Source organism: Kogia breviceps, chromosome 7, assembly GCF_026419965.1.
Source record: "Kogia breviceps isolate mKogBre1 chromosome 7, mKogBre1 haplotype 1, whole genome shotgun sequence".
Classification (NCBI taxonomy): Eukaryota; Metazoa; Chordata; class Mammalia; order Artiodactyla; family Physeteridae; genus Kogia; species Kogia breviceps.
The window spans coordinates 79497104-79641282 of NC_081316.1; the positions used below are offsets into that span (position 1 = coordinate 79497104).

Below are 144179 nucleotides of genomic sequence, written 5' to 3' on the forward strand. Positions count from 1 at the left end.
TTCAATTCTTTCTTTAAAAAAAAAAAAAAAACAAGGAAAAATGTTGACAGCTACCCCTCACCCATCTCAAGATCTGTAATTAATCTGTCAAGGATGTTCACTGTCACCACTGGGTTACTCAACTCTAGCACTGAGTAAATGTTCAACAGGAAAGGAGTGAGAACACAGGAAAATTGGAGGTAAGAAAGGAGAAACTGAGATGCAGAAGAGCCTTGGAGTAGAGGGTACGGCTCAGATGGTGGGAACAGCAGAAAGTTCAAGAGCTTGGGCGACGCAAAGTCATCGGGACTACACAGTTGCAAGGATTAAAATACGGACAAAGGGTGGTAGGAAAGTAATACTTAGAGAAGGTGTAGATGGGGAAGCCGTGGTTGGTGACATTGTAAAAGGAGACCGTGCCGGCCTCATAGTCTAAGAACACCCCAATTCGGCGAGGGGGCACCATCATGGAGAGGAGCAAGGAGGTGGACGATTCCTCGTAGGCTCTGTATTCGTGCTTATGATGTAAGCCAATCACCCAGTATCCACTTTGAGGCTGGTATCGGGAGTAAACATTCCGATTGTTCGCAAACTGGTTGAAAGAGAACGTAGGTCCCATTGAATCACTGCACACCCCCAGGATCCAGTCAGTCTTCTTGGCCACGTCTACCTCCCAGTAATGCTTTCCTGAGGAGAAGTGCTGAGAGCCCAGGACACCACAGCCATAATGCTCTTCCAGATGAGACCCAGACAGCTGAGCGCCCACAAATCTCACCTGCCTCCGGTTCTTAGACAGGACGAGATTTGAATTAGCTGTGTGTGGATTCATAGTCACGTCCACTGTGGGAGAAAGGTACAGCATCAGCAGATGAGAATGGGTATGTGGGTCGTGGGACTCTGAGAAGAGGAAACGCAGGATATGGGTGGGAGGAATTGGAGATAGGTGGTGGGGGGCTGGGGGGAAACAGCAACACCTCATACCTGAGAGTGTGTGTGGGTATGTTTGGCAAGGACATGTCAGCTCAAAGAGGCCACAGTTTCTACTTACCCCAGTAGCTCTGGACATCTGTCAGCTCTGTAATGATAAAGAGTCAATCACATTATATAGAACCATCAGTCTCAGGTCTGCTGTCTCTCCCTTACCTGGCTGAGAGGTATGGCAGGGAATTCTATAAGGATGTGAACTGGCCATTTCATTCCCCCTTCAGTATGACCTGCATCTTCTTCAGCACATTGTGTCCCTCCCTCTCTGATCTCCTTCTCTGACACTATTCCCAAATACCAACCATACCCTTCATTCTTTTTATTTCCTATACTACCATGATCCCTCATCCAAATGCTGTTCCCTGAAACTCCTCACCTCTAAACACTCGCAGCATCTTTTTCAGATCTGGGGCTCGAAACATACTCTTCAGCTTGGTGGGGAGAGCTTCTGGCTTCTTCAGGGTCCAGAACTCACTCCTAGAGAGAACAGACATTATGAATCTTCAACATTGCTAACCTTGGGTGTCTCTAACACCTGTCTCCTTCATCTCCCAGGCCCATTGGTGAACTTAACACTCTTTCTTGAAGAAAATTAGCATCATTCTGCAAAGACCTCTGGCATAGGAGCCAGAAGAACTGGACTGAAAACTAGCTTCTCACCATCTGTGTACACACTGATAAGATTTTCATTCTTTTTTTATTGGCTGTGTAGTATCTCTCTCTTTCTCTCTCTCTCTCTTTCTCTCTCTGTGTATATATATATATATATATATATATATATATATATATATATATATACACCACATCTTCTTTGTCTATTCATCTGTTGAGGGACACTTAGGTCGCTTCCACATCTTGGCTATCATAAATAGCTGCGATGAATACTGGGGTGCATATATCTTTTGTACAGAACAGGGACTATAGCCAATATTTTATAATAACTTTAAATGGAATATAATCTATAAAAGTATTGAATCACCATGTTGTACATCTGAAACTAATATACTCTTGCAAATCAACTATTTATACATCAATTTAAAAAAAAGTTGATAGGATTTATCCCTCAAAGCCTCATTTTTGTTTCTTTGTTTGGTTTGTTGTTGTTTTGTAAAATACAATAATTTTCCCTTCTTTCTCTGCATCCTAGAGACTGTATAATAGTAAATAAAATAATGGCTGGGAAATCCTTTGCTACCTCTAAAAAAGATACAAAATACTTAAAATGTCAGCACCCTCTTAGAGGGTCTACAGGTATCTATGTTGACAGGCAGGACATCAGGACCTGCTGCTAGGGCTTTCAGAGTATCAGGTGAAGGGCTCGCTTAGAAGAGTCTGTGATTTAGGTCTCAAGGTCTTGCAGAGGCCTAGGGAGAAAGACCTTCAGAACAGCCTCTTGGGATTATTGGTCTCTGGGAACGTTATGCCAGTTGGAGAAAGGAAACGTCCTCACTTCCAAACTGAGAATAAAGACTTCCGAAGGGACAACGGGCTCCATAGGTTATGTGTTCGTGAGGCGCTTCAAGGTACCAGGTATGTGGGCTACTTTAGAGGTCACCTTGATGAATGAAATTCTAGAGTAGGTGATAGAGAACATGTTTTTGTTCCAGGGCCAAGACCTGGAACAAAAAAAGCTGGTCTTTTCAAGACCTCAGGTCTATGTTTTTACTGGAATTGAGAAAAAATGGAAGTCTGAGGAGAACTAGGTAGCAAGGCATGGCCTGTTCCAAAGCCAAGGGGGAAAGGGAATTTAAGCAGCTGTCCCGAGAGCTGATTTCTGGACCTTGGAAAAGAAAGCAAATGGGAAATTTCCCTCTGATAAAGTGTGGGCAAAGAAAATCCCTGTGTATTTTGAGGTAGCTATGAACTACTAGAATCAGGACTGGAAGCAGGTACAGAGGTTTGTGGAAAAGAAGGTACGTGGGGAGTCAGTGATACGGTAATCCTTGATTCTTAAGAACACGACTGTCCCAATTTGTGACCTTCTGCCACTCAAATTCTCCTACCATAGAAACCAAGTCATTCCCTTTACTTTGGGGGACCCCAAATTCTCATGAAAAGTAACTCAAGACACCACAGTCCTAAATCTTCCCTGCTGTGTGATTTGTTTTTCCTTTCCCACTGACCACAAGATAACTCTATGGGTACAGGAGTCTTTTGTCAACCCAGTCTTTTTTGTCAACCATGTCATGTTCTACACATACCTTTTCGCAACATCACTCACATCCTAGGAAAGAAAGAGACAGGTTAAGTCAAGGGTAATAGGCCTTGTCCTCTACTACAGCCTCATCTGTGTCCCTCATCCCATATTCCCACCACCCCATGATGATAGAGATAGAGATGATCCAATATGGAGGCCACAAAGTAGAGATAAGAACTCAAAGCAGACTCTCCCTGAGACCCTATGTAGGGATGTCAGGAAATGATTCAATTCATTCATTAGTACCTTTATTTTTACAACAGAGTGTGGATGTGTGTGTGGTGTTTTATATGTACCTCATCTTTTATTTGCCAGGCACTATGCCTGCTTCTAGATGCTCTCACATGACTAAGTCCTGATTTCTGTCCTCGAGATGCTCACATTCTGGTTGCTGAGGACACAAGGGCCATAAAAGTGGTTGTTTCTCAAATTCCACCTCTCCTAACCCTCTGTGCTACCTTTGCTGACTTTGTGTATTTTTCTTGATTTCAACACACACATGTGTTGATGATTCCTAAATCTGTACTTCTGCTTACATCTCTTTTATATACCCCAGCAACATAAGCCATGGGCACCACAAATTCAAGATATCTGAAAGAAAACTTACCTTTCCTGCAACCATGAGATCTCTTCTCTTCTCTTCCATCTTCCTCAATGATCCCAGCATCCAGTCACCAAATGTAGACAAAGTACTGTCCTAAAAACTACCTGACATCCCATCTTAGACCAAGCCAGTGCATTTCACACCCTTACTGCTCTTTACCATCATCACTGCCACTGCCTGCCTCATTTGAGTAGACTTGTCTCATGGCCTCCGATTGGTCTTCCTAACTTCTGCTCTATACACCTCAATGCAGCAGAAGAAAAGGCTAATGTTTTGATCTACGTAACATAGGAATAACTATTTTCATGGTATTGGAGCTATTTTTGGTTGCATTTGACAAAAACACAACTCAAACTGGCTTGCTTGCATATGTAAAGTGGTAGAGGTGGATCCAGGATTGTATCAATCTTAAGGCATACTTGTAATAAGGAACTCAAATGATCAAATCAGGGTGACACTTCATGCCTCTTCCTCTTAGCTCCTTTGCGATTCCTACCTGCAGCAGCTGCGTTGTTGACCCCTGACACCGGTGCTCCAGGTCCGAGATGAGCTCTCTCAGGGACTGGCTCTGCCGGATCAGCTCACCCTCAGCTTCTGCTATGATGTTCAGCCCCTTCCTCTCCTCCTCCTCCAGCTTCTTCAGCTGCCTCTGCTCCTCTCTGTCCAGGATGCTCCTCAGCTGATCAAACTGCTTCTGGATCCTGTGTCTCTCAGGTTCCATCTGATTCTTCAGGAACATGGAAGAGAAAGAGGCTGCTAGTCTGTTGAGCTGAGGGTCTCCTGTATAAGGGGTTGGGGAGGCAGGCTCTGCACTGCTTTCCTGGCAGGTCTCACTGGGCGGGGAATGAACAAATGGGGGAGTAAGTCCTGCAGAACCTGCTCTTTTCTCCTATTCTCCCTTCAGCTCTTCTCAGACCAATGGCCCCAGGCTGTCTTACCTAGGCTTCTGAGATAGAGACTTTGATTCCTAGGTGAGATTTAGATTCCAAGTAGCGTCTCTGGCCTCTCAGGACTCACCATCAGCCTCCCCTTCCAGTTTTCAATATTGAGAGCGGCCTGTGCATGACCTATTTTTCCAACTTTCAGAGCTCGAAACTATAGAACAAGGTCCAGAATCAGGAATTAAGGGCTGCCAATGGCCATGGTTCCTCTCCCATGATTGTCTTCAAAAACCTAGACTCCCTTTTTTTTAATTTTTATTTTATTTTATTTTTGCGGTACGCGGGCCTCTCACTGCTGTGGCCTCTCCCGTTGCGGAGCACAGGCTCCGGACACGCAGGCTCAGCGGCCATGGCTCACGGGCCCAGCCGCTCCGCGGCATGTGGGATCTTCCCGGACCGGGGCACGAACCCGTGTCCCCTGCATCGGCAGGCGGGCTCTCAACCACTGTGCCACCAGGGAAGCCCCCTAGACTCCCTTTGATATGTTCATTTTCTAACTCCCCCTTCTCTCTCCCTGCCTCTGCACCAAGAACAATACCCTTGTTTGGAAGGGTTGCAGTGAAGGACGAGGCAAAGGGAAGCTCTTCTAGATAAATCAGCGAACAGACCGGCCCCCATGCCCTGCCCTGATTCCTGTCCCAGGACACCTTCAGAAGAATACCTCTTACCTTCCAGGATGCCCTCTTCTCTCTGATAACAGCTGTTAGTTTCTCAGCTTCCTGCTGCTCCTGCCTCAGCTTCTTCAGAGACTCCTGGAACTTCTCCTGGAAGAAACACATCAAGTCAAGCAGGATCAAGTGTCAAATTGTTTCAGTGCGGAGACATGGAATGAATGGGGGAGAGATTATTATGCTGACCCCAGGAGATGCCTGTCCTGGAACGAAAAACTGAGAAGGTCAAAGTTATCTTTTATAAACAGGGGATAGAAACCACTGGGAATAGGCTGATTCTCTTTTTTCCCAGGGGAAAGAACCTGACCGTGAAGCACTTTAAGTCCTTTACTCTCACTGCCAACATATCCCCTGAACTCAACCTGCCCCGTCCCCTACTGGCCCCGTGAAGCATCCTCTACTCATGCAGAGCCAATCGTGAGCAGCGAGAAAGAGCTAAAGTCTCTGCTCTTGGCCAGAGGGGCTTTTTCTAGGTTCATCCTCTACATAAACAGGTGGACTACAAAGAAATTAGATTAGAGCATAAAGAAAAGTTAAGAATCTACCAAGAAGTCTGTTCCCACCTGCCTTCCCTCCATCTGGGCTCCCACCTGGTACTCCTGGGCAACCTCCTCCATGAGGAACGTGTGGTGACCACGGTGCTCCTGGGACCTCTCGCACAGCCAGCAAATGAGCTTCCCATCCTCCTTACAGAAGAGCTGGAGTTTCTCTCCATGGTGCGCACAAAGAATCACCTTCAGCTGCTTCCCCAAGCCCAACACCACCTCCCTGAGCCTGTCCGCTATGTTGGCCAGGTGCCGATTGGGCCGCAGGTTCCCAGGCTGGTAGCTGGTCTGGCACACAGGACAGCTGCTCTCTTCTTCTTGGCCAATACCCAACTCCTTGCTATTCCCCGTGATGCAGGCTTGGCAGAAGCTGTGTCCACAGTCTATGCTCAGGGGTTCTGTCAGCAGCTCCAGGCAGATGGGGCAGGTCACTTCATCCTGGATGTCCACCAGGACTGCTGAAGTCATTGTAGCTACTCTCCTGGCTCCTGCCTGCCCAGCCCTGACTTCTAAGGTGTTTCTTGTGTATAGACGGCCAAAAAAAAAGAGTTCAGGGTAAGAAATGAGGCAGACAAAGGCAGGCTGACTGTTCTGGATAAACAGGTCAAGCACCTGGGGTAACAAGAGCTTCTCATTCTAACTTCAAACATGTTCTTTGCCCCTGTTCACATTAGACAGCAATTTGCACTCTCATTAGAGCAATGATCATGGTTTCCTTTTACTCCTACTGGATGAAGGGACAATGATGTGCTGGAGAGAAGTGGCCTTGGGTAGGCCACTGTTTGTTTAACCTTTTCTTAGTCCACCAAAACACATCCTCAATGTTCAAAGCACCAGAACATGCTGCTGCCTCAGGATTTTTGCACTTGCTGTTCCTGCTGCAAGGAAGCCCCTTCACCCTGGTATCTGCATGACTCTGACTTCATTCAACTCTCTCCTTACATGTTTTATCAGAAGAGTTTGCTCTGTCAAGCCTAGCTAAGGCATGGCCACCCACACCGTCACTCTCAATATTTTTACCTGCTTGATTTTCTTTCTTATCACCACCTAATATGGATCTTTAATTGTCTGAATCCTCCCACTGGAATATAAGCTCCATGAGATCAGAGACTGCTTTTGTTCATTATTGAACTAGCTCAGTGTCCAACACACAGGTCCTCAACTTCTGATGAAGAAAACTCTAGAACCTCCTCATCCCTCCATAGATGATTAGACCTTTCTCATGAGCTCCTTCACCTCTCTTTCACGTGGTGCTGGCATTGCTCTCCAGGATCTAATCTCCAAGATCAAAAGTATCATTTATTGTGACGACACGTCTACCTTCTAACAGCTCTTTACAGAGCCCTTTCATCTCTCATGGTCACCTTCCCCCAAAAACCCAAAGAAACAAAAATGACCATAATAAGGTGATGTTATATCTTTACAATTAACACTTGTATAACCAGTTGTGATTTAAAAATCATATCCCCCTGTTTTCTTTATCTCTCATAGGAAAACTCTGAATAAATAAGAGTATTTTTAGCCTCTTGATAGAGAAATAGACAGTAAGTGATTTTATAAAATCACACATCTTATAAAATCGTAGATGCGTTCTAATAAGAACCTGCTGTATAACAAAATAAATAAAATAAAATTCAAATATTCAAAAAAAATTATGCTTCGACGTAGGGTCAGTATACCTATTTTACAGGTAAAGAAACCTGGACATGGAGGTTGAATCAGCTCTACTGTGAACTGAGAGTGAAAGGGGTGGCCCAAAGAAAACCAAGAGACTTGTGAGAAGAGAAGGGACAGTGGGCAGGTGAAACAATGGATGTTTACTATGTCTACTAGTTGTCCCTCAGCTACCACCCCTGATTCATTCTGTCTGGTATTATGGTTAGATGTTTTCATGTGTATCTACCCTCGGATTGAGAGCCCCTGAGAACTATGTATCTGGACTATGTATTTGTTATCACTGTCTCCTGGAGGACCCAGGACAATCCTCCGAATATAGTATATGCTCAATAAATGTTTCTTGCCATTATTGTTTCATTAAAGTAGTTTAAACCAGAAAAAATAAATAAATAAACATAGAGTTGGCAAAACCTATCATGTCCAGAGTCCTAGTTCAAAGCTCTGTCCTCAAACCTCATAACTTTAACCAAAAACAGTGGTGAAGGTGGTCAAAGTCAGGCACAGACTTGGTGCTTTGGGAGAAGAGATTTCACCAGGCCTGTCCAAAACTCTGACAGGAGTCTTAAGGTGCCCGTGTGTGGGGGACAGAGGGGACAGGTGGGAGAGTGGAGGCCACATATGTTCTAGCGAGAGTTCACAGAAAAAAGACCTGAGGCAGAGGTATGCAGGTGGAATGGTCAGGAGAAGGAGGTCTTATAGCATTTGGGGAAAGTATTTCAGAATCGCTAATAGGAGAAAAGTATAAAAATGGAGGAGAAAGAGGAATGAAGTATCAATACATGTTATAACAAGATTGAGCCTTGAAAACATTATGCTAAGTGAGTGAAGTCAGATACAAAAGATTACACACTGTATACCTCCATTTACAGGAAATATCTAGAGTAGGCAAACCTATAGACATGGAAAGTAGATTAGTGGTTGTCAAGAGTTGGTGGGAGAGAGAATGGGAAATAACTGCTAATGAGTCTGGGGTCTCTTCTGGGGGTGATGAAAATATTCTGGAATAAGATAGTGGTGCTAGTTGAAAAACTTCGTGATTTTTCCAAAAAAAATGAACTGTATACCTTTAAAGGATGAATTTTATGGTCTGTGAACTATATCTCAATTTAAAAAATACTGTATGAGAGGAAATTAAGAAGGAGAGGCTATCTTGTGACTTCTGGTTCCGAGTTGTCCCAACCCCACAGCTTTTACACAAGGCATGCTGTGGGAGAGGATCTAAGAGTCAAGCACAGTGCTATAGTTGGTATGGGGAAATAACGGTGAATGAAATATATACTCTACGAGGACGTGTACCATTCAGACTTCGAGCAAGAAACACATCCGTTTTTGAACACATAGCAAAGACAATCATCATTAATGCAAACAAGTATATATGCATGCAGGTATTTGTTTCAAGGAACAGTGGAAGGTAGAAAATAATCAGAGACCATCTGATAGCTTTTTATGTGAGGTAATGGCTGAACTCTTTACAGGTAGTATATTGATATAATCCAATCCCACAATAACTCTATCAGATATGTTTAATAACACCTATTTTACAATTGTGAAAAGTGAACTTCTTAAAAAGGTATTCAATTACCAAAGGTCTCAGAATGAATAAGTGACAAAGTAAAGGTTATAATCTAGTTTTATGCAAATCCAAACCTCAGGTTGTTGTCTGGTCCTTAAAGGAAGAGAATGTTTCCTTTATGCCCCCCAGACCACCTGCAAGGGTGCTCAGGTCACAAAGTGGCTCAGCTTCTTTCTACCCACCTCCTGACTGGTGCTTGTCTCATTTTTGGGGCTGCACTGATTCAGCATAATAGTCCCCTTCTTCCTGGCATTTGAAGGCATCCTACAGCTCTTCCTAAGCTATGTGTAGCCTCCTTCTCCAGCCCTGCTCTGCTTCATTCCTGGTGACACATCCCTAGGACTCAGGCTGCTTCCCTTGCCCTGGCAGGGTGAGGTGAGACGAGAAGGCACTGACACTGGAGTAACACAGACACAGGTCTGAATCCTGAATTTATCTGTCTCTAGTTCTGGAACATTGGGATAATTCCTGATCTGAGATGTGGTTTAATGTTTTGTGTATTGCTGATAACAAGTCCTCCCTTATAGCACGCTTGGGATAAATTATCTGAGCCAATGTGTAGAAAAGTCTCAATAAAAACTAGTTGTCACTACATTTATACTGTCATTGCTCTTCAATCCTTCAGTGCTCTGCCCTCTTACCATGAGGAAAAGAGCCTCTTCAGTATTTTTACCAGAAATAGGGATAGAGCAGAGTCTGGTGGATGAAAAGCTCTATATAAATACCTGTATAAGAATGAATGCATCACTTTGCTACCCCCTTTCATATCTTCTTCCTTGTTTTGGACCTAGGAGAAAAATCCACTACCTCAATTCATAACAAGATTTAATAAGATGGCATTTAAGGACAATGTGAGAACGCTGGACCTCACCCAGTAGTTTCTGTGGGCCTGGCATAAATAAAGGTCAGTTTAGAAAGCTAGTAGCTTCTCTGACAAGACAACTAAAGATGCTGGAACTAACCCTAACTTTATTTTTTGTCTGGGCTGAATTAATATGTATGTCCCCACTGAAAAACATCTTATTCTCATTCTTGAAAGTTTTCAGTCATTAAATTATATTACTGTTGTCTTAAATCACATAATTTTTTTCTGAATTTTATTTATTTACGTTTTATATAGCAGGTTCTTGTTAGTTATTTTATATATATTAGTGTATATACATCAATCTTAAATCACATAATTTTAAAAAGACATTTAAGATTATTTATTTATTTTTACTATTCCAGTATTGAATTACTCATCGAAAGCCATATGCTCCGTTTGCCTAGCTGGAATCTAGTTTGGGCCACCAAAGAAGAGCCAGCTGACAAATGCACTGCCTAGCTGGAGGCACACTACCCCTGATCCCAGTTGTGACCCTTGTGTACAGGATAGGCCACAGGGTGACTGAGAGCAGATATAACTCCGTAGTGTTTCTTTGTCTGGCCCCCCTGCAAAGGCAGATGTACACTGATGTATGGCTTGGTCAGTGTGGACATAATTAAAGAACACAAGGTCTGTCAGCTAGGCAGCAGGAGGGAAGGGATGGGGTTAAAGGAAGGTGTGCTTTGTTTTGCAGAAACTAACCACTAAGTTGCATAAAGTTCCAAACACCAGATGTTTCAAAAAGGGTACAGTGCATTCCAATCAACAAGCTATCACAGTATAAGCAAACAACCAAGCACCTGCTTGCAGTTTTTGGCAACCTAGACAAACCCGTACTACACGGAAGATCATGTCTGCCCCTGCATGAACATGCATGTACCCCAGACATAAAACTTCCCTGATCCAGCTGTTCGGAAAGACAGTACTTTGAGAGCTATCTCCCTGTCTCCTTACTGGTCACAAGTAAGAAATGCTTCTACTTTAATCAAAAGTACTTGGTGTGTCCATTGGCTATGCACCCCAAGTGATGGACCATTGAGTCTAGTAACAGGTTCTGTAACTGTCACCAATTTTCCCCTACTGTGTGCGTGGTAGGATAAAGAATATCAAATTGCCTCCCAGTAACAAGAAGCCCTTACATGAGAAAGGGCCTGAGAAAGTGTCCCAGACTAAGAAAACAGTCTGTGAGGTACAGCATAGATGAGCAGGGTGAGTATATAGGGCATGGCTGGGGATCGAGTGAGCTGAAAACATGACCTCAATGAATATCACCAACCAAGAAAATGGATGTACTGATATATACAACAAAATAAATCTCAAAAGCACTATGCAAAGTGAAAGAAGCTAGACAGCAAGGATAAGCTGCTGTATGATTCCATTTCTATGAAATACTAAAATACAAAATACAAAACACTACTATTTGAGATCAGATCAGTGGACACCAGGGCCCAGGGCTGTGAGAACGGGATGAATTGCAAAGGGACACAAAAAAATTTGGGGGGGTGACAGAAATCCCCTATATATATCATGATTGTGTTGTTTGGACAACTATATGCAAGTCAAAACTCACGGAATTGTATGCTTAAAATTGCTAACTTATTAAATGTAAATGATAACTCATTAGAGCTAACAAAAAACAAAATAGAAGAAATGCAATAAGCAAAACTGAGGCTTGGTTTTTTGATCTTCTAAGCACAAGTAATAACTGTGTTGTCAAATATGGTAGCCACAGGTGGCTACTGAGCACTTGAAATGTGGCTAGTTGGAAATGAGATGTTTTAAGTATAAAATACACACTGGATTTCAAAGATTTGGGAAGAAAAAATAATCTAAAACATTTCATTAATGGATTTTTTACATTGATTACATGTTCTAACTATATTTTGGAAGCATGGAGTTAAATATATTAAAATCAATTTCATCTGTTTCTTCTAACATTTTAATAAGGCCAATAGAAAAATTTAAATTATATATGTGGCTCTATTATATTTCTCTATTACGATCTACTTGAGATATTCAAGGCAGAGAAAGAATCTTGAACAGAAAAGATTATCTAAGAGTTGATGTCTCTTGTTAAAGAGTATAAAGTTAAGGCTGGGAAAAGGAACTAGGGGAACAGAGTCAGCTAACATTCAGTTAGAAAGGGTTTGCATAGCCCCGCCCACATGCCAGCAGGGGCTTGACCACTAGTTACTCCTGATCGCAGTCCAGAGGACACAGGAAAAACCAACAGAGTCCCTGACTAAGGACACATCTCAAGAGCAGTGTGGGTGGCAGAAAGATAAGTCTGGCTGTGTGAGGTGTGCAGATACCAGACCTTAAGGGGAAGAACCTTGAAGATCAAATTAGCAAATGAAAGAGGCCAAATTCACGACTAGGGCCAGTCAAATCAGAAGCAGATGACAGAAAAAGGCCGTGTGGTCTGCTAACTAGCCTCACTGGCATCCAGTGGAGCTCTTTATGCAGAATCTCTAGGCCTCACCGAGACCAATTCAGTATAGGCGCTTTAATAAGATCTCAGGTAATTCGTATGCACATTAAGGCCTCAGAAGCATTGCCTTAAACACAGGAGCCTTCTTCCCAGGTAAATGCAATTTAGGGTGCAAAATAGAAAAGGGGAAGGGTGGGTGGGGAAGGCCAAAGAATGGAGTGATATGTAGATCTGAAGCATCTTTTAGAATGAAAGCTCACAATTCGATATTAAAAGGGCTTTCAGAATAACACTAGTCCAGGCTGGAGCTCAGAATGAAAGTTAGAAATAAGATGGGTGGGACTGCCCCCGGAGCTGGGACTTCTAGTGAAAACAGGGTAAAAATCTAAACACGTGGCAACTGCATGCATAAATGAGTTGAGATTGTGCTGAGGAAATAATTTTCTTTTACCCTTTTGCAGGAAGCACTCGATAAATATTTGAATTGGAACATACTTTAAATTTTTTAAAAACTTCAAAAAATCACTACCTCATGCATTCAAAACTTATAATGATTCAATAACTTTACAAATTCTTAAAATATTGTCCTGCACAGGTTTTCTTCTCCCTGAGTGTTAGATAATCCATTAACTGAGTGTCTTTTTTTAGGTTAGATAATAAAATTCTAATCATTTTTTTCTGCATTTGTGATATTCCACTTGTAATTTCTAATCGTTTAAACCCTGCTGTATTTTAACTTGTTGAGATGTCAGGAGTCATAGTCTCCTTTATCATAGTGCATTTGTACATATTTTATTCCCTACTCTATTCTTTCAAAAATTGTTTTGATTTTGCATTTTTTAAGGTAGGCATTGAGTTTGTCCATAATAATGACATAATAATTTGAGTATTTACTATTTTTTCAGGCACTCTCCTGTGTGTTTAAACCTCTGCCTCACTTAAGCCTCACCAAAACTCTATAATATAAATATTACTCTATTTTATAGATGGAAGAAACTGAAGCTCAAAGAGCTCAAACAACAGGTGGGGGGTACACAGCCAGCGTCTAAGTGTCAGAGGCAGAATTTGAACCCAGGCACTCTGTTTGCAGCACCCACGCTCCTAACCACACATTTCTGTCTTCATTGATTGATAGGTGAAATCTTGTTCCTAATCTCGCTGAGCTCATTCGCAGTGAGGATGAAAAGATAAATTATCTGTATCATGAGCTCCTAAAGGGAAGGGACCCCATTTCTTTTACTGCCCTGTCACTTCAAGTGACAGTAAGTGGCCCAACCACAGATGGCATACATCTCCAGGTGACCGGAACACGGAGGCTCCAGATGTGAGGCTCCAAGTGGTCAAAGCTCCTCTGAGTAAACCAAGGAGTTTTACATAGATTGAGCAACTGAGAGCGCTCACTTGTTTGGTCTTTTTTCTTGAACTCAACAGCGCACGGCCCTGCTACCTAAGGGGAAATGCAGGGCTCTCGGGCCAGCCTGGCCTTTGCACAGACTGAATGCGGAAGGCTCATCTCCCAGCTCCCTCTGGGAGGAGTCAGGGCCTCCTGGGGCGGGGTGGGGCGGGGTGGGGTGGGGTGGGGGGCGGTAGGATAATCGGTGCTCACTTCCTGGAGCAGAAAGGCTGGAGATGGGGGGAAGGGCTGCTGACCTCTGGATCCACACCAGCCACAGGGTCTGCCATCATTCCCTATCAAAACTTTCAGAGCCGCCTCCCCTACATCCTTCAGCTTCCAGAATAAGGGTTTCATTATCACTATCTTTACACAGGCTACTCCCAGCTCCAAAGGTGCCTCTGCCGTACTCTCTTCCTGAACTTGAGTCATCTCGAAACTGCAGAGGTCTCCCTCACCCTGCCTCCACCCGCGAACCTCCCAACCAACCTGTAGGGCGCGTCAACCTCTGAGTACTAGTGGGGACAGCGGTGGCTGGCCAGAAAACGGATTTGCTCACCAACCTGGAATCTGTATCTTGGATCAGAGCCGAGGATTTACAGCTGCCGCAGCCTCCACCAAAGCAGAAAGGCGTAGGGGGAAAGGGGCGGGGCGAGGGGGGAGGAGATGCTGCTGATTTGTCCAGCGCGGTGTTTGGTCCTGCACTCCAGCGCCCCGTCCAGGGGCAAGAGAGCCGTTCCGCTTACCTGATGAGCTGAAAATTCTGAGGCCTTGGAGAACACCTGAACGCCAGGGGTGGCACTTGAAAATTGTCTTCGCTTTAGCTTTCCGACCTCATGTCAGTGTTAATAACACTAATACACTTGTACCCCATATTAAAATATCAATTAAAATGTCTGAATAAAAAATATCTAAAGTTATATGAGTAAGGAAAAATAACCACTTGGCATTATAATGGCATGTTTTGCAAAAAGATCATTAAAAGTTATCAATTTAAAATTACGAATATAATTTAAAATTACATTACAGATAAAGTTTATATCTGTGATTTTAATCTATGTAACTGAGAGAATGTGAATGTTTGTCCTTAGGTCCTTATGAATACATGCAAAGCTTATAAAGCCCTGGGAACTATAACTATAGGGTTTCAATAGCACAGCAAAGGAAGGCTAAACTTCCTGCCCCAAGGAAATTGACCTGGTCTGGGAAGATGAGCTGTGGGAGGAGGGCCTGGACCTCCAAGGGTGTCCAGATAAAAGTCAGGACAGAGTGCTGGGTGACCTAAAGTAATATTTTCTGGGTTCATCTATGTTGTATCTTGTATGAGTACTTTGTTCCTTTGATGGCTGATAATACTCCATTGCATGGATTTTCCACATTTTGTTTATCCATTCATCAGTTTTTTAGACATTTGGATTGTTTTTACTTTTTGGCTATTGTGAATAATGTGGCTATGAATTTTCTTGTACAAGTTTTTTTCTAAACATAGGCTTTTTATTTCTCTTGGGTGTATACCTAAGCATAGAATTGCTGGATGATGTATTTACTTTTCTGAGTATCTTCCAGATATTTTCCAAAGTGATTGTACTGTTTTGCATTCCCACCAGCAGTATAAGAAGCATTCCAGTGTCTCCACATCTTTGCCAATACTTGTTATTATATGTTTTTTTCTATTATAGTCACCTTACTGGGTGTGAAGTGATAGCTCATTATTTTAATTTGCATTTGCCTAAGGTCTAATGGTGTTTATCATCTTTTCATACACTTTACTATCCATTTGCATATCTTTCTTGAGGAAGATCTATTTGGATCCTTTATCCATTTTTTAATTGCATTATTTGTCTTTTTCTGAGATCTTTCTATATTCTAATACAAGTCCTTTATGAATCCTGTGATTTGTAAATATCTTCTCCCATTCTAAGGGTTGTCTTTTCATTTTCTTGATTGCATCCTTTGAGGAACAAGTTTTTAATTGTGATGGAATCCAATCTTTTTGTCACTTGTACTTTTGATGTTATATCTATGAAGGCCTTGCCTGATCCAAAGTCATAAGGGTTTACTCCTATATTTTTTTCTAAAAGTTTTATAATTTAGCTCTTACACTTAGATCTAGCATCTATTTTAAGTTCGTTTTTACTGTGTGAGATAGAGGGTCAATTTTATTCTTTCAATTTTATTCTTTTGCATGTGGATATCCTGTTGTCTCAGGACCATATTCTTTCCCCATTGAATTGTCTTGACATTGTCAGGAAACCATCATTAAGGAGTTTTGTTTGTTTGTTTGTTTGTTTGTGTGTGTGAGACACAGAGAGAGAGAGATGGTAGGGGGCAGATGAGGAATGACATGTTTTGAATGTCTAAATGTTAAGTGAGAAAAGGTCACCTGGCAGCCCTGAGCAAGTTGAAGAGGTCTGGAGCTGACAAAAAATGCCTAAATCCAGGACGAGTAAATGGCTAGTTATTGCTTTTAGTATGGAGGAAAAGAAAAGATGCTTAACTAGATGCTACTGAATATAGATAGAAGAGAATTAATTTGTTAATAATTGGTTTACTCTTCATGAAATTGGTGACAATGTGTAGGTAGAGATTAAGGATAAGTAACTCTAGATGTACACCTAGGTCTCTTACTCTCACATCTCAATGAAGGACATTAAGAAGAAAAAGTATGTAAGTTAAGAGATGAAGAATACAAATAAGAAGAAAAGTGAGCTGAGCAAACCAACTATACTCCAATAAAAATTAATAAAATAATCTTTAAAAAAATAAATAGAAAAAAAAAAGAAATGTGAGCTGATAGTCAAGAGAACACACTGAAGAAACTTATTTCTAGGGAATGTTCCTTGAAGGAACAGAGCAAAAAGCCAAGGCAAAAGTTCAAGGGAGACTTGATATTAAAGAAGACCAGTATCTAGGTCTGGGAAGGAAAAGATTCAAAAGAAGGTTGGTATCTAGCACAAGAATTAGCTCAAAATTCATTTCATCAGAAGGTTTTTTAAACATGAGGATGAATAAATCAAAGAGTTGGTAATCAATTCCATTCAATACAACTTGCATTTCTTTTCTGATTTGTATTTCTCTTAAGAGACCAGCTACTCCAAAATTCCAAATCAAAAGTTACACTGCTGTTTTTAGAATATCTTTTTATCTTTCAAGTTCTCCTAACAAGTTTTCCTTGATCCTTCTTATTTCCTTCAGCCCACCGCACACTTTTGAACCCCTACTTTATTCAAGCCCAATCCACCCTCCCTCACCCCTTAAAGGTATCTTCATTTGCTTTTACAGATTCAATTTTTGCACTTAAAATTCAGCTTATCACAGAGAAGTTTGTGAAAGATGGAACATGGTCTTTACAAAGAAACTCTGAGAAACTCAATTTACATTTGTTTGCCTAAAATTAACTGGCAGATCAGGTACTGAATAGCTGTTGTTCTGTAATGTATCTGCTCATCTACTTTCCATCAATCAATAGCTATTCCATGACCTTCGATTTTATTGTTTTACAGGCAATGGAAAATGCAGTAATTTGTATTTTGGGTAGATCTGTTGGGTGACTGGGTAGTTGGAGGCTTGGAAGTGCACAATGCTGAAATCAGGGAGATCCATTCAATGACTATTGAAACAGTCCGGATGAAACTAAATAAACTAAGGCAGTAGAGTGAGAATATGAAGGAACTGATGAAACAAGTTGCTAAGATGAAATGATTAGGCTGTGCAGCAGCATGTTGGAGGAAGGAAGAAGGAGGAATCTAAGATTGATTTTTTTTCTTTTTTAAAATTTTTTATTGAAATATCGTTGATTTACAATGTGTTAGTTTCAGGTGTACAGTAAACTGATTCAACCATATATATGTATTATATATAATATATATTATATATAATACATATATATATTCTTTTTTAATATTCTCTTCCATTATACATTACTACAAGATATTGAGTATAGTTCCCTGTGCTATACAGTAAATTCTTGTTGGTTATCTACTTTATATAGAGTAGTGTGTATATTTTAATCCCAAACTTCTAAGATTGATTTTTGCACTAAGCTATTGGAAAGATGGTGAGGCTCTTCACCAAGGTGGGGAATTATGGAGATAAAGCAATTTGCTGGGGGAAAAAAAATGCACATTTGTTGTTGTTGTTTTTTAAACCAAGTTAGCATTTTCTGGATATCTTTCGTATGAGATTAATAAATTCTGGATTCCAAGTAAGCTGTAGCCACTATATTTTACTCTAGATTTGTGAGTCAACACACTATGCGAGGGTTAAAGCCATGGGATACAATTATAACCCTAAGGAGTATATATGGAATGATAGGAAACAAGAAGCTGGAGAATAACACTCTGAACTCTTTAAGGCCAGGGATCATTTCTGTATTCATATGTGTATATCTAGAGTGTAGAACAATACACAGAATGTAAAAATTATTTAGAATTGGCTTGTGGAAGGAAGAAAGGAAGAAAGTACATGACTTCCTTTTCAGGGATCAGATCACCAAAAGAAAGTAATATAGACTCCTCTTTATCTCCAGCAAGTCTCTCTGGCTGTAGACCCTGGAGTTCTTATTTTTGTATCTTCTCATGACCCCCAGTTGGTTCACTAGAATAATCTGCCTGGACCCTGATCTTGTTTTTATGATGGCAATACTAAGCCTTTCTGAAAGGGGGTAGTGTTTTATGACTTCTGGACTGAACCTGTTTTTCTTTTCTCCCACAGGAGGGGAAAAGTGTCCCAGAAAAGAATATATGGATGGGAGTGGGGTGGGGAGTGTCAGTCACTTTGTCTTGTGAACTGTGGTATGAGCTCTTGTGGAAATCATAGTGTAGGGAAGATGAGATATTGAGCAGTTAGCAGATATGGGTCACTGATCTGGGTATTAAGGATTCTTGATCAGCAGGAATGGGCAAGTGTCTACGGTAAGAGAGTTTGGCAAGTTCTCAAAGTCAGTGGGGGATGTGGAGTAAAAAGAGTCTCAGGATTGGTGATTCTCTTCCTGTGTCCTCATATTACTTTTATTACTGAAAACTTGGTTATTGTGCTATAGAAATTGCAGTCTGAGCCATATTCTGCCTGTCGATCTCATCACTGGGAGTGTTTTGACTCACTTGCCTCTTCAAATTCTGAATCAACTCTGGGAGTTGTAGCATTATGACCCATGCTTTCAATCACTGTAGAAGGAAGAACTCAAGTCTTGCCCTCAGGCCATATAATACCCATACCCTAGATCATGGAATTTCTAGAGTTTTTCCATACTTAGTCACTCAAAAGCCTCTCCTGTGGGGTTAATGTCAGGTTAGATTGTCCTTCTCTGACTTCTTTTAGCTCTTTCTATACTCACCTTCATGTCCTCTATGAAGCCTTGGCTTTAGTTGAGGAGGCAAAGAGTCTGTTCCTTTGAACGGTAGGAAAGACTCAAGACAAATTGAACTCTAGGTACTGAGAATTGTATTGCACTTCAGCAAGATGGTCTGCACTTATTATATCCAAAGACAAGAAGTAAAACTAGGACAGACTGACATCTGATATAATAGTGTGTTATTATAATATATCAATTATCTCCTGAGTCAGACCTACAAGATAGTGGAGAAAGGGGTATCTCTTTTTAGGTAGGAAAGAGGCTGGGATCAGGAGGTACCTTTACTCTTGGGCAGTCAACCACATTCTCTCTTGTAGTTCCCCAATATCTCCAGTAAAAACCAGGAAACGTACTTGGAACAAGCACAGGGAAATGGCAATTTCAGGTCTGCATTTCATTGAACAAGCCCAGAGACACTGCTTTTTGCAGTGCAAATGTCCAGTTTGGTAGGTAGCTGGAAAGCCCATGTCTGTGAACAAACTCTCTACCATTTTTCTTTCTTCATGTTTGTATAGTACATTTAATTTCACCAAAGACTTTCAAGCCATTATTCAATTTTCATGACAACCCAGGAAAATAAAATGGGCAGAGATTATCATCTTCTTTAAGAGATGATAGCTGAAGCATGAGCTCCAAGAAAAATAAAACAGAAGTCTAAATATGAGGCATCTACCATTCTAAATGAATTGGATTTACTTTAACATGTTTTATTCATTAATTAATCTTTCTAACATTGGATTTCTAGTCCCATTCCCAGGGGTATAAATGAGGGCTAATTGGCACATGGCAGGAAACTGTACTTGCTATCATTAGCCATAGGGAAATATAAATCAAAACCACAATAAGATAACATTTCACACCCACTAAGAGGGCTAGAATTTAAAAAAATATTAATAACAACAAATGTTATAGAGTATATGAAGAAATTGGGAGTTTCATACATGCAAGTAGAAATGTAATTTGGTATGGTCACTTTGGAAAACAGCCTGGCATGTTCCTCAGACAGGTAAACGTAGTTACCATGTGACTTAGCATTTCTATTCCTAGGTATAAACCCAAGAGAAATTAAAACATAATTCTACAAATACTTGCACATGAATGTTCATAGCAGCATTATTTATAACAGCTGCAAAGTAGAAATAATTCAAATGTCCTTCTACTTATGAATGGATAAACAAGATGTGGTATATCCTTACCATGGCATATTATTCAGCTATCAAAAGGAATGAAGTACTGATACATGCAACAACATGCATGAACCTTGAAAACATGCAAAATGAAAGAAATCAGTTACAAAAGATCACACATTGTATGATTCCTTTTATTTCAAATGTCCAGAACTGGTAAATCTATACAGAGAGAAAGTAGATTAGTGGTTGCCTAGGGCTGGGGGTCGGATGAGAGAAAAATGTGAATGATTGCTAAGGGGATACATTTTGTTGGGGGCAGGGGAGTAATGGTAATGTTCTAAAATGAATTGTGGTGATAGTGGCACAGATCTATGAATATAATACCAAAAATATTGAATCATACACTTGAAATAGGTGAATTGTATGATATATAAATTGTATTTCAATAAAGTGCTAATTTAAATTTTAAAAAAGGAAGAAAAGAAACTGGACTTACCTCCTGTAGCAGAAAGAAATGTGGGCTGCTGGCCTCTCAATCTCCTCCTATCTCATGGCTGAATTCCTTTATCCAAGGGATTAATCCCATTATCCAAGGCTTCAGGGCTCCCCCTCCCATCTCATTCAGCTCTCTGGCTCAGGGTCTGCTGGACAATGGCCTTTGCACAGCCACTTCATGGCCTGAGATCAGCTTTTCTATTTTTCTCCCCAAGCTTGGATTACACTTTAAACCTGCAAAATTCCCTACATTTCTCTACTCAACCCCAGCCAACTGCTGAAGTCTAGTGGGTGAAGTGAAACCCTCTGAAGGGAAGATGAAGGCTGCCTGGCTTCACTCACCTATACTTGCACATGCAGAAAAGGACAGAAAGTAAGGAAAGCTTCTGGGGGTAGGGAAGTGTCTTGAAGCAACAGGAGGAGCCAGAAAAGCCTCCTACAGAGCCAATTCAAATACATTCAGTCATTCCAAGTCTAGAACTCTTCAGCACCAATCAGAAAGTGGGAAGAGGAAGACATGTGTGTCCTAAGCAAGAAAGAACTGTGTCAGGATTTTAAAGAACAGCAGGTACAACAGGTTTAAAGTACCAGAGGCCAATAGATAGTGATATTGAGGTCTCAGACTCAGTGATCTTTGCTTTTCCATCACAATTTAAAATAAAGAAAACATGCCTACATCCCACCTATTAAAAGTAATTAGGAGAGTTGAATTGAAGCATTATTGAAGTGTGGTTAATAGTGAGTTAAGCATTGATTAATTTTGGTTTTGTTTAACAAAACATTTAACATTTTTAGAAAATGCAGGATTTTTTCTGGCAAGCATTCCTGGAGTGTAACAAGAAGACTGAAGAGGTAGTAAGACCAGATTCTCTGCCAAGGGCCCAGGTTCAATCACTGGTCAGGGAACTAAGATCCCACAAGCCACTTGGCGCGGCCACAAAAATAAAAAGTCATAGTGGGAGATTGAGTTGTACAAGATCATGTTGTTGGACCATTGGACAGTGTCAAGGATTAACTTTAAGGCTGATGATTGTGAAATTTGGGGAATACAAACATGCTTAGCTAAGAAGTGCTCTTCCATCATGACTTAGAGTACTTACCAGGTTTATTGATCTAGGAATTGAGTTTTGCCATATATATGTGATGGAAGGTCAGTGGAGCAAGGGAAGCATATTTGTAAGAGAAGAGTTGAAATGATGATTCATAGACGTTAACCTACATAAAGAGGGATGCAAAGACACCTGGATACTGAATGAATAATAGTGAAAAATTCAGTGCCCTAGAGGGCTCAAGGTTGTTGAGGAGTGGATTGGTAATAACTGAATCACATAATTGAACAGATAAAACAAATAAATTTGTGACTTATGAAGTTAGTCAATTTTGGGTTACAGTACTTTGCGTGCGCTGACCGTCAGTAACAAAATAAAGCCATCCAGGATGATGCTGTGCTACTTGGAGGGAAAAGTTTTGAGTAGGTAAATGGCAAGCCTGCTAAACTTGTTGCAGACGATAGCTAAACATATGTCTTCAAAGGATCAAGAGAATTAGAAGGAAGTCTGTGAAAGATAATAATAAGAAAAGAGAAAAGTTGGGTAAATGAATAGATTGTTGCTAAGAAACATTATTTATTTATTTTAAATGAGTCCTGAGAATTGATACCTGCAGGCAGTATGACTTACACCTTCATTTAGGAGTGTTCCTCTTAAAAGTGCAAAGTATCTTTTGCTTCATTTAATGCTTTTAAAATAAAATTTTACTTTTTCTGATTTTGCCAAATTTGCTTTCTTTGCCTTTAAATTTGTCTGATGGTCCCTGGTCTATCCTTTTGTTTTATCCTTTCCAGGTCATTTCGTTTTAGGTCTTTCTCATGTGAGCAACATATAATTGGATTTTATTTTAAAAGACTTCATTGATAAATATGCTTTTTTTTTTTTTTTTTTTTTTTTTTTGGCGGTACGCGGGCCTCTCACTGCTGTGGCCTCTCCCGTTGCGGAGCACAGGCTCCGGACGCGCAGGCTCAGCGGCCATGGCTCAAGGGCCCAGCCGCTCTGCGGCATGTGGGATCTTCCCAGACCGGGGCACGAACCCGTGTCCCCTGCAACGGCAGGCGGACTCTCAACCACTGCACCACCAAGGAAGCCCCCTGGAGGAAGCCTGGGAAGCCCCGTTTTTTTAATATTCTCATCCACATATATATGGGTCCTCCAGGGGGAATATAAAAGGCACAAAATCCATTGTAGAGTTTATGAATGCGGATCCTGGGGCTTCACTCTGAAAGGCAGTATTAGAGTACTGGGCCATCTCATTATTCCAACAGGTCCACTGTGAGTCCACCAATGTGTTAAGAATTTTCACAGTCACTGCCCCACTTTTTTTGTCCTAATTTGTCAATCCTTACATAATTTTGAGAAGTAGGAACTATATTATCACCTTTTTATAGATATTAAGTTCCTTGTTCAAAGTCCTTTATCTGTGAGGGCATGACCCCGAAACCTAGGCAGTCTGAGAGGTAGACACACACAGCCACACACGAGCAAGCACAGAGCTTACGTGGAAATGTAAAACAAAAATATACCATGAGGCAGTGTTCGTTTACAGGCCTAGGCAGGGTTAATATAATCTTCTTTATACTCTTCCCTTGAGAGTGAGAAGAAAGCGTGTTAGGGTCCCTCAGGCCCTAACTATTTACCTCTTCTCCATGGAAAAAGGTTCAGAAAAAAATAAATAAATGAGCAGGGAATCAACCTGTCTATCAGTCCTTTCCTTCCCCTCCCACTTATTTCTTTGGTTGGTGTACCTGCTCATCTTGCAGATTTTCTGTGTGCCTTTCACCATAATTTTTCTGCTTTCCATGTGGCCCAATAACCAACTAGGTGAGTGCTGGCTATTTGAGGAGTTTGGTTGGGAACTACGATTTGGAGAAAAAGAAGGAGGCAATGAAAAGCTCAGGGTTCCATTTCCCAGAAGCCAGGGATTGAGAACTACAACATTCTTTCCTGAGAAACTCCCAGTTTTAAGCTGAGGTCACGGTCTCCTGTACTTGTGTATATGCTCCAAGTGATTAAAACAGGTGAACAGCTAAACAGTTGGGTAAGAAGGGCCGTGGTAAGTTTTGTTCAGGCAATTTCTGTCAGACATGGGACAAGGACCCATAGCCCTAACTTGAGGAGTGGCTTTAAGTGTGTGGATACTCTTGTAAGTTTTTAATACACCTGTCTATTTCTCTTCTCTTCTTCACTGTGTGGTCGGACTGCTGGTGATAATACAGAAGATATAAAATATTATGTAATAAAAGCAAGTAAATCTTATTCTATGCTTACTAAATGTCAGACACTGAACTAAGGAGTGTTTTGGGGGGCATGTCTTGTTTTGTCCTAAAAATAACTAAGAATCAGAGATATCAGGCCCTTTTCAAAAATGAGGAATCCAAGGATCATATAGTTCAAGTAAGCTCGCCCAAGTTCACACAGTGAGTAAATTATGGAATTGGAATTAAAATGCCACCTTTTTGGCTCCACTGAGTATACTCTGTGCCAATATTTTATTGAAATACTCTGGGCACCTGTGTGTGTGTGTGTGTGTGTGTGTGTGTGTGTGTGTGTGTGATAATCACATTTAATAAAATCAACACTAATTACTTTATATCATATAATACCTAGTTCGTAGTTAAGTTTCCCCAATTATACGTTATCTTCTAGTCCTGGTTTATTTAAACAGAATCCAATCAAGCATTGCATTTGCTTGTTCATTCTCTTTTTTTATTTTTTATTTTTATTGCTTTGCCAGGCAAAGGGGGCCACAGAGGGCTCCTGCCTCGAAAAACTATGTGTCCCAACCCGGGGGGGATTTTATTTTATTTATTTTTTATACAGCAGGTTCTTATTAGTCATCAATTTTATACACATCAGTGTAGACATGTCCATCCCAATCACCCAATTCATCACACCACCATCCTCAGCTCCCCGCGGCTGTCCCCCCTTGGTGTATCTAAATGTATTTTACTTTAGAAAAGTATTTTCCTCCTTCAAGTACCCTGCCCTTTTTTAATAGCAATGACTTGTTGAAAAGACCAGACTGTTTTGTAGGTTATCCCACATTGCACATTTGTCTGACTGTAAAATGACAAGCCTCAGAATTAACTATGTGTGCCCATGTGTGTGTTCGTAAATGCTTTTGGATGACTGTAGAAACATCTGTTGTGTTTGAGTGCATGAAGATATAAAAAATAGAGGAGACCTTTCCTCACATATGTATGAAGAAAAGATGACTCCACACAAGCTGGAAGAGCTGTGATTCAAGGTGTATGATTTCAGGATGCTGACGCCGCATATTGTTTGAATATGTGAGCACAGAAGAGAGATTTTTGATACAGAGGCTGCACAACCTAATTAGATCTCTACTGTTGGCAATAGGTGAGTTCCATGTCCCCAGTGGATAAGTGAATCGAGGGAAAGTGATGACAGAGAACACAGATACTCAGCATATAAGGGGCTGGTCTGTGGGCCACTGTCTGAACTCTGCACTGTGTTCCCAGAACCCAGACCATATGAATTATGGAGACACTGTAGGGGAGGGTTTGAGTTGCTATAAAAAACGGATTTTGCTTTTAGATAAGGGAAGGTCAGAAAGAACAGAGGACCTGGTTTCTCTTTGGAAAAAGCATTAAGAGGAGACACTAAGTGTTGGCCTGGGAGATGGAAGGTATGGTGAGCTGGGCCTAAGAATGTGGTAAAAGTGAGTGTAGGGATAGAGTGGGACATGAGTTTTGGCCTTGTCACATTAGGAATCTGAGGCATGTGGCCGTCACAAGCTTTCTCTTAGCGCTGATCCTGGGAGCCCCTGGCCTTGCTGGATGGTTGTTTATCTCTAGATTAGAAATCACTTTCTACATAGATTCATTATTGGAGAAGGAAGAAGGTTTAAGAACATAGTCTTTTGTGTGTGTGTGTATAACATTCTTTAACCATAACTTGAACAGCTGAGTCACAAATATCCTTATCCAGCAAACAACACGCCTATGCCCTCCTCTCCTGGCCTTAAGGGAACAGCTCACCTTTGTTCCCACCTGGGAAGCGAATCATTTTTTATATAATTTTTAAAGGTTACACTCCATTTACAGTTATTACAAAATATCGGCTGTATTCCCCATGCTGTATAATATATCCTTGCAGCCTCTTATACCCAATAGCTTGTACCTCCCACTCCCTCACCACTATATTGCCTTTTCCCTCCTCCCCTCACTGCTAACCACTAGTTTGTTCTCTATATCTGTGAGCCTGCTTCTTTTTTGTTATATTCGCTAGTTTGTTGTATTTTTTTAGATTCCACATATAAGTAATATGTATTTGTCTTTCTCTGACTTATTTCACTTAGCATAATGCCTTCCAAGTCCATCCATGTTGCTGCAAATGGCAAAATTTCAAGGACCTAGTCTTTAAAAGATTAATTCCCAGGGTAAAGATTTAGGGAATTTACAAAGAAAATGGCAATGACTCAATTCAGTCATGCGATATTTTGTTTATATTTTCCTTGCTGTGTGTGCATGCATGTGTATGGTGTGTGCATGTGAGTATATGTACACACGCATGCATCCACGTGTTTATGTGTGTGTAAGAGAGACAGTACAGAAGAGGGAGTTGAGGTTTGTGTAAGATTATGTGTGGGTAAATATACGATGGTAGGGCTTCCCTGGTGGCGCAGTGGTTGAGAGTCTGCCTGCCGATGCAGGGGACACGGGTTCGTGCCCCGGGTCCAGGAAGATCCCACATGCCGCGGAGCGGCTGGGCCCGTGCGCCATGGCCGCTGAGCCTGCGCGTCCGGAGCCTGTGCTCCGCAACGGGAGAGGCCACAGCAGTGAGAGCCTCGCGTAACGGAAAAAAAAAAAAAAAAGAAAAGAAAAAAAAAATATATATATATATACGACCGTAAAATGTATGAGAGAATGTAAGTATAGATCAAGGTATGCTTGAGATTTTAAGTACTACTGTGTGTGTGTGTGTATCAGAGAGTATATGTCCTGGAGTCTACATGTCTTAAAAAAAGTGCATAATTGCCTTGGGGCAGAGATTGATATTCAACAATGGGAGAAGAAGCCAATATTAACTAATGACGTCCATAAAGTCATGTAAACTATAATGCAACAACCCGTGGAAAAATATACCCTATAAATTGTTCATCTGTAACAGGGTATACTGTGTAATGAAAAGAGTGATTGGTGCCAATATGAAGAGCTGCCTGGAAAAGTTATGTAAATCATCAGAGATTGCCAGAGTAAATAAGATAGTCTCTTTCAGTAGAATGACTGTACATTCCAATATAGGAGACAATCTGGTTTATGCATGTTACCTGCCCTCTACATAACAATTCTTTTCACTACAAAGGTGTCCTACTTTGAATGATAATTAGACAGTCACCTTATTTTTAGGAGTTCATAATGACGAGTGTTTGGAAGTCAGAATCACTCAAGTGACCCTAACCTTTATCACCCTCTGTCCTCAGGACCTGGGACTTGTGCCATCCTGGTCTGCCATAGTCATTTTCAACCTGAGCAGATACAATCCAGGACCCTTCATTCTGGTGGGGATCCCAGGCCTGGAGCAAGCCCATGTGTGAATTGGGATTCCTTTCTGTATCATCTATATTGTGGCCGTTGTGGGAAACTGCATCCTTCTCTACCTAATCTTGGTGGAGTGTAGCCTTCTTTCTCTCCATGCTGGCCATGACTGACCTCACCTTGTCCACAGTCAGTGTTCCTAAAACACTCAGTATATGTTGGCTTGAGGCTCAAGAGACCACATTCTCAGGGTGCTTGACACAAATATTCTTGCTCCACTATAGCAAGATAGTGGATTGTCCTGGATTCAGCCATCCTGATAGCCATGGAGTTTGATCGCTATGTGGCCATCTCTTCTCCCTTGAGATGCACCACTATCTGGACCCCCAACATCATCACCAAGATTCATGTGGGCATCTCCTTTCGTAGCTTCTGCATCATTCTGCCATTTGTGTTCTTACTCACACACCTGCCTTTCTGCAGGACACGCATCATACCCCACGCATACTGTGAGCACATAGGTGTTGCCCGGCTCGCCTGTGCTGACATTTCCATCAACATCTGGTATGGCTTTTGTGTTCCCATCATGACGGTCGTCTCAGATGTGATCCTCATTACCATTTCTTTTTTTAAAAAATAAATTTATTTATTTTACTTTTGGCTGCTTTGGGTCTTCGTTGCTGCACATGGGCTTTCTCTAGCTGCAGCGAGTGGGGTCTACTCTTTGTTGTGGTTCGCAGGCTTCTCACTGTGTTGGCTTCTCTTGTTGCAGAGCACAGGGTCTAAGAGCCCAGGCTTCAGTAGTTGTGGCACGTGGGCTCAGTAGTTGTGGCTCGCAGGCTCAGTAGTTGTGGTGCATAGACTTAGTCGCTCCATGGCATGTGGGATCTTCCTGGGCCAGGGCTTGAACCCGTGTCCCCTGCATTGGCAGGCAGAGTCTTAACCACTGCGCCACCAGGGAAGCCCCTCATTGCCGTTTCTTACTCATCCTCCGTGCTGTCTTCCACCTCCCCTCCCAAGAAGCCCTCCAGAAGGCCCTTGGCACCTGTAGTTCCCATGTCTGTATCATCCTTATGTTTTATACACCTGCCTTTTTCTCCATCCTTGAGCACTGCTTTGGACACAATGTCTCCTGCACTTTCCACATCATGTTTGCCAGTCTCTACATTGTTATCCTACCTGCACTCAACGCCATTGTTTATGGAGTGAATACCAAGCAGATCAGAGAGAAGGTCATACTTTTGTTTTCTACCAAGGGTACAGAATAATGTTCCACTGTGCAATGGAAAAGCTAGGATAAGTTTATAATGTATATTAATGCAGTAAGAATTTTTAAAAAAGCAAATGCTATTTAAAGCAAGACCTGTCTATAAGTGATTTTATGTTTTATGAATATGATATGATTTATATGAGAGGGTTCTATCTATAAAACACTCCTTGATGACCTGATTGCTTGTGGAATATGAAATTGCACAAGATATAATCAGGAAGAAGAAGGAGAAAACAGAGAGCTGAGTTACTCTAAATAGGAAAAGCAATAAAAATTTGGAAATTGAAATTTACAGTTATGGAGAGAGAAAAATGTGTTAAATGGGAGAGAGGTACTGAAGAAGAGAGACTAAAACTGAAAATATCAAAGAGAAATTTTTCATTTAGGGGATTAGTAGATGGATTTAGGACAATTCTAATTATTGTCTATGTTACACGTCTGTAGTTCCCTTTAAATATCCCATCCCCAGACACAAAAAAACCTTTCAGTACAAGTATCTGAGACTGTCCTCAATTCTTTTCATTCTATTTTCTTTATTCTGCTCTGAGGTAGTTTTTTCCACTATTTTATCTTCCAGGTCACTTATCCGTTCTTCTGCCTCAGTTATTCTGCTATTGATTCCCTCTAGAGAATTTTAAATTTCATTTATTGTGTTGTTCATCATTGTTTGCTTGCTCTTTAGTTCTTCCAGGTCCATTGTTAAATGTTTCTTGTATTTTTTCCCTTCTATTTCCAAGATTTTGGATCATCTTAACTAGCATTATTCTGAATTCTTTTTCAGGTAGACTGCCTATTTCCTCTTCATTTGTTTGGTCCGGTGGGTTTTTATTTTGCTCCTTCATCTGCTGCATATTCCTCTGTCTTCTCATTTTGCTTAATTTACTGTGCTGGGGTCTCCTTTTCACAGGCTGGAGGTTCATAATTCCTGTTGTTTTTGGTGTCTGCCCCCAGTGGGTAAGGTTGGTTCAGTGGATTGTGTAAGTTTCCTGGTGGAGGGGACTGGTGCCTGTGTTCTGGTGGATGAGGCTGGATCTTGTCTTTCTGGTGGGCAGGACCACGTTCGGTGGTGTGTTTTGAGGTGTCTGTGAACTTATAATTTTAGGCAGCCTCTCTGCTAATGGGTAGTGTTGTGTTCCTGTCTTACTAGTTGTTTGGCATAGGGTGTCCAGCACTGTAGATTACTGGTCGTTGAGTGGAGCTGGGTCTTAGCATTGAGATGGAGTTTTTTGGAAAGCTTTTGTGGACCAATGTCCTGAATTTGGCTCTCCCACCACAGAGGCACAGGCCTGACACCTGGCTGGAACACCAAGAACCTCTCAGCCACACAGCTCAAAAGAAAATGGAGGAAAAAAATACATAAAATAAAATAAAAGTTATTAAAATAAAAAATTAAACAAATTATTAAAAATACAAAGTAAAAAAGAAAGAAATAAAAAATAGTTATTAAATTTAAAAAATTATTAAAAATTAAAAAGTAATAAAATTAATTAAAGTAATAAAAAATTAAAAAGTAATTAAAAAGAAAGAAAGAAGAAGAGAGCACCAGTTACCCACCAGTGATAACAAGAGCTAAAAACTATACTAAAAAAAAAAAAAAAGACAGACAGGACCCTAGGACAAATGGTAAAAACAAAGCTATACAGACAAAATCACACAAAGGAGCATACACATACACACTCACAAAAGGAGAAAAAGGAAGAATATATATTTAAAAAAAAAAAAAGGAAGAGAGCAACCAAATCAATAAACAAATCTAACAGTGATAATAAGCTCTAAATACTAAATTAAGATACACATAAAACCAGAAACAAATTTGTTGCAGAAAGCAAACTCCAAGTCTACAGTTGCTCCCAAAGTCCACCACCTCAATTTTGGGATGATTCATTGTCTATTCAGGTATTCCAGAGATGCAGGGTACATCAAGTTGATTGTGGAGATTTAATCCGCTGCTCCTGAGGCTGCATGGAGAGATTTCCCTTTCTCTTTGTTTGCACAGCTCCTGGGGTTCATCTTTGGATTCGGACCTGCCTCTGCTTGTAGGTCACTTGAGGCCACCTGTTCCCTACCCAGACAGGACGGGGTTAAAGTAGCAGCTGATTTGGGGGCTCTGGTTCACTCACGCCAGGGGGAGGGAGGTGTACGGAATATGGGGCAAGCCTGTGGCAGCAGAGGTCAGCATGACATTGCAACAGTCTGAGGCGTGCCGTGTGTTCTCCCGGGGAAGTTGTCCCTGGATCACGGGACCCTGGCTGTGGTGGGCTGCACAGGCTCCCGGGATGGGAGGTGTGGACAGTGACCTGTGTTTGCTCACAGGCTTCTTGGTGGCGGCAGCAGCAGTCTTAGCATCTCATGCCTGTCTCTGGGGTCCGCGCTGATAGCCGCAGCTCGCGCCCATCTCTGGAGCTGGTTTAGGTGGTGCTCTTAATCCCCTCCCCTTACGCACCCCGAAACAATGGTCTCTTGCCTCTTAGGCAGGTCCAGACTTTTTCCCGACTCCCTCCGGCTAGCCATGGCGCACTAGCCCCCTTCAGGCTGCGTTCACACAGTCAACCCCAGTCCTCTCCCTGGGATCTGGCCTCAGCTCCCAGCCCCCACCCATCCCGGCGGGTGAGCAGACAAGCCTCTCAGGCTGGTGAGTGCCGGTTGGCACCGATCCTCTGTGTGGGAATCTCTCCGCTTTGCCCTCTGCACCCCTGTTGCTGTGCTCTCCTCCGTGGCTCCGAAGCTTCCCTTCTGCCACCTGCAGTCTCTGCCAGTGAAGGGGCTTCCTAGTGTGTGGAAACTCTTCCTCCTTCACAGCTCCCTCCCAGAGATGCACGTCTCATCCTTATTCTTTTGTCTCTGTTTTTGCTTTTTTCTTTTGCCCTACCCAGGTACGTGGGGAGTTTCTTGCCTTTTGGGAAGTCTGAGGTCTTCTGCCAGCGTTCAGTAGGTGTTCTGTAGTAGTTGTTCCACATGTAGATGTATTTGTGATGTATCTGTGGGGAGGAAGGTGATCTCCACGTCTTACTCCTCCTCCATCTTGAAGCTCTCGGGGAGAATACCTCTAGATATGCATCTCTCACCCCTAGAACCTTTCTCCTCTCTCCCTATTGGCTGAGGCCAGAGAGCTGCCTCCCACACTCACCATGTCCGTGGCATCTCATGCCTACCTCAGCATAGCTCAGGGCTCTGTTCCTCCCTTAGGAGTAAAAGCACAGGACCTAGACTTGGGGGCAGCTTGCAGCCTTGTCACCTACGAATCATGTGATTTAGTAAATTATTTTTTAGATTCTTGGAACCTCTGTTTCTTCAACTATAAAACATGAATTACCAGTCATACCTTGTCACGTTCTTGTGAATGCTAAGTATCAGTGCAGACGGATATCATGGTGCTGTTTTCCTTCTTTGACAACATGGGACTCTTGCTGTCTTCAAGACAAAGTGAAGTTGTAGGAATCTACTAAATCTACATAGTGGAGATATTGCAGCTCCTAAACTGATCCCCTAACACTTTTCTTCTGACCAGCTTTCCACTCACCCACAGAGCATCAAGCAAAAGTCTGCTTCTGTTTGGTGAACTGCAGCCAGATCTAGCCAGTGCATGAGGTAGGGTGAGGGTGGCCCTACCATTAGGAGCTGGAAGGGGACTGCACTTTAGTTCCAAGAAATCGAGGCAAGGATCACTCAAACTCATGACAGAAGGATGCCTAGACAGTCAAGAGCAACCTCCTGAGTAGGGAGAGGTGATCTCAGGCAGTCCAGAGCAGGGTCAGCCTCCTTTCCTGCCCCATGTTACCAGGCAGCATATTGTGCCTCAATGTACTTCGTTAGGCTTAATGTGCTTGTGGCCATGTTTTACAACCGGTGAGAAGTCTGCCAGCCTCCCTGGTTGGATGAGGATGGCATGTGCCATGGTGTGCTTACCTGCCCAGCCACCTCATCCCCCTGCAGCAGCTGGAGCAGCTACAAAGTACAGCTCAGGAGCTTATGGGCAAGTCCAGGGTGAGTGCTGGAGCTTCAGGTTGGGGCTGCCGGGGTGGAAGTTATAGAAGCACAGCCTGTCCTGGACCCAGCATGGCCATGGGCCTGGGCAATAGAGGAGGAGCTGAGGGAAGGTACTACCCACATGTTTAGATGAATCCTGAGAATGGAGGGAAAATTAGGTACTGTTTTGAGATCCTCACTGGTAGTATTGTATAGGAAGGCTTATGGAAGAAGTGCTTTCTATGTTAATGAATAAATTATGGGTGGAATCCACTGGGAGATGGGAAGAGGGTATAGAGCAAGAAGAGGCTTGGAAGTTAGATGACCAGTACAAAGGAGACAGGAAAGAGTTTGAGTTGTAGAGTTAAAATAGGGGCAATATGTCGAGAGATTTGTGGGCTGAGCCAGTGAGCTTGGAATTGATGCTGTAAGTACGGATGAGTGAGTAGAAATGTTGCATCAGCAGTGTGATGTGAGCAGTTGCTTTCTGTGATGGTTACTTGTAAAGTTTTTGGGGAAGGCTGCTGGAATGGGGCCAGACTGCAAGCTAGGAGTCTGTTCATCGATTGACTCACCAAACCACTCCTGAGAGTGGGGCTCTAACCAGGTAAAAGAAGAGAGAATCTAGGTGGTACAGACACATTAAGCATAACAAAAATAGCACGAGCTTTTTTTTTTTTTTTCTTTTTGCAGTGAAAAGAATATGAGTGTCCTCAGCTATGAAATGGAGATAGCACCTTGTGCTCACCTGGAGGGATCTTAATGGAAGCAAATAAGGTGGCAGATATGAGAGTATTTTGTAGGCTCTGTGGCACTGGAAGGATGAGCCACAGGTGTTGTCTGGTGGAACTACCTGTCCATCCCGCCATGTCCACGTCAGTGAGCATGCCTGCACCACTGAAGATCAGTATAACCAGGTCCTGGAAATGAACCACATCCTAGAGCCCAGCAATCCTGCTGCCCTTGCTGCCTCCTATGAGACTCTACATTTCACCCTGCTGTGCCTGCAGCTGAAGGGAGCCCAGGAGTTGGTGACCCAGCTTAAAGCCAAGGGAGGAGTGATCGGGGCTAGGAACCTCCTCTATCAACTTGAGAGCCAGGTATGTGGATGGATTAACAAATCTTTGTCCCCTCTGTAGCCTTCTGTTTTATCTAATCTCATGAATCTGACAATTTCCAAATCTCTTCTTTCTGGGGAAGAAGACCTTGAGCTGAGAAATATGGGAGCCTGAGTTCAGTTCTGAGTAACACTCTGTGACCCACATCCCTGGCATCACATTTCCATAGGTGGCTAATGCCAGCCTCACAGTCAAGCTTCTGGCTGACTCTGGCCAGCGCAGCTTTCATGCTCTCCTCCAGGAGGCGGATGTCCTTGAGGGCTGGCTAAGTGAGTATGAGAAGGAGAAGGAAGTATGGAGGCCTCTCCATACATCCTGGTCCACCTGTGCTCCCTGGTGAGGCCTAAGACTGAATTTCCCAAGATCTCATCTCCCCAAGGGCAGGGCTGGGAATGCAGTGTTCGCTTCGGTGTACTGAGGGGAATGACAGGTGGGCAGTAAAGATCCTGATGTAGAATAAAGCTTTCATTTCCTTGTTTGGTGTATCACTGAGGGATGCAGGCTGAGACAGACATGCTCTCACACGTGGGCATACCCATATATAGACATATAAACAACACCCATAATCAGACATACGTGCTAACCTCTGTTCATGCAAATCATTTCTCTTATGCACATATAAATGCATTCAAGTATATGGACACTCACTCAAATGCACACAAGGTTATTATACTTTCATAGTCTGCTTCCTATGTGCTGTATGCTTCACACCTAGCTCATACCTTGCCTTGACTCTTCTCTAGGTTCCTGTGCCCATGGAGGCCTCCAGAAAGTCAGCAGACCCCTTGGGGTGCATCTCAATTGCAGAGGCTTCTCGTACAAGGCAGGTACCTGGGACTGAGACTCAGCACCCAATCCAGACTATTCCCTCTACCAGGTGACCCCTCTGCGTGCAGACGGCAAGTAAGTCCAGGATGATTTCTCTTCTGCAACCTGGTTTATTCCAAATGTGTCCTACTCTACCCTAACAGGTTTCTTTATGGGCCCAACTCAGCTTCCTCTTTCTGTTTTAGGCATACGCCTGGAGAAACTTAGCCGAAGCCTGACAGGTCACCTCCTAATGTTCCTCTCATGGGTTAAGGATGGTCCAGACTGCCCTGAGCTTCCTTCATAAACCCTGTCTGGAATTTCTAATCCCATTATAATCCAAAGCAGTTGTATCCCTAGCCTGGTCTTATCTCAAGAACAAAGTCTTCTACATCTGGGCCTCAGAATCCTAATTTCTCAGAAGTTGTTTAGAGGATGAACTTGACCAAGCTTGAGACTTGGAGTCCAGCAGATCTGAGTTTGAATCTCAGCACTGCCACTAATTAAGCTAAATGTCCTCGGAGAAGTGAATTAACATCTCAGACCCATTCTTAGCTGTCTTTAAAGTGAGGATAATTCAATATACAAAAATATCACATGAGATTACATAGACAAGTGTGGATAACATAGCAGGTACTGATACATATTCATTACATGAAAGAATTGCTAAGTGAATCAATGGGTACATGAATGAGCCCGTCAATAAGCTGGTAGCCTGGTTAAAGAGGTAGATGCAACTCACAGACAGGATGTTTAAAGTCAGCACATAAGGAAGTGTGATAAAGACCCAACTGAGAAGGAGATCATGGGAGGGAAGGGTGAATGTGGGTCAAACCAGTCATAAAAGCCACAGTGGAAGTTCATCTCAGAATGATTAGTGTTAGTGGTAATAATGCTCTCTAATTTCTGTAGACATTTTGTAGCATATGAAACACACTTACATGTCATTGTTTTTTAAATCCTCTCAAAATCTCTGTGGATAAGGCAGACTTACTGGCCAATATTAAGCAATGACAGTCCTCATAAGTCAGAGATAATTTAAAGGACTTTCCAAAGTGACCTCATGAAATCTCCCTGAACCCAGCTCCAGAACTATGTCCTGCTACAGGACACCTGTGTTTCAAGTGTGGGTGGAAGGCAGTGGAGTCTAGATATAGAAGAGTCCATAAAGAAAAAAAAAAAAAAAAAACTATCACTTTTTGATTGCTTACTTTGAGATGAATACTAACTGTTTTATTTTCATTATCTAAGTCAGTCCTGACAATCAATGAGATAGAGCTTTTTGTTATTCTTTCCACAGATTTTAGTTATAACCTTGAGCAAATTACCTAACCTTTCTGAGACCTGGTCTCTTAATCTGTGGGGATAAACCTTCCTTACACTGTTTTTACTATAATTAAAGGAGATAATGCATGCACAGTGCCCATTAGGCATCATTGCAGTTGATATTGTTATTACTGTTACAGTTTTTTTTTTACAGTTTTTTGTTGTCATAGTCTATTGTAAGTAAAAGAAGAGAGATTTATTTCAAATCAATTCTGTTTGACTCCCCAAACCCCCGCTATTAGTTAGAAAACTAGCCTGCTCATTTTTTATAGCCTTCTTTTTTTTTTACCCTGATGATTCTGGTGTGGGGCTTGGCCTAGGGACTTTGATTACTATCAGCTATACAAGTCCTGTGATGCTCTGGTACCACTGAAGAACTACGAGGAGAGGAAAGTGGGCTATGGTGATGCCAGTGGCAATACTGTGTACAAGAACTTCATGTACTTTAACTACTATGGCACAGTTGACATGGCCAAGGTGGACCTATCCTCCAACACCCTGGTGCTATGATGCCCACTGCCTGGTGCCACCTACCACAACTGCTTCTCCTATGCAGGCGTGCCCTGGAAGGACTTAGATTTTGCTGGTGATGAGGACTGTGGGTGCTCTGTGCCACTGAGGAGAGCAAGGGCAACCGGGCTGTGAGTCTTCTCAACACCAGCCCTCTAGAGGTGGAGAAAAGCTGGTGCACCAGCCAGTATAAGCCAGCCCTGTCAGGGGCCTTCATGGCCTGTGGAGTGCTGTATGCCTCATGCCCACTGAGTATCTGCCAAGAGGAGATCTTCTATGCTTTCAATACCACCACTGGGCAGGAGTGCTGTCTCAGCATCCTGCTGGATAAGATGCTGGAAACGCTGCAAGGCATCAATTACTGCCCTTCTGATCACAAGCTCTATGTCTACAGTGATGGCTGCCTAATTATTTATGACCTCAGCTTCCTGGCACTGAAGCACAGGCTACCAAGACCACCAGCCAAAATGCCCTCTGGGGCTTGGGTGCCATGCAGACTCGTCAAACCGAACAACTCCTCCAGGGCCTGAGACCTCAGGGAAGTGCATTGGTAGAAGTGTGTCCTTCTCCTCACCCTCCAGGTGGACCACTCCCCAAAATGGCCATCCTCTCTAATGATTGGGAGACATTGATTATATCTGGTTAGTTCTTTACAATATCTCAATCAGCATATTAAAGCTCTCTTTAACAGTGGTCTGGGTGGATTTGACTGGAGTTTGATTGGGAAATAAAACACTAGCTGGGCAATGTTACCCCCTCTTTACCAGGAACCTAGAATTGTAGGAGCTGGATTTACAGTTTTTAAAACAAATCTCATTCTGTGTTTTGAAAACTGTGACTCCAGCTCTTACAGTTGTAGAAGTCTGTGAGCTAGGTTTAGAATTGCACGTCTCAGGTTGAGATCCTCTGGTTCCAGTGCTGAAGATCCAGGGGAGTTGATCACTAAAGTGGGATGTGGAAGTTTCCTTTCGTATTTCCAACACCTTATGCTGTACCTGGGGAGAAAACGGGCAGTGTCTTCATGTGAAAATCAATGTTTCACAGTCCTGATCAATCTCACTTTGAGCACAATTGAGAAAGGGGCTTAGACTTGAGTCCTGCTCTAGGAACTAAGCAATGGAAAGCTGAGTATGAGGAAGCTCTGACATGGATTGGGCTAAAGGTCCAGACCTTTTAGATAAAGAATCCTTTGATATGAAAGCAGGAAGTATCCTGGCCAACTGTCTGTAGTTTCTTTGCTCATTTTCAACATACTGAGGACAGATGGCACAGACTCTCTGCTTGTGACCTATTTATCTGTATGATGTACCTCCTGTCCACGCAGGTAGATGGAATGTTCAAGGTTTCAGACTCTAAAATCTTCACAGTCACACAGAGGATACCAGATTACTTCACACACACTGTCTCATGCTTACACTTTCACATCTACATATATTTACATATATATATCCAATCAGACATGCATTCTCACCCTTACATGTACCATATTTCCATCTATACCCAAATATCAATAGACATGAAAATATTTTAAAATACCCACTAACAGAAAATTCATCTACTAACCAAATAAAAGTTAAGTAAGAAACATTGGTTTTTTAGATGCCTAAACCTGTCCCTGTTAGGAATTTCCTGCTAACTACCTCTATGCTCACCTCTTGATTTACAGACGGCTCTCCCCCTTAATGCTTTGACACAAAGGTAGGCACTGAAGACTGGGCTAGGACATTGAAAGAAATCACTCTAAAAGTTCTGCTATAACACCAGGTAGAAAAGACCAAGTGATAAGTGAATAAAAAATACTTTGCAAGGAATGATTCATTCACCTTTAGTTTGTTACGCCTCTAGAAGGAGCCTCCCTGGCTAGCCCTGCTCCTACTTCTAGGATAGAGGAAATCTTTTCCCACCACATGAGAACACTCTCAATTAAGTCTAGATCCCAAAATCTTGACCCAGAGAAAAACATGGCCTCCTCTTCTGCTCAAGAAACTTTGTTCTTACTCCATTTTCCTTTCTAAGACTTCACTTTTTCCAGATCACTAAAAAAAACTAATAAGCTCCTTTCTATGGGAGAAATTGCTTTCTTACCTGCAGGTATGCGGTTTTATCTATGGCTTCAATAGCCCCAGCTTTTCCTACCGGAAGCCTGACATCCTTACAAGGGACTCACATACAGCACCACAGAGAAATACACCCCCTACTTAATCAATCTGTTTTTATTTTAATAGTTGTGTTCTGAGAACTTTGTCCCCTATTTCCTGGAAAATTGTCTTATTTTCTTTTATTATGGATACCTGGACTCCCCAAATAAGTCTCCTTCCCCAACTAGTTCAGGCAGAGACTGAGAGACTTGGGTTGACATCACAATATCCCTTTTCTGAAGAGGTTATGCTTTCGGTGGGTGGGGCAGGGGGAGGTGCAGCCTGGGGACAAGTCATCTCTTCTTAGTCTACCTTATATCAAGTATGAATCAGTAGCCACGACAGGCCTCAGCTGGGCCATATCTGGAGAATTGGGGTTGGGGTATAACATCGCAAAATACCTGGCCCAAGTCTGGTCACTCATCCCTTTTGGGGCAACAAGGAAACCAGCCTGTGGCCTGAGAACGTGACACCTGAGACGGAGGCCAGTGGAAGTATTTTTCTGCCCTCGCGCCTCTGCCCCTGCTTCCACCTGGCCCCCATCTGCCCACCGACTAAAGTCCATGCCACATGTCATCGCTCGAACCCCCGAGATGGCCCAGTGTGGGCATCCCTCAGGGCTGCTTGCAGACAAGAACATCTCTTCAAGTGTCACTCGGGTGATAGTGAAGACACCAGGCAAGCAGGAAGACTTTATTATAGCCAATGACACCTCGGTGAGGCAGTTCAGGGAGAAGCTATCGGCTCACTTTAAATGCCAAATGGACCAACTAGTGCTCGTCTTCATGGGCTGCCTTCTCTTTTAAAAAAATTTTTATTTATTTATTTTGGGCTGTGTTGGGTCTTCGTTGTTGCACTCGGGCTTTCTCTAGTTGTGGCGAGCGGGGGCTAATCTTTGTTGTGGTGTGTGGGCTTCTCATTGCAGTGGTTTGTCTCATTGTGGAGTACGGGCTCTAGGCGCACAGGCTTCAGTAGTTGTGCCACATGGGCTCAGTAGTTGTGGCTCGTGGGCTCTAGAGCACAGGCTCAGTAGTTGTGGCACACGAGCTTAGTTGCTCCGCGCCATGTGGGATCTTCCCGGACCAGGGATCAAACCCGTGTCCCCTGCATTGGCTGGCGGATTCTTAACCACTGCGCCACTGGGGAAGCCCCAAGAGCCGCCTTCCTTTATTTTTAAATTTTATTTATTTATTTATTTAATTTTGGCTGCGTTGGGTCCTCGTCTCTGTGCGAGGGCTTTCTCCAGTTGCGGCGAGCGGGGGCCACTCCCCATCGCAGTGCGCGGGCCCCTCACTGTCACGGCCTCCCCTGTTGCGGAGCACAGGCTCCAGACGCGCAGGCTCTGTAGTTGTGGCTCACGGGCCCAGTTGCTCCGCGGCATGCGGGATCCTCCCAGACCAGGGCTCGAACCTGCGTCCCCTGCATTGGCAGGCGGACTCCCAACCACTGCGCCACCAGGGAAGCCCAAGAGCCGCCTTCTTAAAGACCATGACACACTGAGGCAGAGGGGCATCCTGGATGGCCACACCATCCACATTTTCATCAAGTCCAAAAACAGCTCCAGTTCCCTAGCCCATTCCTCCTGGAAACTGTCAACCAATGAGCCCTGCCACCAGGGCAAAAACACCAAAGGAAACAGCAGTGGGGTATACCAACCTGCTGGTATGAGTCACACCCCAGTGGAATCATCGCTCTCAGTGGATGTGCCCAATGGGCATACCCAGTACCCGGAAGTGGGTAGTTCAGATCACATAGCACAGATACTGGAGAATCCTAGCATCCAGCAGCTTCTGTCCAACATGGACTTCATGAGACAGTTCATCTCAGAACACCCAGACATGCAATAATTGATGCAGCAGAACCCGAAGGTCTCACACATCCTTGACAATTCTGAGATCCTGTGGCAGACTCTGGAGCTGGCCAGGAACTGTGATTCAAGACATAATGCAGATCCAGCAACCTGCAGAGAATCTTGAGCATCCACTGAACCCACAGTCACATGTGGGCTTAGAGACAATCCCTGGATGGGACAATACCCTGGGTCAGAGCTCTGCTGATTTCTATGACCAGATGCTCAACTGCTCACAAGATCCATTTGGGGGCAACCTTTTCACAGCTCTCCTGGGAAGACAAGTGCCAGAACAAGTCCAGTCCTCACCCCCATCTCCGCCACCACCCCAGGAAAGGCGCGGACATCTTCCACAGCCCGGGTCATCTATGCTAGTTCTCGTGGTCTATCCTCAACCAACTCAGACAATGCTACCCCCAACAAGGTGAACCATACTTCCAGGGCCAATACTCCAGCTAACTCCACTAATGGCCAGAGTCATACATGTGCCGTTGAGCAGCCAGCTGGGGTACCAGCCTTACCTAGCATAGAGTTCAACCAGCAGCCCTGAGCAGAAGGCAAAGATGCCACTATCTCTCTAGATAGCTCTGACCAGAAATTAGAGGATGAGCTCCATTTAGAACTCAATTTGGTGACAGTAAAACTCTTATGTCTACAACCTTCTCTCTAAATGTTCCCTCACCTTTTTGCTGTGATTGAAATCTGGCTGTCCACTGAGGATACTGCTTCTCCAGCAGTGATGGCTGTTTCTTTCATTCCCTGTGAACTTAGAAGTGGGGTAGGTGTCCTTCTTGAAACTTCTTTTGCTTCCTAACCATAGTTTTCTAGCTTCAACACTACTCAATCTATCATAATTATTCTGATATAATATCCACTTAGCAAACTCACCATGGTAATATCGGTTATATCTGACTCTGCCTAATCTCTGTGTAGGCACAGATATACACCCATGCTGACTAGTCTTATTTAAATTTATTACCAAAGCCTTAATTGGTCTGTTTGTATTCCTACTACATTTTCTTATTCTAATGTTTTGGTGGTGATTTTTGACAGAATCTGCATCAGAATCACCTGGAGAGTGTGTTAAAACACAGATTGCTGAGCTTCATTCCAAGGGTTTCTGATTCTGTAGGTCTAGAGTAGGGACCCAAATTCTGCATATCTAACAATTTCCAGGCTATGCTGATGATATCAATTTAGGGACCACACTTGGAGATCCAGTGCCCTAACCAATTCACTATCTTACATTTTTTAGATGATCATTTCATACCTTTTATCTTTTTCTCAAGCCTTCAACACCCCTTTTATCTATTCTCAGTCTCAGCTGATATTTTGCTTATTCCAACAAGATAAAAGTGATCAGAAGTGACTTTCACCTATGTCCGCCACTAAATCAACCAACTAACTTGCATCTGTACCCATATACTCAGCCCTGCATCTTGTTATAATGAATAAATGGTCCATGCTCCTAAATCAAGATCTTCACTTGGGCACTTGATTCCAGCCTTCTGTCTTCTCAACAATTTACTCTTGCAGTCGTTTTCTCTTTCTCCTACACCTCTGTGTTCTTCCTCATTGGATTGTTCCCATCAGAATAAAAGCATATTGTGGGGCTTCCCTGGTGGTGTAGTGATTGAGAATCTGCCTGCCAATGCAGGGGACACGGGTTCGAGCCCTGGTCTGGGAAGATCCCCCATGCCATGGAGCAAATAAACTTATGCACCACAACTACTGAGCCTGCGCTCTAGAGCTTGGGAGCCACAACTACTGAAGCCCGCACACCACAACTACTGAAGCCCACTCTCCTAGAGCCCGTGCTCCACAAGAAAAAAAGCCACCACGATGAGAAGCCTGCACACCACAATGAAGAGTAGCCCCTGCTCGCCGCACCTGAAGAAAGCCCGTGTGCAGTAACAAAAGACCCAATGCAGCCACAAATTAATTATTTATTTATTTTTAAACAAAGCATGTTGTAATCATCTCATCTTAAGAAAAAACAACAACAACAAAGCCTTTATTTCCCCATTTCCATGCAGCCGTCCGTCTTTTCTCATTTACAGTACTCTTATTGGATTCACTTTTTTTCCTATGCATTTACTTTTAAACCCACACCAATCAGGTTTTCTGTACTCACCACTCTTCCAAATCGGCCTCATCATGGCCCCCAATCTAACCTGTCTCTCTTGTTCAAATCCAGTGATCAATTCTCCGTCCTCATCTTACTGACCTACCAGGGTCATTTGACACAGTTGGTTACTCTCTCCTTTTTTTGAAACTCTTCTCCTTCTTCATTTGGCTTCTTTCTCTCTCTAACTTCTTTTCCTGACTCAATGTTTTATTTCTTCTCAATTTCCTTTGCTGAATTCATCTAATCTTCCAGACGTCTAAATATTGTACTATCCATGACTCAGTATTTTCTTACCTCTATCCTTTTACTATGCTCACTAACTGCACAATTCTAAATACTCTGTTGATGCTGATGAACTCTAGACTCACAATGTTGAACTACCTTCCTACACTTTCATTTGGATGTGAAATAGACATCTTAAATATATGTAAACCTGAACTCAATTTTCCATTTAACGACCTTATTTCCTGGTCTTTTTTTTTTTTTTTTTTTTTTTTTTTTTTTGCGGTATGCGGGCCTCTCACTGTTGTGGCCTCTCCCGTTGCGGAGCACAGGCTCCGGACGCGCAGGCTCAGCGGCCATGGCTCACGGGCTTAGTTGCTCCGCGGCACGTGGGATCTTCCCGGACCAGGGCACGAACCCGTGTCCCCTGCATCGGCAGGCGGATTCTCAACCACTGCGCCACCAGGGAAGCCCCCTGGTCTTTTTTACCTCAACAAATAGCCAATCCATTCTTTGAATTTTTCTGGGAGATAATAATAATGGGGAAAAAAAAGTAAAAAGTTTATTTCATCCTGAAACTCTCTTTCATACTTTAAATCCTACCCATGAGAAAGTCAATATGTTGAAATATAAATAAAGAATTCATGGCTAATGTTGAATCAGAGAGGAAACAGGAACATATGATGCCAGGAAGAGGCTCAACTGGCAAGTAGCTGAATTTGGGTTTTCATGGGCACACAAGGGATTAAGGAGCTTTTCTTAGTTGTCCAATCCCAGTCTGAGTCTCCACATACCACATATCAACTGTGTGAAAGCAGAACTCTTGGCTTGAGAAGGAAGTGTCAGCCCAGGCCCCTCACTATGAAGAAGGCAATTGAGACAAAGGAAATAGAAGAGTTGAAGGGTGGGGGGGAAGATGAAGCCCCCAGGGATTCAGAGCACCTTGGAGGAATCTCAACAATCCATTGTATGAGGCTGTGATGTCGGTGCTGAGGTCACAGAGGAGACCCGATGGAGTGAGTTCTGGCTTAGAAGGCTTCAGTAGTGGCTGTTCAGCAAGATGAGGGCAGTTTCGAGCCCTGTATAAGAGGAAGGACGGGGCCACAGCTGATTGGTATGTTTCCGCAAACTGGGCCCTTCATGCTGCCCTTGCCCCTTCACTCATCAACTGTAGACCTCTTTCCCAGGGCCTCACGTTTCCCTCCCATGACCCCCAACATCTCTCAAACCAAAAATCTTCCCAAAACATCCTATCCCAGGGACCTCATAACCCCTTCCATGTGGACCCTCCAGTTCCCCCACCCTGAGATCCCAGATCCTCTTCCTGCTCACCTTTCCTACTTCCACCACTGCCCAAAAGGCTGATCTCGGTCTTCCATCCCCATCCCCCTAGCTGTGTTCCCACAGACCTGGGTCTCTTGCTGCCCACTATGGCCAAAAGTGGAGAGGCCCTGCCACAGGGCAGCCCAGTGCTGGTCCAGGATCCTCGCCTCATCAAGGTGACAGTGAAGACACCCAAGAACAAGGAAGATTTCTCAGTTACAGACACTTGCACCATCCAGCAGCTGAAGGAAGAGATATCCCAGCGCTTTAAGGCCCACCCTGATCAGCTGATCCTAATCTTTGCTGGCAAAATCCTCAAGGACCCTGACTCACTGGCACAGTGTGGGGTCCGAGATGGCCTCACGGTCCACCTTGTCATCAAGAAGCAGCGCCGTACTGTGGGCACTGAGTGCCCAGATGCTTCATTCCCTATCCCAGCCCCAAGCCCTGGATCACTCCCTCAGCCAAGCTCCATTCACCCAGCAGACAGGCTACCCACCTTTAGCTTAGGTGTCCTCACAGACCTCAATGGGCTAGGCCTGACCTCTGGTAGTTTCCCCGACCAGCCAAGCTCACTGATGTGGCAGAATGTCTCTGTGCCTGAGTTTGTGGCTCAGATCATTGATGACCCCTTCATCCAGCATCTGCTGTCCAACACAGGCCTGGTGCGCCAGCTGGTTCTTGACAACCCCCATATGCAGCAGCTGATCCAGCACAACCCTGAGATTGGGCACATTCTCAACAACCCCGAAATCATGCGGCAGACAATGGAGTTTCTATGCAACCCTGCCATGATGCAAGAGATGATGCGTAGCCAGGACCGGGCACTCAGCAACCTGGAGAGCATCCCTGGTGGCTACAATGTGCTCCGTACCATGTATACTGATATCATACACCCAATGCTTAATGCAGTGCAGGAGCAGTTTGGTGGCAATCCCTTTGCTACCACCACTACTGCTAATGCTACCACCAGCAGCAGCCAACCTTCAAGGATGGAGAATTGTGACCCTCTCCCCAACCCCTGGGCTTCCACATTTGCAGGCTCAGCTGATAGGAGAGGCAGGAGGCCTGGGGACCAGGATGTATCTGAACTTAGAAATAGCGTTTCCAATATTCTAGGTAATATAAGGCTCTATGACTATCTTCAGCAATTACATGAGAGTCCCCTGTCCCTGGGAACCTATCTGCAGGGGATTGCATCTACCCTCAGCCCAAGCCAAGAACCACCACCACCACCACCAGGAAGCCAAGTTCCCCCAACTTCATCCTCATCCCAGGAACTTGATTCAGGCCAGCCTCACCCCAGGGAGTCAGTAGCAATCAAGGGGAAGCCCTCCTGCCCCGCATTCCTGAGACATCCCACAGAGAGCAGTGCTAGAAAAGATGGAAACCAAGATGGTGCAGGGAATGGCTCCACTGCCCACAGCACCAACATGCCTGATCTTGTCTCCGGGCTGGAGCATGCTGCCAACAAGGCCCCGTTTGTTCCTTCCCCACCTTCACACACGGCAGCTACCGCTGGAACCCCTGAGCATGTCTGGCTGCCGCCACCAGCTTATCCAAGATCTCTGAGGCCAGCCGGAATGAATCAGGCCCCACAGTTGCAGGACGAGATGAGCTGGCAGCTGCCACTGCTGCTGCACCTTCAGGCGGCCATGGCAAACCCTCGTGCCATGCATGCCTTGCTGCAGATAGAGCAGGGTCTGCAGATCCTGGCTACTGAAGCCCCTTGCCTCCTCCTCTTGTTCATGCCTTGCCCCGCAGGGCTGGGAAGTATGGAAAGAAGTACAGAGCCTCGAGAGAGTGCCCTTATGCCTGCGGATCCTCCCCTAGCCCCAACTCCTGAAGTTCCCTCAGCACAAGGCTCTGTGGAGCTGGGCCTCCATTCCATACCCTTCCTCCAGATGCTGCAAGCCCTAGCTGGTGCCAGTCCCCAGCAGCTGCAGCCCGAGACTCATTTCCGGGTGCAGCTAGAGCAATTGCGGGCCATGGGCTTTCTGAATCCTGAAGCCAATATGCAGGCCCTCATTGCCACCCGAGGTGACGTAGATGCTGCTGTGAAGAAGCTGAGGCAGTTGTAGGAGCCCTAGCTGTTCAGACCGTATCTTTTCCTCTGTGCCTTTCCCCCCATAGACCCTACCCTAACTCCCCCACTCTTGAATGCAGCTGCACTATGAACCAAATTTACTATGATGCTCTTTACTGTGGAGACAATGTTGTTCCAGAGTCATTGGGAAGAACGAGAGCCAGAACAGGGTAGGGGTGCTGTGAGTGACCCAGCCATCCCTGCCACTGTACCATCGTGGGACCCCAGTCTGAGCTCTGCTAATGCCTATTTTGAGATGCAATTACATCCAATCTCCCATGTCATCTGCTGCCTGAGTCTGATTTTTTGCGGGCTATGAGAAAAGGGGTGGGTGTATAGAAGAGGTGGTGGTAAGATCTGTCTCTGCATGGATGGGAAACCAAAAGGTTTCTTCAAGTTAGAAGATTCAGAGGCACGGGGAACAGAGGAGGGTGAGCTGAAGACTGCAGCTTTCCTGGTGTCCTTCCAAAGGTCCCCCCCAGATTTGGTGTCCTGTAGGGGCTTCCACCATGCACTCTGTGTTCTTTGGGGCTCTCGACCATCAGCCAGACTGAAAAGTGGGCACAGCTTCTTATTTTTATTGCCTCTGAACACTATCCTACAGGTGGCTCTCACTTTTGGGATTTGATTCTGATCTCTGAGTGGATAGCAATAGAGCAAGAATCAGGCTGAGTTCTAAGATTCCCTGATCTCACCAAGGTTACAAAGTTACTGTCCCTGGTAGCCAGATTTATAGTTGATTCCACTGCCATGGACCCAGCTTGTTCTGGATTTTGTCTTTCTTGCAATATCTAGCTCAGAAATTGAGGACGTACCCTGTGCTCAGCATTCTGCTAGGGATTAGGAATTCAATGTGAGTAAAAGAGGCATGATCCTGCCCTCATGAGTGTATGATGGTAGCTGGAGCTGTTCAAACAGTACTAATTATATATAATCACAAACTATGATAAGTGCTATAAAAGATGGGGAACTGTGAAAGAGCATAACAGAGACTTGGTCTAGTCTGGGGAGAGAGGGAAGGGTTCGGTGAGCAGGTACTCCAATCTAAAATCTGAAAAGTGGTAAGAATGAAGTAGGTAAATATTCGAGAGGGGAGGGAAAAGTACTTCAGCAGAAGAACCTTTATGTACACCCCGCGCTGAGGCAGGGTGTGCATAGCACACAGGAAGTGCTCTCAGCATCTCAGACCAAATTCTCATTTGCACTCAGGGATGCTTCCCAATACCCATGTGCTTCTGGGGCAAAAGTGTTACAATTCATTAATCAAGTGAGTGAACCATGCCTTCCAGCAAATAAATGTGCCAGTGGGCTCACACAGGTAAGCACATTATGGAGTAATACACTAACACAAAATGCATATTCACCCTTTAATACACCTTCACGTGGGCACACTTTTGTGCACGTGTATGAGCATATACACAAAACACAGTCTGCTAGAGTTTTATCCTTTTAGGGTCCTTTTAGGGAGAAGCAGGTTCTGCCTGGAACCTAGGATACTTGGACCAACCTGTCTTTACCTGTTAGCTACCAGCACATGGCTTAGGGATGAAATGAGCTTTGGGGGCAACTTTCTCCCATTGTTCTATGTTTTAATCTCTAGGTGAAGCACAAGGCTTCAAACCTCCTTTCTACCCGCTCTTCACTCCCCATCAGTGAGGGAGTTCTTGTCCAGATCAAATGAACTGTTGTTTATGGTGGGGCTAGGGGAAAGGCAGACGAAAGTCTTGCCTCTTCATTTCCTGCAACTAAGAAGGCTCTGGGACTGCTTCTGACCGCTGAAGTTGTCTACTGTAATCTCTAATTTCAACACTTGGAAGGCCAGGTAGGTCTGAGAAAAAATTCAGGGAAAGAAATGTTGCTTTTATTTACCTTTCATATGGGCCACGAAAAGCCTGAGTATTCATGTGACATAAATTCCAGCTCACCAGGGCAGACAGTAGGTGGGAATCTGGGTCTAAAAGTCCTGGGTAGAGAAGAGAGTGCTCATTTATTGGATTGTTCTCTGGTCCTCTCCTATGGAGAGCCCTCAACTGTTGATTGTGTGTTTGGAATCTTTGCTCTAGCCTCATTGGAGACTGAACTCAACAGCTCCATGTTCAGCTCTGTGGTTGTGTCCAAAGGAAGGGGGTTCCTGAGGTGGGGAAGGTCACTGTCCTCCACCTAGCAGCTGATGTAGGACCTGGCACATAGGAAACATTCAATAAATGATTGAATAAGTGAATGTTGAATGATGAATGAAGAAATGAGTGACCAAATGAGAAAGTGGTTGAGGAGGCTAAGTAGATATGAATCAAATAATCTCAGAGGACCAGGGCTTCTGCTTGGGAAGATAAAGACTGTTGGAGTTTGGGGAGGAGATGCCTTCAGGCTGATGTTACTGAAATGGCAGGCCTCCAGAGATGTCCCATTTACAGTCCCTGCTCCGACTCTCACACGACATCAGCAGTGGTCTCAGTCACAAATCTGGGCCTTGAAAGGACCCCACACTAGGGGGTTGTGTGGATAGAAGAGAAGCAGAGTCATAGTTTTGGTCATATTGGGCCTAGTATGACCTTGCTCTTCCCAAAGAAAATGTACCCTTTCCTCAGACCAAGAGATTTTTTAGAAAGCCAAAGAGCAATGAAGCTTGAAAAGCTGATTTGCACAACAAATAGCCAGCCCAGTAGTTGGATAGTAATTTAAGAGAAAGGTATCATCCAAAAACCAGAAAGGGCTTTTATGCATCTGTGTTCTTTATTTTTTAAAGATGTTCCCCTAATATCTCTGTCATAAATACATTGGTACATTTTTTTCTAGATTATTTTTAGGGTTTCACTACTTACACTTAATTTTAAATAACAGTTAACATTATTGAGGCTTTTCTCTAGCCAGGCCCCGTTCCAAGCTCTTTACATCTGAATCCACGCAATTGTTCTTTAATGCAAGTAAGTATTATTATTCCTAACTTCAGATGAGGAAAACTGAGGCATAAAGAGAGATGAAGTACTTTGCTTAAAGTTTTATAGCTCCTGCATAATAGAGCCAGGATTTGAAATTAGTGTACTTCCAGAGTCTACACTCTTAACTACTGCACTAAATCAAGTTAATTAATGCTTTAATCCTTACCTCTAGAAAGTGAAGAGGGGTACGATTTGTGGTATTTCATTAGAATTTTTGCACCCCTGACTCCTGCAAGTATCTACACTGGATTGAAATATTTTCTTTACCGTATCCTGCATATGTGTACATGTGTATGTATTTTTGGTGTTTTTAAATTTAATCTACTACTTCAATTTTAACTTTGAAATATTTAATGACAAAACACTCAATGCTTGACTCATCAATCCTTTGCCAAATGCCATTGTCCAATTTTGGTTATTTTTCTAAATATACTTTATAGTAGATGTCAAATTTCATAAAAGACCAAAGGAGATCTTGAATGGCTTTCTATTACATGCATAAATTAGAGGAGAATTGAGGGGTTCGCAAGAGACAGTCTTTCCTTTTAAAACAGAGAATGTTTCCATTCAAGTTTCACTTGTGTCTGTAGAAAGAACAGACACAAGAGAGACGAATGTGTAGTTTCTTCACATAAGTCTTACTCAGGTTTAAGCACTACATTTGTTTTTGGTTATTTTGAGTGAAAATTTTTGCATTATATTTTCAGAATGGATATTGCTGTGGTGAAACTATGCTGTTACCAGTTACACTATGAATTATTATTTTAGACAGTTTTTTTGATTCTCATGCAAACAAACATGTGCATCCTTGAAAAATAAAACCTCCTCTCTTCTAATAGTTAATTTGACCTCTTTTCTAGAAATGTAAGTTGACTTATTTTCACAGTTTGAGCTATATATATATGATAATATTTATTAGATAATGTAAATAATTAAAATAAGAATATAAAAAACATCAATAATTCCACTACCCAGATAGCACTGCTAATAACATGATGGTTGTGTTTCCACATATTTTACAAAACTGTGATTATATTGTATATAGACTTTTATAACCTGCCTTTTCAACATGACAATATACCATGAAACTTTCCAAGTTATTAAGTAGCCTTTTGGAGCTCATTAGTTTAATAAATAATTCCTAAACCCTTCATATATGTCAGAAAATGTGCTTGGTAGTAGAAATACAATGGTGAACAAGATAGATATGGTTCCTGCTTGAAGAAGCTTACAATATTGTGGAGATAACAGACCTTCAAAAAAAAAAAAAAAAAAGAAAGAAAAGAGTAGCTAACACAGAGCACTCACTGTGAACTAGGCCTGTTCTATAGACTCTCTGCCTATTAACTCATTAAATTCTTACAACCCTATAAGGTAGGTATTTATTATTATTATTATTTTTGTTTTTGCGGTACGCGGGCCTCTCACTGCTGTGGCCTCTCCCGTTGCGGAGCACAGACTCCAGACGCGCAGGCTCAGCGGCCATGGCTCACGGACCCAGTTGCTTCGCGGCACGTGGGATCCTCCCAGACCGGGGCACGAACTCGTGTTCCCTGCATCGGCAGGCGGACTCTCAACCACTGCGCCACCAGGGAAGCCCAGGTAGGTATTATTATTAACCTATTTAACAGATGAGTAAAGCAAGGGATAGCTATGTGGGTTTAGTTCAAGGTTGCACAGCTAATAAATGAAGGAGCTGGGATTTGGGCCAGTGCTTTTAGAGACAACACCTTTTATCTTTATTCTATATAATTTTCTATTATATAAATAATTATTGAATTACAATTCAAATTAACTTCATGCAGGGAATAAACAAGGCATTTTGCTTGTGTATGTAAGGGGAGGATAGATATAATTTTAGAAGGGTCAGAGTTATCTCTCTGAAGGAAGAATTCATGCAGAGACTTGAAGGATAAGAGGAAGCCAGACATTCAGAGAGCTGGGGGAGGAAAGTTTCAGGCAGAGGGGAAAGTATAAAAGAGTTCCCTGAGTTTGGTTAGAGCTCGATACATTTGTAGGGAAAGGAAAGAACGCCTGTGTGTCCAGAGTAGAGAGAATGAGAAGGAGAGTACTTCAAGGTGAGGTGGGAAAGAGACGTGAGTGCAAGATCACAGAGGGTTCTACTGTGAGTGTGGATTTTATTCTCATCTATGTGGAGCGTGAATGAGAGGGTAGCTGTGGTGACAGCTGAGTCAAGGCAAAGACCCCTGCAGTCATTCAGGTGAGAGACTGTGTTGGCTTAGACTAGGCTTCTCCACTGGGGCAGATGACAAGAAGTGGACAACTGAAAACATGTTTTGGACACTGAATTTATAAAACTTTCTGATAAGATGGGGTGTGCAAGGTTAAGAAAAGGGAGGAGTTAAAGATCCATTTATTTATTCAGCTAATATTAATTGAACACCCCCTCTATGCCAGGTCCTGTCCTATGTCCCAGAGCTAGGAGGTGCTCTAGATCACAAAGCCTTGCCTTCACGAAGCCAACAGAGACGGGACAGTCACCAAGTAATCAATATAATTTTAAGCAATGAGAGAAGCTAAGAAGAAACACAGGCTAAAGAGGAAAATCGACAGTGAACTGTTTTGGAGTCTTATCAGGGAGACCATCACTCAAGAGAGCATTTAAGCAGAGATGTGAGTTAGCCAAAGCAAGAGTTCCCAGGCAATAGGCACGTCAATTACCATACGACCCAGCAGTCCCACTACTGGGCATATACCCTGAGGAAACCATAATTCAAAAAGAGTCATGTACCAAAATGTTCATTGCAGCTCTATTTACAATAGCCAGGAGATGGAAGCAACCTAAGTGTCCATCATCAGATGAATGGATAAAGAAGATGTGGCACATATATACAATGGACTATTACTCAGCCATAAAAAGAAACGAAATTGAGTTAGTAGTAGTGAGGCGGATGGACCTAGAGTCTGTCATACAGAGTAAAGTAAGTCAGAAAGAGAAAAACAAATACTGTATGCTAACACATATATATGGAATCTAAGAAAAAAAAAGAAAAAACAAGGTCATGAAGAACCTAGGGGTAAGACGGGAATAAAGACACAGACCTACTAGAGAATGGGACTTGAGGACACGGGGCGGGGGAAGGGTAAGCTGTGACAAAGTGAGAGAGTGGCAGGGACATATATACACTACCAAACGTAAAATAGATAGCTAGTGGGAAGCAGCCGCATAGCACAGGGAGATCAGCCCGGTGCTTTGTGACCACCTAGAGGGGTGGGATAGGGAGGGTGGGAGGGAGGGAGTCGCAAGAGGGAAGAGATATGGGAACATATGTATATGTATAGCTGATTCACTTTGTGATACAGCAGAAACTAACACACCATTGTAAAGCAATTATACTCCAATAAAGAGGTTTAAAAAAAAAAGCAGGCAGAAGCAGGAATACAAGAAGGCTGCTGTGACTGAAGCAGGGTGCTCAAGGGGTGAGGTCATGGAGTCAGGCATGGGCCAAATTATTAGGGCATTTTAATCTTGGGTTTTTTTTGTTTTTTTTTTTTTGCGGTATGCAGGCCTCTCACTGTTGTGGCCTCTCCCGTTGAGGGGCACAGGCTCCAGACGCGCAGGCCTAGCGGCCATGGCTCACGGGCTTAGTTGCTCCGCGGCATGTGGGATCTTCCCGGACCAGGGCACGAACCCGTGTCCCCTGCATCGGCAGGCGGATTCTCAACCACTGCGCCACCAGGGAAGCCCCATTTTAATCTTGGGAAGGCATTTAGATTTAATTCAAATGTAATAGGAAAATCTTTGGTGGTTTTGGGTAAAGAGTTGAGGTTAATTGATCTATAATATATTTTTTAATGATCACATTGGCTACTTGTAGTGTCAGCCCAGACAGTTTTATTCTTTTTCTTTTTTGTACTGCAAGAGCCTAACTGGGGCTTTGGTTGCCCAGGCATCCAAATCAAAGAGACATCCACTTGAAAGATGGCTATCTCCCTAAAAACACATTGCTAACCACAGGACTAAATAAAGAGTCAGGGTGCACCCCCCTCTGATACTTCCTTTGCTTTAGAGGTTGTGGTTGATTTCCATAACTATTTGAACCACTTATTTTTTTCTCTTCCCTCAATTTAAATTTTTGTTGTTAAGTTTTAAATCCACCAGTAAATAGTGAACCCGTAAAATCCTAGGTGCCCACCCTTGACCCTAATAAAAGAAGAACCTCAGACTCTTTTTTTCTCCTTCTACCCACAACATTGCCATGTGGCCCCAAGTGTGCTATGTAACTTCCAGGACCTGTAAGTAAGAAACCTTGTCTTTTTCAAAGTTCCCTGACGGTTATCACTGAGGGTGTCTTGCAATCATAATAAGAACCACAAGGCCAGGTCCAGCCACAGCATTGGTGATGGATTGACTGAGACCAGCCCAAAACACTACTGTGGAAATTAGTCAAAAATGGACCAAGGGGGCTTCCCTGGTGGCGCAGTGGTTGAGAGTCCGCCTGCCGATGCAGGGAACACGGGCTCGTGTCCCGGTCTGGGAAGATCCCACGTGCCGCCCAGCGGCTGGACCCGTGAGCCATGGCCGCTGAGCCTGCGCGTCCGGAGCCTGTGCTCCGCAACGGGAGAGGCCACAGCAGTGAGAGGCCCGCGTACCGCAGGAAAAAAAAAAAAAAAAAAAAGGACCAAGAAAGGAAGTAGGGAAACCAGCGAGGAGGCTATTGCAGTATTGAAAGTATGGAGGTGATCAGATTCAGGATATACTTTGAAGAGAAAGCCCATAGTACTTGCTGATGACTTAGATGTGAAAAGAGAGGAATTGTGGGTGATTCCTGTGTTTGGATGAATGATAATTTTATTAGAAGAGCAGAGAACTCGAGGAAATGGCAAGTCTGAGATTCTGTTCTGACATTAACTGTCTTGGATGTAAAGTTAGTTGATGTGGGGGAGACTGAGAGAATCAGGTTTGTGGAGAGAAAGTCAAGAGCCCGTTCATTGCTATGTATTATTCCCCTTATCATGGCAGCAAAGGGTTCTAATATACGCCAGCTCCAGGTTCGTCCTATAAGAGAACAAAATTTGCCACCCCAAAATGCGAGGATTAATTTAGGTTGATTATCTTTAAGAGACATAAGACTCAGGAAGATTTTCTTGTTATCTTCTCCTCAATTGCCCAAAATAATTTAGATAAAGGGCCTGTTCCAGGAAGAAGAACTATCAGCATAGATAACTAAATTATAATATGAATTAGGTGTGGTAAACTGGGGGAAGCTTAGCAAGTCCTATTTAATCAAAACCCTGTGTCCCATTGTCTCAACACTGCCAAGAAAACATTTATTTACCAAACATTTACCTTTCCATCTCCATGTGAATTGCCTTCCTCCCCTTTGAAATCCCAAACCAAAAGACATAATACTCAGTATTTAACAAGTATCTGCTCTGTTCCAGGTACTGTGAGTTGCACTTTATAAACATTATCTCCTTGAATCTTGAAAACAAGTCTGTGGAAAACTACCATATCATACATGATAAAAAGTAGGCTTAAAAAGGGTAAAAGACTCGTCAAAGGTCATGAAATTGTGACTGGTGTTTAAACCAGGGCTATATCGGCTCTAGAGACTCCAAGCTCCCTTTTTTTCTTAATAGTAAATTTTAAATTGATTAAATAAATAGTAAATTGAGTGTTTTATTTTATTTTATAAATTTAAAAGAAATATATATACACCATCAACAGAAGAATGGGTAAAGAAGATGTGCTACATATATACGATGGAATATTACTCAGCCATAAAAGGAACGAAATAGTGCCATTTGCACATGTGGACCTAGAGACTGTCATACAGAGTGAAGTAAGTCAGAAAGAGAAAAACAAATATCGTATAATATCACTTATATATGGAATCTAGAAAAATAGTACAGATGAACTTATTTGCAAAGCAGAAATAGAGTCATAGATGTAGAGAACAAGTTTATGGTTACCAAGGGAGGAAGGAGGGGATGGGACAAATTGGGAGACTGGGATTGACATATATACAGTACTATGTATAAAATAGATAACTAATGAGAACCTGCTGTATAGCACAGGGAACTCTACTCAATAACCTCTGATGAGCTAAATGGGAAGGAAATCCAAAAAAGAGGGGATATATGTATACGTATATCTGATTCACTTTGCTGTACAGCAGAAACTAACACAACATTGTAAAGCAACTATACTCCATTAAAAAAAATAAAGTACAAAATGTGAAAAAAAAGAAATGTATGTACAATATAAAAATAGTCAAATGATGCCAGCTCCTCAGGAAGAATAAAGTGTGGTCCTTATGACGAAGAACTCAATGGGCTGTGTGGCCAGGACCCCTACTTGAAACACAAGTCTATAAATGGACTGGGAAAGGTCATCAACTTGGGCAGGAGACATTTAGACACTGGCAATAGAGCCTGTAGGAGAGAAGATGAAAGATGGTTCACCTCAAAGACTGTGAGGGAAAAAAACTTCCTGGAACTATGAGATATGCAAAGGTGATTCCAGACAATTGTTACCTGGAATGTTCTTCAACCTCTGCTACACATTAATGTAAAAGCTATACTAGCTAAGGAAAAGCCAGAAACATTAAATTGAATATCTGATCCTGCTGAGGGCAATCCAACTGGAATCCCCAATGGGAATTGGGTTTGGTACTGATATTTGTATAACAGAAGTTGTTCTGAGGCCTGGACATTACCAGGAGAGGCCCACTAGGCTGCTGGCTGCCAGCCAGCCATGAGGATCACTGTGAAATTTACTGGGACTGAAAAAGTCTTTTGAACTCAGAAATGACAACTTATCAGGGTCTTGATATAGGTTGGACATGGAGAACACTCATTCAAACTAACTGAAGTTTAAGAACACATATTAATATATCATAAACAATGTAGTTGTAGAAGGATCTAGGTGTTCACGTTGCCCCCATCTAACAGAATCTCCTGGCATTCTAAGCAACCAGATCCTACCTTTGTAGTCCTTTGAAATTCTAGAATCAGAAAAAATGGTCAAGTATGCAATGGAAAAAGCCTAAGACAGCCTGTTGTATCCATCTTCACAGTAAAAAATATAATTGTTTCAGGGATTAGACATTACTCTTGGGGCTCATTTGCTTGGAGGAGTCAAAACAGTGCCTTAGAGAGTCACTATTATCTGCTTTTACAGCTGAAATATGTCCCCTCCCAAGTGACAATTCTCCTCCTCAAATATACCTCAAATCAAATAATTGTTAAGTCAAAAAGACCTAAAGTCAAACCTTACTTTCTCATTAATTTCTCTTGTCTTAGGTCTGACCCTCTGGGACTTGAGATCATAGTTTTTCTCTCTAGGAGCAACTTTGTTTCCAAATTCTCAGAGACCATGTTGTTCTCTTTCTTAGAACCATGTAGATGGGTTACCCAGCCTGGTGAGCTTCAGAGATGCAAGCTGCCTCAAGACCCCCACCACTCCAAGGCTGGTGGACTAATTATACATATCTTGATTCCATTCATATAGAAATAGCAACTTGAGACCTGACTGGGCCATAGATGGTATACAGTAATTTAGTAGAATATAGGTGACTAGAGTTAGCACTTCCTAAGCTAGTTCTTAGACTAGTACGTTTTCTGCTGAGCTATATTCACCTATCAGACTCAAGTGGTATGATTTTCAACAGTGAAACAGGTTGGTGCGAAACATGTTTTTAGACAGGAACATTTCATTTTTTTCTACTGTTACTTAAATCAAATGGTAAAGAAAGCCAACTTCAGGCAGGTGGTAGAGACCACTGTCCTTCCACCATTCATGTCTACCTCTCAACTGTGACCTCATCACTGACATCCCCCTAAGGCTGGCTCTGGAGAAGGGCAGCTGCCACCCAATGGAAGACAGGTGGCTTCAGGGCTACATTGGGAGGTGGGGTCCACAGGACTTGGATGAGAGGACATCACGGGACACCTACTGGTCCCTGCACTCAGGTGTGCTAAGTGCTACATCGAGGCTTCTTCAGATCCTCAGGGGCCCCTGAATTCTGCTCTTGAGGAAATATGGCACGGGCTAGGGAAGAAGCAGGGGACAGCTGGCTGGTGTCTGGTCGGGAGCCACCATCACACATCATCAGAGTGTCTGTCAAGACACCACACGACTGCCAGGAATTTATGCTGGCAGAAAACAGCAGCATCCGCCACTTTCAGAAACAGATCTCCAAATGCCTTCACTGTGACACTGACGGACTGGTGCTCATCTTCTCCGGAAAGATCCTTCGGGATCAAGACATACTGAGTTGGCGAGGCATCCTTGATGGCACTACGGTCCACCTGGTGGTGAGAACCCGTGTGAAAGGAGCTCTGCCCGGTCCCAGCACTCTGCCAGGCCCTGCCCGCCTCTGCACCCATCATTCTGAACCATCCACCTCGGAGAGTGCTAGGATGCTAGCCAGGCTGGGCCGGCTGGCCCAGAGCTCTGCTTAGCTAGCTGACTTCCTTGGCCAGCTGACTCAACCCCTGTTGGCTGACCCTGAGTCCGTGGGGGGCAGGGGGAAGGGGTCAGTTCTTGGAAGACCCTGTGGTTCAAGGCGAGTGAGAAATGAGCCAATGCCAGCCATGTTCCTGAATCCTCAAGACCAGAACAGAAACCCAAGCCAGCACTTAAGGCTCTGGAAAACTTGCAGAACCCGGCCCAGTAACAGGAGCCACTGCACACGGACAAGCGGGAGCTGGAAGCCTTGAAGGCAGTGCCAGGTGGTGGCGATGCTATGCGTCCTGTCTGCTCTGATATCCAGCACCTCAGGCTCTCCACTCTGGCCCCTTGGGTTGCCTCCAAAGGCCACAGCCCAGGTTCAGAGCCTTGCAGAGGGGGTGGGCCAATCCCCACCACAGTACTAACACCACCACCACAGTCCCCGCAGACTTTGCACCTGCTAGGCCATTGGCACAGGAAGTCAGTGCAGCGGTAGTTGTCCAGTCCCGGCGCATGGTTTCAAACCAGGCTAATTCAGGGTGAAGGACTGGACTGTCAAACTTACACTCAGGCCAGGGTCTTTCCTTCCAGGAGAGCCAGCAGCCCATAGGGAAAGCTGCTCCAGCTGGTCGGCTGAGACCGTCACCCTCTGCCTTGCGTAAAGCCTTACAGTTCCTGCAGCAAAATCCAGCTCTGCTCCACCAGCTGGCAACAGGCAGCCCCCTGCGACATCATATTCCCCTCCTTCCCATACTCACCAACCCATGGGCACTGCAGGCATTAACACAGATAGAAAAGGGCCTGCAGATATTGTCCAGGGAGGAGCCTGGGTTGGGACCTTGTTTATGGGATCCAGGCAGACCACATGAGGCTAAAGGAGCTTCTGAAACTAGGGCTGGAGGACAGGGTCGCAGAGAAGACCCTGTGCAACCCACCTTGGCCGTTCTTCAGCTCCTCCACGCTCTGGCCAATGCTTGCTCCCAGTCTACCCAGTCCTCAATGTCCTCATCCCCCCTCACTGAAGGCCGCTACCGGCAAGAACTGGAGCATCTGAAGGCCATGGGTTTTGCTAATCACGATGCCAATCTTCAGGCCCTCATGGCCATGGGTGGAGGTATCCATGCTGCCATTGAGAGGCTGCTGGGAAAACCGGAGGCCTAGGTCCCTCCAGCAGATGCCCACAATGCACCACCCCGTGGAGAGGAGGCAGGCGAAGGAAAGAGAAGGGGAGGGAGGGGAGGAGCTTATTTTGGGAATTCCTCCTGTTCAGATCACGAGCGCACTTGTAGAGCCTCCCCTCAGTGTCCAAACCTGTTCTACATTAAAAAAGATGGCTTGGATCTTATGTGTGCTGTCAATTTGGGGGCAGGTGGGCCCAAATTGTTTTGTGGGGGAGGGATTGATCATATTGTATGGTCTTGGGTCTGGGCTTCACCTATTCTCAGAACGCTAATCTCGGACAATTTTCCAAATTTGAACATGAGGTGGGGAGATCCTGAATTCTTTCCACTATCTCTACCCCTGCTCAATGGAGACCCAGCTCCCCACCAACATTACTAACATCACCACAAGCCACCCTATTACAACTCCAGGACTCATTACAATTATCAAGGAGGAAGAAATTTTCCTCTACCCTTCTAGGTTCTTCTGGTTGGTCTACAAATTAAATTGATATGAGACAGATTAACAGGAAAAAAAATCCCTTGAAAGTTTAATAACATGTAGGGGAGAGACCAGGAAAACTAAGCTGCCCTTTGAAGGGGCCAAAACCCTCACCTTAAATACCATCCTCAGCTAAAGACAAAAGAGGACTTTGAGGGTGGGGAGAGTCAAATATGGGAGGTTACCAGGAAAAACACAGTTAACAAGGGTGTGGTTGTAGTTGCTATGGGGGTTTAAGTCATTGCCTCTGCATTGATAATAGTTTCTAGAGATTTGGTCATTCCCTTCTTCCTGGTACAGCTAGGGAGACACTGATACAAATGGAGATTTCCCTTATAAATGTAAATATTTCTTACAAAAGGGTAACTCCTACTTGGTTTTCAGAATTTCTCCCATGTCTGCTATGCCTTAGAAAATAGTATGCCAGAGATGTATGATGGGGCGGAAAATTCTGCTCCTGTACAATATATGCAGTTGACCCTTGAACAACTCAGGTTTGAATTGCATGGATCTACTTATACATGAATTTTTTCAATAAATACATACAATAGTACTACACAATCCAGGGTGGTTGAATCCATGGATGGGGAACCAAGGACATGTAGAGCTGACTGGAAAGTTATACATGGATTTTTCAACTGCATGGTGGTTGATGCCCTTAAATCCCACATTGTTCAAGGCTTAACCATATATCGTACAGGTCTAACATGTTAGAAACACAGATCTAACATGAAAAAGAACTAGCTAAGAAGGGACCAAACAGTGTAAATCAGTTCTGTAGTTGGCCTAAATGATCTTGCATTATACTGAATGAATTATTTAATAACAATTAAATCCCTCATTACCAAGCAACAAGTTTTATTTTTATGCAAAGTTGTTGCTAGCCTGGTAATATACCTCCTGTGTTTGCCTTCCCTTTTTCCATGTTTTTTCTTTCCTCTCCTTCATTTTCATTACCTTCAGTTTATATCCTCCAATAAAGCATTATTGTAGGCTTTTTCTCAAGTTTTTTTCTAAAGCATTCAGACTTATTTTGGGTTCTGGGACCCAATTCCACTTTGTGGGGAGGAATTCTTGGACACCAGCCGAGTGTCCTAGAATTCAACTCAATTCTGACACAATCCTCCTGGAGATAGCGTCAGATCCCACAGTTTTAAGTCTCAGTCCCATGAGACCACCCTCCACTTCCAACTGCAAGCCCAGGTTGCCACCCATGCTTCTAACCAACCGGCTACAGATTGGAGGTCCCAACAACCCCTTCATCTCACTATGCCAAGTAAAAGTCCAGGTGGTTACTTGTACTTCTGACTGACTGGCTACAAATCAGAGGTTCCCACAACCCCCTCTTTGGGTTCAATCAATTTGCCAGATGAGAACTCCGAGAAACATTTTACTTACTATATCACCCATTTATTATATAATAATATAATTCAGGAACAGCCAGATGAAAGAAATATAGAGTATGGTGTGAGGACAGGAAGTGGTGCTTCCATGCTCTCCCTGAGCTCGCTTGTCACTCTCTCAGCACCTCCACATGTTCACCAACCTGGAAGCTCTCTGAATTCCCTCTCTTTGTGCTTTTTTTTATGACGTCTTCATTACATAGGCATGACTGATCAAATCATTGGTTATTTGTGATTAATTCAACCTCCAGCCCCTGTCCGTTCCTTGGAGGTCAGGGAGATGACACTGAAAATTCCAACCCTCTAACCACATGCTTGATTCTTCTGGCAACCAGCCCTTCATCCTTAGATGGGGTCCAAAAGTCATCTCATTATCAACAAAAGACACCATATGCTCTCATCACTTAGCAGATTCCCAGGGTTTTAACTCTGTGCCAGAAATAGAAATAAAGACCAAACATATATTTCTGATTATAAATCACAATATCACAGTGACCTAAAGGGTATAGCCAATGTGGCTTCAATCCTGCATGAATTATAAAGAAAAATGAAAATAAAAACATTTAATAGATTCCTGAACACGTTATCTTCTGAACAAGCTGACTGATTCATGAACTTTAAGGCTTTTATCTAAAACAAATTAAATTTGGATTCTCTAATTGTTCATGATCTGCTGTGGTATTTCCATTATTAACACTAAAGTCACCTGTTGGAAATAGTTATTACTTTTTCCCTCAATTTATAACTTCAGCATCTTTATGTACTGTTAACACTACTTACTGAGTTATCTCTACCTCTGGTCACTCTGTTAATTCTTTACAATGGAATTTTATACCTCTAGGCTATAACTCAGGATTTTACAATTTGGTAAGTTTCCCTACTAAAATATTAAAATCCTATATTCACATTTTCTTTTGAATGTTTGTATTTTATTTAAAAAAACCATGAATATAAAAGACCCTGGTTCCTGGGAAAAGCCTATGAGAACTGAGGAATAAACATCAGAATGTGGTGTGCACGTCACAGTCATGTGCTAGTGCCCTGTACATACTAGAAATGTGGGGAAATAAATCCAGAACAAGGTTCTTTCTTCAATATCCACGGTGGTCTATAGCTAGGGCCAGCAAAAAGAAGGGTTCAATCACTATTCTGATCACTACGTGCCTCTGAAAAAGGCAGCCCCCCGGGTAGTCACTTTTCTGAAATATGGTCATTTGGTTCTTTTCCTGCTTCGTTTTCATTGGCAGGAGCTCCAGGACCAATGGAGGTAAGGCAAAGCTTTCTCCACCCCCACGTCTCTCCCATCACACTCTAGTACCTCCTCTGAGAGCCCTCAGTTGTTGCATCAGCGATGTACTTCTTTCTTTGTTATTCTCTATTGTATCAACCTTTCATTTCTTTCATAGCAGTTACATAAAGTTGTAATTATTTATTGTTGCTTTTAAAATTTCTTTATTTGCCTTCTCTCTTAAAATAGAAGTATCATAGAGGCAAAGAATATATGCAGTGGTAGATCCTTGGTAACTAGTACTCACTAAAAATATAGGGGCTTTCCATTAAATAAACTAATGAATGAATAAATAATTTTCATTAACTAACTAAATAAAGCAGAATAGATGCTTTCTATCATTAAAACTCAATGCCCAGTGATAGAACAGTAACATATCAAGAAAAGTGCTCCTCTGTGGATTTGAGTTTAATTTTTTCTATAAATGATTCTGACCTGATGATCTGGTCACTTTAGTTTAGTCTACATAGATAATATATGTATTTCTGTCTCACTTTTCTGTAGCAGTTCCAGTCTTGGCCAGTCAGCGTACGAGGTAGATATGTTCTTCACCTATTTGATGTCTCATAGCATTAATAATCCAAACTCTAAAATTTAGGGTTCACTATAAAAGACTGAGACTATCACAATGATAGGAACAATACATAATAACTACCTTCATGATTATTGTTGTCATGATTGCTTTTAAGTCACTGTTTGGTAGCCTGTAGCATTTTCTTCTAATTTTCTCCATTTTTCTCCAGGAGCCGCCCGTAGATGCTGTACAAGCCACAAGATGGCAGGAGTGGGTTATGGAGCCGCTGACCCAGCTGGGGCCATCCAGAGGGCACTTTGAGGGAAGAACCTGTAGACCCCATACAAGGAGGGTTGGAGGCGGGAAACCAAGGACTCTTTCCCCACTTCTTTTTCCCAAGGGGAGATGCTAAAAGTAAGTCCCTTTTCTTTCCATTGTTGACAGCAAAGACAACAAGGTCATTACTCTTAAAAAAAAACCATTGGCTTCTTTGGAGTCTTAGTCTGTATTCACGTTAACCCAAGAACACACACAAGCCAACAATGCTCTTAGTGTAGGATGATGGAAACAGCCTCACACAGCTCCTGGCTTCAAAAACAAGACTGTATGCTTGAGTATTTTCATACATGTGTATGTAAGTGTGTTGAAAAAAGGGCAGAGAGGTTATAAATAGGGATTCTCTCTAAGGAAGGTATGAAGGTAATGGTGAGGGGTCTTTCACTTTATAATTAACATGTATGAAGTATATCTATTATGTTATATTTGCATCATGGAACTATTTAAAGTATTCATGTAAATTTTAAAAGACTCAATTATTTACTGGTTACATGATCTTAAAAGATTTTCTCAAATTATCATATTTTATTTTTTTATTAGTAAAAATAAGATGTAAAAAATATGTTTCATAGAGTTTTATTGAGGCATAATGAATGTAAATCTCCTAATAGTGCTGCATGTGGCTCACAGTGGCTGCTAAAATACAACTGCTAATGGATTTCTACTAACTATTAATTATCATTTTGTGCCTACCACCACACATGCATGCAAGCACGTATCATCTTCTATCATGTTGGCCTCATGCAGTGCTAGATAATAAGCACGTGCTTAGCTTATATTTGTGAATGAATGAATACCTACCTTTAAATACTTCATCCTCCCTAAATGCCTAATCCTAGATCCTGGTCATATAGCCATATATATTTTGATATCCTAAGCACTCTAGCACAGACTCTACTTCAAAGGCACTTAACAAATGTTGGTAAATGAACATCTGTCTACTGTGGTTCACATGACTGACCCATGATGTAGGCTTCTTACAGGTCTATACTAGATTTGTGAGGGCCACAAGGAAGGCAAAAGTTTCTGAGTAGATGCTTCTAACATCCTCAGAAAAGAGTTCCCCTGAATCCTCATGAGAATGTGCAAATTCAACATTCTACTCCCAAGAACACTTTGGCCTACAGAGGAAAGCCACCACTAGCTCTGTAAGTTTGGTTCTTCCTGTTTCTAAGCATAACACCTTAAGTCACTCAGTCTCTGGGAACCTCAAAAATCTTGTGATAAATAGGACTAAAACTTCCACCAGGTCCTGTTTTTCTCACAGGGTCCTTTTAAGAATAGAATACAAGTCTTTCCATTAGAATATCTTACATACTATTGAGCATTGTGCTTGTAAGCAAAGTTTTACAAAGTCCTTGCTTTCTGTGGCAGGTCAGACCAGGTCTCTACTCATCCTGAGTATCTAATAATCCCATTTTCACAAAATGTCTAATAATAACAATAATAGTAATAATAACTAAAACATCTATAATATTTACTATGGGCCAGGAATGATTAGGTGCATTACATGTATTAATGCATTCCATCATTAAAACAATCCAACACACCAAACCGACCAAAGCACAGAAAGATGAAGTGATTTGCCAGAGTACACAGCCAGGGCTTCCCTGGTGGCGCAGTGGTTGAGAGTCTGCCTGCCGATGCAGGGGACGTGGGTTCGTGCCCCGGTCTGGGAAGATCCCACATGCCGTGGAGCGGCTGGGTCCGTGAGCCATGGCCACTGAGCCTGTGCGTCTGGAGCCTGTGCTCCACAACAGGAGAGGCCACAACAGTGAGAGGCCTGCGTACCACAAAAAAAACCCAAAACAAAACAAAACAAAAAAAACAGAGTTCACAGCCAGTAAGTGGAAACTGACATTCTAAACCAGACCATTTGATTCCAAAACTACTGCACTAGTTTATGTATAGAGAAGCATGAAACAGTGAGTTTTTAGAAATCCAGAGAGGTCATAAGTGGACTACCCATGCTGAGCCATAATTAAGTGGTTGAACGTGCAACAAATCTGGGTGAGCTGGTGGTTCCATAGAAGCAAAGAGCCAAGTGAAGCTGGGGTTGCTTGTGAGGTATAATTGTAAGAGGGGTAGTTTTGCCTTGGTAGAAGTAAAACTTTGAAGAATGTCTGAGTCCTTACTAACTGCTGAGTAAGGACCGGGAAATGCTTCACCTTGGTCAAGATTTGGTTGTGAGACATGAGATAATGAGAATAGATACAGGGGGAATGCTTAAGGAAGAAGATACATTTGAGTGCATACATTGTGCCAGTGTCTCTGTTGTGACAAGTCAGCACATCAGAAACATCTTTTTTCTTCTTAACTTCAAAAACCTCTGTTAAAAATGGCTTTATTCCAGTTAACAAAGAAATGACTAAAACCCAGTGGTGAAAGGGCTTTGCAAGGTTGTGTTCCTGTGTTCAGTTCTCTTCCATCTGAACCACATTGAGACAGTAGAGACTGTTTTCTGCCCCTTTCCTAGAGCCTTTCTTCTAGTTCATTCACTGTAGGGGGGAGGGAGGCTGTATTTGCAAAGCTTGGGAGGGGAGTGGTTAGAGACCATAAGGTCTGTGGCTAAGAGATAAGACTCCAAGTCCTAAGGCGCTAAAAGTTTGGGCCTGTGTCTCTGGGCTCAGATAACAGCCCTACCTTAACCCTCCCAACCCTGCATTCACAGGAACTCCTGCTTAGGCCTGGATAGGGGTTAGTCATTGGTGAAGAATTATTTTCCTGAAATTTTTTGGGACCCAGAGGAACACCCTGATTTCCCATCTTCTTTTAACATCCTACCCACAGAAAGACCTTCCCTTGGCTCTTTCCTGATCCTCACTTCAATTTTCTGGCCCTTTCTCCTTTGTCTTCTATAATCCTTCCACTCATTTTCCTTTCCCTTTATTCCACTGACCTTTCACTGCCCACCTAAGGCTCGCTCTGTCCTCTTCACTCACTGTTTATCTTGCCCACTTGGGCTCATCTCTAAGGCACCTAATCTTCAGCTCAAGCACTAAAGCTGGACAAGCAACGCATGCCCCTTAGGAGCTCTTGTATCGACTAGTCCACAAACATGCTTCTCCACAGGGTGGTTGATTGATTCTAAGCCCCTCTCTAACTATCTCCTAGCAGTGCTTCAACTTGTACATTTCCCAGAGCAGGTGATGGTGCTGGGCCTCCCCTCTCCAGCCTGCATTCATGCCTCTGTGGCCACAATCAGACTCCTCAGATCCCCCAGAGAGGCAGGCAGAGGTCCTCTATGAATGGTTAGGGACATAAACTTCGTCCTGTCTTCAAGCCAGCATATACTGAGCATCTATGTTTTGCTAGAGAATGTTGATTTAAGTGGAGGTGATGCCTGGACCATAGGCCCTGCCCTCAAAGGTTACTGATAAAGAATTTTTAAAAACGCTGTATAATTTAAATGTAACAGTTTGTACTAAATAAAATCAGGTGTGTTTTATTGCAATGTTAAGTCTCACCAGGGCCTCAGTGCACCTGGAATTGTGTGAAACTAGTATTTAGAGTCACACCCAGAGCCCTGTCAGGGCAACAAGATGGCATGTGTATCTCACTAATGTGTTAATTCATGAATATGCTTTATGGAAGGACTGCTTTAGGGTAGTAAAACCATATCCACTCCTGTGATTAGAGGAAAAGATGGTTGCTGACTGGCTGTTATTCTACTCTATCTAAATGCACCTCTTCACAGTATTTTCTAGCACATATTTACCTCAGGGGAGGAGGGATAAGTAACTTTGATGACTCACTGCCAGGCTGGAACTAACCTAGCATTGTTTTGTCTTTGCCATCACTGTATGCTCTAATCCCACGGTTTCCATAGCTGGCAAACAGTAATGATATTCTAATCACATTGTTCTCAAGGCCCTGAACCTGTTGCTGAGTGACCTCTAGTCCCTCAGGCTCACCAAATACTTCCATAGACTCATGATGTAATAAAGACCTTATTTTAAGGTCTGGCTCAGTTCATGGCCTAGAGGTCTAAATGTCTTATAAAATACCTCACCAGACAAAAAAAGAACTGTTCTTTGGCAGCTGCAATAAACTATCATTGACTTCAAGGTTTTTGCCAGCATTATTAAAGACATTCTTGGTTCTATGGAGGATCTCTTATTTGTCCCCTGCTGAGGCAAACAAGTGGCAAAGAGGAGAAGTAGCGGTAGTAGTATGAGCTATCCCCTGTAGTCTACTGTTCTGTATCTCTTTTATGTTTTTCTTTTTTTCTCTCCGTGGGTATCCAGCAGCTCTTAGGAAAATGTGGAGACTACAATGATTGAAAATCGTTTGCTAAAAATCAACCTTTCATACAACCACATTAAAATGAAAATTCACCAATGGAAACTTTAGAAAGATGAAAAATTTGTCCTATGAGCTTGGCTTCAGTATACTCAGAAGACACGCTCAAGAAAGAACTGGAAGACCCCATACACAAGGGGCTTTGGTTATTCACTCTGGGGAGTCTCCTGTCACATAATGAATGGACAAGCAGCTTAAAGGGAACCCCCAGAGTGACAGGGACATCCAGATATGTACATGGAGATGCAGAAACAAGACAGATAGAAAGACACAGGAACAAAATCACTCTTAGTTTATTATTTCATTTAATAAAGAACATTTTATTAAACTCCTACTCTATTCAAAGCATTGTACTTTGAGTGGGTTTTATAATCCAGCAGGGGAAGGGAACAGATAAATATGGAAGGGGTAATTTCAAGTGTGACAGGTATGTCTAAACAGAAAGACATGCCAATCTCATGGGCCTGAGAGAACATGACACATTACATAGAGATAAAATCAAGGAAGAGTTCCTTTTATTTAGCTTATATCTCCCTGAATTCATTCCCAAGAGCATGAGGAAGGAATGAACTCATACTTAAAGATTTGTGATCTTATATTTTCAAGGGTATTAGATGAGAATACAACTTAGGATGTCTAAATATGTGAAGGCATTGTAGGGCATAATAACAAGACATTCAGGAGTCATGTATATTCAGACACATAAAGAGACAGAAAAACCATCAGACACACAAGACAGACATGGTCACTTTAAGTTTCATTAATTTTAATCAAAACTATATTTTATTAAAGATTATCCATGTGGTAGTTTCCATAATACAGTAGGGAATAAAACCTATATTATTATTATTCTCTGGAAGAATTTAATTAATTTTTAATTTAATTTTATTTATTTATTTATGGCTGTGTTGGGTCTTCGTTTCTGTGCGAGGGTTTTCTCTAGTTGCGGCAAGCGGGGGCCACTCTACATCGCGGTGCATGGGCCTCTCACTATTGCGGCCTCTCTTGCTGCGGAGCACAGGCTCTGGACACGCAGGCTCAGTAGCTGTGGCTCATGGGCCCAGTTGCTCCGCGGCATGTGAGATCTTCCCAGACCAGGGCTTGAACCCGTGTCCCCTGAATTGTCAGGCAGATTCTCAACCACTGCGCCACCAGGGAAGTCCCAGAATATATGCTTTTAACTACTGTGCAACAATACACATAAGAAAGCTTTTTCAAAGCTTAAATTATTTGTTCTGGAATAAGACACAGTTTGAGGTGAGAGAAGATAGATTCAACCTATTTAGTTGTATAATATTTATTATGGAGTTTGGTAATATTTTGACACTCCAGGTCTTATTCTCACTCCTTAAGTACAAGAAATATATGCTTCTTTATGCCTTTGATTTTACAATCAATACTCCTGTTGTTTTTGGACAGAAGGTTTTGAGATAATGCTAAACGCTAGTGACTAGTATGGCAGAGACAGTACAGATCCCTGAAATCTACGTGCTCCTCTATCTGTTCCATCAGCCCTTATGATTACCTTGGCCATGTGACTGACAAAGCCAGGGGTGCCTTCTCATCATTCTCTCTCTCTCTCTCTCTCTCTCTCTCTCTCTCTCTCTCTCTCTCAGCTGCCTAAAGTTAATGAAGCAAATCATGGGTCTGATATCATGCATTTGTATTTGTTTATGCCTTATTTGTTTCCTTTTACTCCAATCCTACTTAGTGTTAACAATGCCATTTAAAATTCTCATCTACGGGCTTCCATGGTGGCGCAGTGGTTGAGAGTCCGCCTGCCGATGCAGTGGACACGGGTTCGTGCCCCGGTCTGGGAAGATCCCACGTGCCGTGGAGCGGCTGGGCCCGTGGGCCATGGCCTCTGAGCCTGCGTGTCTGGAGCCTGTGCTCCGCAACGGGAGAGGCCGCAGCAGTGAGAGGCCTGGACACCGCAAAAAAAAAATTCTCACCTAGGATAAAGAGACTCTCGCTTCCAGACCTCCAAAAATGGAAAAGATTTTTTCTTAGTTCTTTCCCCACATTTGCTCATTTCCTCAAGGTCACCTAAATTGATCATCATTCATGAACTGTAAGGAATCATCCTGCTTTACCTAAATCCACTGTTGTATCCTTACGCATTAGACATTTGAACTTTGACCCAGATTTCTGAATAGATTTAAGACAAAGGCCTCTGCAGTGTTTTACCAGTCACACCCAGAATGACTAACACCAAGAACCTTCTACTTTAATCTCACAGACATTCCTAGCCCTCCCTGTTTGGATCTCTATCCCATTTTGTTATCTCTACATGTCCTCATGGGCAGTGCTGTCATTCTGGCCAACATCAGGAAGGAACCCTACCTTGATGAGCCTATGTTCCTTTCCATGTGGATTTATTTTTATTTTTTATTTTTTTTGTGATACGCGGGCCTCTCACTGTCGTGGCCTCTCCCGTTGAGGAGCACAGGCTCCGGACGCGCAGGCCCAGCAGCCATGGCTCACGGGCCCAGCCGCTCCGCCGCATGTGGGATCTTCCCGGACCGGGGCACGAACCCGTGACCCCTGCATCGGCAGGCGGATTCTCAACCACTGCGCCACCAGGGAAGCCCTCCATGTGGATTTAAATGCATCTGGTCTTTACCTTCCCCATCCTCCCCACAGTCATGGGTCCTGTGTTTGAATGCCTCGGAGCTTATCTTTTAAGCCTATGTCCAATAATGCTTCCTCCTTGGATTATCCTTTATGGAATCCTCTGTACTGACAACCAAATCCTTTGACTACCGTGTGGTTATCTGCTACTCCCTGCATTATGCCTCCATCTTTATTACCAGAGTCTCCTGAACTGTTAGTATCAGAATCATGTGCTGTTATGTCCTGCCTATTCTTTTCTACTGTCCTAGATCAAATGGCTTTTCATTTCTTGCTCCCACCATCGCTGTCCTTTTGTCTCCATGACATGATCCACTTAGCCTGTGCTTATCTCTGGACTAATAATTGGTGCGGATTTATGCTAGGGTTGCTCATCATAATATAGGGCCCACCATCCACTATTCTTCCCTATGCACTGATTGGGAGAAGAATTGTTTCTGGAAAACATTTGTAAGCTTTTTAATTCACTCTGCTTAGCAGTTTCAGCTTAAACCTGTAAGCATAAAGATAAGATCTTCTCTGATTTAATGTTCCACAGCCGGTTGGACCTCAGTTAAAACCTGAGCAATCATGTGGAAGACTGAGAATGTCAGTGGGAATCACAATGATAAAAAAGACTATATATATAGTCTTTTAATTAGTGTATTATATTCTCCAACACATATCTGGAAGATTTGTTTAGAAAATTAGGCTGCTGTTGTTGCTATGACCATTAGAAAGAAGGAAATACTGATGGAGTTACTAGGCTAAGATGGGAGGAGCCTCCATATGAGGGGACAGTTGAAGGGGGTCTCTTGATTGAAGGTGGGTGCCCCCACCTTGCAGAGAGAAGGTATCTGGGTACCTCTCCCAGCTTCCCTTTTCCCCGGTAATGTCCCCTGAGATAATGGCTAATAGTAAAGCAAGGGATAGTAAAACATCACCTTGCATTTTCAAAATGTCACAGACCGGGCTTCCCTGGTGGCGCAGTGGTTGAGAGTCTGCCTGCCGATGCAGGGGACACGGGTTCGTGCCCCGGTCCGGGAAGATCCCACATGCCGCAGAGCGGCTGGGCCCGTGAGCCATGGCCGCTGAGCCTGCGCGTCCGGAGCCTGTGCTCTGCAACGGGAGAGGCCACGGCAGTGAGAGGCCCGCGTACCACACACACACACAAAACCAAACAAAAAAAATGTCACAGACCTTCAAAATGATTTTAGATATTAATCTGTCTTTATTTATTCCAGGATTTCAGAAAGGACAATATAACCTTCAATTTAACGTAATGGAAAGAGCTTTTTCAAGAGATACACAAATATTGAATCTCTTTCCTCACCCTTCTGTTCCTCTTTCCCTCTCTCCCTCTCCACCACAGCTCCCCTCACCCCATATATCAGAAGTATATTCCACAAAGATTCACACCAGACTGCTAAGGCTGGTTTCCTTTAGGGAGAGGAATGAGATTAGGAAGTTAGGGTTGCATAAGAACTTTCAATTTTTAATTTATATGCATTTGTATTGCTAGAGTATTCTATAAATGAAATTATTTTCTAGCTATACAATGCTTAAATATTTTATTGCATATTCTGAGTTATACTTTACTCACTTGGAAAAGGGGAATAAATGCTTGCTGCATAGTTTATTAATGACTCAGTGAGTTATTGCATGTAAAGTTCAGATCAGTAAATTATATACTGAAGGTGCTTAAAATATATATATTAAAAGGTAATATTTATAAGGTTCTTACTTTATGCTAGTCACTATAATAAGTATGTAGATGCATTAGATAATTAAGGTCTAATTTAAACACTATATGGGAGACTCTATTATACCAATTTCATGCTGAAGATCTCTGGACTCATGCAAGTTAATTAAATTTCTCAATGTCATATGTATGTTCCAAAGACTGAACTCGAACTGCAGTTTGTCTAATTTTGGATAATGCCCTCCTACACATTACACTCTTCTGATATTTTGAAAATTATTATTTTGTGGTTATTATGAGGATATTAAAACACAAAAAAGGCAGGGTTTACTCCCCCCAAAGCCTCTCAAAATTAAGCTAAGCCATTAACAGACTTGCAAGGTAGCCTGGGGACCACAGGGGGGCAGCAGAGTTGTACTTCCACTTTAGTTCAACCCTGAACACACATATCAACACACACACACACACACACACACACACACACACACGGAGACCTGAGCACTTACATACTATTCTACATACTAAGCTTTTTGCGTGCATTTATGAATGAATGAATATGATAGATAGATAGATAGATAGATAGATAGATAGATAGATAGGTGATAGATAGATGAATAGATGAATGGGTAGATGAAGTAAATGCTCCCCTTCCTGATTGTCTCCTTACCCTGTTTAAAAAGCCCAGGTCTCATACTGACCTGGCAGGGGAGATACCATGATCACAGAGGTGGTTTTCTGAGGGCAAGGCTTATCCATTGCACTCTGGTTGTGCTGACCCCTGCAATTTCCCCAAATGTCGGAAACTCGACTGTATAATTTGTGGTAGTAGGGGCAGGACAGGAGGAAAGCCCCAGGTCTCAGATCTGAGATACCGGCCTTATTTAATTCATCAGTGCCTAGGTTAAATTCTGATGTCAAAGGAAATCAAAAGATTTGGAAAAAAAAATTCTGATCGACAACTTATGCTTCATAGATGATTGAACTAAAAAGTTTCAGGAGCATTTAATAGGTAACGAATGGTATGAGATCACTTGTATGTGGAATCTAAAAAAATAATTCAAATGAGTGTATATGAAAAACAAAAAGACTCACAGATATAGAAAACAAACCAGAGGTTACCAAAGGGAAGAGAGAAGGGGGCACAAATTAGGAATACAGGATTGAGATACAAACTACTATGTATGAAATAGACAAGCAACAGGGACATATAGCACAGCAGAGGGAATTACACCCATTATCTTGTAATAACTTTGAATGTAGTATAATCCGTAAAAATACTGAATCACTATGCTGTACATCTGAAACTAATATAATCTTATAAATCAACTATAGTTCAATTTAAAAAAAAAGAAAAAAATAGGGCATGAACACTAATGACTCCTCTTTCCCTGAATCTGAGATGACAGGTTCTCAACACTTTCAGTCTCTCTCCTACTGTGTCAGCCACGGAAGTAGACAGGAGAGTTGAACTTGGTAGACAAAGAACAGTATGTCAACCACCAAGGTCACAGTCCTAAACTCTTCAAGTCTTTCCTCACCCTGAAGGTGGACCAAGGTCACTCTCTGCTGACTTTAAAGGACAGGAAAAGGACTTGTTTGCACTTTTTGTATGAGAAAAAAAATTACCTCCAGGCAGTGGTTTTTTGGGGACCACTAATTCTTTACAGAGATTCCTACCTGAGGATGGCTAAACAGGAGCTACAGGACCTCAGACTACTCATTCCATCCAGTCCCCACTGTTAGAAAGACCCAAGCTCCCGTTTTTGATTTAAGCTCTTTTTAATTATTAACAATTAAATTCTGACCTCCATCCCGACACTGCTCTAGTCATTTTTTGGGGGAACATTAACTATGTATTGTCTACTGTTTACTATCCTATAGTCAGGGTCAGGAGGTTGTCACTGGAAAACTCTGCAATGCCTTTCCTTGATTTCTTACCATGTGTCAGGCATTGGACTAGGTGCTATATATACATTATCACATAACTGTGTCCGTTTTATAATATTTATATTATTGATAAAAAAAACTAAGGCCTAGTGATGATAGCTTTTATTTTCTGAACTTGTATGACTTTCTCTTTTATTCACCATAACGTAACTATCCCAGACACTAACAATTAAAAGCTATTGTGAATTTACACAAGCACAACAAAGTTGTTGTGAAATTAAATCTATTGTCAATTTATGGGGAAAAATTATGCACTTTCCCCACTAAGTCACTGAAGCAAGAGAAACAAGAAAAAATTGAAATAGTAAATTTTTCAGTGATTCCTTTACTATCATGTAAAGACAAGCATGTGGACCTGGGAGGAAAGGTATGGTCCATGTCGGGTGTGGGGTGACACAAGGGTTTGTATGGTATGGCATATAGTGCAAAGACCTCCCCATCCCTTTGAGAGCAGAGAGCTCTCTCAGGGCTAAGGCACACCAAAAGGGATACAAGGTATATACAGACCTCTGAGTGTCATTCTTTTTCGTAGGGGGAGAAGAGTCATAGCCTGAGTTTATGGACTGTGAGCCCTTTCTCCTCTCTCCCACTTAGCTTCCAGGTCAGAATGATACGGCTTGTCCTGCCCCTGTGCTAGGCTGACTCACTTCAAGGTCCAGGCATGGGAGGGGCTCTAGGAGGTCTCCGATAACACTATCTGTAGGGCCAGGACCCAGGACGGGCAGCTTCTCCCTCCCAGCCCCTGAGCAGGGTTTGCTTACTTCTGTATTCAAATGCCATATTTAATTTTAAGGAGCTAACCAGGAGCCCACTCAGCCTGGCTGTGGCATGGAAACTACCTAAGATATTTTAGATTCCATCTGTTCCTTCTCTCAGAAAGACCACAGTTCAAGGCAAAGGGGCTCAGGGAAAGTGCATTGGAGAGCAAGTCAGGAGCTTCGAGTCCTAGCCTGGGCATTTCTATGACAAATTATATCGTACTGAGAAAGTGCCCATCCTTCTCTGTGCTTCAGATTTCTCTTTTGTAAACAACAGGCTAGAGTAAATGGCCCTTCTGCCAGGAGAGAATTTCTGTTGATTAAATTCAGAAGTTCCCTCAACTCTTAAACCAGGACTTCTTTGAACCCAATACTAGCAAGACATCCTCAGGTCCTCTCATTCTTCTTTAACCAGGCCCACTGGGTACTAGCTGTGTGTGTGCTGGCTCACTTGTGCATGTGGAGAAGAGAGAATGCCCTTCTTCCCTCTTTTCTCATACCTTTAGGAAAAACTTGACACCCTTCCCACTTAACCATCACCACTAACTCATTTCAGAGATTCAACCCTTTACTGCAGGGAAGTCTTAGGTGGTAGGGAGCAGTGGTTAAGAGAACAGACTGTGGAGCCAGACGGCCTGAGTGGCTGAACTCAGCAGCTCTTTGTATCTATATGACTCAGTTCTCTCACCTGTAAAATGGGGTTTTAACATCCTCATAAGATTGTTCTGACATTGAGAGAGTTAATATATGCAAAGTAGTGGCTTATATATGCTAAGTACTCTTAGAGACCTTTGCTATTTTTATTGTGTCAAACGTGCTACAGCAGACCACTATTTTATTCTGCACTTTACATCAGTTCATTTATAACAGTAATAATAAAATAACTGAAATTTATTGAAGGCTTACTAATGTGCCAGACATTGCAAGGATTGTAAGGATTTTGCATAACTTGTATCATTTAACTTTTTTCTCTGAGATCAGGGAAGAGTATACCAAGTAGAGAAAGGGTGGTGATTATGATTATTGTCTTCCTTTAAGTAGTTGGCTTTGTAAAGTCAAGGATGTGACTCTGGTTCACTGTTATGTCACAAGCACATGTTGCAAAGCATGCAATTTGGGTTTAACAAATGTATGAATACTCCAATATGGAAAGGTTATCTTCCAAAACAGGGATTTGAGTTATACTATGTGACAAAGGGTTAAAGGATTTTCATTTGCATAAGATCTTTGTAAATATTATGTTGTCTAACAAAAATGTGGGCTCAGTGGAAAAGCCATGAGTGCCTCCTCATGTTAGAAAGTGCTTCACTCATGACAGTATGAAACAGGGGTGTTTCAGAGGGGATTCCTACCCTAAGCAGAAGGTAGTTCTTTTTTTTTTTTTTGTGGTATGCGGGCCTCTCACTGTTGCGGCCTCTCCCGTTGCGGAGCACAGGCTCCAGACGTGCAGGCTCAGCGGCCATGGCTCACAGGCCCAGCCGCTCCACGGCATGCGGGATCCTCCCGGACCCAGGCACAAACTCGTGTCCCCTGCATCGGCAGGCGGACTCTCAACCACTGCGCCACCAGGGAAGCCCAGAAGGTAGTTCTTGATGAATGCCTAGACTCACATAGCTCTGTGAAGGCCTATGCCGTTACATTTTATTCTCTGTTTCCTCATCATATACACGATGATGGATGCACATGAGAAAAGGCTCTCCCCACACTTTTTTTTTCTACAAATTTATTTACTTATTCAATTATTCAATTTTTGGCTGCATTGGGTCTTTGCTGCTACACGTGAGTTTTCTTTAGTTACTGAGAGCAGGGGTTACTCTTTGTTGCAGTGCGTGGGCTTCTCATTGCGGTAGCTTCTCTTGTTGCCGAGCACTGGCTCTAGGAGTGCTGGCTTCAGTAGTTGTGGCTCGCGGGCTCCAGAGCGCAGGCTTAGTAGTTGTCGCACATGGGCTTAGTTGCTCCGCGGCATGTGGGATCTTCCTGGACCAGGGCTGGAACCTGTGTCTCCTGCATTGGCAGGAGGATTCTTAACCACTGCGCCACCAGGGAAGTTCTCCCCACACCTCTTGATTGGATGAATCAAACTATCAAGGGGAAGTGTTGAGGCAAATTGGGAACCAGAGCTAAAAGAGTTCCAAGTGAAGTGAAAACCACAACATTCTCTCCCCATTCAGGGCTCCAGCAGATGGGAATTTAGGGCTTTGTGAAGCCTGGCTGAAAATCAGGAACCCCATAGGACATGCATAGGAAAGAGACCCAGTGCCCACATGGAGCTGGTTTCCTTCATGTGACAGGGAGCCCCCTGCTCCAAACCTCCAGAGCCCTTCTCTTCAAACTGTCCTATCAGAATGTCCTCACCTCCATCCAGAAACTGTTCTTCCCAGTCTGTGCCCCTCTTAGTTGAAGGAGTTTCCCATGAGGAGATCCTTTCAGCATCCAGAGACTGGTCCTCAGCTTCTTACTTTCAGTTTTTCGAATCCAGTTGCCCAGGGTTCCTTCCTTGGCTCCTGCTGTTGACCTTGATCCTCCCTCCTCCCCCTGAGCCCTGCTGAGATGACCTATTGGACGAGTATGGCTCCTTCAAGAAATACTTCACTTGTTAGCGGCTTATCCCCAAATCCCATTCTAAATATCCAACATCACTATAAGTAAGAGAGAATGAAGAGAATATGGGGGAATAGGAGAGAGAGAGTGAGTAGGAGAGTGTGGGAGAAGCTGGACAGGATTAATGGATGATAAAATCTACTATTATTTTTTGAGAACTTTTCTAAAGTCTAATTAAGTAAGCTACTGCTTCACAGACAGTGTGTCATATTTCTTTCCAACCTCATACTAACTCCATAAGATGGATACAATTATTATCCCTGTTTTTAGATGACAAGACTGAGCTCAGAGGAATCAAAGAATTTGCCTAAGGTCAGACATGTAAGAGACAATGCTAGTTCTTGGACCCAAAGTCAGACACTGGATCTACTGCTCACAAGCCCTTTGCTGCACTGTTGAGGAGCATTAGATGCATAGGCCTAGGAAAGCAGGGAATGGGGCTCTGGTTGAAGGAGGCAGGCATGGAGAAGTCCATGACTATAACTTTGGGAGCAGGAGTTTCTTAGGGCTTGAACTTCAGCGAACTTTGACTCAGCAAACCCGAGGTCCCCATGGGGACACTGGGAGCTGGGGTGCAAGATGTGTCTATCAGAGATCACAGAAAGGGCAGGGCCAAGGCTAGCTGCCAGCTATCGGAGTCCAGAAAGGCTACGGGTCTGTGGGCTCAGATAGGTGGTTAGGGCAGGTTGGCGGCTCCGGGTGGATCCATGAGTCTCAGGGCAGATAGACTGAGTACAGAAGCGAGCACAGGAAAGGGGAGGGAGGCACAGCATAGCAGCAATTTACAGTTTACCACCACGTGAGACTCCCCATCCCCTCAACTAGGGGCAAAGAACTTAGTCCTGACATCTTTAAAATAAGAGTAATAATTGCATCTATCTTATGGGGTTATGGAGGATCAAAAGAGATACACACTTGTCTGGACCAGTAACAGCAATTCAGGCCAGAGCTATGGGTTCCCTAGGGGCCAGATGTCTCAAAGCAGCAGGTAAGTTCTAGAAAATAACACCAATCACTCTTAAATATGTAGAGACTCTCAAAGCCCAATATATCATTTAACAATGGCCTGAGATGTCGTGTGAGAGGAGCCTTCCCCTCCCTCAGGAGGGCTATCTTCCCAGGTACTGTGGTCAAAGTCCAGAGCTTAGCTTTAAGGCTGAAACACCTGAAGCTACAGGGGCAGATGAAGGCAGATGACAGCAAGTTTGCACTTTAAGAAAACCTCACTTCACATAGAGCACGTACAACCCTAGATTCTGAAGCATAAGAGATCCACTAAGAATCTGACCAGCAGTTGAACAGGAAACAAGATGATTAAGGAACTAGAGACCACAAGAAAAATATTTGAAAAAACAGAGGAGATTTAGACTAGAGAAAAGTTAAAAGAGGATGGGAATTAATACTTACTGAAATCTTTCTATATGTCAGGTACCATTCTAGGGTATTTAAATAGTCTCATTTAATATGGTAGTTCTGTGAAGTATATATCATGAAATATGTTGTAATTCATGCTAATGATAAGTGATGTTTCCTGAGTATTTAGTATATACTAAGATATAATTTAAATTCATTATATGAATTAGTTTATCCTCATACCAATATTCAGAAGTCCATTAATGTTTCTCAACTGATGAGGAAACCAAGGTGCAGAAAATGTAAGACAGTTTCGTGAATAAGTAGCCAATTTGTAATCTAAACCCAGGTGGTCCAGGCTCTCCTACTGTCTACATTACACTGTCTCTTTTTAAGTGTGGGGGACTTGAGGGTCAAAGAGATGAAATAACCTGTCCAAGCTCATAGAGCTAGTAAGTAGTGATGTTAAGATGTAGGCCCAGTTCTGCTTCTGCTAAAGACTGTGCTCTTCCTACAACAAAACACCAACACAGACATCTACTGTGGACCCAAGAAATAGAAGCAGATTAAACTGCCCCTACTCCCCACTTTTATATCTTGGATATTGGAGATTAGGGTTCAAGTCATAATTGCAGACCATACATTCTCAACATGGGTGTGTCTCCATAAGAAAGTCTGAAAGAGAATGAATTAAAGAAAATAATTGGAAACAAGTTCAGAATAAAAAGAGGCTCTAGCTTGGACTACAGAGATTGTTGGATTGTAGGTTATGTATAGGTCCCCGAGAACACTGGAGGTCTATAGTGGCCCAAATGACCTCTTGACCCTTGGCCAAGCCACAGGTTTGGTTAAGGAAGAGAGTGTATTATATTCTTTAGTTATTCTTCAGACCTAACTGCCTGCTTCTCTCTTTACCCTGCACTGGCTTAGAAACTCACTGCACCTAAAACATAGGCGTATATATTTATTTAGGTCGGTGTGACATCTTAAATAGTGCCAAGCACTGAGGACACTAAACCATGCCATGGGCAGTGCTGTGGTGATGAGTTAAGAATATAAAAAATGAGAAGAAGGTCTGCAAATTCCCTGCACCTCCCTTTGCAGAGCTTGACAATGAGAGTCCTTGCAAATGTTAACAGTGCAGGACCCTGATTTATGTTAACTTCTCCAAGATCAGTTTGGGTTTCATGCTGTCTTTCTCCTCTGCAAGGAGAATAGAAGACAGATAATTAACTTGGCTAACGTAATCACTTTGCTATGTATATGTATTTCAAATCATCATGTTATACACTTTACACATGTATGATTTTTATTTAAAAAAGAAAAAAACTAAAAAAGAAATGATTCAAAATATCTGTATTTCCAATCATCCTTTGGACATAAGATGTGACTCTAATAGTTATATGTAAATACTTATTATAATACTATAACAACAGATAATACTTAGTGAGCATATATTGTATCTCTATCTCTTTGCATAATAAACTAAATAAATTGTCATGATTTATCCTATGAGCTAAGTCATGTTACCATCCTATATTTCAGAGACATGGAGACATTAAGAAACTTGCCCAAGATTACATAAGAAGTAGGTGGTGTTGGGATCACTGAGCCTCTCTCAATTCCTCATGGCAACATTGGCTAAAGCATTGTCAGCCCTATTTGATCAGGAATGGGTTTGTATTCATTGAAGACCCTGACACCCTATTCCTTTCTGTGATTTTCCTGACCTCAATAGACTTACAAAAGCTCTGAGGTAGAAGACAGGAGGAAGGGAGAGTTTATTGTGGTGAGTAATGAAGTCTCTTTCTGTGACCATGCACCAGGGGGGCTCCTCTCTAAGGCTAAATCACTTCATCTCACTGTATTCTAGCTAGTGCTATACACCTTGCCTAAAGAGCGTTGGAGAACAGGTATTCTCCATTATGAAAAATCCATTCATCTCTCAAGACCCAGCTTACATTTCTTTAATCCTGTAAGATCTTTTGGTACATTATTTACTCCCTAAAAAGATCCCAGACTTAAGAGAGTCATAAGTTTCCCCTCCCGCATATATCTCTATTAAGTATGGAAAATATTGTAATAGTGTATATAATTAACTATTGTTTTTGACTAGGACTCCTGGAAGGCAAGATACATGTCTTATTCTTATTTATGATTCAAGCACAGAAAGTAGTGTCTAGCACATAGCAGCTACTCCAAAAACATTTACTAGATGACTGTCTTGCCTACAAGCCCAGGCCCCTCTATCCCCTTCAGCCACCTTATCTCCAATTAAATAAGCTCCAATTTCCCCTTAATTCATATTTCATTTTTGTCTAAGCCTCCACTGCTGCCTTCCCATAGTCTAAGCATAGACATTTATGCCCGGGCCCCATTCTGAGTCAATGCCCTGCTCCCTATCTTCTTGGTCTGCATAGCATTATAGGCTAGGATCTGGCCCCAACACAGCCATGCTGAGTCATGCTGAGTCATGCTGAGGCTTAGGGTGTATGGCCAGATGTTCTCAGCCCTGTGTGATGACTGCTATCTGGGTCCCCAGCAGGAGGCTTACAGGACAGATGACAAGAAAGGAGAAGTTGACTGCCTGACTGTAACTCCAACCAGCATAATGAAGAGAGAGGGATACCGAGGCAGAATGTGACATGTCCTGGAATATATTCCCTTTGGATTTAAAAGTGTATTTCTGGGGCTTCCCTGGTGGCACAGTGGTTGAGAATCTGCCTGCTAATGCAGGGGACATGGGTTCGAGCCCTGGTCTGGGAGGATCCCACATGCTGCGGAGCAACTAGGCCCGTGAGCCACAATTACTGAGCCTGCACCTCTGGAGCCTGTGCTCCGCAAAAAGAGAGGCTGTGATAGTGAGAGGCCCATGCACCGCGATGAAGAGTGGCCCCTGCTTGCCACAACTAGAGAAAGCCCTCACACAGAAACGAAGACCCAACACAGCAAAAATAAATCAATTAATTAATAAACTCCTACCCCCAACATCTTTAAAAAAAAAGTGTATTTCTGGCCATCCCATAAATGCCATAGAATGATCAGTTGTTGTTTATCTAATAATCATCTTGCAGGTAGCCTCTCACACCAAGAAGCAGGAAAAAAAAAAAAAACCTCATAAGTACATGTGTATGGATTTTTAATTCACAAAATATATAGTCATTAATCAAATGCGATCAGAGTAATTAGAAGCATAAGACCTTTGCTAGTCAGATCCTTGACCCTTTCTTATGCACCGTATAACTCAGGACAGAACCTTTATATACAGTTTCTTCGCATATATAAAGATGCGGCAGGGCTGGATGACTAAATAATTTTTCCAGGTCTCACCTTTTTAAAATTCCAGATACTGCACACCTACTTTGCAGTATCCTGTAGGTAAGGACTGAGATATGAGGATGAAAGAGAGAGGCATGAAACAGAGGAAAAGGAAAACATTGTTCAGCATTTTAGGGCACCCCCAGACATCTGCTGACAAAGGCTCTGTGCTCTTAGAGGGCCCATGCTCACATGCTGGTCATGACTAGGGATGCCACTTGGGAACCGTCAACTTAAGGAAACATCTCAGGCCAGTCTTGGTGCTACCACTGCCATGGGAAAATGTCTTACCTTATAAGCCTCTGCTCAACACCCAAGAGATGCTCGCAGTCTTCACGTCACTTTGGGTAAAGTTCTGACGTGTGAGATATTTTCTGATTTTCCTACTTACCCTTCCACCATCTTCATTTTAAAGCAAGAATTCTGAGGCAGTTAGTGTGCTGAACAAAGGAACTGACAAAACTCAACATAAAGACTCTCCTTGTTCAGCTTCCAAATCCTCACACTGATATATACTCACACTCAGAAATTAACAGGTACAAGAGCATGGGCATACACGTGTGTACACACACACAAAAGCACCTCCCAAATTCCACATCCTGTTAGAAAATCCATTTGGCGTTACTTTAAACATTTATTCACAGTCTGACCCCTTGCTACCACCTGCATTGCTACCACCTTGGTGCAAGGCACTATAATCTCTACCTGAACTCTTACTGCAGACTCCTAATTGATCTGTCTACTTCTACTACTGACATCGGACAGTGTCTTCCCAATACTGCAGCCAAAACACACTTGTAAAAGTGTAAGTCACGTATGGTAACCTCTTTGTCCAAAGGTCTCTAATAGTTTCCTGCATCAATCATAATAAAGCCAAATTTCCTACCGTAACAATTTCCTACAATAACAACAATTGCCAATATTTGTTGGCACATACACACATATATGTGTGTGTATATATGTGCGTGTATATATGTGTATCTGTAAATATAGGTGTATATATATAACATATGTGCAGATATAATATGTATACATATATGTTTATAAATATATATATGCTTTTTCTCACCACTCTATGATACAGGTATTGTTATTGTCACAAATTTTATAGATTAGCACCTCCACAACCAGCACTTCTACTCTCCCTCACAGTCTGCTCCTACACTGGCCTTATTTTCAAACTCTGAAAATTCTAAGCATCCTCCCACTTTTAGATACTTATATTTGTAATTCCCTATGTCTTAAACATTTAATCCATATGCAGTGGCTATTTATCATCTGTCGGTGTCTTCTCAAGTGTCCCCTTATAGTGAAGAAATCCCTACCACACATTTTAAAGTAGTAATACCCTTCCACCCTTGTCCCCATCAAACTCTATCCTTCATTCCAGTGTTCTTTTCCTCCATAGCACTTAACATCATTTGGCATATACCATATATTTTATTTGTTTTTTTTTTTTTGGTGGTACGCGGGCCTCTCACTGCTGCGGCCTCTCCCGTTGCAGAGCACAGGCTCCGGACGTGCAGGCCCAGCAGCCATGGCTCACGGGCCCAGCCGCTCTGCGGCATGTGGGATCCTCCCGGACCGGGCCACGAACCCGTGTCCCCTGCACTGGCAGGCGGATTCTCAACCACTGCGCCACCAGGGAAGCCCCCTTTAATTTGTTTATTTACTTATTGTTTCACTTCTCTTACTATCAACTCCATGAAAATGTTTTGTTTTGTTTTGCTTCTGTATTCTTAGAACTTTTGCAGTGTTGAATGAACAACTGAAGAGCCAAACACATACATCTATCATTACAAAGACATGTACACATACACCCACCACTACACACATACAAAGATATACAGTGTTGTAATGCCAAAAGAGGTAATGCCAACTAGATCTATTTAGACCTCAGCAACCAGGACTTTGATTGAATTACTTAGTTCTAGGATGTGGCCCATTTGTTCTGTAGGCTGAGGTTGACTCTTGAAGTCTTATTCTTGTTAAAATGAAAGGCACACAAATCTAAAAATAGAAACCTGTGTACTTATTTATCCATTTACATTGAGATTTATAACTTGAATACTCATGTATTTGTGAGCAAAGACATGAGTCTTTGCTTATATCAAAGTCTTTCCTTATATCAATCAAGTAAAAGTAGAGGAAACAAACTGTTCCAAAGCAAGCAGTTGGATGCAATCATGCTAAGTAAGCATCTTGCCACTAGGGTCAGACATGGCTTGTTCATCCATCTTCATGGGAAGGATAAGTTTGGCCTGGACATGAATGTTATGTGAGGTTCAAAACATCTCTAGATTCTAAGCCAACAGAGCAATATTCCTTTCCCTATACTTTCCTTGTTGGCTAACTCTCTAATGATTAATACACTTCTTTTTATACATCAGAACATTCCATAGATTATAATCTAACTATAATCATAGTTAAGAGCTTCTGGCCTGGGAATCATTCTGTTTCTTTCAGGAGACTTTGAGTCTCTCTCTCTTTTTTTTTTTTTGTGGTACGCGGGCCTCTCACTGTTGCGGCCTCTCCCGTTGCGGAGCACAGGCTCCGGACGCGCAGGCTCAGCGGCCATGGCTCACGGGCCCAGCCGCTCCGCGGCATGCGGGATCCTCCCGGACCGGGGCACGAACCCGCGTCCCCCGCATCGGCAGGCGGACCCCCAACCACTGCGCCACCAGGGAAGCCCGAGTCTCTCTTTTTTTATCATTAAATTTATTTTTAATCGCAATTGAAATTAGGGTGAGGTTTGTTCTCCTGTCTTTTGAGGTCTTGCATATTATCTAGTCACTGTTGCCTTCATATTTTGATAATACTCACATATTTGTAAACACACACACACACACGCACAAAAATATATTTTACATAGAGCATATTTATCAGGCATTTCTAAACGGTTAACCATGTAAGACCCCCAAACACTAACCCAAAATCTCTTTCCCTTGTCTACTTGTATAAAAACCAAGAACAGTCTTCGAAGCCAGTAAGAAAAGTACTTTGGCTTTCACTTCTTTAGCTAGTCCTCTTCTTTGCCACAGCTCTGTGTAGTCCTGAGCCCCTATCTAAGCTCACAGTTTCTGACCCCACCCAGCTATCACCAGCCCAAGTCCCCAGAAGGAGAAAAACACTGGATCTGTCTACCTCTGTTAATTAAAAACAAACCAAAATAAAATAAATGCCCCCCAAACCCCAGAAAACAAATGAATACACAGAAGAAGAAGAAGAAGAGGGAGGAAGAGGAGAGGGAGGGGAGAGGGAGGGGAAGGAAGAGGAGGAGGAAGAAGAAGAAGGGGAAGGGGAAAGGGAAGGGAAAGAAAAACAAACAAACAAACAAAAAACAAAACAGATGCAGGAAATAACTGGTGACATTAATGCCTAAATGGGGCTGGAGTAGAGAGAAGGGCTAGAGTAGCTTGTTGGTCTAGTAATTTAAGAGGTTTTCCTTTCCCTCAGAGATGCCTCAGACTCAGTAAGATAGGGGTTGTGAAAATTTGGTTTCAGAAGGAGCCCTTCTGGGACTAGAATTAGCAAAGGCTGAAAGGGGTTTGGGAGAGGAGTGATCATTAACTGCCCTCACTAGTTCAAGGGATCCTAGTTTCTCATAATTCCTCATGGCAGATGATCTTGTTAATGGGTGGGATCTAACCATACTGCTTCCATTTAAGGCCTGCATAGTTACCAAACCTCAAATTTATACTGTTTGATAGATGTAGATTTTTCATTCAAGAAACATGCTATGCTATAGCTTCAGTATTGAGTATCCAAAGTACTGAAGATAATGTGACTAGGCAAAAAAAAAAAAAAAAAAGTCATTAACTTTTTGAAATTCAAAGTCATCAAGTCAAGGACTTCCCAATCTTGGGACACAGAATTCTAAGCCCTATACCTAGAAGAATCTCGTTTGAATCAATCATAGGTAGAAATTTAAATATTGAGTTTATGTGTGCTTCAGAGCTACTACATATGAACAAAGTTTGTAAATTACTACTTGACTAAAGTCTTGAGTAAGAGCCATGAGATATGGACCAATGAGCTATAGTAGTGCGGTAGAGGGAAGGAAGATTAACAAGCACTGGCTCTAATGATAGTATCATTCCTTCTAACTATTCAGAGCTGTCTTAGTTCATAGAATACACTAGGCAATACTATTTAAACTGAACGTGAAAAAACAGGAATTTCTCAAAAATTTAATCATAAAAATAAATGAAGACAACTTTGCTTAAGGTCAAAAAGCATCAAGGAAGCCAAGAAAGTGAAGTTATGAAATGGGAATATGGGAAGTTTCTGACTTTTCGAAGTTGCCAGATTCCAGCTTTAACCTTCAAGGTTCATCGTGTAGACAAGTGTACAATAACCGGCTGGTTCTGCCTTTCCATTCCCTCTTTCCAGTGAAGATTCCTCTTGCTTAATTAACACTCACATGCATCTCTGGCTATGCTTTAGTCACAGTGGTCCCAGAGGTCAGTCAAACCATCGATGTCTGTGCTGTAAGCCTCCAACAAAAGAAATCTCTCTGAGAATGAGACCCAGCTTGGGTTCACAGTCACCTGCCACCTTTGTGAGACACGATGCAGAGACCCAGTGATTACAAAGCAGTAGTTTTGCTTGACCAGGGGTCGTGGTCTATTCTCTCATTCTTTGTAATCATAACAGAAGATATTCATTGGCTCCCTGCATGGCAGCCATTAGAATTTCCTGCTACTCGTGGTACGCAATTTATTCTAGACTAGTGCAACACTTAATACGACTTTTATCCCATCTATTTCTGCTATAAGAAGATAAATTGAGATGCATAATGAAAACAGACTAACTTATAGCTTCACTAATCAAGAATCCTAAGCAGCTTTTTTTGGACCTTCAGTGGTTTATAAACCCAGTCCATAATTTTCCAATTTTAAAATTAAAAATAGAAAAAAACTCATTTGTGGTAAAGAATAACTTTTGAAGGATTTTTTCTCAGCTAATATTATAAAAAAATGTATTGGGATCAAAGACCTATTTTATCTATTAACAATGTAATTGGGCTTCCCTGGTGGCTCAGTGGTTGAGAGCCCGCCTGCCGAGGCAGTGGACAAGGGTTCGTGCCCCGCTCCGGCAGGATCCCACATGCCACGGAGCGGCTGGGCCCGTGAGCCATGGCCGCTGAGCCTGCGCGTCCGGAGCCTGTGCTCCTCAACGGGAGAGGCCACAACAGTGAGAGGCCCGCGTACCGCAAAAATAAACAATGTAATTTATACAATCCTCCATACTAATAGCACCTAAAGATAATACAATATTTGACTCACAGGATTAGTATATATGTTATAAATTAGCTAGCAAGATTTAAGAAAATATTTTATTTTTCCTTGCTAAAAAGAGGCATCTTACATCTTTCTTAAAATCCTGTGTAGAGTTTACCAAAGTACAAATGTCAAACTTTCTTCAAACAAAGATTAACTCCTACTAAGAGGCAGGAGTTAATCTTTAACAAATTTTGAAGTTCCTTTTTTTTTTGGCGGTACGTGGGCCTCTCACTGCTGGGGCCTCTCCCGTTGTGGAGCACAGGCTCCGGACGCACAGGCTCAGCGGCCATGGCTCACGGGCCCAGCCGCTCCGCGGCATGTGGGATCTTCCCGGACTGGGGCACGAACCCGTGTTCCCTGCATCGGCAGGCGGACTCTCAACCACTGCGTCACCAGGGAAGCCTTGAAGTTTCTTTTAAACTTTTCATTTAAATACCTTAAGAGATAACATTTTTATTTTATTAATTTTAATTTATGGGCAATAAATGAATAATCTTAGTTTTTTCTTTTTTCTGACCATTTAATCTTTCTGATGTATCAAGGATAATCATGTCATTTATCTCTCTAAACTTTGGGTTTTTCATCTAGGAAAAAGAGACAATAATCATGGTATTTCACAGGAGAAATAAATAAAATACTTCAAAATGAGCAGCTGAGATAATTGAGCTTGAATCAACAAGCACCTAAGCAAAAATGAAACTATATTCAGCTTAAGTGACTTCAGAATCAGAATTCATAAGCCTTGAACTGAGTTACAGACATGCTGCCTTTCAATCCTGTAACATTTCTTGAAGACTTTTTCTACGCCTTTAGTAATAAGGAAGCAAGGGATGGGCCAGATCCTTGGAGGCAAGCCAGTTCTTTTCCCAAAGGCTGCTACTAGAGAAGGATATATGAGCCCTGAAATGGGTATAAGGGAGGAGAAGGGAGATCAACCCCACACTCTGAATTTAAGAGAAGCCTGGTGTCCACACTCTGAACCGGAAGGAGAATGGAACATACTCATACTGTCTGCTTCACGTGAGGTTTGTTTCCCAAAGTCTTGGTCTTGTGCAGCCTGGTTCTTATTCCCTGGGCTTTGACAATGTCCGATCCTCATACCCAAGGTCTAAGGGAAGGGTCATGTACTCACACTGTGGATCTATACAAATTTGCCTTGGAAACCTAGAGCCCTATCTCTACTGATTAAAAAATCACCCATAATTTTAAAAGACACATGCACCCCTATGTTTGTAACAGCACTATGTACAATAGCCAAGACATGGAAGCAACCTTCATGTCCATTGACAGATGAATGGATAAAGAGATGTGGTACTTACATACAATGGAATATTATTCAGCCATAAAATAGAATGAAATAATGCCATTTGCAGCAACGTGGATGCACTTAAAGATTAGCATATTAAGTGAAGTAAGCCAGACAGAGAAAGACAAATATCATATGACATCGCTTATATGTGGAATCTAAAAAAAAAAAATGATACAAATGAACTTATATACAAAACAGAAATAGACCCACAGACATGGAAAACAAACTTATGGTTACCAGAGTTTGGGATTAACATAAACACACTACTATATATTGAATAGATAAACAACAAGGACCTACCATATAGCACAGGGAACAATACTCAATATTTTGTAATAGCCTACAAGGGAAAAGAATCTGAAAAAAAAAATATATATATATATATATAAAACTGAATCATTTTGCTGTACATCTGAAACTAACACAACATTGTAAATCAACTATACTTAAAAATAAATAAATAAATAAATAAAACTCTTATTCATACACGGGCTATTCTTCACTGAGTAGCCAGATACTTCTTGTCCTTTCATTGGTCTTCTACTTCAGTGATCAAATGTCTTCTCTCTCAACCTAGAATTCTGTCATCCTAGGTTATATAGTCCAGCCCAGGGAGTCTTTCCTATCTTTCTTAAGGGGGGAATAAGCTAAGAAACACTTGTGAAGGTCACAGCCCAGGAAAACTGGTCCACTGAAGGCTGATTTTTAATTATACAATTATAGATGGCTTCCCCTCCCCCATTCCTTACCACTATATCAACAGGACTCCAGAATAATAACAGAGGATTGCAGCAGGAAAAGTTGCAAGGTACATAATCTATTTCATGAAGATGTGTTCTTAGGGAAACCCAGAGCCAACAGGGACATCAAAATACAAAAGAAAACAAAAAATAAGGGCACTAGAGAAACTTGAAGTCTCCTGAACTGATGGCTTCAACAAACATTAAACATACTCCAACTGCTAGCTTATCATATCAATTCATCTATTCCTCAGTTTGTTCACAAGTCCTGGTTTTAAATAATTGCAGACTCCTTAGCAGCCTCGCTGGTATAAATAAGTACAGAAAATCAAGAAGAGCACTCAGGGCAATGTCTCCAGAGTAGACAGTTTCCCTTGTTGTCATAGAGAAATGGACAGAGAGAGAGTTCCCTGGAAGCATGGGATGTAAGCTTATTCTACCTGTTCTCTCTATGAAATAATCTTTGGTTATTTTACTCTGGGATTGAGGTCTTAGTTCTATTGTAGGTCCCTTGCATCTCCGTTCACCTTCCTGAAGAAACCATGTATGTGTTTTGTCTCCCTTAGAAAACTAAAATCCAGAGGTTGGCTATAATCCACTCTTCAAGAGAGCTAGAACTGGCTGAGGTTCTGTGTCAACAATTGTATTTTTTTTTTTTCTTGACTGTGTTTTTGTTCCTGTCACCATCTCACCATCCTTAACCCAAATATTAAACCTGGTTTGACTGGAACTCTATCTTAGGCTTAGCTGCACTCTATGGGTCTTTCTGGGATAAGGAGAATGGGAGAGATGGATGTCATCGTGGAGGATGACATGGGGAGAGAAGAGGGTGAAAAGAGAATGAATGAAAAATTGTGTTGAGGATGGAGGAGGAACCACCAAAAGAAGGATGTTTCAGGAACCAATACATTATCACAGACTCAATATGCATCTTCCTTGCTGACCAGTTCCTGACCTGACTCCACCCCCGAGGGACACAGCTCAGCCTTGACCAATGACTTTAAAGGATTAGGGAGAACAAAGGGCCAGAAGTTCAGCAGTAAAGAATAAAAGGCCACACCTTCCAGCAGCAGCACAGACTTGCTTCTGACACTTCTGTGATCACCAGTAAGCTCCAAGACCTGACATCATGGTGCATTTTACTGCTGAGGAGAAGGCTGCTATCACTGGCCTGTGGGGCAAAGTGAATGTGGAAGAGGCTGGAGGCGAGGCTCTGGGCAGGTAGCAACTGGACTTCATGGGGGAGGATGGTGAATATGAGCCTGGTAAATTGACCAGGAAATTCTTCAAACTTTTCGAGTCACTGATTTTCCATCTGCTATGGTCTCATCTCATAGGCTCCTGGTTGTCTATCCCTGGACCCAGAGGTTCTTTGACAGCTTTGGCAACCTGTCTTCTCCCTCTGCCATAATGGGAAACCCCAAGGTCAAGGCCCATGGCAAGAAGGTGCTGACATCCTTCGGAGATGCTGTTAAGAACATGGACAACCTCAAGGGCGCCTTTGCTAAGCTGAGTGAGCTGCACTGTGACAAGTTGCACGTGGATCCTGAGAACTTCAGGGTGAGTTCAGGAAATGGTCATGTGTTCTTTTTATGCTTTTTACTTTGCAATAATAATGGAAGTTGAGTCTTTGGTTGCAAAGACTAGCAAAGATCTCAGAAATCATAGATCAAAGTTGGTGTTAAGAGCGCAGAGGGCTTCCCTGGTGGCACAGCGGTTGAGAGTCCGCCTGCCGATGCAGGGGATACGGGTTTGTGCCCCGGTCCGGGAGGATCCCACATGCTGCGGAGCGGCTGGGCCCGTGAGCCATGGCCGCTGAGCCTGCGCGTCCGGAGCCTGTGCTCCGCAACGGGAGAGGCCACAACAGTGAGAGGTCCGCGTACCGCTAAAAAAAGAAAAACAAAAAAGAGGGCAGAATTCCAGTGGACATACCAAGAGCACCTTGATTCAGGACTAGTGACAGTAAATGGCTACTAGCCCTTTTAAGCCCGAGTTTGCTTAAAACTTTTCGGGGACTTTTGTTAGAGCTGGATTTGTTTACCCAAGAGAATATCAAAGAATAACAGACTTGTTCAAGGAGGAATGGAATCTGGTTTTGGTAGATGAAAACCTGTCTCAAGGAAAGAGAAATGTCTTATTTTATGTGTCTCCTGATGACTGAAGTTTAGGAAGATATTTGGGAGAATAATTTTTAGGCAGATGGTCTCGAAGAAATATCAATCAATTCTCTACATATATTAAATTACCCATCAATATTGGGACTAAGTGGAGGCTTATTCCTGCATTGGTTGGAGACTTTACTAAACTCACTCTAAGAACCTATGCAGCCCTGAAATCCTATGATTACAAGGATTAGACAATTGGTACATGTGAGAGGGAGGGAGAGAGGCAAATAAAAATGGTGAAATGGGAGACAGTGAGGGGATATAGGTAGACAGAATGTTGAATGGAGGGCTCATAGAATTTATATAAAATTTAAAAACTAGCTTAGCAGAGTTCATTGCACAGATACAAAGCATGGAGCAGTTTATGATGTGGAGCTGGGAGCAGGTGTAGGTATTAAGCCATTATTCTCTGCAACTCTTTTAGGAAAATTCTACTCAACATATCTAATTGTCATTTTGTCTCTCACCTAACAGCTCCTGGGCAACGTGATGGTGATTATTCTGGCTTCTCACTTTGGCAGAGAATTCACCCCTGAGTTGCAGGCTGCTTGGCAGAAGCTGGTGGCTGCTGTTGCCACTGCTCTGGCCCACAAGTACCACTGAATTCTCTTTTCAGTTCACCATATTTTGTCCCCAATGCCTTCCTTCTGCACATGGGGACTGGGGTTTGGCCTCAAGAGCCCAGCTCCTGTTTAATAAAGTACATTCTATTCAGTGATCACAATTTAATATTGTATCTTCTCCATCATTTACTCTTGTGTTAAAGGAGAAAAAGTTCATTGGCTGTGGGGTGGGGAGAGATGTAGGAAGAAGAGCCCTTTGAGAAGTGTGTGTGGACTCATCAACAGAAGACAGACGTCCTGGGAGGATTCAGGATGATTGAGAGGATGCCAAGATGCAGAAAGGAGTTTTCTGGGGTGGGAAATGGTTAGTTAAGTGGGCAGGGACTTACAGGGCAGTGTGGCAAAAACTTATTGTAGGGGGAAGAAAGGAGGTAGTAATCAGTGCCTGAAAAAAGCCAAGGCTGAGACACTTGAAGTCATTGTGCATCATATTCTGATTAAATGTAACATGCACTAAAATAAAGCTAGAATTAGGATAGTATGTGAATGGGGGGCGAGTGAAGACCAAGACTTAGTGTAGGAGATAAGATAAGATACTAACAAAGGTGCATAGTCTAAGACTAGCAAGCCTGGCCTTGGTAACCTGCATGAAAGTGACTCTCTAGAAGTAAAGGAGAGAGGAAGACATAGGTAGAGCGTTAGGAAAGACTAGATAATGCAAGGCCATGAATATTAAAATAAAAGCTATTACTATGATAGTGGCAAGAGTAAACAATAAATATTCTTAGAACTTTAAATGACCCAAGGGATAGGATTTGGGGGGAGAGTAATCTGCTTAATGTACACAAAATGAATTAAAAATTGCAGAGTCTAGACATGGATGCTAAGGAGAACAGACATAATGACCTCCACCCAAGAAGAACAGGGAGGTCTGCAAAAAGTGAAGGATGAACAAGGGGAGAGTGAGGAGGACATGTTTTCTGATTGGCTGGAGTGGATGAGGAGGAAGGAAGAGATGAGAGATGCTTGAAAGCTCGCAGCCTGGATCTATCGAGAAGAGGCTTGCAATGACTTGGGGACTTTCATGTAAGAATGGCATTAACTGAGTCATTCTTGAGGGAGTCATTGCCAGGTTGGTCAGGGAATCATGACCTTCAGGCTTTGAGTCAAACTGTCCTATCAAAGGTTAAGATCTTCACACTTTACAAGTTAGAGTGTCATTTCTTGGCAAATTTAACTCTATTAGGCATTTCATTGCTCCCACACATTGATCACAATATGTTCTGTGAATTACCTTCTAGTTTGGCCTTTTGTCTCCACAATGGGGGTGAGAGACCAGTGATTACATTGTTGCAGGTTGTCAACAGCACTGGTCTCTCTGGGACCCAGAGACTCTCATTTTTCCCCTAAACAGAGTAAACAGAGGCCCTTCATGGCACTAAACCATTTAACCCAGACAGTCAGTCAGTCAACAAATGAGAGCAATGTACATTTTTAATCAATCAGTTTCTTTCCATCCTTCTTGCCCCTCCACTATTATGCTATGAATGTCAAGGGGTCAGGGATGGTGATGACGAAATGGTGAGCAGAGATTCATTCTTTATCCCTTAGGGATATAAATTTAGATCTAGATTTTGCCAGTTCAAGACAGCTTAATGGGAAACAAATTCATAATTAACACACACACACATGTGTACACATATGCATACAGTAGATGGTCAGAAAGGATGTCTAATTATTGTTGTTAGGCAATAAAAGCCACCTGAGCAAAACAATGTGATAAACAGAATATGCTTGGAATGTTAATTTAGCTAAGAGTCAGAGGGCTTACAGAGTATGTCATTACCAGGATTAAAATCCCACAGTGGTTTCTTACTCTCTACCACTGAAGAGAAGTTCTAAGTTATTAGGTTTATGCTTTCTCTGCAACAATATCTTCTGCCATTCTCATTTTTACTATTTACATATGAGCCACACTAGCCCATTTTTCCTATCTCTAGCATACCAAAGGTTTGCTCCCTCAGAGATTTGGATTCACTATTCCATCTTTCAGAATCTCTATCCCAATACTTTCCCATGGCAGATTCCTTCTTTCCATTCTGGCCCCAGCTCAACTACTACCTCCTTAGAGAGACTATCCCTGATATAATTGTGTCTCTCTCTCTCATTAATTCCAGATATTAATTTTCTTCATAGCAAATGATAATAAGGGGAATTATTTTGTTGATTGGTTTCCTTATTCCTTTTCTGTATCTTCCACCCCCAAATTATAAATCCTAAGAGGAAAGTTTTCTTCTTCTTTGTCTATCTTAAATCTCCAGTACATTGAAAATTATGATCATAGTCATTCAACAAATAGTTACTGAATGAACATTTGAGAACCTATGGGAATGAATGTTTGACAAAACATTATAGTTAATTTTATTTAATGTAAGAAAGAGTTTTTGGTCAGCTGTACTGAGATGAACTGTGTTTCTCAGAGCACAAGTCAAGGACCCTTGCCTGGCTTTTCCCCAGTATTGTCGATTATACTAATGGAGAGCCATCCCTAAGACCTAAGAACTCACTGCCTTGGTTTAAATCTGAGTATCCTGCTAGCTCTATGACCTGAGATACATTACTAAATACATTAAGCCCTCATTCGCTGATCATGTTTATCAGACTATTTTATGAGAATTAAATAAATTAATAGATCTCACATCTTTAGCTCACTACTTGGAACATAAGCTCTCTATCTCTTTCTCTAAAAAAAGATAATTAACTTTCTGTATAATTTCTATCTTTTAGTGGTAGCATTTATGTCCTCTATAAACTCTATCTATCTACATTATATATGTATATATATTCATAAATATATGTGTTCTTTTCTTCTGAATGATAATACTTTTTAAAAAATTTAGCTATAAGTATAGTTATCATTATTGAAACCGATTGACCTTTGGTGGAAATAAAGGTTATTTTGTGAGAAAATGGCAAATTCAAAGCCTGAATTTGGGGAATCAGCATGACAGGTCTGCATGAAAGAGAATAGTTGAGTCCTTTGAAAACAAAGGGGTGATATAATCAAATCTGGAAAGCAACCAAGGATAGCTATGGGAGGTGAAACATTTGGAAATATTGATGCTGAAAGGAAAGAAACTCCAGAGGACTGGACTAAGACTAAGAGGTAACGTATTTGGGACTAAAGAGTGCTCTTAGAAGTCTAGAGGGACCTGTTTGGACTCTATTGGCTTTTAGAAGAGGCTTGTATAGTGATGAGGAAAGTGTCTATTGGAAAGTATAATTGTATGAAAGGAACTTTGCCTTTACTTGTTATTTTTCACTTTTTCCCCTCCTGGAGGCAGGAAAAAATAGCCAAGGAAAAATGTCTATGCAAGCATATGCTGGCTCTGTATAAGGGAGGAACCTATGGTTCACAAATATATTGCTAAGGCTATTCATACATTGGCTGGACATTTGTACAAAATTGCTTCTAGAGACCCATTTCAAACTTATGTCCTATAAATCCAGAAGTGGGGTGAAGTGTCTTTGAGGGAGGGATACAGCTGGAACATGTGGGCTGGAGTAGAAAGCTAGGAGTTTTTATTTTTAAACCCACTAAATATGAAGTTGGTGTTACTAAGAATGTAGAAAGAGTGAAATCATGGTCAAGTACTAGTCTATCAAGGAGAACAAACTAGCTGTGTTTACTGACTAGGCAAGGCCCCAGGCTTTGCGAAAAGTTGACATCGCTGGGTTCTAAGTGGAAGTTGAGAGGCCAGCCTGGAGCTCTCTTCTCACTGTGCACATCTGTTGTCTCTCTCCACTTCCACAGCTCCTGGGAGACATGCTAGTGATCGTCTTGGCAAACCATTTTTACATGGAATTCACCCCCCAGGTGCAGGCTGCCTGGAGGAAGATGGTGACTGGACTGGCGAACTCTCTGGCCCACATGTATCACTGAGGGCCCTGCCCAGTAGTCTAGCATCACCAAGAAATAGCTTTATTTTTCAAATAGTAATAATAAAAGTAGTAGTAGTAGTAGTAGTAGCAATGCTCTGCTAAGATTTCTTCTGTAATTATCTTCAGTTCTGCTTTTCGCATATGTTTTTAAATATGTGAAAACCTTAAGGATTATATGTTGAGGTGTGTGTGTGTGTGTGTGTGTGTGTGTGTGAGCTCCCCATTAAATTTTAGTATGAAGTAGAGTTTTGACAAGAAAATAAAAAACAGAGCACTAAAGGGATATGCTTGGGATATACACTTGGAAGAAACATACAGTTGTGAGTTTTTCCAGTTAAAGTTAAAGATATGGGAGAGTTCTGGTGAGAGGGCAAGTGTGTCATGAGACAAGAACTCCTCAGGACCAGATGATTAAGTGGGTCTGAGAGAAGACTTCCATGAAGGAAAAAGATCTAGCTGGAGGTAGAGCACCAAAGTGGAGACTCTTTTTTTTTAAACATCTTTATTGGAGTATAACTGCTTTAGAATGGTGTGTTAGTTTCTGCTTTATAACAAAGTGAATCAGTTATACATATACATATGTTCCCATATCTCTTCCCTCTTGTGTCTCCCTCCCTCCCACCCTCCATATCCCATCCCTCTAGGTGGTCACAAAGCACTGAGCTGATCTCCCTGTGTCATGCAGCTGCTTCCCACTAGCTATCTATTTTATGTTTGGTAGTGTATATATGTCCATGCTACTCTCTCACTTTGTCACAGCTTACCCTTCCCCCTCCCCATATCCTCAAGTCCATCCTCTAGTAGGTCCGTGTCTTTATTCCCATCTTACCCCTAGGTTCTTCATGACCTTTCTTTTCCCTTAGATTCCATATATATGTGTTAGCATATGGTATTTGTTTATCTCTTTCTGACTTACTTCACTCTGTATGACAGACTCTAGGTCCATCCACCTCACTACAAATAACTCAATTTCATTTCTTTTTATGGCTGAGTAATATTCCATTGTATATATGTGCCACATCTTCTTTATCCATTCATCTGTTGATGGACACTTGGGTTGCTTCCATGTCCTGGCTATTGTAAATAGAGCTGCAATGAACATTTTGGTACATGACTCTTTTTGAATTATGGTTTTCTCAGGGTATATGCCCAGTAGTGGGATTGCTGGGTTGTATGGTAGCTCTATTTGTAGTTTTTTAAGGAACCTCCATACTGTTTTCCATAGTGGCTGTATCAATTTACATTCCCACCAGCAGTGCAAGAGTGTTCCCTTTTCTCCACACCCTCTCCAGCATTTATTGTTTGTAAATTTTTTGATGATGGCCAATCTGGCCGGTGTGAGATGATATCTCATTGTAGTTTTGATTTACATTTCTCTAATGATTAATGATGTTGAGCATTCTTTCATGTGTTTGTTGTCAATCTGTATATCTTCTTTGGAGAAATGTCTATTTAGGTCTTCTGCCCATTTTTGGATTGGGTTGTTTGTTTTTCTGTTATTGAGCTGCATTAGCTACTTGTAAATTTTGGAGATTAATCCTTGTCAGTTGCTTCATTTGCAAATATTTTCTCCCATTCTGAGGGTTGTCTTTTGGTCTTGTTTATGGTTTCCTTTGTTGTGAAAAAGCTATTAAGTTTCATTAGGTCCCATTTGTTTGTTTTAGTTTTTATTTCCATTTCTCTAGGAGGTGGGTCAAAAAGGATCTTGCTGTGATTTATGTCATAGAGTGTTCTGCCTATGTTTTCCTCTAAAAGTTTAATAGTTTCTGGCCTTACATTTAGATCTGTAATCCATTTGAGCTTAGTTTTGTGTATGGTGTTAGGGAGTGTTCTAATGTCATACTTTTACATGTACCTGTCCAGTTTTCCCAGCACCACTTATTGAAGAGGCTGTCTCTTCTCCACTGTATATTCTTGCCTCCTTTATCAAAGATAAGGTGACCATATAGAGAATCCCAAAGATGCTACCAGAAAACTACTAGAGCTAATCAATGAATTTGGTAAAGTAGCAGGATACAAAATTAATGCACAGAAATCTCTGGCATTCGTATACACTAATGATGAAAAATTTGAAAATGAAATTTAGAAAACACTCCCATTTACCATTGCAACAAAAAGAATAAAATATCTAGGAATAAACCTACCTAAGGAGACAAAAGACCTGTATGTAGAAAATTATAAGACACTGATGAAAGAAATTAAAGATGATACAAATAGATGGAGAGATATACCATGTTCTTGGATTGGAAGAATCAACATTGTGAAAATGACTCTACTACCCAAAGCAATCTACAGATTCAATGCAATCCCTATGAAACTACCACTGGCATTCTGCACAGAACTAGAACAAAAAAAAATCTCACAATTTGTATGGAAACACAAAAGACCCCGAATAGCCAAAGCAATCTTGAGAACAAAAAATGGAGCTGCAGGAATCAGGCTCTCTGACTTCAGGCTATACTACAAAGCTACAGTGATCAAGACACTATGGTACTGGCACAAAAACAGAAATATAGATCAATGGAACAGGATAGAAAGTGGAGAATCTTTAGAGGAAAATTAAGCCAGGTCTTAAGATGGCGAAGTCCCGGCAAGGATTGTCATTCCATTCTAATTATAAGAACACATTTTCTAAAAGCAGCTGGTTTGTCACAGACCTTGTGAGGATAGACTAGGGATGGAAGGGGTTGAACGTCAGAGCAAGGGATAACTCTTTTTAAAGTCAACTCCAAAGAACTGGTTGTGGTGTGGGATTTACTAAAGAACTGTCTGGTTAAGTGATGAAAGCTGCCTAGGAATGTTAAATTGATTGCTGTTGTCAGGAGAGAAACGTGTGCAGATTGGCTACAGCATTTATGAAGAGAGATCATTGTAAACTGCTCAGAGAGAGTGACTATCTACAAAGGGTGAGAGAAAAACAGGAGTTAGAGGTAACTTCCAGAATTGTTGCCTGGTTTCCTGGAAAGATGGGTGGTTATTCCACGACATTCAGAGTTGCAGATGCCTCTGATTCTGGGGTCTTGCAGGGTGCACATACTCTGCTGAAGATGGGGGTCAGGGCCACCAAACAGCACGTACCTGGATCCACCCCAGTAGGCCAAACCCACACCTGAGTGTGACTGGGAATCCTATCTGTAGTCATAGGTTCCTCTTCTTTATTTTATTTAATTGACCTTTTATCTTGAAACAAATTCTTTTAGCATTAATTCAAACTCTTTTCTTCATATCTCTGTACCAAAGTGCTCACATTAACACAGCTTGGGATGGAGAACTCACAGATAATCATGTCTGTCATGGTAAACCAGCTTCCAGAAACTTAGTAATTCTTATCCACATTTTACATTTAAGTCTTTTTCAAGCTGAATAGATAAAAGCCTCTTGCTATATCAAATAGACAGAAAGGATTTATTTTCTAGTAGTAGAAATTCATCTATAATATACTGAATATATTGGGTTAAACTCTTTAAATTTTAGAGTACCTCTGTAAATACACGTGGAGATTATTTATTATTATTATTATTATTATTATTATATGTATATATATTTTTAAGATTGATCTCAGGGAGAAACAAACAAACCAGCTTTCTGGAGGTCAAAATGTAGGAAAACAAATGCTGAAATAAAGAAACAAAATGAACCATTCCCTCTCCCACTACATGTGTGCCTTTTCTAGTCCTGTAAATGCTTATTTGGATGCATGAGACCAAAGTACCTTAGATCACAGTGGCAGTGGTGTGTGGAGTACTGTCAGTGAAGATTGCCTCTGCCTGATTAGATATGAAGAAACATCACACACAGCCAGAGAGTGTGGATTCAGCACACAAGAGACAACTCCATTCTTTCATAGCCATTGTCAAGGAGAATTCTAATACTCTCTTCACTGAACACAGGAATACCTATTTCCCCTCCCCAAAAGCCAGTTGTGTATTATCTGATACAAATGCATAGATACATGCATTGGCCAGAGACACTTGTCCATATAATCAGAGTGAAAAAAATTATTCAGGCAAGTTGCATATATTATTGGTAGAACTCAACAACAATGGGGTGATGCTCAATTTTTCTCTAAATTACCCAGTTCTTACCTATCTTATTTCTAAACAGATTCTGGATTGAGGTCTTTTTTCTTGGTTACAAGAACTATAAAATTATGAGCCCCATATAAGTTTTAGAAGCATTGGTAACCAAGAAGAGCTGTGACTTCTTCTATACCCTGACTGAAGAGCAGAAAAATGTCTTGTAAACACCTGATACAATGTTCAGCAGAGTTCTAATTGTTACTCTTCCTAATTCTATTTATGCCTTATGGTCAACTCAGGGATGGTGACAGGGAGCTTGAGATATGAATTGCAAGGTAGAAGGTAGGAGAGAGGATAGAAGAATCCCCCTGATAGAACCACCCAACACTATCAGAGACACAAATGTCCATCTAGCTGACCCTCCCTTGCCCAAGTCCCATCCCAGGTGGTGACAACCCACCTTTGAAAAATAGTCTCATTTTATTGGGAGAAGTAAGGGCCTGGGGAAAAGAGATGAGGAATAAAAAGCCATGCAGAGAAGCAGCAGCACAGACTTGCTTCTGGCCCATTAGTGATCACCAGTAGCTCCCAGACACCATGGTGCATTTTACTGATGAGGAAAAGGATGTTGTTGCTAGCCTGTGGACCAAGATGAATGTAGAGGTGGCTGGAGGTGAGAGCTTGGGAAGATAAGCACTGGACACAGGTAGGACAGGGGGCAGAAAGTCAGAAATTTTTCCAGAAAGACGGATTGGTCAGGTTTCTTACATACTCTGACTTCCCATCTGCTCTGTGACTATGATCATCCCATAGGTTCCTGGTTGTCTACCCATGGACCCAGAGGTTCTTTTACAATTTTGCTAACTTATACTCTGAGTCTGCGATAATGGGCAACCCTAAGGTCAAGGCCCATGGCAGGAAGGTGCTGACCTCCTTTGGAAATGCTATTAAACACATGGACGACCTCAAGGGCACCTTTGCACATCTAAGTGAGCTGCACTTTGACAAGCTGCATGTGGATTCTGAGAACTTCACGGTGAGTTCTGGGCATGCTTGTGCTTTGTTCTTTCATCCAGGTATCTGTGCTGTGGTTATAGTAGGGAACACAGGTACTTAAGTCTTATCCTATAGAGGTATTTTGGGGAGGTAATATTTCAGGAAAAAGCTTGATTTTGGTAGTTAGGCTGTTCCTAAGGTCAAAGGTAAGACCACGTAGAGTAATTAATTATGCTATGACTAGTGGAGGCCACTGGCCATCTGATATTTCTTTAAAAAAATGTCGTGAAGAACACTGGCCAAAAGTGAGCTAAATAGTTTGGCCTGGAGAATACAAATTGAGCCAGGGAGAAGAACACTTTGCCTTTGATAACCAAAATTTTCTATAAAAATCTATGAACACATTTCTGCATGGTTCTTGAGCTTTGAACCAGGAGTAAGCAGGGCAAAGTAAGAGCGACTTTTTCACAGTTTGCCCCTCCTCCTCTCAACTCCAGCAATGATGAAATGCTCTTGTGTACAAAGCACTGGATTCTTTGTCAAATGGGTGTCCAAACAATTTGAATGTATGCAATATCTGAAGACTTAGACTACGCATATCAAGCCCCAGCACTACAATCCTACTTTTAAAAAAGGAGAGGGCTTCCCTGGTGGCGCAGTGGTTGGGAGTCCGCCTGCCGATGCGGGGGACACGGGTTCGTGCCCCGGATCCCGCGTGCCGCGGGGCGGCTGGGTCCCTGAGCCATGGCCGCTGAGCCTGTGCGTCCGGAGCCTGTGCTCCGCAACGGGAGAGGCCACAGCAGTGAGAGGCCCGCGTACCAAAAAAAAAAAAAAAAAAAACAAAACAAAAAAAAACAACAAAAAAACAATCCACAGCAATGCTCTGGGGTCAGAAGTTGGCAGGGAAAATGAGAGAAGGATAGAACACAATGGGGGTTCAGGGCTAGGAGTCACTGAAGCCAATGTCAAGCATATAATGAAGCACTTTTGTGGGAGCATGACAATGAAAGTTGCTCAACCTCTTATCAAGAAGGAAATGGATGTTATATCTATTTTCTGTAAGGGCAGCTTGAGACCTTCTGTTCACTATGCATTATCTTCTTTTTATCCCCAGCTCCTAGGCAACATGATTTTGATTGTTTTGCAACCCACTTCAGTGAGGAATTTACCTGAAAGACACAGGCTGCCTGGCAGAAGCTGACAGAAGCTGTGGCTAATGCTCTGACCAACAAGTACCAGTAGTTGCCTGGCCAACTATGTTGGTGCCTACCTGAGGGGCCTGGGTCCCAACAGTCCATCTCCTGAAGGTGGAGGGAGAGAGGCCTGCCTCCAGACTTAACTCCTATATAATACAAATAAAATAAAAGGCATGCTCCATAAGGAATATCCTTGTATTTTCTCTCTGTCTGTATCTTTTATAAGTTGATTCAGCTAAAAGAAAGCACTCCTATTGGAATGAGAATATTGGAGATTGAGAGTTTGGGGATGATAGAGAAGGGACCCTTATAAGATTCTACAGGATAAGAGTGGCTTCAATGGATAATTACTCCTAGGAAGGGAAACTAGACTCTTGAGTTGGACAAGGTCTTTAGAAAAAAGAAGGAAATGGAGTTACTCTTGAGAGATGCAAAATGATTATTGATAGTGAGTTGTTAGGACACAAAGTAGGGGACCTGTATAGGCTGTTATTTGTATAAACTCAGGATAGAGTTCCTTTTGGACTATAGCTCAGTTCTATTTAATATAAGAAACATATTTTTAGCCACTATAATACAGTGAAGATGGTACTTTTTAGAGACCCAGTTAAGGACTCTGCTCTCAACTTTTTCCTAGCATCAATGGTACTAATGAAGGCAACATCCCTAAAGCATATGAACTGACAGCTTTGGTTTGAATCTGTCATCACCTGGTAGCTCTGTGACCTGAAACACACTTCTAATTCTATTGGTAGAGATAAAGCCCATTTATGAGGGAAAATGACAAATTCAAGAATCAGCATGCCAGGTCTAATTGACAGAGGAGAAACTGGCCCATTAAAAGCAGTGGGGTGGTATAAAATTAGAGAATCTGCTAGAGACACCAGAAAAAGAAGGAAAAGAGGATATTGTTGCAAACAAAATTAGCAGTGAGGTTTCTTGCACACCAGAGTGACATAATGAATAGGGTATTTTAGGGAAATTGATCCATGTGTGGACATAGACTTGACAAGGCAGAATCTACTCTGAATCTGGGCATAGGAATTTGCTGTGAGTATAATGAAGTGATAGGTAAAAGACTAAACTTGACAGGAGCAGTGGAACTAAGATAAAAAATCAAATAAAGGACCACTGTGGCAAAGATGCTGCAGGACTTGAAACATAGTGAAATAGAGAGTGGAGAAGTCATGGATGATAGCCAGGTTCCCTGTCTAGTGAATGAAAAGAGGAAATCTATTGGCAGAAGAAGAAAAAAACCTACATGTCTCTTACTTAGAGCTGGCAATGGGCATAGCCACCTTTGTAAAAATCACTTCAAATTTCTGTACTGAAATCCCTGGCATAAAGTGAAAAGCCAGGGCTTTGGGATTAACAGACAAGATCAAATTATTGCCCCATTGGCTTGAAACATTTAGTTAACATTTTTTAGAATTAATTTCACTGTTTGTAAATGGGATAATTATCCCTACCCCACAAATACATTCCAAGGTTTCAAGGAGATATTTGTAAAGTGCATTGTCTGTCATTTTTGAAAAGGTAGTGGTAGTGGTTTATATGATGCATTATGATCTGTTGCTCTGCCCTGTTTCATTGTATATTCTTGAACTGATTGCATTATTTCTGAGCTTCAGAACTAGATATCTAACTATTTGCTTAATATCCCATTTTGGATTGCTCAAAAGTACAACAAATACAGTATGTCCAAGACTGAACTCTTGATCTTTTCCTAATTTACTCCTGCTGACTGACACTTCCTTTTGTGTTCCCCTTCTTAATGACTATCACATCATCAATTGCTCAAGCCTGAAAATAGAGATGTTTTTACTTCCCTCCCTAATACAATACCATCCTATTTGTCTCTCATTTATTTTACGCCCATGTCCACTGAAGCCAAAATAATGCAAATCAAATAATGCCACTTCAGTCCTTGAATTTTTCAAGTTTTATTTGACTTTCAGGTTAAAGAAAAAGAAACTGTAACATAGTGTAAAGATCGTTCATAGCAACTTCCTATCATATAACATTCCCCCCTTGTCATCTGAATCACAGTCACACTGTCCGTCTTTCTATATATAAATCATATAATTTGAATTATTATCCCTGGTAATTTTTAATCAACATTATGTTGTGCAATTAATCTGTATTATGGCATGTGATACAGATTCTTTTCATTGTTGTATAATATTTCATTCTTTTACCATATCATAATTTATCCCACTAAAAGAGGAACAATTAAGTTGCTACTGAATTGAGATTCTGAGACATATTGATGTTACAAGCATGCCTATACATGTCTGGATGCACACAAACAAGCATTTTGGTATATCTAAAAGTATAATTGCTGCATATATTCTGCTTCAGTAGACACCACCAAATATTTTCTTTTCTTTCTTTATTTTTTTTTTTTTTTGCGGTACACAGGCCTTTCACTTTTGTGGCCTCTCCCGTTGCGGAGCACAGGCTCCGGACGCGCAGGCTCAGCGGCCGTGGCTTACGGGCCCAGCTGCTCTGCGGCACGTGGGATCTTCCCAGACCCGGGCACGAACCCGTGTCCCCTGCATCGGCAGGCAGACTCACAACCACTGCGCCACCAGGGAAGCCCTACCAAATATTTTCAAAAGCAATTATACTGTTTTACACTATCGTTAGCATAGTACAAAAACTTTTCTTTATCTACAGCCTTGCAAAATTTTGAAATTGTCAGTCTCTCCTCTTCTTTATATTCCTTTCCCTCCTCCTTCCCTTTCATTCCATTATTTTCCCCTCTCTTACTCCTTCCGTTCCCTCCCTTCTTCCCTCCTTCCTTTTTGCCTCCCTCCCTCCCTCCTTCCTTCCTTCCTTCTTTCCAGCTATGCTGGTGGGTATATATTTGTATATCATTGCAATATTATTTTGAATTGAGAAAAGAGTGAAATTCACTTTGAATCTTCATTCCTAGGTCCAACTCCACTTTTTTCTTGAGGACCCAGCTGTGGAAATTTCTGCACTTGGCGTTTTCCCAGAAACGCTGTCAGACTTTAAGAGGCTGAATAAGATAAATCTTGTTTGCAATTCCTTTGCATTCTCTCTTTAGTCACATCATACATTTAAGTACTTATGCAATAGGTATCAGATATTTTTCTTTATTTCTCATTAAATTGTTCCCACTATAATCTATGCTCCCCAAATCTATTTCAGTAGGTGGTAGGGAGACAATATTTATTATTTTTCTTTCTCTTAATACACATTTATTTCAATGAAGGGATGGGAAAAGAAAGAATTTTGTGACCCAAAGTATTATACAAAGGAGAAAGAAAGTTCAATTTATGGAAAATAATTTATCCACTCCAACCACTTATAAACGTATCTAGAAACAAAGTGAAGCTCCATATAGAGTCAACTATATACAATTTTTGCTTTCTAGGTCTTAGTTTTCTTATGTATGAATTGAAAGACTTGGATGGGTAAAAGTGTAAGATACAGTCCACAATGTTGACTAAAACATTTATGCATAAATGAGACTGACAGTATATTTATAGAAGCTACTGATGAAGGAAATGAAACTGGAAGGTAAGTACAGGGAGAGCAGGGTTTCTGAGTCCCGACACACTGGACCAGACAATCACAGATGAAGGGAAGTGAGGAACGAGAGTGCATCTCACATTCCCCCAAACCAATGAACTTGGGTTGTGCCCTGGGCCAATCTGGTCACAGAAGCAGGGAGGGCAGGAGGCAGGGCTGGGCATAAAAGGAAGAGCAAGGTCAGCGGCTGCTTACACTTGCTTCTGACACAAACGTGTTCATTAGCAACTACACGAACAGACACCATGGGGCATCTGACTGCTGAGGAGAAGTCTGCCATCACTGCCCTATGGGCCAAGGTGAACGTGGAGGAAATTGGTGGTGAGGCCCTGGGCAGGTAGGTATCCAGCTTACAAGGCAGGCTTAAGGAAGTGAATGGCAGCTGGGCACGTGGGGACAGAGCAATCCACCGAGATTCTGACAGGTGCTGACTGCCTCTGTCCTTTTGCTGTTTTCACCCCTTAGGCTGCTGGTTGTCTACCCCTGGACTCAGAGGTTCTTTGAGCACTTTGGGGACCTGAGCACTGCTGATGCTGTTATGAAAAACGCTAGTGTGAAGTCCCATGGCAAGAAGGTGCTAGCCTCCTTCAGTGAGGGTCTGAAGCATCTCGACAACCTCAAGGGCACGTTTGCTGAGCTGAGTGAGCTGCACTGTGACAAGCTGCACGTGGATCCTGAGAACTTCAGGGTGAGTCTATGGGACCCTCAACGTTCTCCTTCTTCTTTTTTATGGTCAAGCTCGTGTCATGGGGAGAGGGCTCAATGGCAGGATGCAGTTTAGAATGGAAGAGAGGTATTGTGGTTACAGCACTATGGACTCCTCGAGACCATTTTGTTTATTTTAGTTTATTTTACCCTGTTTGCTCACAACCATCATCTCCTCTTATTCATTCTTGTTCTCCTCTGTTTGTTCTCTACGATGCCTTTTTTTGTTTGTTTTTTTTTGCGGTACGCGGGCTTCTCACTATTGTGGCCTCTCCCGTTGCGGAGCACAGGCTCTGGACGCGCAGACTCAGCGGCCACGGCTCACGGGCCCAGCCGCTCCGCGGCATGTGGGATATTCCTGGACCGGGGCACGAACCCGTGTCCCCTGCATCGGCAGGCAGACTCTCAACCACTGCGCCACCAGGGAAGCCCCGCCTTTTCCTTTTTTTAATCAAACTTTATGTTGAGTGTCTAATTTAAAAAAAAAAACTTTCTTCTTTTATCCAGTTAAAAAAATGTTATCTAATATTTTCCCCTTATCCCTCCCTTTGGAAGCAAGGGGGATAAAATGTTGCATCGCTTCGTGAAATGGTTCTAAAGTATAAAAATGAAAACACGTTCTGGATTAAGGCAGAAAGAGAGAAACAGTTCTAAATATGAATTCAGGCTGATATGGCTGGATTCACATCAGTAGTAACACCTACACTTCAGCTACCGTTCTGCTTATACCCTAGGGACACAGTTTGTGATGAGACTTAAATACTCGAAGCTGGGTCCCTCTACTAACCATGCTCTTGCTTTTTATCTCCTCCACACAGCTCCTAGGCAACGTGCTGGTGGTTGTGCTGGCTCGCCACTTTGGCAAGGAATTCACCCCGGAGCTTCAGACTGCCTTTCAGAAGCTGGTGGCCGATGTGGCTAATGCCTTGGCCCACAAGTACCATTGAGATCCTGGCTTATTTCTTGGTGACCATTGGAAGACCATATTTCCCTAGATTCTATTTCCTGAACTTGGGGAAATAATGTCCACCCTCAAGGGTATGGCTTCTGCCTAATAAAGAACTTTCAGCACAATTTCCTGATTCCTTTTACTCATTTTTTTCCCTAAGGATGTGGAAAAGTCCCTGAAGGTCTACAGATAGGGTGCCTTTGTGTCTTATACAAAGAGGTCAAGGGAAATGAGAAAAGGAAGGGGGCCATACACAGTCAGTAATGGATGAAACTTCTATCTTAAAGCATAAAACTGTCAAGAAGGTTTGAAATATAGAGAGGATACTGGCATTACAGGGGCTCTATGGGAGACCTTAAACCTAAGACAGAAACTTCAGGTTAATGCTCTGATCCATTTCCAGTAATTACTCAAAAAACAATGTGCTCCATCAGAGACATAATGATTGCTCAAAGTACTGTTATGTCTCCTTTTTTCCTGCTTCTCTTGCTTGCATGCTGTTGGCAGCAATGCTATACACATCAGATGTTCCTGTTCTAAGGCATAACCTCCCTCTCTCACTTGCCCCAAAAGACCTCAAAATTAACCCTACCCTCCCTTTTGAGGTAAAGTTCAGTGCTCACATACCACCTGCTCACATATCTTTTGACCCTGGTCTCAATGAACTTTCCAGTATTGCCTAAGGAAATCTTTCCATACCCCTGCCACCTTCACCCACTTTTCACTTTTCTTCTGATCCTAGCACAATCACCCTCCATGCTGTATAAGCGTTTCTTCATATTTTGTACTATCCTACGTGACTACTGTGCCTTTTATAGTAGGTCCTCCATAGACAGTAAATGTAAATTTATTAAATGAAATAATCAATGAATGAATAATTAGTTCTTGTCTTAGAACTCCTGGGAGTAGAGGACAATCCAAACAATAGACCATTGTGTAGAGTTTCTTTGTGTTAATGCACAAAGAAAGTAAACCACTGAGGAAGCATATAGGAAAATAAACCACTGATCAGAGGTTTGCTGCGTCATCATAGGTAGTAAAGTATCTTTGAGCATTATTTTTGTCAAATGTAACATTAGAAGGATTTCGAGAACTTTCTAACTTATATGCATTTCTTTAAATCTATATCATGTTCCTGTTGATTAATTTTAGATTTACTTGACTACCTGAAACAGAACGTGTTGCTTCCGTCTATAAAAAGTGTTCTTATAATAATTCTGTTTTACTACCAGGTTATAGACAATGCATTACAGTTTACTGTTTCACCACTATATTGTGAATTAACTGAAGGCAGAAGACCTTTTAAGTATTTATTTGTTTCTTCTCAGGTCATTGTACACAGTAGGCACTGAGAATGCTTTACATCCCAACAGTATGTTTAAGAACCAACTGGTCACATCCCAGAAGCAGAGGAGCCTCAGGAGAATTTTAGATAGTTTCTTTTCACACTCCTGAGCACAGAAAAGTCACCATAAGAATGAGACATAAGGAGACAAAGAGATTTTCAAAGGATTAGAAGGAGAGTAAGAGAGGCTGTGAGTTTCACAACCTGGAAATGAGGATACAAAGTACCATTCTTCCCTCTAAGTGGTCATAAAAAATAAAAATTATAGAAAGACTTACTATACTCTCTTTTGTTCCTTCACCTCTGAAACTGGCCAATGAATCTAGACAAGAAGTTGGACCAGAAAATCTCCAATACTGGAGAATGCAAGAGAACATCACTGGGATAAGACTTGGATCAAGCTCAAACGATTACTATATACTAGGTGTTAGTGTCTCCACATCGGGAGTGAGGAGCAGGTCAAGGGATGGAAGGAGACTCTGGCAGCTTGTTACATGCTTTCATTCCTTGTTAAAGTGGAGCTTCCATAAAAGCCTAGGAGTAAAATTAATTCCTTAATATTTGATTTCAATTTTATGTGATAATTTACCCAAGGGTTAGTTCTATTTTCTGCTACCATGTTGCTTTATAGACTATGTTCAGTATGTGTTCATGAAGATGGGGTATGTGTGTGGAAGAAAGAGAGATGGAAAGAGAGAGGAAGCAAGGAGAGAGAGTCAGAGCCAGAGAGTCAGAGAGAGAGGGAAAGGGAGGGGAGGGGAGAAGGAAGGCAATGAGAGAGAAAGGGAAGTAACTAATACTGTGTATTATGTTCCATAATCATTTTAAAATAAACTAATTTAATGTCAAGGGAATTCAGCATAATATTCTAGATTATCCATTTCTTGAGCCTCAGAGAAGGGCCCTGAAGGTTTGACTTTAGGATTTAAGGCCTTACATATTTGTAAACGGTTTCCAGACTGAAGCCAAGATTCTGCCTCTAAAGATGTACAGTTCCAAATTTAACCTGGGAGAGACTGTCCCTTTGCTCTTGATATGTCAGTACCATAGCCCACTTATGAGGTAAACAAAGCTAATTCTGAATGAACATCTGAGCCCAATAGAGGAAATATTAATAAGGAAGTTACTAACTGAGACATTAACTGTTCTGTAATAATTAGAATATAATTCCTTTATGAAAGCTATGGTTATACTGAATTTATAGTTTTATAGACAGAAATATGACTTTTTTTCTTTTTAAATGAGTTAAACCATACTGTTCTTAAACTATTCTGTGTGTATGACCTCTGTTTCTATGAGTTGTGCTCTTCATGGAGCATTTTTGTTTTATTTAATTGTATTTATTTAATTTAGTTTTAATTTATTTTGTTATATTTTATTTTACTTTATTAGATTTGGTAGAATGCCAAAACTGTGGTAACTAAGATATTGTGTATCTGGGAGAGGAATAAATAATAACTGCTTTACCCAGAAAAATATAGATTAGATTGCTTAAGTGGTCTACTTGGGGAATTAAAATTGAACACTAGAGTATGTACAAAAGAGTTCTAACTGAAAAGTAATTTTTGAAACAGATGATAAAACCACACATCTCAGGATGAATGTCATGATTCTCTTGAAGAAAGTTAATAATCATCCTCTTAATTGTATTCAGACTAGGTCCATCTTGTATAGAACTTTTGGAATTAGTTAAACTTGACCGACTAGAGTAAAGGAAAAAGAAAAAAACCAAACTCTCTCTTGGGGACTTGTAGCATGTGTGTGTGGGGGGGGCGGCATATGCATGTGTGTGTTTAGTGCTCACTGCGGCTGTAATAAAAGTAGAGCAGACATGCTGTGAATCCCTTCACAGACTACAAATTAGCTCACAATGATGAAGGCGTCAGTGGGCCTGAGAAGTGTTCCAGAACCTTTGAGTGCTGACCTGGATTTGAGCCTGAGGCTCTGAACATGCACCATTTATCACACTATTCACTCTTCCTTATATTTGCCTGGTATGTCCGAGCTTGTGATGCCTTATTACAACTTGAAGCCTTGTCCCTGCAGGGTTATGGTAATAGAAGGAGAAACCTGTTTCACTCTTTAATCATATCAAGTAGCAACAGTGAAACAAAGCAGCAACTCTTGCCCGGAGACTTGGATGGTGGTGGCTGCCACAGCTGTCCATACAAAAGAGTGGCTCATAGGCCATCCATGGCAGAGGAAGGCATAAGAAAGGAGACACAACTCCAATAAAGATGTTAAAAAAAGAAAGAAAGAAAGAAGACACAATTGAAGAATTTAGGTGTATATGTATGCAATGGAATATTACCCAGCCATAAGAACAACATGGATTGACCTGGAGGGTAATATGCTTGGTTAAATAAGTCAGACAGAGAGAGGCAAATACTGTACGTTGTCACTTTTATGTGGAATCTGAAAAACAAGACAAACAAATTAATATAAAAAAAGAAAAAGAGACTCACAGATATAGACAGGAAACTATTGGTTAGCAGTGGGAAGAGAGGAGAGGGGAGTGTCAGGATGGGGGTACGGAATTAAGAGGTACAAACTACCATGTATAAAATAGATACGCAACAAGGATTTATTGTATAGCTCTGGAATTATAACCATTATCTTCTAATAGCTTTTAATGGAGTATAATCTATAAAAGTACTAAATAAATCACTATGCTGTACACCTGAAACTAATATAATAGTGTAGGTCAACTATACTTCAATTAAAATTAATTAATTAAATTAAAATTAAAATCAAAAGAATTTAGGGAAACCACCTCTGAAAACAGGAAATGGTAGGGGAATTCTTTACGTAGGTGCTATTTCTGTCAGTCAAGACGGCAAAATTGTAGCCTTGACAATTTGGCTCTTTACAGGAAAATATAGACATATTCTATACTATTATTTAGTAAGTTCCATCAGTTTTCCATGACATAGGTTTCCTGAAAAGATATGTCCAAACTTCCCCAGAAATTGTCCTTTCACATACATATGGCTGACCTCTGATATCAGGAGTCTGAAATAGGTTCTTGAAAAGAGTACAAATGTAAAACAATGATAAAGCTAACAGAGGTTTCAATTGAATAAAATGAAACTCAAAACCTAAAGGTCAAACCAAATGTGGGGTTGGTTTGTTTGGTTGTTTTTGTTTTTAACATTTAAAACATTTGAAAGACGTCTTTCCCCAGAAGTCAACATGTAAAATTTTTTTCCCCAGGATAGAACAATAGTAAGATCCTCTTTGCTTCAAGGTTTTAGAAAAGAATGAATATAAATTGAAAATGTTTAAATTCTATCTTTTTTACCCCTATAATCTGTTTTGGGCATATAATTCTGCCCTAACCTCCATATAGCAAAACAAGAACCAAGATTTTCTTACATGTCTGAGAATAACCAGAGTGAATTTGTTCACAAGTGCTTGATGGGGCTTGGGACATGTCAAAGGGTTGAGGAATCTTTATTTATCTAGCAATGATGGAGAAAATATTTTGGAAAATGGGGCAATGAAAGTGGGAATTTTATGTATTTCTTTGGAGCAATGAGAAATAGAGAGGTCCTTTTCTTCTAGTTCACCTAAAAATTATTTTAGTTGGAGTTTCAGAGCCTTAGAGCTGAAAGGATGAGAGATTTTTGTTAAATATGTGTTGCCAATGATGACAAAGGAGAGAGAAAGGTGATTCTAGACATCAAGGTGTCAGAATCAGGAGATTCTAAGGTAGGAGAAACATGGTGAGTAAAAATTGTATGGCCCTTTCCTTACTGAAAGGAAATGAGAATTCAGGAAGCGGGCAAGATGTAGAAGGTAGAGATGACGAAAAGTAGGGAAAATAACTAATAGGGGCACTTGAGATCTTATGCTGAGCTCAGAAATGCTTTCTGCTTTTGCTTTTTTCATTGAAATTTTTTAATAGTAAGAAGCAGAACTCTATACTTATAGAGAAGTTTTTCCTGCCTAAGAAGTTAACAGGATTTATTACATGGAGAAAAAGGAGGGAGAAGGAATATTGCAAAAGCTGTACCTATAGAGGAATGAATTTTAGTAAAAGAAGGAGAAAACAAACAGAAATATAGAGAGAAAATAAAATTATGGGTGATGAATTTAAATAAGAGAAATTGTTATAAACACAGCATTCTTAGTGGCCTAGGGGAGGAAAAGAAATAATCTGAGCTAAGGTTAGAATGCCTTTCTCCACATTTTTACCCCTCCTTTTAAATCATGGAGAAGCTTCTCTGTTCTCCCAGACTCTTTCCCAGGTCAGTCCAGGAAGAAACAAGTTATATGTCTCTGTTTAGTCTTTGAAAACATTGCTTCCCTCAGGGTTACTAAAACCTTGGAGTTGTGATCAATTTTTTACTTATTTGTGTTTCTTACTACACTGAGAGATCTCTGTTCTCATCTATGGATTCCCAAACCCTAATAGATGAACTATCTCACAGGACCTCTCGATTTATATTTCTATTTTTCTATCATTATTTATTTGGTCATAAATTAAGAAAAAAATGAATGAGTAGATGAATGAATGAATGAATATTTGTTTTCTTACCAGAATGATTTAATCCCAATCAAGAGAAGAAAAAAGATACATACTTAGAACTAGAGCAGAGGTTTTATTCATGCTGTCCTTGTAATAATTTTGCATATTCTGAAGGCACAGGATATGATCCATCCATAGAGTCTTAAGTTGAATCACAGTGGGCAAATCATTCCACATTCTGGACCTCAGATTCTTCATTTGTGTACTAAGAAAATAGAGGAGGCAGTCTCTAAGAGATTACTACATTGTGATTCTAAAAATTGTACAAGGAAACTTGCTAAGGATGATGATTTTAGTAGCAATTTGTATTGCTGGAATGAGTGGGACCCGGAGATACACAGAGAGAGGGCTGAAGGCCTGGAGTCAGTGCTAGGAATGCCAAGCAGACATATGGCTGTCATCATTCAAGCCTCACCCTGTGGAACCACACCCCAGCCTGGGCCAATCTGGTCACAGAAGCAGGGAGCGCAGGAGGCAGGGCTGGGCATAAAAGGAAGAGCAAGGTCAGCGGCTGCTTACACTTGCTTCTGACACAAACGTGTTCATTAGCAACTACACGAACAGACACCATGGTGCATCTGACTGCTGAGGAGAAGTCTGCCGTCACTGCCCTATGGGCCAAGGTGAACGTGGAGGAAATTGGTGGTGAGGCCCTGGGCAGGTAGGTATCCAGCTTACAAGGCAGGCTTAAGGAAGTGAACGGCAGCTGGGCACGTGGGGACAGAGCAATCCACCGAGATTCTGACAGGTGCTGACTGCCTCTGTCCTTTTGCTGTTTTCACCCCTTAGGCTGCTGGTTGTCTACCCCTGGACTCAGAGGTTCTTTGAGCACTTTGGGGACCTGAGCACTGCTGATGCTGTTATGAAAAATGCTAGTGTGAAGTCCCATGGCAAGAAGGTGCTAGCCTCCTTCAGTGAGGGTCTGAAGCATTTCGACAACCTCAAGGGCACGTTTGCTGAGCTGAGTGAGCTGCACTGTGACAAGCTGCACGTGGATCCTGAGAACTTCAGGGTGAGTCTATGGGACCCTCAACGTTCTCCTTCTTCTTTTTGATGGTCAAGCTCGTGTCATGGGGAGAGGGCTCAATGGCAGGATGCAGTTTAGAATGGAAGAGAGGTATTGTGGTTACAGCACTAGGGACTCCTCGGGACCATTTTGTTTATTTTAGTTTATTTTACCCTGTTTGCTCACAACCATCATCTCCTCTTATTCATTCTTGTTCTCCTCTGTTTGTTCTCTACGATGCCTTTTCCTTTTTTAATCGAACTTTATGTTGAGTGTCTAATTTTAAAAAAAAACTTTCTTCTTTTATCCAGTTAAAAAAATGTTATCTAATATTTTCCCCTTATCCCTTCCTTTGGAAGCAAGGGGGATAAAATGTTGCATTGCTTCGTGAAATGGTTCTAAAGTATAAAAATGAAAACACGTTCTGGATTAAGGCAGAAAGAGAGAAACAGTTCTAAATATGAATTCAGGCTGATATGGCTGGATTCACATCAGTAGTAACACCTACACTTCAGCTACCGTTCTGCTTATACCCTAGGGACACAGTTTGTGATGAGACTTAAATACTCGAAGCTGGGTCCCTCTACTAACCATGCTCTTGCTTTTTATCTCCTCCACACAGCTCCTAGGCAACGTGCTGGTGGTTGTGCTGGCTCGCCACTTTGGCAAGGAATTCACCCCGGAGCTTCAGACTGCCTTTCAGAAGCTGGTGGCCGGTGTGGCTAATGCCTTGGCCCACAAATACCATTGAGATCCTGGCCTATTTCTTGGTGACCATTGGAAGACCATATTTCCCTAGATTCTATTTTCTGAACTTGGGGAAATAATGTCCACCCTCAAGGGTATGGCTTCTGCCTAATAAAGAACTTTCAGCACAATTTCCTGATTCCTTTTACTCATTTTTTTCCCTAAGGATGTGGGAAAGTCCCTGAAGGTCTACAGATAGGGTGCCTTTGTGTCTTATACAAAGAGGTCAAGGGAAATGAGAAAAGGAAGGGGGCCATACACAGTCAGTAATGGATGAAACTTCTATCTTAAAGCATAAAAACTGTCAAGAAGGTTTGAAATATAGAGAGGATACTGGCATTACAGGGGCTCTATGGGAGACCTTAAACCTAAGACAGAAACTTCAGGTTAATGCTCTGATCCATTTCCAGTAATTACTCAAAAAACAATGTGCTCCATCAGAGACATAATGATTGCTCAAAGTACTGTTATGTCTCCTTTTTTCCTGCTTCTCTTGCTTGCATGCTGTTGGCAGCAATGCTATACACATCAGATGTTCCTGTTCTAAGGCATAACCTCCCTCTCTCACTTGCCCCAAAAGACCTCAAAATTAACCCTACCCTCCCTTTTGAGGTAAAGTTCAGTGCTCACATACCACCTGCTCACATATCTTTTGACCCTGGTCTCAATGAACTTTCCAGTATTGCCTAAGGAAATCTTTCCATACCCCTGCCACCTTCACCCACTTTTCACTTTTCTTCTGATCCTAGCACACTCACCCTCCATGCTGTATAAGCGTTTCTGCGTATTTTGTACTATCCTACGTGACTACTGTGCCTTTTAAATTTATTTATTTTTCTTTTATTTATTTTCTTTTTTATTTATTTTTCTTTTGGCTGCATTGGGTCTTCGTTGCTGCACGTGGGCTCTCTCTAGTCATGGCGAGCAGGGGCTACTCTTTGTTGCTGTGTGTGGGCTTCTCATTGTGGTGGCTTCTCTTTTTGTGGAGCATGGGCTCTAGGCATGTGGGATTCAGTAGTTGTGGCACGTGGGCTCAGTAGTTGTGGCTCGCGGGCTCTAGAGCTCAGGCTGAGTAGTTGTGGCGCACGGGCTTAATTGCTCCACGGCATGCGGGATCTTCCCAGACCAGGGTTCGAACCCATGTCCCCTGCATTGGCAGGCGGATTCTTAACCACTGAGCCACCAGGGAAGTCCTGTGCCTTTTATAGTAGGTCCTCTATAGACAGTAAATGTATATTTATTAAATGAAATAATCAATGAATGAATAATTAGTTCTTGTCTTAGAACTCCTGGGAGTAGAGGACAATCCAAACAATAGACCATTGTGTAGAGTTTCTTTGTGTTAATGCACAAAGAAAGTAAACCACTGAGGAAGCATATAGGAAAATAAACCACTGATCAGAGGTTTGCTGTGTCATCGTAGGTAGTAAAGTATCTTTGAGCATTATTTTTGTCAAATGTAACATTAGAAGGATTTCGAGAACTTTCTAACTTATATGCATTTCTTTAAATCTATATCATGTTCCTGTTGATTAATTTTAGATTTACTTGACTACCTGAAACAGAACGTGTTGCTTCCGTCTATAAAAAGTGTTCTTATAATAATTCTGTTTTACTACCAGGTTATAGACAATGCATTACAGTTTACTGTTTCAGCACTATATTGTGAATTAACTGAAGGCAGAAGACCTTTTAAGTATTTATTTGTTTCTTCTCAGGTCATTGTACACAGTAGGCACTGAGAATGCTTTACATCCCAACAGTATGTTTAAGAACCAACTGGTTACATCCCAGAAGCAGAGGAGCCTCAGGAGAATTCTAGGAAGTTTCCTTTCACACTCCTGAGCACAGAAAAGTCACCATAAGAATGAGACATTAGGAGACAAAGAGATTTTCAAAGGATTAGAAGGAGGGTAAGAGAGTCTGTGGGTTTCACAATCTGGAAATGAGGAAACAAAGTACCATTCTTCCCTCTAAATGGTCATAAAAAATAAAAATATAGAAAGACTTACTATACTCTCTTTTGTTCCTTCACCTCTGAAACTGGCCAATGAATCTAGACAAGAAGTTGGACCTGAAAAATCTCCAATACTGGAGAATGCAAGAGAACATCACTGGGATAAGACTTGGATCAAGCTCAAACGATTACTATATATTAGGTGTTGGTGTCTCCACATCGGGAGTGAGGAGCAGGTCAAGGGATGGAAGGAGACTCTGGCAGCTTGTTACATGCTTTCATTCCTTGTTAAAGTGGAGCTTCCATAAAAGCCTAGGAGTAAAATTAATTCCTTAATATTTGATTTCAATTTTATGTGATAATTTACCCAAGGGTTAGTTCTATTTTCTGCTACCATGTTGCTTTATAGACTATGTTCAGTATGTGTTCATGAAGATGGGGTATGTGTGTGGAAGAAAGAGAGATGGAAAGAGAGAGGAAGCAAGGAGAGAGAGTCAGAGCCAGAGAGTCAGAGAGAGAGGGAAAGGGAGGGGAGGGGAGAAGGAAGGCAATGAGAGAGAAAGGGAAGTAACTAATACTGTGTATTATGTTCCATAATCATTTTAAAATAAACTAATTTAATGTCAAGGGAATTCAGCATAATATTCTAGATTATCCATTTCTTGAGCCTCAGAGAAGGGCCCTGAAGGTTTGACTTTAGGATTTAAGGCCTTACATATTTGTAAACGGTTTCCAGACTGAAGCCAAGATTCTGCCTCTAAAGATGTACAGTTCCAAATTTAACCTGGGAGAGACTGTCCCTTTGCTCTTGATATGTCAGTACCATAGCCCACTTATGAGGTAAACAAAGCTAATTCTGAATGAACATCTGAGCCCAATAGAGGAAATATTAATAAGGAAGTTACTAACTGAGACATTAACTGTTCTGTAATAGTTAGAATATAATTCCTTTATGAAAGTTATGGTTATACTGAATTTATTGTTTTATAGACAGAAATATGACTTTTTTCTTTTTAAATGAGTTAAACCATATTGTTCTTAAACTATTCTGTGTGTATGACCTCTGTTTCTATGAGTTGTGCTCTTCATGGAGCATTTTTATTTTATTTAATTGTATTTATTTGATTTATTTTGTTATATTTTATTTTATTATTTTTGGAAGAATGCCAAAACTGTGGTAACTAAGATATTGTGTATCTGGGAGAGAAGAGTAAATAATAACTGCTGTATCCAGAAAAATATAGATTAGATTGCTGAAATGGTCTACTTGGGGAATTATAATTGAACACTAAGAGCATGTACAAAAGAGTTCTAACTGAAAAGTAGTTTTTGAAACAAACGATAAAACCACACATCTCTGGATGAATGTCATGATTATATTATATCTAGGGGCACAGTTTGTGATGAGACTGAAATATGCTGAGTCCAAGCTGGGTCCCTCTCTAACCATGCCCTTGTTTCTCGACTCTTCCACACAGCTCCTGGGCAACATGCTGGTGTTTGTGTTGGCTGGGAACCTTAAAAATGAATTCACCCCGGAGTTGCAGGCTGTCTATCAGAAGGTGGCACCTGGTGTGACCAACGCCCTGGCCCACAATTACCAGTAATCCCCCTTTCCTGATTTCCAAGAAAGACCTTTTTGTCCTCACAGCCCAAAACCTGGATATAGAAAAATAAAGAAGAGTTTTGAGCATCTGGTCTCTGCTTAATAAAAACATTTGTTTTCATTGCACTGGTGTATTTAAATTATTTCACATCTCTCACTCAGATGTCTCTCACATGGGAGGGCAGGCATTGAAGTTATAAAGCAATAAGGGGCTAGTTGAGACCTTGGAAAAATATATCTCTGTCTTGGACTCCATGACAGGAGTTGTTGTAAACAGCTAATATAAGTGGAAAACAGACTCTGCTGCTTATTCTTACTTTCCCTTAAAGAATTCAACTTGCAGTTTGATTGGGGAGTTAGATCATTGCTATGTTTTATTTAATTCAATTATTTTATTTAGCCTTTGTTGTAAATGTCTTCTCTGTCTTTAATTGTCCAGAACCTAACAGCCATAATTCCACTAAGTTCTTCTGCCTAAGACACCACTGTTCTTCTAAGATTTTCCTTATGTATTTTACTGCCCTTATTGCTCCTCCTCCTTTGACCGCTCTTATCCTAGTTTCCTCTGTCATCTTATAAAGATCCGCATGAAGGACAGAAACAAGGGGGAGGTAAATTTGCTACCTCTACCCTTGTATTTTAATACTGTGATAAATATAGGACTGAAGACAATGTAAAAAGGAGCTTTTGTGGCTTGATATTCACTGCTGTCTTGTAATTCTTTCATAGTCTTACACCAAATGGAATTCCATTCTCCTCAGGATGGTTTAACATCTACATCCAGGAAGTGATTGGAGGTCTGCTCTCTTCCTTATCCTGTCTCTGATGGTTTCTCTGCCTTTGTAGTTATTAACATAGTGTTACCAGCAGCAACGCATGCCAATTTAATTTTATTATTCAATAGCCACTTATGTGGATGCTTGATTCTGGAAATAATACATGAATTTCAAGTAATCCTTGTCCCCTGCTGCATCCCAATTCTGAATCTAGTTGGGAAGATTCTGAAGGTAATGCATCTAACAATTGACTATAAATGAGTGTGTACAAGGCTTTATGAGATCAGAGGGTGAAGCTCTTGGTATGAAATGGGTGATAAAGATAACTAGATAGTTGTCTGAAAGAGAAGAGGAAAAAAAAACAGAAAAAAAAGGGAAGATAACATATGCCAAATCATCAATGAATAATGTGTTTGTGTATTCTGAGAATTTCAAGTAAATAAGAAAAAGAATTGAAGCAAAACTGCCTGGAATGGAATAGAATAGAATAGAATAGACTATGAATATGAATTTGAATAGAAGAGTATATGAATTTTGGTGAACACTGTGGGGGATATATTTAAAATTAAAAATTCACAAACAAGAAGATACAGTCTCATTATTCAAGAGATGCTTGCACTGTTAATTGACAAGTAAAGTAAGATAGTATAACAGTTCAGAACATAATTTTGAAATCAGACAGACTGGATTGAAAAAAAACTCTACTACTTATTAGCTCTGACCTTGTGAAAAATTAGCTAACTTTGCTGAACTTCATTTTTCTTACCTGTAAAATGCCCAAAATGATATCATTCTTATGGTGTGATTGTAAAGATTAAATAAGATAAAGTGCAAAAAAAAGTTCACTGCCACATCTGGCACTTCACATTGCCTGACACACAGCTCAGCAAATATAAACTAAATAGTATTTTTGTTATAATTATGAATAATATGGGTAGAAGTGGCATCATTGATACCTATGATGATGCCTGAAAGAATTATCTCATTAAAGAGAAAAAACATAACCAGAAATATTATTATTTTTAAAATTTGTTTATTTATTTTTGGCTGCATTGGGTCTTCGTTGCTGCACAGGGCTTTCTCTAGTTGCGGTGAGTGGGGGCTACTCTTCGTTGTGGTGCACGGGCTTCTCACTGCGGTGGCTTCTCTTGTTGTGGAACACGGGTTCTAGGTGTGCAGGCTTCAGTACTTGTGGTACACGGGCTTAGTTGCTCCACGGCACGTAGGATCCTCCCGGACCAGGGCCGAGCCCGTGTCCCCTGCACTGGCAGGAAGATTCTTAACCACTGCACCACCAGGGAAGACTAGAAATATTATTTCTTGTCTGGTACAAGCCATGCCCCTCTCCCCAACCTCTTACATTCAGGGATCTGTGTGGTTTGTTAATTCCTGAATAGCCACAGCTGAATGTACCAGTTGGGGTCCAGCTGGGAGAAAGAAACCACATTGTTAATTATAACAAGAGATTGGAGAACTGGAAGACTGATTACTGAGAGTAAAGAGGACTCTAAATCTCTAAGAATAGAAGATATAGGAAGCAGTCACTGTTCCTAGTGCTGAGATAGAGCATTCAAGTAAGGAACAGTGTGAGAGAGGTCTTTTCCCTGGACCTCTTGAGAGAGAGCATGCCCAAGGCTCAATGCATGGTTGAAAACAAAGTTCGGGCTGCAAAGCTACCTGAAGTGAGGTACATAGGCATCCATCCATTGGGAAGTGCCATGTCAGCAGCATTTATTGAAAATCTGTTCCCTGGGGTGCCAGGGGCAGCCACCCATGTGGAGGAACTGCACCTCAGATGTTCTTATGAAACTGCCTGGGGGTATAACAGGAGAAATGATTCATGAGAAAATTCCAGAAAAGCAACACTGGATTACAAAGTTACTCCTGGGGTGTCCAAGGGAGCCATTCACCGGAGATCCTGCCTTGGCAGTCCTCCACTGCAAAGCCATGTGTGTTGCTGGAAGCTGGCCCTGGAGAAGCTGAGCACCTTGCTGAAGGCTGGAGCTGTAGAGACAGAGATGGTTGCAGGATCCTGACTAGAGAATCACAGCAGAACTAGGAAGAGAATCCCCTTCCTCCTCCAGTGCCTCGCCAGAGCACTGTACTAACAGAACTTAACATCGTGGCAACTTGAAAAGGAGAGCTTCTATCAGAGTCTACATCCATCATCACAGAATGGGCAATTAAGAGTGGATTAAGGATCAAGAGACAATTGATAACTGACCCCCCCCCCCCACTGATCTACACTAAATGCTTGTGTCACTTAGAGTACATAGGGCAATATGTGAGAAAAATGCAATTAGGACTAGCAAATGATAAAGCAGTGCTTAGAGGATTATGAAATTTGTAAAAGAAATAGGGCAGACTTTATCATTGTTTGGATTAACAATTTCTCCTCTGTATAAATTTGATATATTTTTCAACTTGTTCAGATGCTGAGCAAACAAAAGGAGTATGTATTCTTTACTCCCATATGCAACAGAAAGATTGCATACATTACTTCCACTGTTCTGTTTTTGTTTCAGTGATGAGCATAATGATGATAATTTTGAAATTGAAGCAGAGTCTTACTTTATAGCAGATTTTCAACACCACTCTGTAAAAGGTTTACTTTAATTTTTTCTATATATCCTTCATCCTTACATTGTTATCACTTCTAATATAATTAGAAACTGTTCATGTATTCTTGTAAAATGCACAATGATTTTGTGTAATTTATACAAATTGCATTTTCCTATAAAATATCATGTTTGCTTGTTTCTCTCACTCAATATATTATATGAAAAATCAGTTGAATTGTTTTGGAAGTTTTAGCCACAGCAATCACAGAAGAAAAAGAAATAAAAGGAATCCAAATCAGAAAAGAAGTAAAGCTGTCACTGTTAGCAGATGACATGATACTATACATAGAGAATCCTAAAGATGCTACCAGGAAACTACTAGAGCTAATCAATGAATTTGGTAAAGTAGCAGGATACAAAATTAATGCACAGAAATCTCTTGCATTCCTAAACACTAATGATAAAAAATCTGAAAGTGAAATTAAGAAAACACTCCCATTTACCATTGCAACAAAAAGAGTAAAATACCTAGGAATAAACCTACCTAAACTAGAAGCAGAAAACTAGAAGACACTGATGAAAAAAATAAAGATGATACAAATAGATGGAGAGATATACCATGTTCTTGGATTGGAAGAATCAACATTGTGAAAATGACTCTACTACCCAAAGCAATCTACAGATTCAATGCAATCCCTATGAAACTACCACTGGCATTCTTCACAGAACTAGAACAAAAAATTTCACAATTTGTAAGGAAACACAAAATACCCCGAATAGCCAAAGCAATCTTGAGAACGAAAAATGGAGCTGGAGGAATCAGGCTCCCTGACTTCAGACTATATTACAAAGCTACAGTAATCAAGACACTATGGTACTGGCACAAAAACAGAAATATAGATCAATGGAACAGGATAGAAAGCCCAGAGATAAACCCACCCACATATGGTCACCTTATCTTTGACAAAGGAGGCAAGAATATGCAGTGGAGAAAAGACAGCCTCTTCAATAAGTGTTGCTGGGAAAACTGGACAGGTACATGTAAAAGTATGACATTAGAACACTCCCTAATACCATACACAAAAATAAACTCAAAATGGGTTAAAGACATAAATGTAAGGCCAAACACTATAAAACTCTTGAAGGAAAACATAGGCAGAACACTCTATGACGTAAATCATAGCAAGATCCTTTTTACCCACCTCCTAGAGAAATGGAAATGAAAACAAGAATAAACAAATGGGACCTAATGAAACTTAAAACTTTTGCACAACAAAGGGTACCATGAACAAGACCAAAAGACAACCCTCAGAATGGGAGAAAATATTTGCAAATGAAGCAACTGACAAAGGATTAATCTCCAAAATTTATAAGGAACTCATGCAGCTCAATATCGAAAAAACAAACAATCCAATCCAAAAATGGGCAGAAGAACTAAATAGACATTTCTCCAAAGAAGATATACAGATTGCCAACAAACACATGAAAGAATGCTCAACATCATTAATCATTAGAGAAATGCAAATCAAAACTACAATGAGATATCATCTCACACCGGTCAGAGTGGCCATCATCAAAAACTCTAGAAACAATAAATGCTGGAGAGGGTGTGGAGAAAAGGGAACCCTCTTGCATTGTTGCTGGGAATGTAAATTGATACGGCCATTATGGAGAACAGTATGGAGGTTCCTTAAAAATCTACAAATAGAACTACCATACGACCCTGCAATCCCACTACTGGGCATATACCCTAAGAAAACCATAATTCAAAAAGAGTCATGTACCAAAATGTTCATTGCAGCTCTATTTACAATAGCCAGGACATGGAAGCAACCCAAGTGTCCATCAACAGATGAATGGATAAAGAAGATGTGGCACATATATACGATGGAATATTACTCAGCCATAAAAAGAAATGAAATTGAGTTATTTGTAGTGAGGTGGATGGACATGGAGTCTGTCATACAGAGTGAAGTAAGTCAGAAAGAGAAAAACAAATTCCGTATGCTAACACATATATATGGAATCTAAAAAAAACCCCAAAAGTGATCATGAAGAACCTAGGGGCAGGACTGGAATAAAGATGCAGTCCTACTAGGGAATGGACCTGAGGACTCGGGGAGGGGGAAGGGTAAGCTGGGACAAAGTTAGAGAGTGGCATGTACATATATAAACTACCAAATGTAAAACCAATAGTTAGTGAGAAGCAGCCGTATAGTACAGGGAGATCAGCTCAGTGCTTTGTGACCACCTAGAGGGGTGGGATAGGGAGGAGGGGAGGGATGGAGATGCAAGAGAGAAGAGATATGGGGATATATGTATATGTATAACTGATTCACTTTTTTATAAAGCAGAAACTAACATGCCATTGTAAAGCAATTATACTCCAATAAAGATGCTTAAGAAAGAAAAAGAAAAAAGAAAATACAGTTGATTGGTTCTTACAGCTGCAAAAATAATATTCGTTTATTCTACTTTATTTAACCTTTCCCTTATAATGAATAGTGAGATGGTCTCCATTTCCACCAACATGAACTCCAATAAAATCAGTATCTTCCAATGTGCTCTTTTATAGGAAACCAAATAGCCTGTGTAATATAAACATGGGTGGTGTTGCTTTATATAAAATAAAGTCTGCTAATTTGTTAACATTAGCAAACTGCTTTCAAAAATTGTGTATACCGTTTATATTCCTATTAGAATTTCCTGTCCAACATTTTATTTTATTCAGCCTTCTAATGTGCTATTATTAAGAGTGAAAGGTGATATCACATCTTTCTAAAATTAGAAGTTACCTAATTACTACTTTATTTAACGATCATTAATTCTCTTGTCAATTCAGTCTTCGTGAAATTCTATTCATAGAATTTGTTCAATTTTTAATTATTGTCTTATTTTTGGATAAAATTTAAGAATTCTTTTAATTGGTTTTAAATGTTAAAAATGCTTTTCTAGATTGTCATCTCTATATTAACTCTGTCTGTGGTGTCATTCATTGACCTGAAGCGATTTATTTTCCTTTCATTCTTTGTACCTGGATATCTGGGTTAAAATTTCTTTCCCTAATATTTAAATACAAAGATTTTTTCCTTAACATTTTGTTGTCAATTTACTTTAACTTTTAGGTTTGTACTCGAAATTCTGATTTGCATATAGAGGGTGACAAGAATATCGCTTTGTTTTTCTTCAAGTAGTGAATGATTTTCCCAAATATCATCTACTAATCAATCTATTCTTTTGCTTTATGATGTCACCTTTGTCACTGCTCAGTGCCCCAGAGGTACATGAATCTATTTCTGAACTGTCCATATGTTCCATTATTCTGTATGCTGACTCTTCCATTAGTATCATATTTTAAAAATCTTTATTTTTAAATATATTCTAGATTATATCTAATGTGTTCTTTCTAAATTACTCATTCACATACATTTAGAATGAATCTGTATTTTTTTATTTTAAACTCTACAACATATTTTATTGCTTGGATGTGCAAGATAAATTTAGGGGGCAGAAGAATAAATACTGGCTCTCAAATTTCTTTGCTAGTGGTACACAGAATACAAAAGGAATAGTTTGACAAGTTACTATCAGTTCAGTTTGGGATACATTGTTTGAGTATAAGTCTGAAACTCCAAGAAGAGTCCTAGGTATAGAATTAAGTTGATTTTTTTCATACAAAATTATCTAGCACAATATATTGATTAATCAATATAATGCCAATTTATAATAACACCAAGTTCTCATTATATGTGGGTCATTTCTTGAGCACTCTGAACTGTTACATTGACATACAGTACTTGCCCACTCCCATGCCAACATTACACTAGTTTTATTTTTAAAGTCTTGTTATTGCATAAATTAAGTCTCCACACCTTATCACTACCACATCTTCTTCTTCTTCTTCAAAATTGTCTTGGCTGTTTTGGTTCTTTTTTAAAAAATATACAGCAAGTCCTTATTAGTCATCAATTTCATACACATCAGTGTATACATGTCAATCCCAATCGCCCAATTCAGCACACCACCACGACTCCCCCCGCAGTTTCCCCCCTTTGGTGTCCATACATTTGTTCTCTACAACTGTGTCCCAGTTTCTGCTGTGCAAACCAGTTCATCTGTACCATTTTTCTAGGTTCCACATAAATGCGTTAATATATGATATTTGTTTTTCTCTTTCTGACTTACTTCACTCTGTATGACACTCTCTAGTTCCATCCACGTCTCAACAAATGACCCAATTTCATTCCTTTTTATGGCTGAGTAATACTCCATTGTATATATGTACCACATCTCCTTTATCCATTCGTCTGTCAATGGGCTTTTCGGTTGATTCCATGACCTGGCTATTGTAAATAGTGCTGCAATGAACATTGCAGTGCATGTGTCTTTTTGAAGTATGGTATTCTCTGGTTATATGCCCAGTAGTGGGATTGCTGGATCATATGGTAATTCTATTTGTAGTTTTTTAAGGAACCTCCATACTGTTCTCCATAGTGGCTGTATCAATTTACATTCCCACCAACAGTGCAAGAGGGTTCCCTTTTCTCCTCACCCTCTCCAGCATTTGCTGGTTGTAGATTCTCTGATGTTGCCCATTCTAACAGGTGTGAGGTGATACCTCACTGAAGTTTTGATTTGCATTTCTCTAAAGATTAGTGATGTTGAGCAGGTTTTCATGTGCTTCTTGGCCATATGTATGTCTTCTTTGCAGAAATGTCTATTTAGGTCTTCTGCCCATTTTTGGAATGAGTTGTTTGTTTCTTTAATATTGAGCTGCATGAGCTGTTCATATATTTTGGAGATTAATCCTTTGTCCATTGATTCATTTGCAAATACTTTATCCCATTCTAAGGGTTGTTTTGTTATGGTATCCTTTGCTGTGCAAAAGCTTTGAAGTTTCAGTAGGTCCCATTTGTTTACTTTTGTTTTTATTTCCATTACTCTAGGAGGTGGATCAAAAAAGATCTTACTGTGATTTATGTCAAAAACTGTTCTTCCTATGTTTTCATCTATGAGTTTTATAATGTCTGGTCTTACATTTAGGTCTTGAATCCATTTTGAGTTTATTTTTGTGTATGGTGTTAGGGAGTGTTCTAATTTCATTTTTTTACATGTAGCTGTTCAGTTTTCCCAGAACCGCTTATTGAACAGACTGTCTTTTCTCCATTGTATATCCTTGCCTCCTTTGTCATAGATTAGTTGACCATATGTGCATTGGTTTATCTCTGGGCTTTCTATCTTGTTCCATTGATCCATGTTTCTGTTTTTTGTGCCAGTACCATATTGTCTTGATTACTGTAGCTTTGTAGTATAGTCTGAAGTCAGGGAGTCTGATTCCTCCAGCTCTGTTTATTTCCCTCAATACTGCTTTGGCTATTCGGGGTCTTTTGTGTCTCCATAGAAATTTTAAGATTTTTTGTTCTAGTTCCGTAAAAAATACCATTGGTAGTTTGATAGGTATTGCATTGAATCAGTAGATTGCTTTGGGTAGTAGAGTCATTTTCACAATGTTGATTCCTCCAATCCAAGAACATGGCATATCTCTCCATCTGTTGGTATCACCTGTAATTTCCTTCATCATTGTCTAATGGTTTTCTGCATACAGGTATTTTGTCTCCCTAGGTAGGTTTATTCCTAAGAATTTTATTCTTTTTGTTGCAATGGTAAATGGGAGTGTTTCCTTAATTTCTCCTTCAGATAATTCATCATTAGTGTATAGGAATGCAAGAGATTTCTGTGCATTACTTTTGTATCTTGCAACTTTACCAAATTCATTGATTAGCTCTAGTAGTTTTCTGGTAGCATCTTTAGGATTCTCTATGTATAGTATCATGTCATGTGAAAAGAGTGACAGTTTTTTTTTTTTATTCTTTTCCAATTTGTATTCCTTTTATTTCTTTTTCTTCCCTCATTGCCGTGGCTAGGACTTCCAAAACTATGTTGAATAGTAGTGGTGAGAGTGGACATCCTTGTCTTGTTCCTGATCTTAGAGGAAATGCTTTCAGTTTTTCACCATTGAGAATGATGTTTGCTGTGCGTTGGTCATATAGGGCCTTTATTATGTTGAGGTAGGTTCCCTGTATGCCCACTTTCTGGAGAGTTTTTATCATAAATCGGTGTTGAATTTTATCAAAAGCTTTTTCTGCATCTATTGAGATGATCATATGGTTTTTATTCTTCAATTTGTTAATATGGTGTATCACATTGATTGATTTGCATATATTGAAGAATCTTTGCATCACTGGGATAAATCTCACTTGATCATGGTGTATGATCCTTTTAATGTGTTGTTGGATTCTGTTTGCTAGTATTTTGTTGAAGACTTTTGCATTTATATTCATCAGTGATATTGGTCTGTAATTTTCTTTTTTTGTAGTATGTTTGTCTGGTTTGGGTATCAGGGTGATGTTGGCCTCATAGAATGAGTTTGGGAGTGTTCCTTCCTCTGCAATTTTTTGGAAGAGTTTGAGAAGGATGAGTGTTAGCTCTTCTTTAAATGTTTGATAGAATTCACCTGTGAAGCAATCTGGTCCTGGACTTTTGTTTGTTGGAAGATTTTTAATCACAGTTTCAATTTCATTGCTTGTGATTGGTCTCTTAATATTTTGTGTTTCTTCCTGGTTCAGTCTTGGAAGGGTGTACCTTTCTAAGAATTTGTCCATTTCTTCCAGGTTATCAATTTTACTGACATAGAGTTGCTTGTAGTAGTCTCTTAGGATGCTTTGTATTTCTGCGGTGTCTGTTGTAACTTCCTTTTTTTCATTTCTAATTTTATTGATTTGAGTCCTCTCCCTGTTTTTCTTGATGAGTCTGGCTAATGGTTTATCAATTTTGTTTATCTTCTCAAAGAACCAGGTTTTAGTTTTATTGATCTTTGTTATTGTTTTCTTTGTTTCTATTTCATTTATTTCTGCTCGGATCTTTATGAATTCTTTCCTTCTGCTAACTTTGGGTTTTGTTTGTTCTTCTTTTTGTAGTTCCTTTAGGTGTAAGGTTAGATTGTTTATTGGAGATTTTTCTTGTTTCTTGAGGTAGGCTTGTATAGCTATAAACTTCCCTCTTAGAACTGCTTTTGCCACATCCCATAGGTTTTTTTTTTTTTTTTTTTTTTTTTTTTTTTTTTTTTGCGGTATGCGGGCCTCTCACTGCTGTGGCCTCTCCCGCTGCGGAGCACAGGCTCCGGACACGCAGGCCCAGCGGCCATGGCTCACGGGCTTAGTTGCTCCGCGGCATGTGGGATCTTCCCGGACCAGGGCACGAACCCGTGTCCCCTCCATCGGCAGGCGGACTCCCAACCACTGCGCCACCAGGGAAGCCCCATCCCATAGGTTTTGGATCATCGTGTTTTCATTGTCATTTGTCTCTAGGTATTTTTTGACTTCCTCTTTGATTTCTTCAGTGACCTCTTGCTTATTTAGTAATGTATTGATTAGCCTCCATATGTTTGTGCTTTTTACGTTTTTCCCTGTAATTCATTTCTAATCTCATAGTGTTGTGGTCAGAAAAGATGCTTGATATGATTTCAGTTTTCTTAAATTTACTGAGGCTTGATTTGTGACCCAAGATGTGATCTATCCTGGAGAATGTTCTGTGCGCACTTGAGAAGAAAGTGTAATCTGCTGCTTTTGGATGGAATGTCCTATAAATATCAATTAAATCTATCTGGTCTATTGTGTCATTTAAAGCTTCTGTTGCCTTATTGATTTTCATTTTGGATGATCTCTCCATTGGTGTAAGTGAGGTGTTAAAGTTTCCCACTATTATTGTGTTACTGCCGATTTCCTCTTTTATAGCTGTTAGCAGTTACCTTATGTATTGAGGTGCTCCTATGTTGGGTGCCTATATATTTATAATTGTTATATCTTCTTGGATTGTTCCCTTGATCATTATGTAGTTTCCTTCCTTGTCTCTTGTAACAATCTTTATTTTAAAATCTGTTTTATCTGGTATGAGTATTGCTATTCCAGCTTTCTTTTGATTTCCATTTGCATGGAATATCTTTTTCCATCCCCTCACTTTCAGTCTGTATGTGTCCCTTGGTCTGAAGTGGGTCTCTTGTAGACAGCATATATGCAGGTCTTGTTTTTGTATCCATTCAGCCAGTCTGTGTCTTTTGGTTGGAGCATTTAATCCATTCACGCTTAAGGTAATTATCAATATGTATGTTCCTGTGACCATTTTCTTAATTGTTTTGGGTTTGTTTTTGTAGGTCCTTTTCTTCTCTTGTGTTTCCCACTTAGCGAACTTCCTTTAGAGTTTGTTGTAGAGCTGGTTTGGTGGTGCTCAATTCTCTTAGCTTTTGCTTGTCTGTAACGCTTTTGATTTCTCCATCGAATCTGAATGAGATCCTTGCCAGGTAGAGTAATCTTGGTTGTGGGTTCTTCCCTTTCATCACTTTAAGTATATCATGCCACTCCCTTCTGGCTTGTAGAGTTTCTGCTGAGAAATCAGCTGTTAACCTTATGGGGTTCACTTGTATGTTATTTGTCATTTTTCCCTTGCTGCTTTCAATAATTTTTCTTTGTCTTTAAGTTTTGCCAATTTGGTTACTATGTGTCTAGGCGTGTTTCTCCTTGGGTTTATCCTGTATGGAACTCGCTGCACGTCCTGGACTTGGGTGGCTATTTCCTTTCCCATGCTAGGGAAGTTTTCAACTATAATCTCTTCAAATATTTTTTTCTGGTCCTTTTTCTCTCTCTTCTCCTTCTGGGACCCCTATAATGCGAATGTTGTTGCATTTAATGTTGTCCCAGAGGTCTCTTGGCTGTCTTCATTTCTTTTCATTTTTTTTTCTTTATTTTGTTCCAAAGCAATGAATTCCACTGTTCTATCTTCCAGGTCACTTATCCATTCTTCTGCCTCTGTTATTCTGCCATTGATTCCTTCTAGTGTAGTTTTCATTTCAGTCATTGTATTGATCATCTCTGTTTGTTCTTTAATTCTTCTAGGTCTTTGTTAAACATTTCTTGCATCTTCTTTTTTTTTTTTTTTTTTTTTTTTGCAGTACGCGGACCTCTCACTGTTGTGACCTCTCCCGTTGCGGAGCACAGGCTCTGGACGCGCAGGTTCAGTGGCCATGGCTCACGGGCCCAGCAGCTCTACGGCATGTGGGATCTTCCCGGACCGGGGCACGAACCCGTGTCCCCTGCATCGGCAGGCGGATTCTCAACCACTGCGCCACCAGGGAAGCCCCTTGCATCTTCTTGATCTTTGCCTCCATTCTTTTTCCGAGGTCCTGGGTCATCTTCACTATCATTATTCTGAATTCTTTTTCTGGAAGGTTGCCTATCTCCGCTTCATTTAGTTGTTTTTCTGGGGGTTTTATCTTGTTCCTTCATCTGGTACATAGCCCTCTGCCTTTTCATCTAGTCTGTCTTTCTGTGAATGTGGTTTTTGTTCCACAGGTTTCAGGATTGTAGTTCTTCTTGCTTCTGCTGTCTGCCCTCTGGTGGATGAAGCTATCTAAGAGGCTGATCCGAGGGACTGGTGATGGGTAGTGCTGACTGTTGCTCTGGTGGGCAGAGCTCAGTAAAACTTTAATCCACTTGACCCTTGATGGGTGGGGCTGGGTTCTCTCCCTGTTGGTTGTTTGGCCTGAGGCAACCCAACACTAGAGCCTACCTGGGCTCTTTGGTGGAGTAATGGCAGACTCTGGGAGGGCTCATGCCAAGGAGTACTTCCCAGAACTTCTGCTGCCAGTGTCCTTGTCCCCATGGTGAACCACACCCCCCCCACCTACCTCTGAGGGAGATGCTCCAACACTAGCAGGTAGGTCTGGTTCAGTCTCCCCTGGGGTCACTGCTCCTTCCCCTGGGTCCCAATGTGCACACTGCTTTGTGTGTGCCCTCCAAGAGTGGGGTTTCTGTTTCCCCCAGTCCTGTCGAAGTCTTGCAATCAACTCCCACTTGGCTTCAAAGTCTGATTCTCTAGGAATTCCTCTTCCCGTTGCCAGACCCCCAGGTTGGGAAGCGTGACCTGGGGCTCAGAACCTTCACTCCAGTGGCTGGACTTCTGTGGTATAAGTGTTCACCCGTCTGTGATCACCCACCCACCAGTTATGGGATTTGATTTTACTGTGATTGTGCCCCTCCTCACCGTCTCATTGTGGCTTCTCCTTTGTCTTTGGATGTGGGGTATCTTTTTTGGTGAGTTCCAGTGTCTTCCTGTCAATGATTGTCCAGCAGCTAGTTGTGGTTCTGGTGTTCTTGCAAGAGGGATTAAGTGCACGTCCTTCTACTCCACCATCTTGGTTTCTTCCTCTCCTGTGATTTTAGATTCATGGATATAATTGTCTACTTGATATCTCCATCTGGGTATTTAATCTAAAAATTAAAATTATGACAATCAAATATTTTAATTTCTCCCCAAATCAATTTTCTCCCTATTTTCTCCTAATGTCATAAAATGACTCCACCAGTCACACAATTGCTTGAGAAAACTCTTGAGTCATTCTTGATATTCCTCCCATGTCCATCAAATCCTTCATCAATTTATATCATTTCCACCCTAAAACATACCCTGAATCTGCTCACTTTTCACCTATAGACCTATATAGTGCCAATATCTTGGTTTATAACATCATCATCTGTTCCTTGGTTATTGTAATAATTTGCTAGCCATTGTAATTGTTTTTGCACTTGCCTCCAAAAAATGTATTCTTTCCAGAGAAACCACTGTTTTTCTACAAAAATCTACTAGATCACATAAGCCTTTGTTGAAAACAACTCTGATGGATTCTTATTGCTTTTAAAATAAAATACAAATGGTTTATCATGGTCAGAAATCTTTACATGAATTGGCCCATCCATCTCTACTTCTACATCAGAGACCATTGTTGGCTTCAATCCCTAATCTCTAGCCATCTTTCTCTTCCTCAAAACAAATTAACAGTATTCCTGTCTCAGGATCTTTGTCCTTGATCTTTTATATGCTTAGAATTATTTTCTTGCACAAAAGCTCCTTTAAACATTCAGGTTTCAGTTCAATGGTGCTTCTTCAGAGTGATTTTTGTAACCCCACCATTATTTCTCCCATTCTCTCAAATAAGTTACTCTCATTGAAATACCCTGCTTTGTATTTATACCACTTATTATATGTTGATTGCCCATTAATTCTATTGGAAGCTCTAGAAGATCAAGAGTTATTTCTGTTTTTTGTTCATTGATATGTAAAATAAGATTTAGCATACAGTGGGCATGTATCATATAATTGTTCTATTAATGAATTAATCTACGAAATAACATCTGTACCATTCAGAGGTATAAAAACAAGACAAATGCAAATACGGTGAAAAGTGCCATGAGACCTAAACACTCATATCTTAAATTATACATCTGATCCTTATTGGCCACACACTACCAATCTTGGGTCATCATCTACAAGATTTACATGATACATAACAGATGTTGTCCTAGGAATTCTTGCTGATCTTGGTCATAAAACTCAAAATTCAGATACGATTCCTATCATGCCCAGTCTGACCCAGACATATAGGCTAGGCCCTGGGATTGATGCCAAAATATGCAAATATTCTGTGAATGTAGGCAGGCATTGAAAGAATATACTCTCCTTCAAGCTTCTTCAGACTAGCCACAAATATTAATGGTACTGCCACAGAGAATATCAACCTTATAACTATAGAAGAGTAATAAATTTTGGAGAATTTTTTAAAATTCTGTTTTGAGACATAGTATGGGAATCAGGAGAGGATGGTGTTGATGAGACTAATAAATGAAGATTCCAAGAAGGAAGTGTTCAGATATGTCAAATTCTCCACCCGTACTAAAAAGGAAAAGAAAAAAAAAAAGACCCATTATTTCCCAAAACATCATGCTGTGTTATGTGACCACCTCAAAGTCAGTGTGCATAATACTTCTTTCTGAATGTTTGGCAACCAGAACAATGTCTGGCATAAAATAAACAACTGGAGAGGACAAGCATCAGTGAATTTCAGTTTGAAATATTACATGATTATGATATCTCTCTGTGCACTTTGTCCAGAGTGCTGATTTGGAAGCATATCTGTGATCAACCTTAAACAGAACATTTTTTTCAGGGAAGGCTTTTCTTACGTTCTCCAATTCAAACTGACCTACGTGTTCAGGCACCTTTTTTTTTTTTTTTCTGTCCTTTGGAAATGATTCCCTATGTGATTACTTGCTGACTTTTATCAGATTAGGTAGAGTAATGAACAGCAGTCCTTGCTTACCCTAAAAGCACAGAGGAAGAGAGTTAGGTCTAAAAGTCAGTATCTTTATAATTACATTGAATAAATACATCTCTGTATTCCAGGACAATCCAGATTTTTGTTTGTACTTCAGCATAATTATTTAGTGGCACCCACACAGGACCTGCCTTGAAAAATACATTATACTGTCACTCTTTGATAGCTAAGTCCTCTAATGATCCCGTCTGGAAACCAGCAGGGGGCAGAAGCAGGCCACGAATTTTTCCCTTTCTTCAAAGATGCATAAAGCAGGTTTGTTTCAGAATTGAATAAATGTAAGTGAGGCCAGGCCTTTAAGGGTTTTGGAATAACTGCTTCAAGATTACCAAGGATCTGCAGCCAGCTGTGTATCTAGCCTACTCACCAGTGGAAAGACACCAGCTCCAGGAACCCTGTGCCCCACAGCTTGAGACTCCTGGACCTGGTTCCACTCACCAGTAGGCTGACACTATTGCCAGGACCCAGCATCATTCACCAGTGGGTGGACTCCAGCCCCAGGTTGCCCTGAGCCCCAGCCCCACCCACCAGATGGTGGACACCAACTCCAGCTTGAGAAAGAAGGACAAAACTGGAAGTATCATGCTCCCTGATTTCAAACTACACTACAAAGCTACAGTAATCTAAAAGGCATGGTAGTGGCACAAAACAGACACATAGATCAATGGAACAGAATAGAAAGCTCAGAAATGAACCCACACCTATGTGGGTAATTAATCTATGACAAAGGAGGCAAGAAAACACAATGGGGAAAAGAGAGTATTTTCAATAAGTGGTGCTGAGAAAACTGGACAGCTACATGCAAAAGAAACAAACTGGACTACTTTCTCACACCCTATACAAAAACAAATTCACAATGAATTAAAGACTTCAATGGAAGACTTGAAACCATTAAATTTCTACACAAATCATAGGTCGTACACTCTTTGGCATAGGTCTTAGCAATATTTTTTTGGATAAGGCTCCTCAGGCAATAGAAATATAAGGACAAAATAAACCATTGGTACCACATCAGAATAAAGGCTTTTGCACAGTGAAAAAACCAATACAGAAAAACCTCCTACTGAATGGTAGAAGATATTTGCACACTATATTCAACAAGGGTTTAATATCCAAAAATATATATAATTTATACAACTCACCATCAAAAAACAAACAACCCAATTTAAAAAATGGGCTGAGGTCCTGTATAGACATTTTTCCAAAGAAGACATACAGGCGAACAGGCAAATGAAATGATACTCAACATGTCTAATTATCAGGGAAATTCGAATCAAAACCACAATGAGATATCACCTCAAACTTGTCAAAATGACTATTATCAAAAAGACAACAAATAACAAGTGTTGGAGAGGATGTGGAAAAAAGGAGCCCTCATGCAGTGTTGTTGGAATGTGAATCAGTGCAGCCACTATGGAAAAAAATAGAGAGATTAATTTTTAAAAATTAAAAATAGAACTACCATATGATCTAGCAATTCCACTCTTGGGTATTTATCCAAAGAAAACAAAACACTAATTTGAAAAGATACATGTACTCTTATATTCATTGCAGCATTATGAATAATAGCCAAGATATGGAAGCAACTTAAATGCCCATCAATGTTTGAGGGAATAAAGATGTAATATATATAAATGAACGTTATTCAGCCATAAAAAAGAATAAAATCTTGTCATTTGCCACACATGGATGGTCTCAGAGAATATTATGCTAAGTAAAATAAGTCAGATAGAGAAAGACAAATACAGTATGATTTCATTTACATGTGGATCTAAGAAACAAAGCAAATGAACAAATATAATGAAACAGAAACAGACTCATAGATACAGAGAACAAACAGGTGGTTGCCAGAGGAAGGTTGTTTGAGGGCTGAGGGGAGGAGAGAAATAGATGAGGGAGATTTCAGGTATAAAATAAATGAGTCACATCTGTGAAATATACAGTGCAGGGAATATAGTCAATAATCATATAATATCTTTGTATGGTGACAGATGGTAAGTAGACTTATCATAGTGATTACTACGAAATCTATGGAAATATCAAATCACTATGCTGTGTAACAGGAACTAACATAGTGTTATAGGTCAATTCTACTTCAAAAACAAACACTCTCATAGGAAAAGAAATCATATTTGTGGTTACCAGATGTGGTGATGGGGAGAGAGGGAATTGGATGAAGGTAGTCAAAAGTATAAACTTCTAGTTACAAGATAAATAAGTACTAGGGATGTAATATACGTCATGATAAATATGTTGTCTATGAAAGTTGTTAAGAGTAAATTCTGAGTTCTCATCATAAGGGAAACTTTTTTTCTATTTCTTTAATGCAGTATCTATATGAGATGATGTTGTTCACTAAATTTATTGTGGTAATCCTTTCCTGATGTATGTGAATATTGTGATGTAACCATTAAACTTACACAGTGCTGTGTGTCAACTATCTCCCAGTAAAACTGGGAGAAAAATAAAATAGTTTCAAATCAGTCGGGGAAGAGAGACCTGACTACCTATAACAAAAAGGAGTCTTAATGGCACCTGGAAGAAGGAAAAAAAAGCAATACCAGCAAATAATAATAAAATAAAAATATAGTTTTTAAATTTCAAATATAAATGAGAGCAGGTGGATATTTCAATAGGAGAGAGCAAAATGATTGAAGACTATGGACAAGGGTTAGGGTTATTCATGGTGTTATTCAGAAGTGAAAACGTCTTATAAGAGTGTTACTCTAATATGCATGATAACCTCTAGGTAGCCTGTGAAAATGCAAATTCTTGTGCTCAGTCTGAAGAGTGCCTAAGTAGTTCTGGGGTGGAGTTGAGGAATCTGCACTTTATAAAAGACTTTCAAGTGGTTTTGATGCCCTGGTGCTGGACCACACTGAGAACAGTGAAGGATGCAAAAGGAAAGTGGATATGTCATATTATAAATGTATACAGTGGGTAGTAATGAAGACAGATTGTGAGGACCCATGGGAATGAAGAGCCTATGGAAGATGAAGAACAAACAAGTTGTGTTTTTAGGTAGTTGTTAAGCAGAAATTATTCTCTTATCTGAAGTTAAAACACAGCAACAACAGAAACCTCGTTGTTGAGCATTTTTAAAGTTCAAGAAAGTAAAAATACAGTATAAATAAACCAATATTCAGCTATCAAAAGATAAGTAATTTTGACATTTGGAACATGACTTTCCATACCTTTATAACAAATGTTTTATGTGCATGTACACTTGTGTGTATATTCACATGAAATATACACACAATATGTACACTGTATAGTAATCTATCTTTTCTCTTAATATATCATATATATCTATATCAATATTTATCTTGTTGCATGACAGTTCACATTTTATTTTACCAATACTCTGAAGTAAATGTTTAAGTAGTTTCTAAATTATCATTGCAATATATAATGATGTGTTGAATATCACAACACATCACTGCATTCTTGCCCACTTTCTCCCATTAGACACATATTTAGAAGATGAATCACCAGACATTAGATACTTAAAATATCAATACATTTACCAAAAGCTCTGAAGAACTCTTTTAAGAATTAGAAAAGAATCCTTTTAATTCACATTTCTTCTTGTTTATTGTATTTATTCATGATCCTCAGCCATGAATAATCTATTTGGGAGAATAATAATCATTTCCAATAACTAAGAATTACTAAAACATAGACTTTTCTACTGATCTAAATTATATCAGACATGCCTTGATAGTTACATACCCTAGAGGTGGTGAGACTTTTTGGACCCCAATTTATGACTTAATTTGTCCATTTTGCAGACATGTTTTAACCATGGTCCTATTCTGTGCCAGGTGCAGTATAGGGTTACAGATACATAAGACGTAATCCCTGTTCTTAAAGAATTCAATCTAGAACTCTGTAAATAGTAAGTTATTGGATTATCAGAAGAATGAAAGCATGTGTAAACATTTATCAGTATATGGCAGTAACTCACATTAGTGAACAATCAAACATCAGTCAGAGAAGACAATGTAAAGAAAGAATACACTGAAAAATGTCCTAGAAAGAAATATTTTGAGCATGGCCTTGCAAATTTGCATTGTCTTCACACTGTAGATTATGGGATTCATTAGACGAGGGATGACCAGATAAATATTGGCAATGAGAGTATGCAGAAGGGGAGAGGCATGCTTCCCAAACCTATGCACCAGTGACAAGCTCATCATGGGGATGTAGAAGATGGCAACAGCACTTATGTGTGATACACAGGTACAAAAGGCCTTTTTCCACTCCTCTGGGGAGGCAATGCTGAGCACGGAATGGATGATCAGGACATAGGAGAGAAGGATCAAGACAGAGTCCAAGGTACCAGTAGAGAAGACAATGGCCAGACCAAATACTCTGTAGATCTTGGTGTCTGTGCATGAAAGCTTCATCACATCAGGGTGGAAACAATATGGATGGTGAAAACATGACTTCCACAAAAGGACAGACGCTTAAGGAGCAGGAGTAAAGGCACTACAACCGTTGTCACCCTAATAACAATTGCAAAGCCCACTTTGATGATTCTTGAATTGGTTAAGATTGTGGCATATCTCAGTGGGTTACAGATGGCAGTGTAACAGTCAAAGGCCATTGTCAGGAGTAACAAGGACTCCATTCATGTGAAACCATGGATAAAGAACATATGGCCAATGCAGACATCAAAGCTGATTTCTCGAGCATTGAACCAGAAAATACCCACCATGGTGACCAACATGGAAAGGCACAGCCCTAGGTCCGTGAAGGAGAGCATGGAGAGGAAATAGTACATGGGTTCATGGAGGCTCGACTCAGTGATGATGACAAACAAGATCATGCCATTGCCTGAGATGGCAATGGCAAAGAGACAACAGAATAGGATGGAGATCCAGGCATGGTAAGTTTCAAAACCAGGGATGCCAGTAAGGAAGAAGACTGCAGAGTGGAAAATGCTCTGGTTGAAGGGTGGCATGATGAGTGAAGGAAGCAGATTTCCCTGGGGAAAAGGAACATGTCCTGCAAAAACAGGGCCCACTTGTTATCTCTAGGCTTCAGTATATATCCATATACACATATAAAAAAGATTAGATTAGATAATGGTAAGATATTTTCCACTTCTATGATTCTATGGTCATGGGCAGATAGGGCATTTCTATACAAATCTAGGACAACACAAAAGGCAATTCATCCTGCTTCTTCACTTCTCACTTTCCAAGGCAAAAACCCTTAAGAGGTCCATTAAGAGTTAAAAGTCTTTGCATATCCAAAGAAAACAGTATAGTTAAGATACTATTAATATTTTACAGAAAGATACTCCTGTTTAAATAAATATGCAAGAACTATTGATAAAAATGAAATACTAGGAAAGAAGCAATTCAATCTGTGCAAAGAGACTACAGTGTGTGATGGTTGGTAAAGCATTTATTCAAGTGATACCTGTGAAGCTGGTATCGTTTAAGGGAAATTCTCCTTGAAGAAATAGGGCTTAAGTTAACCATAATAAGAACAAAAATTCATTGCAAACTAACAGATAATAATTGGAGCAGAATGATCTAAGTAAGGTTCTTAATATTCCATCATAACAAAAGGACATTGAAAATGAATTGAGGGATTTGAGGTGGGGGCGTAGTCCCTCAGAAAGCCTCATTAAGGCCGGATGCATCTCCATTCAGATGGTGAATGGACCATCTTCTGAACCATCTTCTCTGTTTGAGGACATGAGCATACACTCAACCCAGGTCAAGAAATCTCTAGGATCAAAAAAGTTCCTCTATATTGGTTCTTGTCCTAAGTTTTCTGATGCCCTATTTTTATCTGTAGAAAGAATGCTTGGTTTTTATAATGTGTGTATCCTCTTTCTCTCATTCATGCATGCATTCTTTCAAGAAATATGTAAATAACTGACAAAATGCCAGTGTGCAATGAACAGAATTAGAATTAGACCTAGTACTCCAAGATGGTCTATACATGACTTGGGGGAAAAAAACTCTTTGAGTGTAAGTTAATTTGATGAGTTTCATTCCGGCCCCTGAATGAACAGGGAGTAGCTTCAACCTGAGTGGGAATAACTGGTTACAGGACTTGTGATGGAGAGGGTGTTTGAGCAAAAAAGAGAAAAATGTTCAATACAGGCAGCCTCTTGAGGACTTACTAAAAATAAATAAATAATGGCTGGAAAATTTGAATTAGGAGGGAATGCAGAAAAAAACTAAACTCCATGGGTTTTGATTCGGCCCTTGGACCTCAGTTGGAAAAGAGGCCTCATTTTTTTCACTTTTGACTCACAGGAATTAGAATATGTACTTACCTCTGAATTCCCAACAAAGTGACTCCTGCCCTGATAGTAAGGTTTGAGAGTTAAACTGATGCCTGGATTGAAGTCACAGGAGTGGTGAAAAATATCTTAGAGAAATAAAATCTAAGGGGAAGGAGGCCTGAAAAAAAAGGACCTGGGGAATAGCAGTATTTAGAGAAAAGACAGAGTAGAACCTACTAATGAGACTGCAGAGGCATGGCCACTGAGGTGCAAATGAACACCAGGAAAAAGCAAGGACCTCATCAGTTTTTCTCAGACATTTGATCTCAGAGCCAGGAAAAATGCCTGGCACAATAGTGTTTAAGAGTATATGTTGGGGCTTCCCTGGTGGTGCAGTGGTTGAGAATCTGCCTGCCACTGCAGGGGACACGGGTTCAAGCCCTGGTCTGGGAGGATCCCGCGTGCCGCGGAGCGGCTAGGCCCATGAGCCACAACTACTGAGCCTGCGCGTCTGGAGCCTGTGCTCCATCCGCAACGGGAGAGGCTGCGACAGTGAGAGGCCCTCGCACCGCGACGAAGAGTGGCCCCCGCTCGCCGCAACTGGAGAAAGCCCACGCACAGAAACGAAGACCCAACACAGCCAAAAATAAATAAATAAATTTAAAAAAAAAAAAAAAAAAGAAAAGAAATAGGTCTAGAATCCCAGCTCTGCTATTCACTAGTTGTATTGATCCTGTATGTTTCATAACTTCTCTGATACTCAGTTTCTTTAACAGAAAAGTGATTGAATAATACTTGCCACATGGTGTAGTAAGAATGAAAAGATAAAATGTTTATAGAGTGCTTGGCAAAGTAACAGTCACATTACAAGTTACTAAATAGTAGCTGTTGTTATAATATTTTTTGTCATTACTGTCATACAAGATCTCAAAACTAGTTGGTGTTTGAGCAAGGATCTAAACCCAGATCAGTCACACAATAGCCATGCCATTGGCAATGACTTGGACAGTACTGATAATGCCATATGGCCTAATTCAGCAGTTAAAGACATAGCCACAAGCTATAGCTCATGGCAGTGCAATGAAAGAAGAGCATCATTGTGATCTAAGTGGACAGGAAAATTAGTGGAGAGAATATAGCTTGTTTCTCACAAGAGAAAATGAAGGTTGTGCAGCGATTGGAGAGGATGAATGGGGCTGAAGTGCAGGGATTGAACAGATTTGATTGTGATGGCTGCAAAAAAGAGTAACTTGGGGGAATTTTGTGCTTCCTCCTAATAATATCCATTAGTCCTCCTTTATTTGTTGATATGAACAGTTTTGTGTTCTCAATTTAAGACAATTGCAATGAAATACAGCTTCAAGGTCCCACTACCAACCAGACTGGTATTACTTAGCCTTCATATATAGACCTCCTGAGGCTCCAGTTTTTGACATTTCCGAAGTAGAATCAATACAAATTTAATGACGATTGGTATGTTGAGAATGAGAGAGAGAGGGAGAAGAGTGTGTGGTGTGTGTGCATTAGGGACACAATTCTAAGCAGATGATTTGCTAGGATTTGATGTCATTTACTGATAACTAAAGCATTGGAGAGAGAGCCAGGTTTGGAATGGGACAGGGAGTGAGGTCTTTGTGGTTCTTGAGGAGGTTGAGGTGTCTGAGGATGTATGAGTAGAGATATCCCTCAGGTATAGATAAAATAGTTTATTCACATTTTATTCACTGGCACTAAGCAGTGAGCTTTGATTTGTTCTCCAAACTGCTGCCAGTTCTTTTTCTAAATCATCAATTTGATCTCCTCACTCTAGTTCCATGATTCATTACTGCCTTCAAGTTTAAGCCTAGAAATCTTGCCACAGCTTCAAAGATTCTATTAACTTTTGAAATACAGAATTCAGGAGAGGCCATAATTAGATTTAAGGTTTGCAAGTCATCTGGATATAAGTGCTATTTAAAGCCATGGGAACAGCTACTATATGCCAAGGAGAATATATGGAAAGCAAGAAAGAAAAGGAACTCCTTGGAAGAAAAACAGGCCCCTAAAGAACAGCAAAATTATAAGACAGAAAACAAAAATATTATTTGATAAACAGGGGAGGAAATCTCACAGAATCACTACCATTGAAGCTAATAAAGGAGAAAGTTTCAAAGTGGAGGTAGTCAACACTGAGATAATTTGAGATAAAAGAGAGGAAAACAAATGTGAAAATAAACCTTTGCACTTGGTATTTAGAAAGTCATTGGTGACATCAGTTGGAGAAATTTCTGAGAATCATTAGGGAAAGAATCCAGATTGTTACTGAAGGTGAAGAAATAATAAACAAAAGCAGACTGTCTTTCAGAGAACAATTTTGTTATTATAAAAGATATGGCAGGACATTGAGAGAGAAACAGGGTTTATGTCTTATTTCTCTCACTAGCTAAGCACAGTGGCCAATTATGAAAGATGTTCAATATGTCTTGGTTGCATTGAATGTGTTGACAACATTGATATAAATGTGTGGGAAGCTTTCGTTAATAGATTGGGGTAAAACTTGAGTATTGTAGACTGCAGAAAAGGAGTCAATGGTACTAAATAAGATGCTAACAAAGGAAAGGAATTTTATTGGTGTTAAATGAGAAGAGATGAAGAATGATTTATTTACTTATTCATAAAATATTTGGAAATGCCTGGCTTTTGATGCTCTGAAACTAAAATCCAAGTCCCTTATCCTTTCCACGGAATTCAAGATTTCAATGTCCTTCCCTGCCACCAGCCTTCTGTTGCTTCATTTCCCACAGCACCCAGCTTCACATTTAAGGCTCAGCATATTGATTTTCTTGTAGTCAGCCAACAAACTGTATTGTGTCATTATTACATTCAGCTTCTGCTCCCTTGTTATGTATGTCAAGAATACCTCTTTCCTGCTTTCCATCCTTGTACTCACACCCACGTATCAAAACTTTACACAGTTAAAATTCAGCTACTCTGTTAAGATTTCTTGGAACGAATTCCTCTTGACACACAGCCAAACACATTCATGTATACACGCACTCAGAATCTGTCACTCCACACTCATTTCTGTCTTATCTAAAGCATCTTACCCTTGTGCACTCTACAACTAGAGACATTTCTTCGTCTCTGATTCCTCTGATACACACCTTGCCGAATATAGTGCCTGGCATGTAGTAGGTGTTCAAAATTGGTAATTTTTTATTTTCAGAGGAGTCCCTGGACTCATTAAAGATAAGGTTTTCAGCCTTATAAAGATGAGGTCCTGACAACCTCTCTGGTTTCCTCAGGCACCAAACCACTGTTATTTTACTTGCTCTGTACCCTTAAGTGCTGACACAATACACACTGAGCTCCCAGTTTGATGTTGGAATGAATGAAGTGTTTATGACAGATGATCTAGCGCTTAGGTGGCATTATTGGCTATGAAAGGAATAAGGAAACCTCTGTGTCTGAGCCCAGCATGGATGATGAGAGGGTGCGGGGATTTATGGTTGTAGACCAATGAAAAAGAAGGAATTCAAGGGAGTTCTCTTCTGCCAGGCTCAGCACAGATCAGTTCAACCTGCACTGTGAAAGGGAAGGGAAAAAATGATAAGAAGAATGAAAACAAGCAGTGAATAAATTGAATTAATGAAATAATGTAAGGGGAACCATGAAGATGTTAGGGTGAAAGAGAAATTGTTCAGATAGCAATTTAGTTTTCTAAACTGATCTCTTATAAAATTTCCTAGAACTCAATGACAAAAAGTACAACTCAATAATTGCATATCACCATGAAAATCACTGTGATGGGCAGAATTAATTGACAGAGGCCTTCTGCATGCTCATAACCGTTTTTATTATTCATCATAATACACTGGATATTGGAGTTATTTATAAACAGCAACATTCATTCTCCCTTACCTGATTATAAACTCTTTAAGAGGGGTTTTGTTTGTATTATATCTTAGCTTCTAACACAGCACTGTGCACAGAGTAGGTGCTCAGAAAATGTCTCTGAGAGTGTAAGGCAAGAGCAAAGGAAGAGATATGACAAGTTGATTCTGGCTCAACATTTTCACATATGTCACTCTAAAAGCCTTGGAATACTTCATCTTGACATACACAAAACATAGAACTCTTTCAAGCATTGATTTTCTTGGAAAGCCTTCTCCAAATACCCCAAACCTTTTGTACACAGAATTGAAGTGATCCCTTTTTCATGATTACTCTGCTTCCCAGTAACCGCAGGAAGTTGTTAACTTGAAAAACTGAATCCCAGGTTCTGTGAATTAATAATAAATAAACAGGTCAAAGACTTGTGGAAAATGAGAGGTGAACCCATTCTTTTAAATTATTATAAGTATCATTCATTTGATAGGTTTTTAGTTTATCTTTCTGATCAAGACATACTTTTTAAAAGTAAAAGCTATAAAAATGTTTTTCAGAAATCAATCTATTTATGAAAAGTACTAATACAATTTG

At 41.2% G+C, this 144179-nt stretch overlaps 8 protein-coding genes, 1 non-coding gene and 2 pseudogenes across 10 annotated transcripts; 9 read left to right on the forward strand and 2 right to left on the reverse strand.

The window, feature by feature from the left end:
* Window positions 1–245: 245 nt before the first annotated feature.
* On the reverse strand, window positions 246–6428 carry LOC131759961 (tripartite motif-containing protein 6). 2 transcript variants are annotated; one of them, XM_059069553.2, is made up of 7 exons: window positions 5967–6428; window positions 5374–5469; window positions 4261–4491; window positions 3165–3187; window positions 1340–1440; window positions 1028–1054; window positions 246–819 (listed from the first exon to the last, which is right to left on the reverse strand). In XM_059069553.2, the coding sequence occupies exons 1-7, from the start codon at window positions 6387–6389 to the stop codon at window positions 257–259; spliced, it is 1464 nt and encodes a 487-aa protein (XP_058925536.1). In that variant the 5' UTR covers window positions 6390–6428; the 3' UTR covers window positions 246–256. The 2 variants fall into 2 exon arrangements, with proteins under 2 accessions (XP_058925536.1, XP_058925535.1); XM_059069552.2 differs by having other exon boundaries at window positions 4261–4485; window positions 5967–6389.
* Window positions 6429–27060: 20632 nt separating this feature from the next.
* On the forward strand, window positions 27061–28659 carry LOC136794606 (olfactory receptor 52H1-like; annotated as a pseudogene).
* A 10430-nt stretch (window positions 28660–39089) lies between these two features.
* UBQLNL (ubiquilin like) lies at window positions 39090–41045 on the forward strand. Its single transcript, XM_059070259.2, is given in 4 exon segments — window positions 39090–39318; window positions 40000–40453; window positions 40455–40729; window positions 40732–41045. Coding segments are annotated over 4 exon segments (1272 nt in total).
* Window positions 41046–44155: 3110 nt separating this feature from the next.
* On the forward strand, window positions 44156–46129 carry UBQLN3 (ubiquilin 3). The gene has a single exon (XM_059069542.2). It carries the CDS (start codon window positions 44156–44158, stop codon window positions 46127–46129), a length of 1974 nt encoding a protein of 657 aa, XP_058925525.1.
* Window positions 46130–56921: 10792 nt separating this feature from the next.
* LOC131759962 (ubiquilin-1-like) lies at window positions 56922–58653 on the forward strand (annotated as a pseudogene).
* Window positions 58654–71999: 13346 nt separating this feature from the next.
* LOC131760670 (U1 spliceosomal RNA) lies at window positions 72000–72163 on the forward strand. Its single transcript, XR_009336775.1, has one exon. It is a non-coding gene; the product is annotated as a U1 spliceosomal RNA (small nuclear RNA).
* A 17577-nt stretch (window positions 72164–89740) lies between these two features.
* Window positions 89741–91388, forward strand: LOC131759973 (hemoglobin subunit epsilon-1). The gene is made up of 3 exons (XM_059069563.2): window positions 89741–89841; window positions 89958–90180; window positions 91260–91388. Exons 1-3 carry the CDS (start codon window positions 89750–89752, stop codon window positions 91386–91388), a joined length of 444 nt encoding a protein of 147 aa, XP_058925546.1. The 5' UTR covers window positions 89741–89749.
* An 8515-nt stretch (window positions 91389–99903) lies between these two features.
* Window positions 99904–101547, forward strand: LOC131759975 (hemoglobin subunit epsilon-4-like). The gene is given in 4 exon segments (XM_059069564.2): window positions 99904–99995; window positions 100120–100345; window positions 101420–101444; window positions 101447–101547. Coding segments are annotated over 4 exon segments (441 nt in total). The 5' UTR covers window positions 99904–99906.
* Window positions 101548–105210: 3663 nt separating this feature from the next.
* Window positions 105211–106841, forward strand: LOC131759971 (hemoglobin subunit beta-1/2-like). Its single transcript, XM_059069561.2, has 3 exons — window positions 105211–105399; window positions 105528–105750; window positions 106586–106841. The coding sequence occupies exons 1-3, from the start codon at window positions 105308–105310 to the stop codon at window positions 106712–106714; spliced, it is 444 nt and encodes a 147-aa protein (XP_058925544.1). The 5' UTR covers window positions 105211–105307; the 3' UTR covers window positions 106715–106841.
* A 6242-nt stretch (window positions 106842–113083) lies between these two features.
* LOC131759972 (hemoglobin subunit beta) lies at window positions 113084–114476 on the forward strand. Its single transcript, XM_059069562.2, has 3 exons — window positions 113084–113253; window positions 113382–113604; window positions 114221–114476. Exons 1-3 carry the CDS (start codon window positions 113162–113164, stop codon window positions 114347–114349), a joined length of 444 nt encoding a protein of 147 aa, XP_058925545.1. The 5' UTR covers window positions 113084–113161; the 3' UTR covers window positions 114350–114476.
* Window positions 114477–137016: 22540 nt separating this feature from the next.
* LOC131760338 (olfactory receptor 51F1-like) lies at window positions 137017–138434 on the reverse strand. The gene is given in 3 exon segments (XM_059070260.2): window positions 137017–137065; window positions 137513–137906; window positions 137909–138434. Coding segments are annotated over 3 exon segments (969 nt in total).
* Window positions 138435–144179: the final 5745 nt, after the last annotated feature.

Coding starts and splice junctions, on each gene's coding strand:
- UBQLN3 (XM_059069542.2), top strand. CDS start 44,156: ATGGCCAAAAGTGGAGAGGCCCTGCCACAGGGCAGCCCAGTGCTGGTC.
- LOC131759961 (XM_059069553.2), bottom strand. CDS start 6,389: ATGACTTCAGCAGTCCTGGTGGACATCCAGGATGAAGTGACCTGCCCC. Junction 4,492..5,373: donor AGAAGAGGGCATCCTGGAAG/GTAAGAGGTATT, acceptor ATGTTCCTGAAG/AATCAGATGGAACCTGAGAG. Junction 3,188..4,260: donor CAACAACGCAGCTGCTGCAG/GTAGGAATCGCA, acceptor TTTCTTTCCTAG/GATGTGAGTGATGTTGCGAA.
- LOC131759971 (XM_059069561.2), top strand. CDS start 105,308: ATGGGGCATCTGACTGCTGAGGAGAAGTCTGCCATCACTGCCCTATGG. Junction 105,400..105,527: donor GGTGGTGAGGCCCTGGGCAG/GTAGGTATCCAG, acceptor TTCACCCCTTAG/GCTGCTGGTTGTCTACCCCT. Junction 105,751..106,585: donor TGGATCCTGAGAACTTCAGG/GTGAGTCTATGG, acceptor TCCTCCACACAG/CTCCTAGGCAACGTGCTGGT.
- LOC131759972 (XM_059069562.2), top strand. CDS start 113,162: ATGGTGCATCTGACTGCTGAGGAGAAGTCTGCCGTCACTGCCCTATGG. Junction 113,254..113,381: donor GGTGGTGAGGCCCTGGGCAG/GTAGGTATCCAG, acceptor TTCACCCCTTAG/GCTGCTGGTTGTCTACCCCT. Junction 113,605..114,220: donor TGGATCCTGAGAACTTCAGG/GTGAGTCTATGG, acceptor TCCTCCACACAG/CTCCTAGGCAACGTGCTGGT.
- LOC131759973 (XM_059069563.2), top strand. CDS start 89,750: ATGGTGCATTTTACTGCTGAGGAGAAGGCTGCTATCACTGGCCTGTGG. Junction 89,842..89,957: donor GGAGGCGAGGCTCTGGGCAG/GTAGCAACTGGA, acceptor CTCATCTCATAG/GCTCCTGGTTGTCTATCCCT. Junction 90,181..91,259: donor TGGATCCTGAGAACTTCAGG/GTGAGTTCAGGA, acceptor CTCACCTAACAG/CTCCTGGGCAACGTGATGGT.